Genomic DNA, 143,307 nt, shown 5'->3' with positions numbered 1-143,307 from the left:
TCTTCGAGGCAGCAGACTGCTATCTCCACCATCATCAATGCTTCCTTGCTGTTGAACTGTCCATCCAATCTGGAGTCAACAAAGTCGCAAATCCATGACTCTTGTCCGCTCTCCAAGTTCACTTTGAGCAACTCAAGCGACCTCCTCAGTACCATCTCTACCTCCTCCCCCCTACCAATTATCCAGTCTGAAACTCTAACCCCCTTCACTAACTCTAGAAGAACTACTCCATAGCTATAGACATCAACCTTCCCAGTGATTGGAAGACTCGAAGCCCATTCTGGAGCAATGTAACCCCTCGTCCCTTGGATACGTGATAAGTTTTGTCCAGATCCACCTCTATTTAACAGTTTGGCCAGTCCGAAATCTGCAATCTTGGGCTCAAAATTCTGACCTAACAATATATTCTCAGGCTTTACATCACAGTGGATGACCCACTCAAGGCACTCGTGATGAAGATAGGCCAATCCTTTTGCCACCCCTACCGCAATTTTAAACCTCTCACTCCATCTCAGAAAGCCGTCACCGTGAAATAAAACCTTGTCCAGCGAACCGTTCTCCACGAACTCAGAAACTAAGAGCCTGTGTGAGTGTTCTGAACAAAATCCCCACATTCTCACTAAATTCATGTGGTATATTCTCCCTATGAAGCTCAGTTCGGAATGAAATTCCTCCTCTCCTTGGATCACATCTTCCAACTTCTTGACTGCCGCCACCCTCTCATCATCCAAGACTCCCTTGTACACGGCTCCCGAGCCTCCCCTCCCGAGCTCTTCCTTGAAGTTTCGAGTAGCCCTTTTCAGCTCTTTGTAAGTGAATCTTCGAAATTGAGTAGACATCGCCCTATATCCTTCCTCCATGGGGGCTGACAGCTTCTCCCTCCTGAAAATAAACAACCAACCAAATGTAACAAAAAGGACTTCTATTACGAAAAAAGCTGATATGAACCCATAGAAATTGGCCCATTTTTTTTTCTCGGTGCTCCTTCCCCTTATATCCTTCCCGATGCTCACTTCTGGGTTGTTGCAAACAGGATCATGCCCTTGAAGACGAGGAGAGATTTTTGAGGCGTTTACAGATCTCGGTATTTTTAAGAATATGTTGTTACCGGCGCCTGGATAACTTTTTCCATTGTGGAGCTCAATTTTTGGAAAACAATCTCCGGTTCCCTTCTTATACCCAAACGCTTCGCATGAACAGTCCATTTTGCAAATCTTCCTGCATGCCCTGAATGACAGGGAAGAATTGTAATTGAAGTCATACCCCCAAAAATCTGTGTCGGGAAGTGCGAAAAATTGAACTTGATGAGATTGGTGGCAGGCGATGTTGTATTTGCGCTTGCAACCTTTGCTCCAATCGCTCGGGTCATTCACTTCAAAACCAGGAGGACAAGTACATTGGGGTGTCGGCGAGTAGACACAGATTCCATTCCTACCACACAGCGAATGTGCCAGACAGACCGATGAAAGAGCAACCCACGAAATCGACCACGTCTTCGTCGACTCATCCAAGCTGTACAGCCTAAGATTACCATCATAATCCAGAGTCATTCTCCTTCTAATCCCTGGACCCAAGTCAGAAGCTTTGAATGTCCAGTTATCGCTCGACACAAACTGCCCCATGTCATCAAGGACTGCATATTTACTGCCATTATAGGTTGCTCTGCCATTCTCCCACGCTTTATTTTCAGGATCAGGCCAGTAGACGCTAGCAAATTCCGGCGTATCATACATGAGTATCAAAACATTATTGCTGTCAAAATAAGATATATAGGGGCCTGAAGATAGTGATCCGTTAGCAGCAGCAGATACCAGTTTAGAATTTCTATTGAATACCTGGTTAGGGAGAAGAGTATCAGTAGGATAATCAAAGCTTTGCCATAGAATTGTACCATCTGGATCCTTCACAACAAGATTCCCAGTATCGAGAAGCTGCGTGTGAGCTTGAGTTGAGTTGGTGCTGGTGGTCCAAATGAGCGTGCCATCATAGTCGGTTAGAACCACATTCCCATCCTTGCGCATCGTAACTCTCGACCCATGACCATTCACAGGATTGTCACGGTTCACTGTCCAGACGATAGTCTTGGAGTTCAAGTTGGAGAACCAGATAGAGAAGGTGAAGGCATTCGAACCAACTTCGTGGAAGCCGCATGTGAATGAATTCTTTGGTGAGATGAGGATGTCTGAGTCATCCTCCACAGAAAGATAAGAATGTCTTGTCAGAGAGCTCCTAGGTGATGGAGATGCGAAAGTAAGGAGGAGCAGGAAGACGAGAAAGAGAAGGGTAAGGATGGTGGAAAGAGTAGGGTTTCTCATAGCAGAGAACTGAGTAGAACTGCAAAGAAGAAAGACAAACCAATACATGCCCTTGATCATAGATTTTGGGTCTGGTATCCTATGTTATAGTTGCTGGACCTTGAATTATTGTGTCGACCCCTCGGGAGCTGATTTGTCCAAGTGAATCGATAGGATATTTAAGGTCAAGCATGAGTCCTGACCCTTTGCGGTGCTTATCTTTCACGGTATGGAGCTATTCGTCGTTTGATAGCTATGATTCATTTGAATGGGAAAGCATCGTATTTCGGTGTCTAATGGGTGACTTGAGTGCCAAACACGGTAGGCAGTAAATATTGGTTCAATTTATATCCGAAGTCAAAAAGAAGGATCTTTCTGGAGGCTGATGTATCTAATATTTTTTTCAGCAACACCTCTTTGTTTTTTTTGAAAAACCACCTTACCTCCCTTCCCGAAAAAAAAAAAAAAATCCAACCCGCCACTGCCATTAATTCGAAGACTCAAAGTCCTCTTGAGGCCGTGCTCGAGTTCTTATCTTGTGCGGTGCTTATTTTGGCGCTTTCCATCATTGAATAGCCACCACGTCTCAATCCTTGAAACGGATGGTTGTCATTCATCTAAAACAGAGAAAATTATATTCCATGCCGAATACGTCACTTTGGTGCCATCCAAAGTAGGCAAGGAGACGAGCCACAATCATCCATTCTCGAGATGAAGTAGTGGTAATTCAAAGACGAAGAGCCCTGTACAGTACAGAAGAGGCATGACAGTAGTGGATTTTGATTCTTCCACGCTCGGCATACTTATTATCATGCAATGATCTAATGGTATCTTAAACTTGATCTACGTAGTTTGGCTGGATATTTATACGATCCAAATGTGGAGAACGCATAAAGTAAATCAGATTCTTGTATTGGGTCACGGAAACGCGGTCACCTTCAAAACGACATGTCGAAATGAAAATAATGTTAAGTTTTATATAAGCTATTAACCTATATAGGTAAAGCAATGCTAGGGTTAGATTCCGTTCGAAGCATTCAATTCAACCTTTTTTCCCACTTCAAAACTATCCCAGCGCATGGTGACCCCACTTGAACCGTAGTTCGAGAGTTCAACCCCATTTTAGTTGCAGCCTTTTACGTGCATTGTACGTGCCAGGTTCTTGTTGCATTTTGATCCAACTTTTGTGTCCACGTTTCCCATAAAGCTTCTGCCCGAAAAATAATAGTACGTCCCTCTAATTTTTTTGATTATATTTACATATATGATCTCATGGGGTGTAGGCCCTCGCTATCATTTTGATGAGAATTATCTACTAAGCATTAAATTATTGATGACAAAAGAATTGTGTCGCAATATGCCAAGAATTGCTGTGATGAATTTAGAGGGATCCAACTAATTTTTTTTGATTCATATATTTCTCAAAATGATAGCAAACTAAATTTAAGAAAAAATTGATATAAATTAAAAAAATAATTATGTAAAAAAATTCTAAAATATTTAAAGGTTTTAATTTTTTTAAAAAAATTAATTTATTACAATCAATTCATTGAATTTTTAAATTCATTCGATTTGAATTCTGATCATGAATTCTATCTGGCTGCGCGACAAAATCATCATGTGATGTGACATAATGAACCATCCTCTTTTGCTATATAAGTTGATCATATGTAAATTCGATCACGGTAGCTACATGAAATTTATAGCTAGGAATTTATAATTAGGATCTGAATTGATCCAATTTAAAAGTGCGATCTATTAATTGTACTAAATTAAAGTTGAAAAAAATTAAATTTTTCTAAATAATTTAAAATTTTTGAATAATTATTTTAAATTAAAATGAAAAAACCGCTCTGAGCCGGGTTAGCAGTTGGCTGCTTCTTTTTTTTTTGCGCACCCTTGCTAGAACCATTCACTTCCAAATCCACCTCCATTAGGGATTCAGGTTGAGTTGGTGCTGGTGGTCCAAATGACCGTGCCATCATAGTCGGTTAGAACCACGCTTCCATCCCTGCGCATCCTAACTCTCGACCCACGACCATTCACAAGATTGTCACGGTTCGCTGTCCATGTGAGAGTCTTGGAGTTCAAGTTGGAGAACCAGATCGAGAAGGTAAAGGCATTCGAACCAACTTCGTGGAAGCCGCATGTGAATGACTTGTCTGGTGAGAAGAGGATGTCTGAGTCATCCTCCACAGAAAGATAAGAATGTCTTTTCAGCGAGCTCCTAGGTGATGGAGATGCGAAAGGAAGGAGGAGCAGGAAGACGAGAAAGAGAGGGGTAAGGATGGTGGAAAGAGTTGGGTTTCTCATAGCAAAGAACTGAGTAGAACTGCAAGAAGAAAGACAAGACATGCTCTTGATCCTAGCATTGTGAAATTGAGAACATGGTAGTTTTTCAAAGATTTGCAGCTCTCTACCGTGCAAGGCAAGCATGACAGCTGATCTTTATTCTCCCGTGCCTGTTATGCTTCATCATCGACACTAACAACTCCATATCCAAATATTTACCCTAGACTTGGCCTACAAAATTTGGCATACGGAGAACGCATGAAGTAATCACATTTTTGTACCGAGTCATAGTTCCACATGGTCACTTTCGAAAGGACATGTCGAAATAAAAAAACAACATTAATTTCCATCCCGAGCATTCAATTCAACTTTTCTTTTCCCATTAATTTCAAAACTATCCCAGCACACTAGTTCGAGAGTTCAACCCCATCGAGAAGGATGGGGATTGATGAGAAGAAGATAAGAAGGGAGGCAGTGGGGATTGGGTGTGGGATGGCCATTGCCATTGGTTTGGGTAGATTCCCTTTCAAAACTATCCTATAAAGCATTTTGTTGACTTGGAGTCAACGATGTCGCCCTGGTCACCTGGCGTGATCAGCGGGGGAAATTGCTCGGTTTCCAGGGTCCACGTTCGGACTACGTCAACCTAAGCCAGTCTCCCCAACGGACGAGGGTCTCAGTGTAGGCCAGCTAGCATCGAGAAGTTTTAGAATACTTTGCGAGATCAGGAGCCTCGCGTCGAGGACACGAAGTCTGTTGGGGTATGTGGAGACCATTGGTGATGAAGAGAATTGAAGGAGAATCAATTCTGCATAATTCTGTCTGGCGGACTGTCGGAGTCGACTCAAGCTACAGTCGAGTCGACTCGGGAACAGTCGAGTCGACTCGGGAACAGTCGAGTCGACCCGGGAGGAGAAAGGCCAGAAGACCGAGAAAACCATGTTTCTGTCTCGACTGTCAGAGTCGACTCGAGATACAGTCGAGTCGACTCGAAGCATCGTCGAGTCGACTCGAGCTACAGTCGAGTCGACTCTAGATCGTGCCAGTTTTGTCCAGATGTGCCAGAGTCGACTCGAACCACAGCCGAGTCGACTCGGGCTCGCGAAAAATCGTACAGACGATTTTCTTTTGGTGTTTTTGGTGGCGTTTCGACGGCTATGATCATCTGAAGGTCTTGAGACTATATATAGGACTCATGAGAGCCCTAGGAGGAGAGATATTCAAGGATATTTTGAGAGAGACTCTTGTTTTGTGCGGCTAGGGTTCTAGAGAAGAAGAGGATTGGGATCCTACTTCTTGTGCAAGGGGAATTCTGTGTGAATCTCTTGTAGAGCGATCGCGTGTGATCATTCGGGTGTGTGCTATCTCTGTAATCTGTTCATCCTAATTGAGATTTGGAGCGGTGGAGGACGTAGGCTACTTGTAGCCGAACCTCGTTACATCTTTGTGTTTACTTTGCTATTTTCTTCCTATTTCTTCTTCTTTTGGTTTGATAATCCGCTGCGGTGCTCAAGTGTTTTACTCTATTGATACCACGGGGTAATCTTTTGCCCTTCGTAGCGGAAGCGAAGCGGTAATCCTTGAGTCCGGTGTCGAGGGAGCGAGAGAGTGCTTATCCGTTTGCTTCTCTCTTTGCTTGTCCGACGTTGGTGGTTGTACCGGTGTGAGTGGGTTCCGGTGCGGGGCGTCGCCAACAAGTGGTATCAGAGCTATTGGTATTCTGCAATGGCGGATGAAGGGAAGTTGCGAATTGAGAAGTTCAATGGCACGAACTTCGGATTTGGAAGATGCAAATAGAGGATTATCTTTACCAGAAGGATCTCTATTTACCTCTTGGAGGTAGAGCGAAGAAACCAGAGAAGATGTCCGATGAAGACTGGGAGGTCCTCGATCGGAAGACGCTCGGCACCATAAGATTGTCACTTGCATCCCAAGTGGCATTCAACATCAAAAATGAGAAGACGACGATGGAGTTGATGGCAACATTGTCGCGGATGTACGAGAAACCCTCAGCATCAAACAAGGTATTTCTCATGAAGAGGTTGTTTAATCTTCGTATGAAAAATGGCGGCAGCGTAGCAGAATACCTCAACGAGTTCAATGGACTCACGGCCCAGTTGGAGTCAGTGGAGATTAGTTTTGACGATGAGATTCGGGCATTGCTAATCCTCTCCGGATTGCCTGATAGCTGGGAGGGCCTGGTGATGGCGGTGAGCAACTCTTCGGCGACGGGGAAGTTGATCTTTGATGACGTTGTGGGAGTGCTTCTGAGTGAAGAAGCAAGAAGAAAATCTTCTGGAGCTACGGAGTCGTCTGGAAGTGCACTAAACATCTCTAACCGGGGAAGACAAAAGAAGGACGGTCGATTTCGAAGCGACTCGAAGTCGAGATCCAGCAGGTCTCGAGCACCTCAGAACAAGGGAGCGAAGTGCTGGAACTGCGGGGGGCACTTTAGGAGGGACTGCAAATCTCCTAAAGGGAAGCAAGGCGACCACACCGAAGGAGTCAGCAAGGATCTGGCAAATCTTGCTGAAAACGGTGACATGGATGCCCTCGTTCTATCTTTATCTACCGATGACGAGTCTTGGGTGATAGACTCGGGCGCGTCTTTCCATGCTACATCCCAACGGAAGCTTCTTGGAGGATATGAGAAGGGAGACTTCGGCAAAGTCTACTTAGGGGATGGAGAGCCTTGCACCATACAAGGAAGGGGAAGCGCGGAAGTGAAGTTGATTTCTGGATCTTCACTTGAGCTTGAGGACGTACGGCACGTGCCTCAACTGCAGAGGAATCTGATTTCTGTTGGACAGTTGCGAGCCAGGGGTACAAGACTATTTTCACAGCTGATCAGTGGAAGATATCCAGGAGTTCGTTGATGGTGGCTAGTGGCAAGAAGGTTGGGACACTTTATATCGCCAACGGCACGGAGAACTCTATTGGAGTTGCTGCAGCAGATGTGGACGCCAAGTTATGGCATTGCAGACTTGGGCACATGAGTTATCAGGGACTGGAGGTGATGCACCAGTTGGGAAAGCTGCAGGATCTCAGGAGTGTTGAGATGGACTTCTGTGAGGATTGTATTCTCGGAAAGCAGAAGCGTGTTTCATTCAACAAAGAAAGTAAACCTCGGAAGCAAGAAAAGCTAGATCTCGTGCACACGGACGTGTGGGGGCCTGCACCGGTTTCTTCCATTGGTGGATCTCAGTACTATGTTACTTTTATTGATGATGCTACCAGGAAGCTTTGGGTGTTCTTCTTGAAGCACAAGTCAGAGGTATTTGGGGTCTTCAGGAGATGGCAGGCAATGGTAGAACTCGAGACAGGAAGGAGGTTAAAATGCCTGAGATCAGGCAACGGTGGTGAGTATTGTAGCAGGGAGTTTGAGGACTACTGTGCAGAGGCTGGGATCGTCAGGCAGAGGACAATTCCAGGGACACCACAACAAAATGGAGTTGCTGAAAGGATGAACAGAACAATTAATGAGCGTGCCAGGAGTATGAGGATACATGTTGGATTGCCACAGCAGTTTTGGGCGGAAGCAGTTAACACTGCTGCCTACTTGATCAACAGAGGGCCATCAAAGAAACTTGAATTTGGGATTCCTGAGGAAGCATGGACAGCGAAGAAGATTGATTTGGCGCACTTACGAGTATTCGGTTGTACCAGTTATATCCATGTTGATTCCAGTCAAAGAAGCAAACTAGACGCCAAATCAAAGAAGTGCATTTTCGTTGGATACGGAGGTCAACAGTTTGGGTATCGGTTTTGGGATCCCGAACACAGGAAGATCATTCGTAGTAATGATGTGGTATTTAATGAGAAAATGCAGCAGAGCACTGAATCAGAAACGAAACCTGTTGAGCCGTGTTTTGTGGATCCTGAAGAGGAGTCTACAAATTCTGGTCAGAAGACTCAGTCAGAGCAAGAACCTGAAGTATTGGCACCCTTTCCACAACTAAGAAGGTCCACTCGTAGTACTCATGGGAAGCCTCCTCAAAGGTATGATGGGACTCTTAGTTATTTGCTGCTCACAGATAATGGCGAACCTGAATGCTTCACGGAGGCATTGGAGGTTGATACCAGCAAGGAGTGGGAGTTGGCCATGGATGATGAGATGGAGTCATTGGAGCAGAATCAAACGTGGGATTTGGTGGATCTGCCCAAGGGGAAGAAAGCACTGTCAAACAAATGGGTTTACAGGCTGAAGGAAGAGCAGAATGGGAAGAAACGGTACAAGGCCAGGCTGGTTGTAAAAGGATTTCAGCAGAGAGCAGGTATCGACTTCACGGAGATCTTTTCTCCTGTAGTCAAGATGAGTTCTATTCGGGCAGTGCTGAGCATGGTGGCAGTAGAGAATCTTCACTTAGAGCAGCTTGATATGAAGACAGCTTTTCTTCACGGAGATCTCGATGAGGAGATATATATGCAGCAGCCGGAGGGATACATTGCAGCTGGCACGGGTGACTTGGTTTGCAAATTGAAGAAAAGCCTCTATGGTTTGAAACAGGCGCCCAGGCAATGGTATCTCAAGTTCGATAGTTACATGCTTGAGATAGGATACAGGAGATGTCAGGAGGATCACTGTTGCTACTTCCGGGACTTCGGTACATCTTATATTATCTTGCTATTATATGTTGATGACATGTTAGTTGCAGGAGCTAGCATGCATGAGATTGCAAAATTGAAGCTGAAGCTGTCAAGAAAATTTGCAATGAAGGATCTAGGAGCAGCGAAACAGATCCTTGGGATGCGGATCAGCAGAGATAGGTCTAAACATATCCTTAGACTATCTCAGGCGGAGTACATCAGCCGAGTACTCAAGAGATTCTGCATGGAGGGTGCCAAACCTGTTGGCACACCACTAGGTGCCCACTTAAAGCTTTCAAAAGGACAAAGTCCGAAGACGCGGGTGGAGGAGCTCAATATGTCAAAAATTCCGTATGCATCGGCGGTGGGGAGCTTGATGTACGCTATGGTCTGTACGAGACCTGACATTGCTCAAGCAGTGGGAGTTATGAGTCGCTTTATGAGCTGCCCAGGCTTGGAGCATTAGCGTGCGGTCAAATGAATACTGAGGTATCTGAGAGGCACGGAGCACATATCAATGTGCTATGGAGGTTCTGAGATCCGGTTACAGGGCTTTGTGGACTCAGACATGGCAGGGGACTTGGACGGCAGGAGGAGCACGACAGGGTACTTGTTCACCCTGGGCAGTGGAGCCGTCAGTTGGATTTTCAGGTTGCAACCAGTTGTTGCACTGTCGACTACGGAGGCGGAGTATGTGGCAGCCACAGAGGCGTGCAAGGAACTAATATGGCTTCAGGGCTTGATGAAGGAGCTTGGGAAGGAGCAGAAGGATTGCATGTTATATTCAGATAGTCAAAGTGCAATTCATCTGGCAAAGAATTCAGCTTTCCATTCAAGGACGAAGCATATTGACATACGGTACCACTTTGTGAGGTCATTGCTCGAGCAGGGACTCGTCAAGTTGGAGAAGATTCATACAAGTCAGAATCCTGCAGATATGTTGACGAAGGTCGTCACGGTGGAGAAGCTGAGGAGTTGTTCAGCTTCTGCTGGTCTTCATGCTTGAAGACGTTGAGGAGGCATCGTACCTATCTCACTAGGATGATTCAGTTTCAGTGGGAGCACAGAGGAGAGCCAAGTAACAAGAGGATATACCCAAGGTCTCCAAGTGGGAGATTGTTGGGGTATGTGGAGACCATTGGTGATGAAGAGAATTGAAAGAGAATCAATTCTGCATAATTCTGTCTGGCGGACTGTCGGAGTCGACTCGAGCTACAGTCGAGTCGACTCGGGAACAGTCGAGTCGACCCGGGAGGAGAAAGGCCAGAAGACCGAGAAAACCATGTTTCTGTCTCGACTGTCAGAGTCGACTCGAGATACAGTCGAGTCGACTCGAAGCATCGTCGAGTCGACTCGAGCTACAGTCGAGTCGACTCTAGATCGTGCCAGTTTTGTCCAGACGTGCCAGAGTCGACTCGAACCACAGCCGAGTCGACTCGGGCTCGCGAAAAATCGTACGGACGATTTTCTTTTGGTGTTTTTGGTGGCGTTTCGACGGCTATGATCATCTGAAGGTCTTGAGACTATATATAGGACTCATGAGAGCCCTAGGAGGAGAGATATTCAAGGATATTTTGAGAGAGACTCTTATTTTGTGCGGCTAGGGTTCTAGAGAAGAAGAGAATTGGGATCCTACTTCTTGTGCAAGGGGAATTCTGTGTGAATCTCTTGTAGAGCGATCGCGTGTGATCATTCGGGTGTGTGCTATCTCTGTAATCTGTTCATCCTAATTGAGATTTGGAGCGGTGGAGGACGTAGGCTACTTGTAGCCGAACCTCGTTACATCTTTGTGTTTGCTTTGCTATTTTCTTCCTATTTCTTCTTCTTTTGGTTTGATAATCCGCTGCGGTGCTCAAGTGTTTTACCCTATTGATACCACGGGGTAATCTTTTGCCCTTCGTAGCGGAAGCGAAGCGGTAATCCTTGAGTCCGGTGTCGAGGGAGCGAGAGAGTGCTTATCCGTTTGCTTCTCTCTTTGCTTGTCCGACGTTGGTGGTTGTACCGGTGTGAGTGGGTTCCGGTGCGGGTCGCTGCCAACAAAGTCTCCACCGGACAGGGATGGATTTCTGAACTATAAAACGACAGAAGTCCACTTATGTTTCGGACAAATCGAACGATCAGTGGTGAGCAAGATTCTTGGTCTTATCTAAGAGAAAATCTATGTTTATCTGGTGGGTCACGGAGTGGGCTGAAAAACGCTGGGCGTTTATTCTAGGCCACACTATATATTGAGATTTGAGAATGCAAGAATGAAGTTTTACATTCCCCTCATTACCAATTTTCTAGTTCAATCGGTGCTCTCATTTAGTGTTAGCTTGCATGAACAGTGAAAGATGCCCATACGCTACATATGCCATCAGGAGAGTGATTTATCACCTTTCTGTCCTATGCTTCGCATGGCACGTCATTTCACTGAACTGGGGAGTGCAGAAATATATGAAGGAAACAATGCCTTAGGTTGCAAGCCAAAAAAACCTGTTTTATTAGAACAGTACAACTTAGTTGATGTTATTAAACCATTCGACACCACGTGGACTTGACGTTTAACAACAATGTGCTCTCATATGTATGATGGGTAATGTTGTGGGATGGGGTTCCGAACTTTAGTCCCACATCGACTAATCAGCGGAAAGATCTGTGCCTTATAATGAGGAGGCCTAAAACCTTTCCTCACGAGGCGCCTTTTATAGGATAAAACCGTGAGGGTCGCCCAAGCCCTCTGTACGAGCTCCGCGCCTGCAGGTGGGTGCACACCCCGTGCGAGCTCCGCGCCCACGGGGCCTGCCCAGAGCGGACAATACCTCGGGAGGGACGCAGTCACTTTCCCTGCTCGGCCGGTGTGCGGGCTGGTGCCGGGGTGAAAACTCCGCATCAGATGGCGCTAGAAGGAGGGCCCCGGCCACGCACAGACCTTCCCGCTGGGGGGGCTGTGTTGTGGGATGGGGTTCCGAACTTTAGTCCCACATCGGCTAATCAGCGGAAAGGTCTGTGCCTTATAATGAGGAGGCCTAAAACCTTTCCTCACGAGAGCCCTTTTGTGGGACAAAACCGTGAGGGACGCCCAAGCCCCCTGTACGAGCTCCGCGCCTGCAGGTGGGTGCGCACCCCGTGCGAGCTCCGCGCCCGCGGGGCCCAGAGCGGACAATACCTCGGGAGGGACGCAGCCGCTTTCCCTGCTCGGCCGGTGTGCGGGCTGTTGCCGAGGTGAAAATCCCGTAACAGGTAACATGTATAATGATATTTAGTTTGAAATGTTTTATTAATCCTGCATACCACTTATAGCTGGTATTGAGAGATTTCTCATATCAACAACATGTCATGAATCTCCTGATATTAAATTTGACATTGCAATGTTTGTTCGTAAATCATATATACATGTCTTGCCCATGATCATTGTTTTTTGCATAAAAGGGTCGATGAACTACCTAAAAAAGAATAAGAGACATTTTTATGTTTGCATGGCGAGTTTGTTCTTGTTGAACAGCCAGAGGATACTACACATGTTGGTTAATATTTGATGCCAATTGGACTTGGCTGTGACCAGATTATATTAGGTCTTCATTTTGATGTGGGGTGTCTAATTGGGTACTATTGCTGGAAAGTGGATCCGGGGGCGACCGCTCGGCTGAGAAGGAGGAGCTCCGGCAGATGGCGTGATACATCGGTGCGCCGTGTCCTCCGGGGGACCTGCAAAAAGCCGATGGCCGGAGTTTCCGGCGCCGGCCCTCCAATGCTTAAGTCAGGAGGAAGCTTAGGAGGAGAATGGCTAGTATATTGATCCTGAAAATCAGTGGGGAAGAGACCCTTTTTAAGGGGGAGAAGTTCCCCTTTTATAGGAGGATATGGAGTTACCTGAGATGTGACTGGGCGAGTTACCGTCATGATTCCGCATGTTCATGGGCATTAATGAGTTGCCGTGGATGGCTTGAGTTTTTGGGTAGGCCGGAGGCCTGCGGAGGTCGTGTGCATTAATTGTTGAGTAAGCCGGAGATCTGCAGAGGCCATGTGCATTAATTGCTAACAGTCGCTCATGGCATGGTCCCTGGTACGTTATAGCATGGCAGGCGGGTGGAGCATGGCGTAGAAAGATTGTCGCAGGGTGTGGCCACAGCGTGTGAACGGCCAGGTTGACCTTCTGAGGTTGGATCGGCGTTTGAAGTTGGGGATGTCAAGATCGGATGCCTTGGGGGCGGGCGCCTGTCGGGCGCCTTCAGGTCGGGAGCCTCCAGGTCGGGCGCCTCAGTCACGTGCCGGTGATGGTCCATGCGTTTTGGGGCGATCCGTTTTTTCCCCAACACTATCTCCCGACTTCCGAGTTCGAGCCGCTTACGTTCTCGGACGAAGGAAGTAGTTGCATTTATTGTACTAGCGGGGGCCAGGTAGCTTTGGATTATTCCGTTGTTTCGCGCGCTTAGGGGCATCTTTAATGAGAGAAGACGGGGCAACACCCTTTCGCCTTTCGAGGTTGCTTCGCGTCGTGGGCTCATGATGGGGCTCCGGGATCCAAGAGGACGCCACCTTGATTCTATATTCAAAGCGTTGATCCAGACTAGTGTGCCGCTTTGGTTTTTGGGGCCGACACGTGGCGGGATCTAGGCGGAGGGCAGGGTCCAGATCTGCCGATCGGGGCCGTCAGGAGGCTCTATATAAACCCCAGACCTGGCCCTAAAAGTTCTCATTTGGCCGTCATAGTTGCTGCTCCCCTCTTTTTCCTCTGTCTTTCTTCTTCCTTTCCCAGTCGCGACCGAGTTTTCCCAGCGATGCCCTAAGACGATTTCCGGCGACTCCACAGTAGGTCGTTTTCCCACATTGGCTTGGAGGATTTTTCTTCTTCTTTTTCTTTTTTCCTCCTTCATTCCTTGCTTTCTTCTTCGTCCTCTTTTTTTTTTTTGGAATGGGTCGTGGTCCAGGTGAGGTCGGGTCTAGCCTGACTGAGGAGGAACTGGAGATGGTTTGTTCCTGATTTTTCTTTCGGCCCGAGTTTTGTCTCGAGCCTGCAGGGTCGGAGAACCGGGTGACGAGACCTCCTCCAGGTCGAATCGGGGTGTACATTGAGACACTCTGGGCCGGCCTGCAATTTCCTCTTCACGAGTTCGTGAACGAGTTGCTGGTGGCGTACCAGCTCGTCCCAGCACAACTCGTTCCGAACTCGTGGAGGACCATCATCGAGTTCCTATCATTTTGCCTTGTGCATGGGATACTGACCTCGGTGAACGTCTTCCGCTGGTGCTTCATGTTGAAGTCTAACCCGGCGGATGGAGAGTGGCTCTACCTCGCCTTTCGGGGCGGCAGGCCGCTCTTCCGAGGTGCCCCTTCCTCCATCCATGAGTGAAAGAAAAAATTTTTCTTTCTTTCCCCCGAGCTCACGTGGGGATTTGACCCGAGTTGGGGGCATCCCCGGCTGAAGGCCCTCAATAAGCTCCCCCAGCTTTCGGTGGACGAGCAGAGGGCTCTCGACGCTCTGCATGGCCTCGGGGGGATATCCTTCTAATCGACCTCCTGAGCAAGGAGGCCCTAGTGAACGTCGACCTGAGCTCGGCGTGCTCCGAGAGTAAGAGCAGTCGCACTGCTCCTTCTTCATTTTGCTGTCTTTCTTTCTTATTTGTTTCTTTCCTTCTCTTTTGCTGCTGATCTGACACTTGGAAATTTTTTCTTCTTTTTAGATGTTCCCGACATGCTGACCAGCAACACTGCACTCTTCGCCCGACTGAAAAGGCGAGTGGCCGAGGCTGGCGGGGCTCATCCCGAGCCCAGGAAGAAGGCCAAGTCGGCCTCGACTTCTGCTCCTCCCGAGACGAGGGGCTATGGGGCCGGAACTTCCGAATCCGTCTGGGAAGAGACTCCAGCTGCTGAGCACGCGAGCTCGGGGTCTAGGAGGGCGATGGACTCGGCGCCCCCGGCCTACCCCACTCCCCTTTCCCAACGGCCAAGTCGGCAGGTCGTCCGCCTGCTGCGCTCGGGCCCTGAGCCGAGCAGGGGCCCTAGGGTCCCGAGCGCATCTTGCCCAGTCGTTGCGAGCCCGGGCGGGCCAAGCCCGATGGGGACCAGCTTCCTGAGCTCATCCGGGGTCGGAGATCACTCCGAGAGGGGGTCCGACGATCCGGAGTCTCCGATCCGTGAGGGCGACTCGGCCCTCCGTGATAGCAATGTCGTGTGCAAGGTATTTCGCCGCACATTGCTCCCGACTGATCGGGCCGAGTTCGAGGCCGTCGATCCCGGGAGTCTCGTCGATGAGACTTACTGCACTGCCGTCCGAGTAAGTCGTCTCTTCATTTTTGCTTTTTTGTCTTTGATCGTTGACATCTCCTCGATCTTTACTGACTTTCGTTTTCTTTCTTTCTCCTCCTCTCTTTTTGTGCAGCACCTTCATCAGCTCGACATGTTGGTGCTGATCGCGTCGGAGTGCGAGAATGAGGCTCGGAGGAGCCGAAGGCAGCTGGAGGGGGCCGAGAAGAAACTCGCCGACTTCGAGGCCGCGCGGCGGGAGGCCATCGCGCGGATGGGGCCTGCCAAAGCCGAGCGGCAATCAGCGATCGACTAGCTCAAGGAGGAGAAGGCCTCGCATGCTTTGGCGAGGTCGAAGTTGCGCGCTTCCAAGGCGCGTCTGGCCGAGGCCCGCTCTGAGGCCGCCAGCCACAAGTATGAGGTGGGCGTTCTCCGTCTAAAGGCCGAGCAGCTCGAAGCTTGGGAAAGAAAGGCGCTGGGGCAGGCCCGGGACGCGGTGGCACTCTTCAAGGAGTCGGAAAAGTTTCACGATCTGTTGGAGGAGGAGGCCATAGACGGATTTCTCTACGGCTTCGAAAACTTTCGGAGGCAGATGCATCGGTTCTGCCCCCAGCTTGACGTTAAAGGTATTCGGCCAAGAATGGGGGTCGGTGCGGAGAGCGAGCTAGATGTTCTCGCGATTCTCGAGGCTGAGGAGGAGGTTGCTGCGGCCGAATCCGATGCGGCCGAGCAGGTGGCACGGGAGGTTCCCTCCAGGGAAGCTGCCGGGGGTACTCCCGAGGCCGCTGGTGAAGCCCCGTCCGAGGTCGCCGCAGAAGGTCCCGAGCTAGTTTTTGTCGACGACCCCCAAATGATCATCGTAGACGACCCCGAGGTCGGTGCTGAAGCGGCTGCTGCCCCTTAGGACTTAGCCTCCTCTTTTCTTTCTTTTTCTTTGTTCTCTTTTTTGTAAGTGAGGTCAGCCTTCGAAATTATTGTACGATCGAACCTTAATTTTGTACTTTGGCCTTCGGGCTTTTATCAATGAGAAACTTTCTTTTTCTATTGTGTGTTTCCACTTGTGCTGAATTGAGTTTCTGTTTGGTGAATTTCTTCGAGTCTTCAAGCTCGGCTGAGCCTTCAAGCTCCATTTCTGGGGAATTCGGTTCAATTTGTCAAGGCTTAGGCCTAGGCTTTAGGAGGACTTGCTAAGTCCTTGTGCTTGGACTTCGAAGAAGCCTCGCTAGGCCTTTAGGTTTATCCTCCGGAAAAATTTTGCCAAGTCCTCGGGCTCGGCTTCCAGAATAAGCTTGTCGAAGCTTTGAGTTCGGGCTCCGAAGAAGTCCCACTAGGCCTTTAGGTTTATCCTCTGGAAAAATTTTGCCAAGTCCTTAGGCTTGGCTTACAGAACAAGCTTGTCGAAGCTTTGAGCTCGGGCTCCGAAGATAACATAGGCCGAGGCCGGGCTATCGTTGGAGCTTTCATGCTCTTTGATCTCGAACTTGGTCGGAGTGTCGTCAGGCAGAATTTGAGCTCATGGTGACTGGCTTGGTACTTCCGAGCTCGGCCAGAGCATTATTTGGGTAGAGCTCGAGGTCGTCGTTATGGGCCTTCTCAGCTTGAGTCGACGTTTGGACTTGGTCGGGCCCTCGCCCAGAGGGGTCTGGAGTGAGTGAAGATCGAGCTGGAGATTGGTGGTAAAGAGCTTTTTGTGCTTGGTCGGAAGATTATGTGCGAGGTCGAGGGAACCTCGACTCATGGTCGATTCAGAAGAGCATCCCGACCTTAGTCGGGGGGTCCTGAGCTTGGTTGGGGCTTTGTTGACCATTCTGTGATATAAGCAAATAAGCATAATGACGCAGCTACCAGATAGGATATATCTCTCGCACCATCGGAGCCGGGCATCTTAAGTTGAGGTAAGCGACTCCGCTCCGAGGTCGACCTTCAGTGGCGTTCTTTGGCCTGTAGTCGATCCGGCAGGGTGCCCTTGTTCAGTTCGGGGCATATTATTGTGAGGGGCGTTGAGCGGCGCCGAATATCGTCGAAGTATCATGGGGATGTCGTCGAATGTCGTCCCGAGGTCGAGGGAGCTTGGGCTCGCTGTCGACTCAGCGGGGCATCCCGACCTTAGTTGGGGGATCGAGCACGAAGTCGAGGGAGCTTGAGCTCGCTGTCGACCCCGCGATGCTTTCCGAGGTCGAGGGAGCTTAGGATCCCTGTCGACTCAGCGGGGCATCCCGACCTTAGTCGGAGGATCGAGCACGAGATCGAGGGAGCTTGGGCTCACTGTCAACCCCGCGACGCTTCCCGAGGTCGAGGGAGCTTAGGCTCACTGTCGACTCAGCGGGGCATCCGACCTTAGTCGAGGGACCGAGCACGAGGTCGAGGGAGCTTGGGCTCGCTGTCGACCCCGCGACGCTTTCCGAGATCGAGGAAGCTTGGGCTCGCTGTCGACCCCGCGACGCTTTTCGAGGTTGAGGGAGCTTGGGCTCACTGTCGACTCAGCGGGGTATCCCGACCTTAGTCGAGGGACCGAGCACGAGGTCGAGGAAGCTTGGGCTCGCTGTCGACCCTGCGATGCTTCCCGAGGTCGAGGGAGCTTGGGCTCACTGTCGACTCAGTGGGGCATCCCGATCTTGGTCAGGGTCTTTGATGGAGATCGAGACCGAGCTCGATGTCAACGTAGCGAGGTGTTCCAAGCTTGGCTGGGGCATCCAAACTTGGTCGGGCATCCGAGCTTGGTCGGGTTCTCTGAATGAGGATGATAGTGTTATTTTGATGATTAACAAGCAATTATCTAGAGTATGCTATAAGTTAAATTGATACTTCATTTATAAGTTCATTACTCTCAGTATATTTGGTTAATTGAAAATAGATACATGACCTTGTTCATTTGAATGAATCTAACCTTGAGAATGCAGCAAAGTGTGGATTGAGTCGACCCAAAGGTTGATTGGGTCAACCCCGGCACATCAAGAAATCATTTGGCACACTCCTGCAAAAATGGCACAAATGAACAGTGAGTTGGGTCGACCCAAGGTAAGCATGAGTCGACCCAACCTTGAAGAACCTCAAAAACATAACTGAAGAATGCTCTCTGGATTTACTGAGAGGGTCGACCCAAACAGTGGTTGAGTCGACCCAAGCTTGAGTCGACCCAAACCCTGAGAGGGTCGACCCAAAGGCAAGACAGAAAGATAGACAGAAATTGGTTCTCTGGAATTACTGAGAGGGTCGACCCAAGAAGAAGTTGAGTCGACCCAAGTGGACTTTGAGTCGACCCAAAGAATGGTTGGGTCGACCCATGGGAAGGAAGGCTGAAATTGAGGTTTCTGTGGTTTCTGAGAGGGTCGACCCAAGGAATGTTTGAGTCGACCCAAGGCAAAGTTGGGTCGACCCAAGGACAGGTTGAGCCGACCCAAACACGGGCTGAACATAACGGCTAGTTGTGCAGAAATGCTTTTTAGACTCCCAACGGCTATAAACGGCTAGTTTCTTCAATCCAACGGTCAGAAAGGACTATTTGGAGGTTGGATAAGTATTTAAGAGGGAGTATTCATTAGAGGAAGCAAGCTTTTGGGAAAATACATTAAGTGCATTCAAGAGAGAACCCTAGCAAGGCAAGCTTCATCCAAGTGCTTTATTCAAGAATCAAAGAAAGGGATTGAGCAGATTCAAAGAGGCATCAAGAGCTCCATCCTCCCTTGAAGAGTGAAGCATCCTTGACAAAGAAGAGCAAAGCCACTTCAAAGCGATAAATACTTTCTAACTCTTCTTTGTAGTTTATATTGTTTCATATGCTCATTTAGGAGTTTGAATCTTTTCTTTTCATTTGTTAAACACTTTGTAAAGGTTCGTTGGTAAGCCCGCAAAACCAACAAAGGTTTTTGGTGAACCCGGAAAACCAAAGTGCAAAGGTTCGTTGGTGAGCCCGCAAAACCAACAAAGGTTTTTGGTAAATCCGGAAAACCAAAGTGTAAAGGTTCGTTGGTGAGCCCGCAAAACCAACAAAGGTTTTTGGTGAACCCGGAAAACCAAAGTGTATAGGTTCGTTGGTGAGCCCGTAAAACCAACAAAGGTTTTTGGATTGTGAGCCCGGAAAACAATCCAACTGTAATCCGCGAGATTATAGTGAATTCCCAAGGGGTCGCTTGGGGAGTGGACGTAGGTGCTAAGGAAAGCACCGAACCACTATATATTGTTGTGTTTGTGTTGTGCATGTGCTTACATTTATTCTTGCATTATCTTCCATCTTTGTTCTAGTTTAACTCATTCAAATAATTTAAGAAAGCATCCACCGCACTTAATTAAGAAAACTTTTAAAACACCAAAATTTAAAAGAAACCAATTCACCCCCCCCCCCCCCCCTCTTGGCTTGTCACCTTGGGCAACAAGTGGTATCAGAGCAAGGTGCTCTAATAGTACTCATTGATCTCACAATCAAGAGTTAAAGATCATGACAACCCAAGTGGGATGTTCTATGAGTGAGGGACAATTAATTGATAGACCTCCACTATTTGATGATATAAACTACACATATTGGAAAGCACGCATGCACATTTTCATTCAAGCACATGACTACGATTTATGGAGTATCATAGTCAATGGGCTACACACAAACACTAATCATGATAAAGAAAGGGCTCAGCAAAATGCAAAAGCCATGAATATTCTATTTTGTACATTAGATGATAGTGAATTTAATTACATATCTTCTTGCATAACTGCTAAAGACATATGGAATATGCTTGAGGTTAAATATGAAAGCACTAACATTTTTAGCAAATCAAAAATTAGCTTTGAAGAAGATGAGAGGCAAGCAGATATTGAAAACCTATGCCTTGTGGCACACAAGAACGAGGTATGTGTTGAAACACAAAGTGTCTCCTCTTCTGAATATGAAGTATATGATAAAACTGAAGATGATTTTACACTTAATGAGTTACATGATGCATTTCTTGATCTAATGAAAGAACATAAGAAACTCATTTGTAAAAATAAGAACCTGAAGAATGAAAAGAAAATCCTAGTAAATGAAAAAATGAAACTGTCTAATCATTATGAAACACTAATTAAGAAACATACTAATGAAACTAAAATCTTAATTGAGAAAAATAAAGAACTAAATCAGAAAAACCAACTTCTCACTGAAAGCTATGATAAACTTAAGAAAAATAATAAATTGCTTTCAGAAGACAATGAAAGGTTAACTAAAGAAGTTAACAAATTTAAGCCTATAGTTGAAAAATTTATTATTAGCTCTGAAAAGCTGAACTTAATGATAAATAATCAAAGAGCTGAATTTGAAAAGGATGGATTAGGATATCAATCTTGGTACACACAAAAATTCCTTAATGACATGTGTGTTAAATCCTCTACTATCTGTCCTAAAACAGATTCCAATTTATCTGATGAACCTAATAGGCAAAAACAGAAAATTGTAAGTTTATCTACTACTCATGTTAAATCTATGTTTGTTAAATTTAACAAGATGATGCAGAAATTCACTCCTTGTAATCCTAAAATTTGCAAGTCTATGGACAAAATGGCTATTAAGAAAATATGGGTTCCAAAAGGAACAATAATAGCTAACCTACAAGGACCCAAAAGAGCTTGGGTTCCTAAGTTGAAAATCTGAATATTTTCTGTAAGTGTATCTAGCACTCAAGGCTCCAACCAAAAGATGTTAATTTAGACATTGGGTGCTCTAGACATATATTAAAGAATGAAACTTAAAATATACTTAAGAAAAGTAATTGAAATGAAAAGAATAATGAAATTAGTAATCCTTGCATATCATCATTCTCTTTGCCTTAGTATCCAATTAAAACATAAATTGCAGGTATTAATCATTTCTGTGATATAAGTGATACTTTTGGCATGAAAAGAAAATATATCCAAATCACTCCATCTTTCTATATTATGCTTCAGTTATTGATGGATAACTTGCTTAATCAATACTCTTAGAATAACTCTTTAAATTCTCTATATGCTTGATTGAGAGATCTTATCCATGACATTATCTTCTATTGATCACAAACATAAGAATGTCTACTTGGTATAATTTTTTTTTTAAAATATATGCATTAAGAATACCAAGATTAAAGAGTCTAGTTTTGGCATATAAAATCAACTCATACTAGTATGGACTTGATCTCAAAAGACCTTGTCATTGGTTCACTTAGATTATTCCTTGCAAGGTCAAAGTTTGCTGTGTATGTCATCTAGAAAAACAAACTAGAATCATTCCTAAATCTGAAAATATTGTTTTCACCTTTTAGCCTTTGAAAACTCTTCATAAGAACTTATTTGGATCTCTAAGATTGTGAACCTAGGAGATAAGCTCTCTAATTTTGTAATTATGGATGATTTCTCAAAGCTAATGTTGGTTTTATTCTTGGCACTTAAATTGAAATATTTTCTGCTTTGGCACAAACTTACAAAAGGTTTCAAATGAAAAAGGTTTGCAAACTGTGAAAATTCATGACACAGCCTTGAAAACCAATTTGTTGATAAAATGGTATTGAATACAATTGTGCTTGCACCAAGAACACTATTGCATATAGGGGTTATAAAAATATATATAAAAAAAAAATAGAACCTTTGTTGTGTAAGGACAATGCTTTGTGATAGCAGTTGATTAATACTATCATCACAGCTTGTCATATTATAAGGTTTCTATTAAATCTATTTTTAAAGAAAACCCCATGTGAACTCATGAAAAACAGAGAATCAAATGTTGCATACCTTCATGTTTTTCAGTTATACATATTATGTTCTCAAGAATGAAATATATGCCAAATCTGATAAAACAAGTATTTCTTTGGATATTACTCTTTGAACAATGCATATAGAATATTCAATGAAAAGATACTAGTTGTAGAAAGATCAATTTATATTATTCTTATTAAAACTAGATCTTTTATTGAGAATATAGTTTATCACTTTGATTCTATGTAACAATCTGAATTTTGATAGAAATAATTGTTTAAGATAATTTGATTAAAACTCAACTTGTATATCTTATTGATAATTATCTTAAGCAAATAGAATCTAAGCTAAATTAATTCTGAAAATAAAAAAAATAATTGATTTGACCTTGATGAATCCTTCTATTACCTCACATGCTTGTCCTTGAACCATTTTACTTAATGAAGTTATCTCTTTAGTTCAAGTGACTTGTGCTTGCTTATATTTATACAATCTCTTGAGTGAAGTGACTTAATATTCAATTATTGTCATATCTTATGTTGAGTCCTCTAGTTAAGAAATATGTTGTATGAATGTTTTTGTATCCTAGAGAACCTAATGAATTGCCTTCAAGAAAAGAAAAAGATTTTGCTAATGATACAGGATTTGTGAGCAAGAAATTTCAACTTGAAGGACACCTCGATGAAAGATACAATAAACATTCTCTTGGAAACAAAAAAAAGAGGAAGATTTTCTTCAGCCAAGGGTGTAAAGAATCTAAAAGGTATTTGGCTTGAAGAATGCTAAATGCACTGGTAATCTAAACTCTTCTCTTGTGAGTTAGTTGAGCAAAATCAATAGTCTGAAATTATATGGTAGCATGATTAAACCCTTAATTGCTGATCATCTTGATATCATGCTTCATTCTCATGCTAGTGATGATTGTTTCATGGTGTGATTAAATTGAAGTTTACTTTTTCCTATATAATGCATAACCATGAAATACACAAGTTTATGCCTCAAATCTCTAATTCAAAATAACTTGTGATAAGCTATGAATCATTGGGCATAATGAAAATGCTGTTTGCATGATATACATGCATATGCAGCATATAAGATTATTTCTTTATTCTGCTCTTTCATGTAAATTACTTGAGAATAACAAAAAGAGAGAGAGATAAAGAAAAGAGAATGGATATTATTCAAGAGAAGTAAAATCTAAGTAAAGACAAATACTTCAATCTTAAGAAAAAGCAAAACAAGCATAATACATTCGGCACAATTGTGAGACTAATATGAACATTCCTTTGGAAGAGATAAAATCCGTAATTAATTACAGAAAAAGTTTGAAGTGAACATTTTAAACCTTCTATATTGCTCATCATAGGGATGGTGTCAATGGAGAGGCTAGTGGTAGTACCCGACACTATTTGACCCAACTATTCGGTGTAGGGCATATTAGGGACGGCACAAGAGGGAGGCTAGTGGTAGTACCTCGTGCCCCTTCCAACTCCACCGGATAGGAAGCAAATAGAGTATAGAGCATAGAAAAGTAATACCAAAAGAAATGAAGATTAGAATGTTCACTAAATGGTTAAAGGAAGAAATTCAAAAATAAGAAAATGAATGACAAGATAAATGAAAGTATATAAAAAGCTTGTGAAAAGCCAAATGAAGTTTCGATCACTTGAAAACACACCTTAAGGATAAAATCAGTGTAGAATTATATATAAATAGGGAGAGTTTATTTGAAAAGAATAAATTTTGATCTTTGAACATGCTTGCTCTTAATGTTTTAATACATGATGTTATGACTTAATGCATATTATGTTTTGCATGTGACATGATATTTTGAATTATGTGTCTTCAATATTCAAATAACAAAGATCTTTCCTAAATATAACTGGTAATGCTTCAGGCCTATAAAATTTGATTGAAACATGGTATTACCAACAACAACATCATTCTGAAAAATATATTTTGAAAAATAAAAGAAAAGCATAATTTGAATTTGCAAATTAGGCAAAATGAATTGATTCTGATTTATCTTTTATCTTGCCTAACATTAGAACATCATGTCCTCCAATTTGTACCAAAATTCAATATGAATTACAAAGATTCTGGATGTGCTCTAATGTTCTTGAAATATGTATTTTCAATCGTAATGATTTAAGATGAGCTACAATGAGAAGATACATATCTCAAATTACAACTTTGAAAGCCTCCTTGAGAATCTTTATGAAATTCAGAATCTGATTTTATATAAAAGCTTAAACTCAATATGAATTTCTAGATAAAATTACAGCTTAAGAAAAATAGAATAATTCTGATGCCTTGATTGCTTGCCCCGATACGCATCTGAAACATATCATTTCTTATCTTCAAAGTGTACTAATATTGGTCTGAATGATGTGTCTTTTGATGATCTTGATTGCAAACAAATATTTTTAATATATGATTTTATTTTGATATTGAAAAGATTTATTGTGCTTCATATATACATTGCTGAAAAACCTTGATTAAGAAATTGAGTTCTATAAATACATATACTTCAATGATCATCTATATATTTTTTCCTCTCCTACATTGTTAAAGACTTTCATCAAAATATATATGTATATATATTATTAAAAGAGTGAATGATCTCAAGTCTAAAAATATTTCAGCTCACTCAAATGATTCTTAAAAGAAAGAAAATGTAAATGCTTTTGAAAGAATTTGAGCTTCAAATGAATCATTTTTTGATTAATATTTCAGTACATTTTCTCAAAGATTAAGAGGAAGCATAACTTGTTCTTAAAAGATTAAAAAAAGTGATTGCTATAAATTTTGAATAATTCTAGATCACTCTACATTCTTGATATCATAAAGGTTCAGTTTTATTCACGTTTATCATTAAAATCTGAAATTCAACTAAAGATAAGAGAAAGAATACTAAATGTAAAGTGGTATTAAACTTTGTGCTTCATTGAATATCTTTTGAAAGTTGGATTTTTATCTGTACTTAATTGGTAAATCACTTGTTTTGAAAACTAAGTGAAAAGGATTTCATTTGTCTTAGTATTGGAAATTTACTTTGGAATCTACTAATGAGCTCTTATTGGCTTGCACTTTAGTGTTTCAATCATGAGCCAATTCATTTTAATTGATTTTGATGCTATGATCTTTAAAGGAGTAAAAGAAAGTCTTTAAGAGAGGTTTAAAAGAACTTTCAAAGCCCTGAATTTTATATATCCTACATTGCATAAATTCATGTCTTGGTATCTATGCTCCAATACTTTTATATCATGAAAGAACTTTGAAGTCATTAAGAATTAAGGATTCAACATAATCTTATATTTTTTGAGTATATAAGTTTTGATCTTTATCTGCTCTTATACTATACTCTAAAAATTAATTAGATTGCTCTCATGTTGCTATATACTTAATATATTAAAAAAAAAAGGAGGATATTGGATTTTCATTCGTGCTTTCTTTGAATATTATTCTTGATACTCCTTGAAATAACTTGAAAAAGATTCCATCTACACTTGATTTCAAAACTATCTTTGGAATCTACATTTAGAGATCACTTCTGGCTTACATTCTAAATATCTCATTCCTAAAGCCAAACACATAGAAATAAGATATCATTTTATTAGGGATCATGTGCAAAATGGAAACATATGAGCATATATGCACTGAAAAACAATTAGCCGACATATTCACAAAACCCTTGAGTGAAGATAGATTCTGCACGCTAAGGAGGAAATTAGGCATATGTGATCCGTTTTATTGAAGAGATATAAAAGGAAGCAAGCAGTCTCATGATACATTCCTCCCATTTCTAAAAACCTATGAAACATGAGTCAAACTTGTAATCTATAGATTCCTTACTCATGTATCATTGTCCCAGAAAGAATTTATAAGGATTGGAAGCAAGAAAAATTTTTAGAAGCAAAAAGGAAGAGAAAAGAAAAATTCTGCACTTGGGTCGACCCAACCCAGAATAGGGTCGACCCAACGTTGAGTCGACCCAAGAAAATTCTTGAGTCGACCCAACGTCGGGACCCCACTGTTAAAAGGGGGACCCGTGAGCTATCTAGGGCACTGTTTACCCTTTGTCCTCTTCCGAAAACCCTATTTTCCACTCTCAAATCTTCTCCAATCATCTCCAAACAGTAGATTACTTCAAGATCTTGGAGAAATGGGACCCGAGAGAGCCGTAGCCAAGCGATCCGAGAGAGTCTCACGATCTTGCTTAGAGACTAGGATATGTATCTAGTTCTCATATGTATTTGGTGGTTATCATGCATCTTTAAATCTTGATTGAGGAACATTGTACTTATCTTTATTTTGGGCATTAATGTATGAAAATGTTCCTATTTTGATCAATGTAGTCTGCAGTTTGTTCTTTATTGCATCTTTTCCCATATATATATTTTTGATGATAACAAAAAGGGGGAGAAGAAAAGAAAGAGTATATCAATTTAAGAAAAGAAAGAGTATTTTATTTGAGAAGTAAAGAAAGAGTATTAATTTTGGGAGAAGTAAAGATATGTATAACAATAAGGGGAGAAGTAAAGATAGTGTTTAGAGTATGTAAAGAAAGTGAATAAAGAAGTTATGTAAAGAAAAGAGAAATAAATGGGCAAACAAATTGAAAATCATATAAGAAAGCTTATACATCTAAGGGGGAGCAATTTGTAACAATGAAACTGTTTAAATCAAAAAAAATTTCTATCACAATTCAGAATTTGGCACATACAAATTCAGAATTTGGCACGCACCTCTCGCACCCCGATACATAACCTGAAACTCATATTTTATCTCAAATTTTTGAAGTTTCATTGTTAATGAATTATAAATGAAAGGGGAGACATTCAAAAAGTCAAATTGGCAACTTTTGAATGATATAGGGGGAGATTTCACAAGTATATATGAAAAGCTGAAATTCAGCAATTTAATCCCTTTTATAAACTGATTTTAAAAACAAGTATCAATAGACTTATACTCTTTATTTTGTAATCATCAAAAAGGGGGAGATTGAGGATGATAGTGTTATTTTGATGATTAACAAGCAATTATCTAGAGTATGCTATAAGTTAAATTGATACTTCATTTATAAGTTCATTACTCTCAGTATATTTGGTTAATTGAAAATAGATACATGACCTTGTTCATTTGAATGAATCTAACCTTGAGAATGCAGCAAAGTGTGGATTGAGTCGACCCAAAGGTTGATTGGGTCAACCCCGGCACATCAAGAAATCATTTGGCACACTCCTGCAAAAATGGCACAAATGAACAGTGAGTTGGGTCGACCCAAGGTAAGCATGAGTCGACCCAACCTTGAAGAACCTCAAAAACATAACTGAAGAATGCTCTCTGGATTTACTGAGAGGGTCGACCCAAACAGTGGTTGAGTCGACCCAAGCTTGAGTCGACCCAAACCCTGAGAGGGTCGACCCAAAGGCAAGACAGAAAGACAGACAGAAATTGGTTCTCTGGAATTACTGAGAGGGTCGACCCAAGAAGAAGTTGAGTCGACCCAAGTGGACTTTGAGTCGACCCAAAGAATGGTTGGGTCGACCCATGGGAAGGAAGGCTGAAATTGAGGTTTCTGTGGTTTCTGAGAGGGTCGACCCAAGGAATGTTTGAGTCGACCCAAGGCAAAGTTGGGTCGACCCAAGGACAGGTTGAGCCGACCCAAACACGGGCTGAACATAACGGCTAGTTGTGCAGAAATGCTTTTTGGACTCCCAACGGCTATAAACGGCTAGTTTCTTCAATCCAACGGTCAGAAAGGACTATTTGGAGGTTGGATAAGTATTTAAGAGGGAGTATTCATTAGAGGAAGCAAGCTTTTGGGAAAATACATTAAGTGCATTCAAGAGAGAACCCTAGCAAGGCAAGCTTCATCCAAGTGCTTCATTCAAGAATCAAAGAAAGGGATTGAGCAGATTCAAAGAGGCATCAAGAGCTCCATCCTCTCTTGAAGAGTGAAGCATCCTTGACAAAGAAGAGCAAAGCCACTTCAAAGCGATAAATACTTTCTAACTCTTCTTTGTAGTTTATATTGTTTCATATGCTCATTTAGGAGTTTGAATCTTTTCTTTTCATTTGTTAAACACTTTGTAAAGGTTCGTTGGTAAGCCCGCAAAACCAACAAAGGTTTTTGGTGAACCCGGAAAACCAAAGTGCAAAGGTTCGTTGGTGAGCCCGCAAAACCAACAAAGGTTTTTGGTGAACCCGAAAAACCAAAGTGTAAAGGTTCGTTGGTGAGCCCGCAAAACCAACAAAGATTTTTGGTGAACCCGGAAAACCAAAGTGTATAGGTTCGTTGGTGAGCCCGTAAAACCAACAAAGGTTTTTGGATTGTGAGCCCGGAAAACAATCCAACTGTAATCCGCGAGATTATAGTGAATTCCCAAGGGGTCGCTTGGGGAGTGGACGTAGGTGCTAAGGAGAGCACCGAACCACTATATATTGTTGTGTTTGTGTTGTGCATGTGCTTACATTTATTCTTGCATTATCTTCCATCTTTGTTCTAGTTTAACTCATTCAAATAATTTAAGAAAGCATCCACCGCACTTAATTAAGAAAACTTTTAAAACACCAAAATTTAAAAGAAACCAATTCACCCCCCCCCCCCCCCCCTCTTGGCTTGTCACCTTGGGCAACACTGAAGTTCACAAACGTCCCAATATCAGGAAGAGCATAGAATAATTAAGGGAGAGCTGTAAATGAATTATCATAAGAAGGGGACGAGATTTGTGTTTCCAATCATCGAGGACCCCTGGGGGTTTTACTGGTAGTACATCCGAAGGTTTTCAGAATTCCAGCTTCGTGGGATGAGGGTCCCTTCGAGAGACTCCAACTTGTATGCTCCAGGCTGCTGGACTCGTGCGATCCGGTAGGACCCTTCCCAATTTGGGGCAAGCTTTTTCTGCTCGGTAGGCTAAGAAGCTTCAACTCTCCTGAGGACAAGATCTCCCACTTTGAAAAACTTGGCCTTTACTCTGGAGTTGTAATATTGTGCTGTTTTCTGTTAGTATCTCGCCATGCGGACTCGGGCGGCCTTCCTTGTCTCTTCAACGAGGTCCAAATTGTTCCTGAGCTGAGAGGAGTTGGAATTTGCGTCGTAGTGCTCTACCCTTGGTGAGAGGAGTCCGATTTCCAAGGGGATGACAGCTTCCGTTCCATATGCCAGGTTGAAGGGAGTTTCGCCGGTGGGAAGTCGGAACGTGGTCCTGTAAGCCCAGAGAACATTGTATAGGTTTTCGACCCATTGCCCTTTGGATCGGTCGAGCCTAGCCTTGAGCCCTTGAAAAATGGTGTGGTTCGTCACCTCGGTTTCTCCATTTGTTTGTGGATGGGCGACCGAGGTGAAACGGTGGTCGATGCCGAGCTCGGAGCAGAATTTTCTGAAACAGGCATTGTCGAACTGACGACCGTTGTCAGATATAAGAATGTGGGGGAGTCCAAATCTATAGATTATTGACTTCCAGATAAAATTCCGCATCTTCTGCTCGGAGATCCGGACCACTGGTTCGGCTTCGACCCATTTAGTGAAGTAGTCGATGGAGACAAACAGAAATTTTCTCTGCCCGATGGCCAGAAAAAATGGTCCCAGGATGTCAATCCCCCATTGGGCGAATAGCCAGGGGGCACTGATTGAAGTCAGTAGGGCCGAGGGTCGGCGCTGAATGTTGGCGTTCCGCTGACACTGATCGCACCTTCGGACGAAGTTCGATGCGTCCTTTTGAAGTGTGGGCCAGTAGTATCCTTGGCGCAGGATTTTGTAGGCCAATGCTCGGCCTTCCAAATAGTTTCCGCAGATCCCTTCATGAACCTCTCGCATAGTATAGTCCGCCTCTGACGGGCGGAGGCATCTGAGGAGGGGAGAGGTGAACGACCTGCGGTAGAGCTTGCCTTCATATAGCATGTATCGAAAGGCTTGACGCCTGATTCGGCGCGCCTCGAGCTCGTCATTGGGGAGGGTTTCGTTCTGGAGATAGCTGACGAGCTCGTCCATCCAGCTCGGCTCGGTCTCAATGCAGAGGGTTGGCTCGGGCTCCTCTATGCTGGGCATTTGGAGGTATTCGAGTACTGTTGTCTTAGGAAGCTCGCTCATGCGGGAGGTCTCCAGCTTCAACAGTTGGTCTGCCCTTAGGTTCTCTGTTCTGGAAATGTGCTGGATATTGAAGGAGCCCAAGGTGGACGTGAGGTCTCGCACCTTTTGAAGATATCTCTGCATCGATGGCTCTCTTGCTTCAAAGTCTCCCAAAATCTGGCTCACGACAAGTTGGGAGTTACTGAAGACCTTTAGGTCCTCCACTTTCAGCTCCTTTGCCAGTTTGAGCCCAGCAATGAGCGCCTCGTACTCTGCCTCATTGTTCGAGGCGGAAAACTCGAAGCGTAGAGCCTGCTCCGCGACTACACCATCTGGGCTGGTAAGAATGAGGCCCGCTTCGCTACCCCCCGAGGTCGAGGAGCCGTCCACATGTAGAACCCACGGTTGCCTTGGGGTCTCCTTCGCTGGTGTGCGTGCGAGCTCGGGATCGTCCGACAAGGTGCACTCCACAATAAAGTCAGCGAGTGCCAGGATTTTGATCATTGGCCTCAGACGATATTCAAGGTTGAACTCCTCGAGCTCGACTGCCCACTTCGCAATCCTCCCGGCGCAATCCGACCATTGCAGAATTTGCTTCATAGGCTGGTCGGTCAGTATGGCCACAGTGTGGGCCTGGAAGTTGGGTCGGAACCTTCGAGCCGAGGTGACCAGGGCAAAGATTGTTTTCTCCAGTTTGGAATATCGGACCTCAGCATCCCTCAGGATCCGGCTGGTATAGTACACTAATTTTTGGAGCTTGTTCTCTTCTTGGATCAAGACTAAGCTTACCGCGACTGGGAAGATGGCCAGGTACAAATAGAGGAGCTCATCCTGCTGGGTGCTGGGGTTTCGTGAGTAGTGGAGGGGAAGCAAGAAGGCGCCTAAGCTCTTCGAAAGCTTGCTGACATTCCTCCGGCCATAGAAAGTTCTTCGGTCGCTTATGGAATTTGAAGAATGGGAGGCACCGCTCGGCCGATCTGGAAACAAATCTTTCCAGGGCCGCGACCCGCCCAGTGAACCATTGTACCTTCTTGATTGTCTTCGGTGGCACCATCTCTTGTAGCGCTCGGATCTTCTCAGGGTTTGCTTCGATTCCCCGTTGGGTTACCACGAACCCAAGGAACATGCCCGAGGTAACTCTGAAGGCACACTTGGCAGGATTAAGCTTCATCTGGTGCTTCCTAAGGGTAGAGAATGCCTCGTCGAGGTCGGCTAGATGGTGCTCTACCGCTCGGCTCTTCACCAGCATGTCATCCACATAGACCTCCATGTTTCGGCCTATTTAATTTTCAAAGACCTTGCTGACCAGCCTCTGATAGGTCGTCCCGACATTCTTCAACCCAAACGGCATCACTTTGTAGCAATAAATGCCCTTGTCGGTGATGAAAACCGTTTTCTCCTCGTCTTCTGGCGCCATTCGGATTTGGTTATATCCAGAGAAGGTGTCCATGAAGGTCAACAACTGATGTTCCGAGGTGGAGTCAACAAGCTGGTCGATGCTGGGGAGTGAAAAGCTATCCTTTGGGTAGGCTTTATTTAAGTTGGTGTAGTCCATGCACATGCGCCACTTTCCATTAGCTTTCTTCACGAGGATCACGTTGGCGAGCCAATCTGGATAGGAGACCTTCCGGATGAAGCTGGCCTCAAGAAGTTTGTCCACTTTCTCGGCTGCTGCTTGTTGTCGCTCTGGGGCGGAGCCCCGTTTCTTCTACCTTACAGGTTTGCAGGTCGGTTTCACTTGGAGTCGGTGAACCATGACCTCGGGGTCTAATTCCGGCATGTCGGCGGGCGACCAGGCGAAGACGTCTATATTGGAGTGAAGGAACTCGATCAGGTGGTCTCTTTTGCGGGAGCTCAGGCCGGAGCCGACCTGCACGGTTAGCTCTGGGCAGTTTTCTTTTAAGGGGATCTGGGTAAGAAGCTCACCAGGTTTTACCCGTTCCTTCCAGGGGTCGTCCCGCACTTCCAAGGTTTCGATAGGCAGCGTCTGATGTAACGTTTGGGTTGGCGTCTTGGTCGGTTGCTCCTCCTGACTTGGTGCTTTAGCCGATTGCTTTGCTTTGTGAGTCACCATATAGCATCGCTTAGCTATCGACTGATCTCCACGAACTTCGCCTACTTCGTGGTCGGTGGGGAACCGCATGAGCAGGTGATAGGTCGAGACCACAGCTCGGAGGGCGTCAAGCCCTGGTCGTCCAAGGATGGCGTTGTAGGCCGAAGACATGCGGACCACAAGAAAATCCCTCCTCACAGTGCTTTCTCGAGGGGCGAGCTCGATCGTAACAAGAAGGCTGACCTCGCCCTCGACCGGGATCGAATGTCCAGTGAATCCGACCAGTGGGGCATTCATTCTCCAGAGCTGGCTTTCCGTCATCCCCATTTTTTGGTAGGCATCGTAGTACAAAACATTTGTCGAGTTTCCATTATCAACTAGGACGCGCTTTACATCAAATTTATTTACAATCATAGAGATGACCACAACGTCATCATGAGGAGTTTCAACTCCTCCTAAGTCCTTGTCCGAAAATGAGATGGCTTCGAAGATGCGCGGACGCTTCGGAGGGGTCCTTCCCTCGGTTGGTTCTTCAATCGAGCTTCCTTCGGCTAAGCTTCTCCCAATGGTGTTGATGGTGCCTGCAATGGGTCTGTTGTCACTTGGGTTTTCGGGCGGCGCGACATTCTCCACTGGTCTTCTTTCTTCACGCCAGTTCTGCACGAACCGGTTGAGTATCCCACGACGAATGAGCGCCTCGATCTCATCTCGGAGCTAGAAGCACTCCTCCGTGTCGTGGCCGTGGTCCCGGTGGAAGCGGTAATATTTTCTGGGGTTGTGCCGAACCCCTGTATCCCGCATCGAAAGTGGAGGTCGGAGATAGTTTCGGCCTTCTATCTCCATAAGGATCTCTGCCCGGGGAGTATAATTCTCGTACTTCCCCGGGGGAGCCCGTGGCCGAGGTGGGGATCTCGGTCGAAGCTGCGTCCGTTGTTGAGGTGGGATCCTAAGTCGAAGCGGATTCTTATCTTGGCGGGGGGACCGGCTTCTCGGGCGGCCGCGCTCCTTACGGCGTCTCTTCTGCTTCTTTGAAGCCTACTCGGTCGTACCCTGCCTGGAAGCGATAGCCTCTTCGGCCTTCGCATATTTCCGAGCTCGGGCCAACATCTCAGTGAAGTCGGCGGAAAAGTTCTTCTCAATAGAGAAGAGGAACCTGTAGGACCAAGCTCCAGTCTTCAGCGCTGACATGGCTATCGACTGGTCAAGCTCGCGAACCTCCCAGGTTGCGGCGGTGAATCGGTCGAGGTAGTCTTTGAGAGACTCTCCCTCCTTTTGCTTGATATCAAGGAGGGAATCCGACGTTCACCGCTGACGTCGGCTGGCAACAAAGTTGGTGGCGAACTGCCTGCCAAGCTGCTCAAAAGAGGATACCGTGCTCGGCTTCAGTCCAGAGAACCAGAACCGAGCCGTTCCTCGGAGAGTCGCTGGGAAGGCCTTGCAGAGTACAGCCTCCGGGACCCCTGCAATGCCATGAGGGCTCGGTAACTTTTCAAGTGGTCGAGGGGATCGGTAGTTCCATTGTAGGGCTCCACTTGGGGCATTTTGAATCTCGGTGGGACCGACTCATCCTCGATCTAGCGAAAAAAGAGGGACTTGGTGGTGAACTCAAAGTCACCCTCGCGCCTTGCCTTCCTGCTGTGGAGCGCCTCAATTTAGCGCTCAAGCTTCTCGACCTTCCTGTCGAGTTCTCCACCCTGGGAGATTGCCATGGTAGTCTGCTCCGGTTCGGGTTGGTCCGTGGCTGACTCGGCTTCCGAGTGCTGCGGCCTTCTATCTATGTTCCTCCCTAGCGGTTCTCTCCGGGGAGACGCTCGGGCTGAGCCTTGGTAGCAGCACCGTTCTTCGTTGTTGGCTCTCGAGGAGCCATGGAGATTTTGACCATGGGGCGCTGATTCATCTGGAGGAAGCACTGGCTGGACCTGGGCTTGTGGAGGTGGCATAAGTGGGGCCTCCGCACGTTGCAGTCCTTGGACGGCTGCGGCCAAGGCTTGAACTTGTTGCACCAGGATGTTGAACTGTTCTGGCTGGACTTGGGGGGGACTAGGTCCATCGGAGGTTGTGGTGGTGAATTCTGGACAGAGTGTCCAGGGCTTGTTGGGGGACGCCCGGAGGCATTGGAGACTCCTTTGCTTCTCAACTTCATGGCCACAACTCGGGCCCTTCCTCTAGCGCAAACTGTTGCTGGAAAGTTGACCCGGGGGCGACCGCTCAGCCGAGAAGGAGGAGCTCCGGCAGGTGGCGTGGTATGTCGGTGCGCCGTGTCCTCCGAGGGACCTGCAAAAAGCCGGTGGCCGGGGTTTCCAGCGTCGGCCCTCCGATGCTTAAGTCAAGAGGGGGCTTAGGAGGAGAATGGCCAGTATATTGACCCTGAAAATCAGTGGGGGAAAAGACCCTTTTTAAAGGAGAGAAGTTCCCCTTTTATAGGGGGATACGGAGTTACCTGAAATGTGACTGGGCGAGTTACCGTCATGATTCCGCATGATCATGTGCATTAATGAGTTACTGTGGATGGCTTGAGTTTTTGGGTAGGCCGGAGGCCTGCGGAGGTCGTGCGCATTAATTGTTGAGTAAGCCGGAGATCTGCAGAGGCCATGCGCATTAATTGCTGACAGTCGCTCAGGGCATGGTCCCTGGTACATTGTAGCATGGCGGGCGGGTGGAGCATGGCGTAGAAAGGTTGTCGCAGGGTGTGGCCACAGCGTGTGAACAGCCAGGTCGGCCTTCTGAGGTCGGCTCAGCGTTTTGAAGTTGGGGATGTCAAGATCGGGTGCCTTGGGGGCGGGCGCCTTCAGGTCGGGCGCCTCGGTCACGTGCCGGTGATGCGTCAATGCGTTTTGGGGCGATTCGTTTTTCCCCCAACAGGTACAAATCTTTAATTTAGTATATTGCGATATACAAAATGACAAAACATCTTGTTTGATGTATGCCCATGATAGGTTACGATAACATTGATATATTCATCTTAGTTTTATTTATTGTTGTTGCAGATCTAGTGGTCTGCAGTGCTGGGGATTATAGCTAGGAAGATGTCCCTATGGTATAAAAATGGTCAAGGTATGGGAGTAATACCTCTTTCTGGGATTGATCTTGGTGATGATATAGAAGTAACTTCCTATTTGTACATATTCATTTCAGTATTTACATGATGAATGGGCTTTTGATTCCCTGAACATTTTAGACTTAACATGTTTGCCATTAAATTGATTCATTTTATTTTTTTGTGAGTTTATGCATTGGTGCAATTGTTCTAAGTTCATATTCTGTACAACATGCTTTAAAAAGTATGTTACTTAGTGTCACGCCCCGGACCCGGATCCGTGACACGGCCGTGCTATTGCCGACTACCGCCCACAATAGCACGCAGCCTCATACATGGGTAACAGGGTAGTCAAACCAACCAAATCTTTTCATGTGAAAGCATTCTTAGTACAACATGCTGGTCAGTACCCAAATACAGAGCTTCTATATAGTTTATGTACACAAAAGTATACTTATTTTACCCCAAAGGAAAGAAGCCCTGATACCAAATTAACGTGTCTCTGGCAGCTATCAGTGGTAAGGATCTGAAAGAAAAAGTAAATGAACGGATATGAGCTACACGGCTCAGTAAGTAATCATACATAATCTTACCGGATCGAACATAACGGTAACCATGTTTATGCAGGGTTTGAGAAGCTGACATGCATATTTATCTAATCATCATCATGGCATAATAGGTATGCAATTTAAAGGAGATATCGGTTATAGCAAAATACAACATTTCATAACGATATATTCAAAACCCGTTGTAAAACAATGTATGCTTTGGTCAGGCACGTTCATAAATGTCACGGCCCGCCTGCGCAGGGCACGTGACTATCGGGCCCACATGAGGGGGAAACACGGGGCTCCCCTGCCAGATGTTGGCCGGTTCCGGGGCTTCACGCAAGCGTCCTTCACCCCTCACCGATTTTACTTCTCCCCAAAAACACATCTGCAGGATTTGGAAGCACCCGCCTCATATACCCAATCTCTGAAACGAGCCTCATGATCATGCTTCAAATATCATTTTCATAAAGTATGCAATTTAAACAAAGCAGTATTGCAAATCACAAAATTTTCATAAAACATGCACATGAAACCGTGCCCCCGGCATACCGTGGTCCTGCTCTTAAATGCTACTGCGAAGTCATTCTTGGCCACTGGCGGGACCGGCTCAGTTATTAGGCGGCCACTGGCGGGGCTGGCTCAGTCATTCTCGGCCACTGGCAAGGCCGGCTCAGTTACATTGGGTCAGTAGCTCTTAAGAGTTCATAAATAATGCTCAGTATAGGTAGTACCTCATAGATGCTACGGCGAATTCATTAATGGTCACTGGCGGGGCCTGCTCAGTTATTAGTCGGCCACTGGCGGGGCTGGCTCAGTCATTATCGGCCACTGGCAAGGCCGGCTCAGTTGCATTCGGCCCGTAGCATTAGTAGTTCTTAGGTACCCCCTTACAAGCAATATGCAGCTAGGGCAAATCATTATCATTCTTTACACTCATGCTAAGAAATGTTCATATTTCATAACTCATATCTTAGCATGTAATGTAATCCCAGTATTTTGTAGGCATAACGGAATATAAAGCATATATCCTCATATCTTGTGTAACTAGAGCATGTCAGATACACATATCGTTCTTAGCCTACAGTACATGCATAACATGTTAAATTTCATGTATGATCCATAAAGATTAGGGCAGGCTACTTACATACATGATTCACAACAAGATTAAAACCAGTTACTTACTTTCTTCACAAATCATGTATACAATTCAAATTGTATGAAAAACACTGGTTCATCTTATAAAACGTAATACAAGATCTACGATAAGATTAAGGTAGATTACTTACTTCAATTCGCTTTCCAAATTGCTCAAGTCCAGGTGACTAATCCTTAATTACCTAAAACAACATCATAGGAATTACATTATTTTTTATTTATTTATTATATAATTTCTCAGTTCATCACACTATGAACTTACTTGCCTGGATCCCATCCAAGGATCTAGCCCAAGTTCAATTTACCCAATTTGGAACCTTTGGGCTCGATTTAAAACCAGATGGGGTTCATATAGGTCAATTAGGCTTAACGGGTTTCGGACCCGAACCCAGATCTGACCCGATAGGATCTTTTCTTTTTCTTTTCTTTCTTTTTTTTTTCTTTTCTTTTCTTTTTTCTTTTTCTTTTTCTTTCTTTTTCTTCACTGTTTCTTTTCTTCTCCTTCCCGAAGCTTCCTCCCCTCCTCCTCTCTTTCCTTCCTTCTCTCCCGATCTCCCCCTTCCTCTCTTCTCCGACGATGGCAGGACGGCGAGCGGAGGGGAGGATGGCGAGCGGAGGGAGACGGCCCACGACCGGCGGCGTCCGCGGCCAAGCCCCGCGGCATCCCCGGCCGAGCCCGCGGCCGAGCTCTCGGCTTCCCCGGCCGAGCCCGAGGCCGAGCTCTCGGCTTCCCCGGCCGAGCCCGCACCGGCGACGCTCACGGCCGTACACGGCAAGTCCCCTCCTCCTCTCCTTTCTCTCTCTCTCCTTGGTTCCGATTGGAAGCCCTAGCCATTTCGGCCGGTCCTCCGGTCTTCTTCTTCTCCTCCGGCCGGATCTACGGCCTCTTCCTCCTCTCTCTTTCTTTCTTTCTTTCTTTTCTTTGGTCCTTCCCTCCGGCACCACCCCCTATTCTCTCTCTCTCTCACTCCCAAACCCTCTCTCTTCCTCTCTCCATTCTTCCCCTGTGAAGGAAGAAGGGGGTTTTGGGAGGGCCGAGCCACAGTCGGCAGTGCCACGGCCGAGCTCGCGGCGTCCACAGCCGCGCCTGCGGCTGAGCCCACGGCCGCGCTTGCGGCCGATGCCCGCGGCCACACACGGGTGAGTCCCCTCTTCCCTCTCTCCTTTTTCTTCTTTCTTTCATTTTCTTTTCTTTCCTCCCTTCTTCTTCTTCACTGAGACCCCCTATCCCACTGAAGAAGAAGAAGGGGAATGGACTCCGGCCGACTGCAGCCCCCTACCGAGAGCCGGCAGTGACTGCAACTGAGGTCCATGGAGTCCCTCCTCTATTTTTATTTTGGTAACAGGAGCTTACCATTTCCGGGGATGACCTGCGGTGCCTCCTCTCCAACACCTCTGCCGATTTAGGGGTTCCTCCTTCCTCTTGGAGCTTCCGGGCTCTCTCTCTTTCTCTCGTTCGGTGTTTAGGGGGTCTGTCATTTTGGGGTTGCCGGCATAGGCTTAAAGGACTGTTTAAGGATGAGACCCCCTCTGAGAGGTCCCTTCCCTCTCCATTCCTCCATACCTCGGGACTGGCCGCCGCCCCCCTTGTCTCCGGCGCGCCGGCAGCGGCTGTCAGCAGGGGTGAGGGTCACCCCTCCCTGTCGGTCTTATCCCTTCGTTTTTATTTTTTTTTTTTTTATTTCAATCCTTATACAGCACTGCCCACAGTGAAATTTGGGCCCAACCCTTAACTGGGTCCATTTCTTATTGGGCCTAGTAGGTTCTGGGCCCGGACATTACACTTAGACACTGCAATATGGGTGGAATGTCTGGATTACCAGGAAGATCAGGTGAAGCTGTTAACATATATGGCATTATGACGTGCTTCTGCAAGATGAGCTGGAAATATCTAAATTTAATCCTGGGCTATAGCTGCCTCTCCCTTCTCAAGATTTGATTGAAGTCTTAATATTTGCTTTAAAAAAATGAGCTGTAATACTATCTTGACCTAATCATATCTATCCAGAAAGGATATGGTATTGTAGGCCTTTTCCCCTTAGCAAGTGGGAGTTAAACTTTGTAGTATTTGATTCATTTTGTTACTTTCATCTAGGTACTGAGAAAAGCTAGAAATAGAGAGGGTGAACAAGTTATCCAACTCCATTTGTCACAATGGTAAGGTGGACCATCGAATGAAAAAGAAAAAGAAACGACAAAAAGCAAAGAAAAGTATGCAGCAGAAAACCCTAAAATTTCAGGTTACTTGTACTTCTTAAATGCTATATGGTTTCAGCTATGTTTTTAGGATATTTTTCTTGGGTTACAATTCGAGTAAATTAAGTTTTTGTTTTCGATTAATTATGCATGCCTGACACTTTTTTTTACAGGATTTGCAAGCATGTCAAGGCTTTTACATGCGAAAAGATTCATTAGAAACCTCTCCAACTGTCATTCTGCACTCTAAAACACGCACAACATTTCTTTAAGTTAATTTGAGGGGATACTAATAATATCTGCACATCAGACAATGTGCTATTGTCATGTGTCTGGCTTTAGTTCTGAGCATGAGCATTAAATTTAACTTTTTCCTGTTATGGAATCACTAGATATACCAACATAAAACTAGAAGAATAGAATGTCAAATGTCATATGGTATGAGACAAATAAGATAGCTTATGAGAGAATGAGAATTAAGACAATGTGTTATTGTGTTGTGTCTCTCTAATTCTTTTTTAGAGAGCAGGAGGAGCAGATGCAGAGGTCCACCTTCTTTTATTGGGTGAAGGTGGAGGTCAAACCCAGGTCTCTAGTGTCAGCTGTTATTTAGCAACTCTGCCATGGGCACCTTCGGAATGCTAATAATATTTCAATAGTTGTAATGAGCATAAAAGTTAGGCTGGTTATTTCAAGTAAGATAGCATACGTTATATGATGTACATATTCAAAGGTTTGCATGCAGATTTGATTATGCCTTTGCTGATCCACCTATTAACTCGTATTATGAAAATAATTGAAATATATCTGGGGCATGAGAGTAGCTACTGATATCATTAATTGTACTGGGGAAACTGATGCCACTAGATGTCTACATTTTCCATGTTCACAGCACTTCTTTTTTATTCATAGGCATTATATGATTGCACCGGTACCGTCATGGGATTAACTTACATGATAGATTGTACTAATGGGTTGTTGCATCCGCTAAATTTCGATCTTGCTTCATTTCAAGGTGCAGATAATTGTTTGTTGGTCGCTGAGGACAGATTTTCTAAATGCCAACTTTGAATGTCAGTTTGTCCAACATACATACATACACTGTTGAATTCTTATGGATTGCAACCTGATACTTTGTTATTTAATCAGAGACAAATCAGAGTTCCATATTGCATAAAATGATATTGAACAATTCTTTAATAACCAAAATCTGAACCATCTTGCTTTGGCCATAATGACCAAATTCTGAACCAGCTTGCTTGGCCGTAAAATTGGTCTGATGCCATGTCTGCATAAATACTATCAAACACCATCACTTTTTTAGATCTCAATTTCTCTAACCATTCAGTGTAAAGGGGGATCTTATTTTCCATAATCTTGCTTCTGGAGCGCACGGGCTGCTGAACTCAATGACCCAAATGGGCAGGTTGTTTGGTTATCATTTCATTTCTTTTCTTTTTTAATTGATTTTTATTTGTTCATATTCTTATTGGCGTGCATGTGGAGATGTTTAAACAAACTGTTCCTGAATCTGATGTTTCAATCGTGTTAATGCTCTAAGAGCAGGTATTAAGAGTGCTTGATTACTCTCGACATAGTCGGGACATTTTGGTGACAGCAGGTGATGATGGATCTGTACATCTACGGGATACAACTGGCCGCAGTCCAAAGGTCTGTCAGATATTGCTGAATCTCACTGCATATAATTATAAGAATAAAAAATACGATGCTGCTGGGTTCCTGCTGGTTTAAAATTGTGTGATATATGTAAGTGCTTCTTATTAATCCTGGTCTCCGCTGACATATGGATTTGCCACTGCTGAAACCACTTTCGGCTCTAGGAACAGAAAAACATTAATCCAAAGTTATCATATTGGTAAATAATTAGAAAATAATTACTGCTACTAGCTTCATTTATTCCTTGTTAACTTACAGAAAGTCTGGACACATTAATACTCAGACGGGTTTACAACTAGGAGAACAAACGCTGGATACAAGCTCGTAATTTGCCTTAGCAGCTTCCTACAAGGATTGCTTTCGACTAAGACTAAGATACATTACTTGATATTATGACTGCAGATTAACGACTTCATGCCCAACTTACTGGAAAGATTCTGCATGGGAGTTTAGCTCGTCATCAGATAAAAGGAGCATTTGGACTATAGATTCCATGGATGGCCTTTTGCTTCTCTCCTCTTCGAGGCAGCGGACTGCTATCTCCACCATCATCAATGCTTGCTTGCTGTTAAACTGTCCATCCAATCTGCAGTCAACAAAGTCGCAAATCCATGACTCTTGTCCACTCTCCAAGTTCTCTTTGAGCAACTCAAGTGACCTCCTCAGTACCATCTCTACCTCCTCCCCCCTACCCCTACCAATTATCCAGTCTGAAACTCTAACCCCCTTCACCAACTCTAGAAGCACTACTCCATAGCTATAGACATCAACCTTCCCGGTGATTGGAAGACTCGAAGCCCATTCTGGAGCAATGTAACCCCTCGTCCCTTGGATACGTGACAAGTTTTGTCCAGATCCACCTCTATTTAACAGTTTGGCCAGTCCGAAATCTGCAATCTTGGGCTCAAAATTCTGACCTAACAATATATTCTCAGGCTTTACATCACAGTGGATGACCCACTCAAGGCACTCGTGATGAAGATAGGCCAATCCTTTCGCCACCCCTACCGCAATTTTAAACCTCTCACTCCATCTCAGAACAACGTCACCGTGAAATAAAACCTTGTCCAGCGAACCATTCTCCACGAACTCAGCAACTAGGAGCCTGTGTGATCGTTCTGAACAAAATCCCCACATTCTCACTAAATTCATGTGGTATATTCTCCCTATGAGGCTCAGTTCGGAATGAAATTCCTCCTCTCCTTGGATCACATCTTCCAACTTCTTGACTGCCGCCACCCTCTCATCATCCAAGACTCCCTTGTACACGGCTCCCGAGCCTCCCCTCCCAAGCTCTTCCTGGAAGTTTCGAGTAGCCCTTTTCAGCTCTTTGTAAGTGAATCTTCGAAATTGAGTAGACATCGCCCTATATCCTTCCTCCATGGGGGCTGACTGCTTCTCCCTCCTGAAAATAAACCACCAACCAAATGTAATAAAAAGGAGTTCTATTACAAAAAATGCTGATATGAACCCATAGAAATTGGCCCATGTTTTTCCCCCGATTCTCCTTCGCCTTATATCCTTCCCGATGCTCACTTCTGTGTCGTTGCAAACTGGATCCTGCCCTTGAAGACGAGAAGAGAGTTTTGAGGTGTTTACAGATCTCGAAAATTTTAAGAATATGTTGCCATCGAGGCCTGGATAACTTTTTCCATTGTGGAGCTCAATTTTTGGATAACATCCTTCGGTTCTCTTCCTATACGCAAACGCTACGCATGAACAGTCCATTTTGCAAATCTTCCTGCATGCCCTTACTGACAGGGAAGTAGTGTGATGTATGTCATACCCATAAAACTCTGTGTCGGGGAGCTCCAAAAATTAAGCCTGATGAGATTTGGGGCAGGTGATGCTGTATTTGCGCTTGCAACCTTTGCTCCAATCGCTCGGGTCATTCACTTCAAAACCAGGAGGACAAGTACATTGGGGTGTCGGCGTGTAGACACAGATTCCATTCCTACCACACAGCGAATGTACCAGACAGACCGATGAAAGAGCAACCCACGAAATCGACCACGTCTTGGTCGACTCGTCCAAGCTGTACAACCTAAGATTACCATCATAATCCAGAGTCAGCCTCCTCCTAATCCCTGGACCCAAGTCAGAAGCTTTGAACGCCAAGTTATCGCTCGACACGAACTGCCCCATGTCATCAAGGACTGCATATTTACTGCTATTATAGGTTGATCTGCCATTCTCCCACGATAGATGTCTGGGATCAGGCCAGTAGATGCTAGCAAATTCCGGCGTATCATACTTGAGTATCAAAATATTATTGCTGTCAAAATAAGATTTATAGTGGCCTGAAGCGAGTGATCTGTTAGGAGCAGCAGATACCAGCCTAGAATTTCTATTGAATGCCTGGTTAGGGAGAAGAGTATCGGTAGGATAATCAAAGCTTTGCCATAGAATTGTACCATCTGGATCCTTCACAACAAGATTCCCAGTATCGAGAAGCTGCGTGTGAGCTTGAGTTGAGTTGGTGCTGGTGGTCCAAATGAGCGTGTCATCATAGTCGGTTAGAACCATGTTCCCATCCTTGCACATCGTAACTCTCGACCCATGACCATTCACAGGATTGTCACGGTTCGCTGTCCAGACGACAGTCTTGGAGTTCAAGTTGGAGAACCAGATCGAGAAGGTGAAGGCATTCGAACCAACTTCGTGGAAGCCGCATGTGAATGAATTCTTTGGTGAGATGAGGATGTCTGAGTCATCCTCCACAGAAAGATAAGAATGTCTTGTCAGAGAGCTCCTAGGTGATGGAGATGCGAAAGTAAGGAGGAGCAGGAAGACGAGAAAGAGAAGGGTAAGGATGGTGGAAAGAGTAGGGTTTCTCATAGCAGAGAACTGAGTAGAACTGCAAAGAAGAAATACAAACCAACACATGCCCTTGATCATAGATTTTGGGTCCGGTATCCTATGTTATAGTTGCTGGACCTTGAATTATTGTGTCGACCCCTTAGGAGCTGATTTTTCCAAGTGAATCGATACGATATTTAAGGTCAAGCACGAGTCCTGACCCTTTGCGGTGCTTATCTTTCACGTTATGGAGCTATCCGTCGTTTGATAGCTATCATTCATTTAAATGGGAAAGCATCGCATTCGGTGTCTAATGGGTGGCTTGAGTGCCAAACACGGTAGGCATTAAATATTGGTTGATTTATTGCTCAGCTGAGGTCGAAGTTGTTCTCCTCAATTTATATTTGAAGTCAAAAAGAAAAATCTTTTTCAAGGCTGATGTACCTAATATTTTTTTCAGCAACACCTCTTTGGCTTTTTTTGAAAAACCACCTTACCTCCCTTCTCGAAAAAAAAAAAATCCAACCCGCCACTGCCATTAATTCGAAGACTCAAAATCCTCTTGAGGCCGTGCTCGAGTTCTTATCTTGTGCGGTGCTTATTTTGGCGCTTTCCATCATTGAATAGCCACCATGTCTCTATCCTTGAAACGGATGGTTGTCATTCATCTAAAACAGAGAAAATTATATTCCATGCCGAATACGTCACTTTGGTGCCATCCAAAGTAGGCAAGGAGACGAGCCACAATCATCCATTCTCGAGATGAAGTAGTGGTAATTCAAAGACGAAGAGCCCTGTATAGTACAGAAGAGGCATGACAATAGTGGATGTTGATTCTTCCACGCTCGGCATACTTATTATCATGCAATGATCTAATGGTATCTTAAACTTGATCTACGTAGTTTGGCTGGATATTTATACGATCCAAATGTGGAGAACGCATAAAGTAAATCAGATTCTTGTATTGGGTCACGGAAACGCGGTCAGTTTCAAAACGACACGTCGAAATGAAAATAATGTTAATTTTTATATAAGCTATTAACCTATACAGGTGAAGCAATGCTAGGGTTAGATTCCGTTCGAAGCATTCAATTCAACCTTCTTTCCCACTTCAAAACTATCCCAGCGCATGGTGACCCCACTTGAACCGTTGTTCGAGAGTTCAACCCTATTTTAGCTGCAGCCTTTCACGTGCATTGTACGTGCCAGGTTCTTGTTGCATTTTGATCCAACTTTTGTGTCCACGTTTCCCATAAAGCTTCTGCCCGAAAAACAATAGTACGTCCCTCTAATTTTTTTGATTATGTTTACATATATGATCTCATGGGGTGTAGGCCCTCGCTATCATTTCAGATGAGAATTATCTACTAAGCATTAAATTATTGATGACAAAAGAATTGTGTAATGTATATATGAAACATCAGCATAACCCATGTAACATGGGGATGGTTAGTGTATCTCGCAATATTCCAAGAATTGCTGTGATGAATTTAGAGAGATCCAACTAAATTTTTTTGATTCATATATTTCTCAAACTGATTGCAAACTAAATTTAAGAAAAAATTAATATAAATTTAAAAAATAATTATGTAAAAAATCTAAATTAATTAAATGTTTTAAATTTTTTCAAAATTTTAATTTATTACAATCAAATCATTAAATTTTTAAATTCGTTCGATTTGAATTCTGATCATGACTTCTATTTGGCTGTGCAACGAACTTGCCACGTGATGTCACATAATGGATCATTCTCTGTTGCTATATAAGCTGATCATATGTAGATTCAGTCACGCTAGCCACATAAAAATTATAAGCTGATCATATGTAGATTTGGTCATGCTAGTCATAATTTTTTTAAATTAACTTGAAAAGACCGTTCCGAGCCGGGTTAGCAGTTGGCTGATTTTTTTTGCGCACCCTTGCTAGAACCATTCACTTCCAAATCCACCTCCATCAGGGATTCAGGATGAGCATAAGATCCAATAGCACGTCCCCAACGCACATCGAAACATGACCGTTGGTAGTTCCGACGGAACGAAAACGAAGGGAAAATCCGAAACCCATTGGTAAGTACTTCTGGACCTTTTTTAACTTTAACTTCTTTCACTTAAATTGCACCACCCTCTCTAAGATTGATTGTTTAAATTATATGTCTTTGTTTTCTCTCTGTCATCTTAGCTGATATATATACATTTCTTTTTCTGATGTTTTTTCATTTCGCTTTTTTCTTTGATTTTTTTTTTTTTTTAACTTTTAGCATTTTTGCTGCACTAGTTAACTAATTTTTCCAGTTCAGCTGTAGATTCTTAGTTTTTCCCTTTCTGAATCCCCTTTTAGTTTTTTTTTTTTTTTTTGGTTACTGATTGTTGATAACTTGTTTTATTAGAACCGAACAACTTAGTTGATGTTACTAAACCATCCGACACCATGTGGACTTGACCTTTAACAACAATGTGCTCTCACATGTATGACGGGTAACATATATACATAATAATATTTAGTTTGAAATCTCTTATTAATCCTGCATACCACTTATAGCTGGCATCGAGAGATTTCTCATATCAACCACATGTCATGAATCTCCTGATATTAAATTTGACATTGCAATGTTTGTTCATAAATCATATATACATGTGTTGCCCATGATCAATGTTTCTTGCCCATTCTTTAATAATCAAATTCTGAACCATCTTGCTTGGGCCGTAATGGCCAAATTCTGAACCAGCTCGCTTGGCCGTAAAATTGGTCTAATGCCATGTCGTGTGATGTAAGTGCTTCTAATTACTCCTAGTCACAAATCATAATCTAATAAATGCATGCACCTTCACACTAAATGACTTCGGCCAATTCGTGATCAAGGGTGCCGGCAGCTCTGCCATCTGGACGTCTTCTCTCTGAGGCAACTTATTGTAATAACCCCAAAATTTTTTTAATTTTTTTTCTATATAAAAAAAGGATAGAATAGTCCTTTAAAATTGATATAAGGGGTAAAATTGGAAGGAATCAAAAGTTAATGGCATAATAGTAGATGCGTTGAAGTGTTAGGGGCAAAATGGGAAGGAATCAAAAGATAATGGCATAATTGCAGATATATCGAAGTGGCAAGGGCAAAATGGAAAATTAATAATATTAAAAAAAGGGTGAATAGTGTTTTGATGTGATTTAATTGGAGGGTTTGAGCTGGCTCACGGGAGTGAAACAGAGAGAAGAGGGGAAGGGTTCTCAGACGACACAGAGAAAAAGAAAAAGAGAAGAAGAAGAAGAAAAAAGAAGAAGGAAGAGGGATTCGAGGTGGAAGGAAGTCCCGGTTGCACTTCCAGCTGAAGGGAAAAGTGTAGATCTCCTTCTTCTCTACGCAAAGACCTCGATTTTCAAAAAGAAAAAGGTAAATATCCATCCCTATCTAGTCTTTTGATGACATTAGGCTATACCAAGGGTGGATATAGTCTAGAGGGGTCGGATAAGGGTTGTAGAGGCGGTTAAAAGAGGAAGAATCAGATTTCGACAAATTTTTCCGGTATTACGGAAAAATTGTGTCGAAGTCCCAACTTCGGCGAATTATTTAGGGGGTCAAACGACCTCCGATAGCAATGCATTTTACCTCTTTGGAATTCCCTATGAGCGTAGAATGTTAGGTAAAAATTTCATCAAATTTGGAATCCTGAAAGTGGATCAAAACCGGGATGAAGTAACCCACTGTCAGTTCGGGTTACTGTTCATCCGGGTGGAAAATAGGGGATTTCATGCTATAATAGGGTATTAAGCCTAGATCAAGCTAAAAGGGACCTTGTACTCATTCAAGGGAGTCCCTAATACATATAAATGGTAAGTTAATTAATTAAAAAGAAAAAGAAGAAAGAAAAGAAAAGATTTAGGGAATGGGGGAGTTGAATCAATTAAAGTTCCCTATATTATAATTGGCACGTAGATTATAGCCCTTGATATAAAACTAAATGTATTGTAAATGCATGTCACAGTTGGGCAAGAAGCTAGGGAACAAGAGGAAGAAGTCCCCTGCTGCCTACTGTAAAATTCTAGAGGCGTATCGAGGCCGTGCCGGATTGACAGGTGAGTGGGAGTCATGTACTTTGCACCATGAGCATCCTTAATTCATTTTCATGAATACCGCCAAGTGTGAATTGATTCCACTTGTGCATATTGATTGATATTGTAGTAGATTCCTCTATAATTTTGTTTCTCCATACTTGATTATCTTGTGCACACATTTGAGGGAACATTGAGAGGAATTACGAGGGGTTGATGAGTAACCAAATTGATTTCGAATTGTGAAATAACTTCTTTTGTAAATTGATTTCATTTCCTCTATTTCAAAGACTTATGAGTGGTAGCCTTGATTATACTCTTTATGAGTAATTAAATTGGATCTGAATTGTGAAATGACTTCTTTTGTAAATTGATTTCATTTCCTCTATTTCAAAGACTTGTAAGTGGTAACCTTGATTATACTCTTTATGAGTAATTAAATTAGATCTGAATTGTGAAATGACTTTTTTTGTAAATTGATTTCATTTCCTCTATTTCAAAGATTTGTAGAGCCCATTTCAGTGGTATATTGAGTTGCATTGCACACCCTTGACCCCTCACTCCCAAACCTGATGTTAGTTTATGATTGGGTCGGAGTCGAGTGAGTGGTAGTCTTAATTATGCTCCTTTTAGTAGAGTATTGGGAGGGTGCATTATGGCATTCATGCATGGCTTGACAGTATCTGCAGGACACCTATAGTCGATGGGGTTGAACATCGGCCTTTGTGCACATAGTAGCCTTCTGGGTGGGCGGAGCCCAGTCCCTTCCTAGGGGGGACACGGCCCTAGGCGTAGGATCGGCCGGTCCTACGACTTATATTCTGCTTGCCGCCGGGCATAGTAAGACCCCGCGAGGTGCAGTATGGCTTTCCGCGGATGTAGAATTCCCGCGAGGTGCCGTTTAGTATGTAGATGTGAGATGGATTTCTGTTCTGGATACTGGCTGGCATTTACATGATCAGTGTGGTATCTTATCCTGCATATGCATGTGACAGTGGAGAGTTGTTGCTGGTTCGCCTGGGGCGTAAAACCCACCTCCCGACAGCTGTCTAGCATTTACATTATCAGTATGGTGTCTTATCCTGCATATGCATGTGACAGTAGGGAGTTGTTGCTGGTTCGCCTGGGGCGTAAAACCCACCTCTCGACAGCTGTCTAGTGATGATTTACATATTGGTGTGGTGTCATATTCGATGTATGCATATGGCAGTAGGGAGTTGTTGCTGGTTCGCCTGGGGCGTAAAACCCACCTCCCGATAGCTGTCTTGTTGATGATTCAGCCTATTGACACCTGATTTATATGATTCAGTACTATGACCTGTTGAGCATATTCATGAGTAGCATATATGTTTACTTGATTATTCCATATATGCTTCAGATGAGTTGAGATTGATTGTGGTGATATTGATGACTTACTCCATATTCTCTATGTTGAGATCATGTTCATCTTGTTATTGATCTTGAGATTTCACCTCGAGCCATGATTATATCTGGTCTCATGTGCATAGTACTCTCTACTCCACTCACTGAGTATTTATATACTCACTCCCCAGTTTGGTGTTTTTGATTGCAGGGCAGGTATTGTATAGAGAGGAGCAGGATTAGTGATTGCCTGTTAGCTGTGCCGCTCCATAGTATAGTATAATGTAGATAGAGGTTTATACCCTTTTGGTGTATTATAAACCTTCTATTGTATATAGTGTATAGTTACAGTCATAGATCCTGTTGTGGATATGGATTGACCATGGATGGATTGGGAAGTATGTATATATATATGTGTGTGCAGATCAGTTGTGTGCCTGTGATAATGTATTGCTATATATTGTCCAGGTTTATTATGTGACAGATTATGTGATTGCTGCTCTGACAGGTAGTGTGTTATATGTATTGAGATAATCCTGATAGGTCACCATAGGAAAAGTGATCATTTTGTGCATGCATCATGCCAAAATTTTTCAGAATTTATGGATGATTGATAGGTAGTAGGGTTCTACGTGGTGGCTGGTGGCCTTATGCCTACCCGCACCCTAGGACCGTCGCGGCGGCCCGCCGGGAACGGGGCGGGGGTCGTGACAAAGCTTGGTATCAGAGCAAAGGTTAAACAAGAGTCCTGTCAGAGCAATAGGATGAGTCAGGATTAAGTATAGGATTATACTATGGAGCATAGGATTTTTCTGTATGTTATTTTATGAGTCATTTACAACTCAGTAAAATATATCATGACTCAGTGTGTAACGACCATCCTCTCTTTTTGACTTTTTTAGAGAGATATAAAGAATACCTCCAAGGAGAGGACCTGCTCGTCCTGGAAGGAGGATGGAGCCAGATATAGCATTGGATGCGGGTTCTGCACATGTCGAGCCCCAAAGAGAAAAACCTCCTCCTGCTAATAGACGGAGGGTTGATGATCAAGGAGATGTAGGAAGCAGAGATGCATTGATGGAACAGTTACTGGCGGAGAATCAGGCTCTGAGGGAGCAGATTGCTCGGGAAAAATCTCCTGCCCCGTCAGTAGTATCCATCCCACCTCCTGTACCTGTGCCAAGAAGTTTGGCCAGGCGAGCTCTAGATGATGAGGGGATTACTGTACAAGAATTTCTGAGGCTCAGAACCCCGGAGTTTAAGGGGGAAGAAGGTGAAGATCCTCAGAGATTTCTGGAGGAGACTGAAAAGATGATACGGAGACTGCCCTGTTCTGATGCAAGAGCTATAGAACTTGTAGGGCTTACAATGAAGGAAGATGCTTGGGACTGGTACCAGAGACAAGTGGAGGACAAATTGTACAGTAGGAATCCTCCAACCTGGGAAGAGTTCAGGCAAGCAGTGATGGATGAGTTTTTGTCTCCGGTTGAGAGGCAGAATCGGGCTCTTCAGTTTGAGAGGCTGAAGCAGATGCCCGGAATGAGCGTATCTGAGTACGCTCGTGAGTTCACTAGATTGGGGAAGTATGCTCCTTACATCATCCCCACTGAAGCTGCCAGGATAGAAAGATTCAGGCGGGGTCTGATTTCCCCGCTTTATAATGCAGTACTGGCAGTAGAGGTCCCCACCTTATCTAGGCTGATTGATAAAGCAAAACAGTGGGAGACCAGAAACAAAGAGGAAAGAGCTGAAAGAGAACAGAGAAAAATGAGTATGGGGAAAGGGCAAAGCAGTAGAGATAGATCTGAGGGAGTAGATCTCTCGGAGGGCCCGATGGAGCAGTCTGTACGCTCAGCTCCACCTGCCCCACGTAAGAGGAAATGGAGGGAAAGAGGTCAATCACAAGATACTTTTCTACCATCAGTACCTCGTCCTCCAGTCACTATGGCCAGAACTGAATCTAGGTTCCAATCATGGCCAGTATGTGGCATATGTGGGAAGCAGCACCCTGGCAGATGCAGAATGGGTCAGGGAGTGTGCTACAGATGTGGACAGCCGGGTCATTTTGTCAGAGAATGCCCGCAGGGTGCCACCCAGCAGTTTGTGCCTTTGGCATCCTATCCTTCTGTGCAGATGGACAGGCCTAGTAGTAGGGAGCCTGTAGGCAGAGGTAGAGGTCAAGCACAAACATCACAGCAGAGTGCTGGACCATCTCAACTGTCAGCTCCAGTAGGCAGAGGGCAAGGAAGGGTGTTCACGGTAAATCCACAGGAGGCACAGGCATCAAATGCAGCTGTGACAGGTATGCTCCTCATTGAAAAGATTAAAGCTAGAGTGTTATTTGATTCTGGAGCTACCCATTCATTTGTATCCCCTTATTTTGCTAAAAAGTTAGCTAAGGATAAGATATTAATGCATATTTTCTTAGCTAATAGTACACCTGTAGGGGATAGTATAAAAGCGAAGTATGTGTATCCTACCTGTGTGGTAGAAATAGAAGGTAAAACACTCCCAATTCATTTGATTTCCAATACCACACCGAGCAAAATATGAAGAGTAGATATACTCATCCCTTTGAGTAATCAGATAATTTACTCTTTTAAATTCGAGGACGAATTTTATATAAGGGGGGAAGGATGTAATAACCCCAAAATTTTTTTAATTTTTTTTTATATAAAAAAAGGATAGAATAGTCCTTTAAAATTAATATAAGGGGTAAAATTGGAAGGAATCAAAAGTTAATGGCATAATAGTAGATGCGTTGAAGTGTTAGGGGCAAAATGGGAAGGAATCAAAAGATAATGGCATAATTGCAGATATATCGAAGTGGCAAGGGCAAAATGGAAAATTAATAATATTAAAAAAAGGGTGAATAGTGTTTTGATGTGATTTAATTGAAGGGTTTGAGCTGGCTCACGGGAGTGAAACAGAGAGAAGAGGGGAAGGGTTCTCAGACGACACAGAGAGAAAGAAAAAGAGAAGAAGAAGAAGAAAAAAGAAGAAGGAAGAGGGATTCGAGGTGGAAGGGAGTCCCGGTTGCACTTCCAGCTGAAGGGAAAAGTGTAGATCTCCTTCTTCTCTACGCAAGGACCTCGATTTCCAAAAAAAAAAAGGTAAATATCCATCCCTATCTAGTCTTTTGATGACATTAGGCTATACCAAGGGTGGATATAGTCTAGAGGGGTCGGATAAGGGTTGTAGAGGCGGTTAAAAGAGGAAGAATCGGATTTCGACAAATTTTTCCGGTATTACGGAAAAATTGTGTCGAAGTCCCAACTTCGGCGAATTATTTAGGGGGTCAAACGACCTCCGATAGCAATGCATTTTACCTCTTTGGAATTTCCTATGAGCGTAGAATGTTAGGTAAAAATTTCATCAAATTTGGAATCCTGAAAGTGGATCAAAACCGGGATGAAGTAACCCACTGTCAGTTCGGGTTACTGTTCATCCAGGTGGAAAATAGGGGATTTCATGCTATAATAGGGTATTAAGCCTAGATCAAGCTAAAAGGGACCTTGTACTCATGCAAGGGAGTCCCTAATACATATAAATGGTAAGTTAATTAATTAAAAAGAAAAAGAAGAAAGAAAAGAAAAGATTTAGGAAATGGGGGAGTTGAATCAATTAAAGTTCCCTATATTATAATTGGCACGTAGATTATAGCCCTTGATACAAAACTAAATGTATTGTAAATGCATGTCACAGTTGGGCAAGAAGCTAGGGAACAAGAGGAAGAAGTCCCCTGCTGCCTACTGTAAAATTCTAGAGGCGTATCGAGGCCGTGCCGGATTGACAGGTGAGTGGGAGTCATGTACTTTGCACCATGAGCATCCTTAATTCATTTTCATGAATACCGCCAAGTGTGAATTGATTCCACTTGTGCATATTGATTGATATTGTAGTAGATTCCTCTATAATTTTGTTTCTCCATACTTGATTATCTTGTGCACACATTTGAGGGAACATTGAGAGGAATTACGAGGGGTTGATGAGTAACCAAATTGATTTCGAATTGTGAAATAACTTCTTTTGTAAATTGATTTCATTTCCTCTATTTCAAAGACTTATGAGTGGTAGCCTTGATTATACTCTTTATGAGTAATTAAATTGGATCTGAATTGTGAAATGACTTCTTTTGTAAATTGATTTCATTTCCTCTATTTCAAAGACTTGTAAGTGGTAGCCTTGATTATACTCTTTATGAGTAATTAAATTAGATCTGAATTGTGAAATGACTTTTTTTGCAAATTGATTTCATTTCCTCTATTTCAAAGATTTGTAGAGCCCATTTCAGTGGTATATTGAGTTGCATTGCACACCCTTGACCCCTCACTCCCAAACCTGATGTTAGTTTATGATTGGGTCGGAGTCGAGTGAGTGGTAGTCTTAATTATGCTCCTTTTAGTAGAGTATTGGGAGTGTGCATTATGGCATTCATGCATGGCTTGACAGTATCTGCAGGACACCTATAGTCGATGGGGTTGAACATCGGCCTTTGTGCACATAGTAGCCTTCTGGGTGGGCGGAGCCCAGTCCCTTCCTAGGGGGGACACGGCCCTAGGCGTAGGATCGGCCGGTCCTACGACTTATATTCTGCTTGCCGCCGGGCATAGTAAGACCCCGCGAGGTGCAGTATGGCTTTCCGCGGATGTAGAATTCCCGCGAGGTGCCGTTTAGTATGTAGATGTGAGATGGATTTCTGTTCTGGATACTGGCTGGCATTTACATGATCAGTGTGGTATCTTATCCTGCATATGCATGTGACAGTGGAGAGTTGTTGCTGGTTCGCCTGGGGCGTAAAACCCACCTCCCGACAGCTGTCTAGCATTTACATTATCAGTATGGTGTCTTATCCTGCATATGCATGTGACAGTAGGGAGTTGTTGCTGGTTCGCCTGGGGCGTAAAACCCACCTCCCGACAGCTGTCTAGTGATGATTTACATATTGGTGTGGTGTCATATTCGATGTATGCATATGGCAGTAGGGAGTTGTTGCTGGTTCGCCTGGGGCGTAAAACCCACCTTCCGATAGCTGTCTTATTGATGATTCAGCCTATTGACACCTGATTTATATGATTCAGTACTATGACCTGTTGAGCATATTCATAAGTAGCATATATGTTTACTTGATTATTCCATATATGCTTCAGATGAGTTGAGATTGATTGTGGTGATATTGATGACTTACTCCATATTCTCTATGTTGAGATCATATTCATCTTGTTATTGATCTTGAGATTTCACCTCGAGCCATGATTATATCTGGTCTCATGTGCATAGTACTCTCTACTCCACTCACTGAGTATTTATATACTCACTCCCCAGTTTGGTGTTTTTGATTGCAGGGCAGGTATTGTATAGAGAGGAGCAGGATTAATGATTGCCTGTTAGCTGTGCCGCTCCATAGTATAGTATAATGTAGATAGAGGTTTATACCCTTTTGGTGTATTATAAACCTTCTATTGTATATAGTGTATAGTTACAGTCATAGATCCTGTTGTGGATATGGGTTGACCATGGATGGATTGGGAAGTATGTATATATATATGTGTGTGCAGATCAGTTGTGTGCCTGTGATAATGTATTGCTATATATTGTCCAGGTTTATTATGTGACAGATTATGTGATTGCTGCTCTGACAGGTAGTGTGTTATATGTATTGAGATAATCCTGACAGGTCACCATAGAAAAGGTGATCATTTTGTGCATGCATCATGCCAAAATTTTTCAGAATTTATGGATGATTGATAGGTAGTAGGGTTCTACGTGGTGGCTGGTGGCCTTATGCCTATCCGCACCCTAGGACCGTCGCGGCGGCCCGCCGGGAACGGGGCGGGGGTCGTGACACTTATACACGAGACGTTAATTCGTTAATTCCATCCCGAGCATTCAATTCAACTTTTTTTTTTCATTAATTTCAAAACTATCCTACAAGGCATTTTGTTGACTTGGAGTCAACGATGTCGCCCTGGTCACCTGGCGTGATCAGCGGGGGAAATTGCTCGGTTTCTGGGGTCCACGTTCGGACTACGTCAACCTAAGCCAGTCTCCCCAACGGACGAGGGTCTCAGTGTAGGCCAGCTAGCATCGAGAAGTTTTAGAATACTTTGCGAGATCAGGAGCCTCGCGTCGAGGACACGAAGTCTCCACCGGACAGGGATGGATTTCTGAACTATAAAACGACAGAAGTCCACTTATTTTTCGGACAAATTGAACGATCAGTGGCGAGCAAGATTCTTGGCCTTATCTAAGAGAAAATCTAAGTTTATTTGGTGGGTCACAGAGTGGGCTGAAAAACACTGGGCGTTTATTCTAGGCCACACTATATATTGAGATTTGAGAATGCAAGAATGAAGTTTTACATTCCACTCATTACCAATTTTCTAGTTCAATCGGTGCTCTCATTTAATGTTAGCTTGCAGAAATATCTGAAGGAAACCATGCCTTGGATTGCAAGCCAAAAAAAAGACTTTATTGCATTTATACTGGTAAAAAGCTCAAGCTTTAAATTCATGTGTCACCCTCTATTCGGTCAATGCGGGGCTATGACATCTTCTCCTGTTCAGTCTCGAATTGGCTTAATGCACTCCTCGGAGAGGAGGGGTTCATCCTTGGCCCAAGCCCTACTCAACCTGACTGGATTCTATGCGACCTTGGTATCATCATTGAAGGACTCACGTCGCTGGTAAAGCTGCGATACAATATGCCTGGTTTTGATACCACCTTGCACGGACTTGCCAGCCCAAAAGCTTAAGCTATAATATAATTGGATGGAGGACCATTCAGCACCTTTGGGACCATGATAGAGCAATATATGTCAATAATATCCAGTATGCACATCGCTCATTAAGAACTCCCATCAACACATAATCAAATATATGATGAATCAATGGTGGGCTGTCGCCTTTTCTCAAATAAATACATAAATAAATAGATAGATAAGCAAATAAATGGTGGAGCTGGGAATATATGGTGACCTCTGGTTATGTACAATACTTTAGACTAGTTTTGCAATGCTACTTTGAATGACATTAAAATGCATAGATTAGTCACGATAAAGCCCGTGTCCTGCTCCAAATGAAACTCCTTAACGGACATGAGTAGAAAAGGGTTGAGAGCAAGGACCTGGGAATAGAGTGCATCGCCCCACTTTCTCTCGAGACTCACGCTGAAGTCCACGAAGAGGCATCCAAGCACCGGCAAGATAACAAGACTATGGATCGTATTGGAGCTCATTTTATTTATTGGTTAATTATGACAGCTTATTTTCTCTTTAATTAGAGTAGGATTATGACGTCCAATGGCTTAGGATTGATAGGATTTTTGGTTTCAGCTATAAATGGATTAGATTATTTTAAATTTTTGATTTGAGAACTGGATGCTATTCCTTGTTCTTTTTTTCTTTCTCCTGGTTTCTTGCTTGTGATCCTCTTATTCTCCTTTGGGATCTTCTTCTTCATCATCATCATCATGAGGTTGGGTGCCTAGTCTACAAATATATCTTTCGATTTGCATTACAAAGATTTCAAATTCGCTTACAACAATTCTTATTAGTACATATAAATATGATCGAAGTTCAATATTATGAGTGAAAACTGTCATTATGCTGCAATTTGTAATGGCATTGAAGCCTCCCATTGTCTCTGTTATATGTGTGTATGCTTGCAAATATATATAATTTGTTGCATATTTATACTTCAAAAACTACCATGTGTGTGTATATATCTTACTTTATATTATTTTTGCAATAATGTCTTTTTTATTAGATTATTGTCCGATATTACTACCAAATAACTATTTTAAGTAAAAAACAACTCTATTATGTACCCTTTTACATTAAAGTTTCTAAAAAAGTCTAACCTTCAACTTGTACTGTAGAAGATTGTAGCTTTTATAATTTTTTCAAGAAAATCGATGCACAAGTGTAAAAGCCATTTTCTATTTAAAAAAGTTACTTAATAATGTTATCAATCAAAAATTTAGTGAAGGTAATAAAAAAAAAAATTACAGAGATACTCCTCCAAGTTTGGGCCATTTATACTTAAATCCCAAAAGTTTAAAAAATATCAATTAACCACTAAAATTTTAAATTCATTGCAATGTAGCCCAGCCATCTATCTGAATACTGACATCATTAATGGAGTGAGAAAAAAGATAAAAGTACCCTTAATTCAGAGAGGTTGAATTGTGACTTTCATGCGTTCTCAAAGCACTCCGTCCATGGTTATTCATTCGCTTGCACAAATCATAAAGTACTTCATCCTTTGTCATTCATCTACCTGCATAGATTTCAAAGCACTCCATCTTATGTCATCCATCTACTTACATAAATCTCGAAAGGCTCTATCATTTGTCATTCATCCGCCTACACAGATCTCAAAGCACTTCATTCTTTATCGTCCATTTGCCTACAAAGATCTCAAAATATTCCATCATCTATCATTCAGCTACTTGCACATATCCTTAAGCACTATATCCTTTGTCATTCATCTATTTGCATAGATCTTAAAGCATGTGCACTCTATTGTCCATTCACTTGCATAGATCTCAAAAATGTTCCATCCTCTATCATCCATCCACCTAGACAAATCTCAAAGCACTCCATCCTTTATCATTTATTTTCTTATATAGATTTCAAAACACTTTATCCTCTCTCATCCATCCATTTCAACAAATCTCAAAGCACTTTATCCTCTATCATCCATCCACTTGCACAAATCTCAAAACACTTCATTTTTATCATCCATCTACGTGCACAAATCTCAAAGCACTCCACTCTATCATACATTCACTAGCACAAATCTCAAAGAACTTCATCCTCTATCATCCATTTGCCGCACAGATCTCAAAGCACTCCATCCTTCATTTTTTTTCTTCCATAGATCTCAAAGAACTCCATCCTCTATCATCCATTTGTCTGCACAAATCTCAAAGTACTTCATCCTCTATCATCCATCTGCTCGCATAAATCTCAAAGCACTCTATCCTTGTCATTCATGCACCTGCACAATCTGAATGCTCTCTGTCCTCTACCATCATCCGCTTGCATAGATCTCAAAGTGCTCCATCCTTTGTCATTCATTTGTCTGCATAGATCTCAAAATACTTCATCCTTTGTCATTCATCTGTTTGCATAGATCTCAAAACGCTCCATCCATGTGACTCTCCTTCCCCTCCCTTTTAAGTCGTGCTAAAACAAGAGCCCATTGCTAAATTAGTGGTGATTCAAAAAGATCCTCAGAATTGATGTGGACTATTTTGAACATTATGAGTAAGGTTGGACAAGGTTCAGAAATGACATCCGTCACGTCAGAAAGCCGACTCGTAGATCAAACTTCTAGAGGTCATAAATTGATCATTTGATGCCCCATTAAGATGATCTTTCTTTTTAATCGGACAATTTTTTAAGATCTATAATGCGACTAAATTCTATCATTTCCATCCTTTATGGGGTGGTGCCCCTATTGATCGAGCTCAAATTCTATTGTTTAGGGTCTCAAACGAAAACGAGCCAATCAAACTGAAAATTTCTTTTTTTGGTAAAATTTTGATTGAGCATAACTCTCCATTCGAAAAAATTTGGCGGAACGACAGAAGACGGAGTTGATATTAGAAGTCGAGATCTACCTCCTAAAGAATTTAGATTGTTGATTGAAATTTCCCTCCCTCTCTTCCTCTCTTACTCTCTAACAATCTCCGCCTTAGATGAATTTCTAAATGATCACCGACAATCTTCCACTCTCTCTCCCTCATGAAAATAAAACCACCAACCAAATGTGACAAAAAGGAGTTCTATTACAAAAAATGCTGATACGAACCCACAGACATAGGCCCATTTTCTTTTTCTCGATGCTGTTTTGGTGCAAAGGTGACGATGGAATGAATTCCACTTCCGTGACATTGCGAATAAGCTCATGCCCTTGAAGACGAGAAGAGACTTTTGAGGTCTTTATAGGTCTCGAAGATTTTAAGAATATGTTGTTATTGGTGCCTGAATGACTTTTTCCATTGTGCAGGGCAATTTGCGGATAACATTTCCCACTTTCCTTCTTATACCCCAACTGTTGCTGGAAATCGGACCCGAAGATGACCGCGGACTGAGGAGGAGGAGCTCCGACTGGTAGTACGGCGGCAGACAATTGTCTCCGATGGACCTGCAAGAAGCCTGTGGCCGGGGGTTCCGTCGTAGGACTTCGATACTTAAGTCAGAGAGGGGCTTTTAATGGAGAAGAATAATGGAGAGAAATGATATAAGGATGTATTTTCGGCAGGAGAGGAAGGAGAGAGAGAGAGTCCCCTGCCTAGAGCTCCCCTCCTTTTTATAGGAGGGGATGTAGCGGTTACCTATGATCGGGCGTGATCGTGCGAATCAATGAATTACCGTAAACGGTCTGAGATTTCGGACTAGCTGGCAATCCGTTGAGATCGTGTGAATTTAAATATTGACAACCATTGGGCGGAGATCGCGGGGTTTGATCCCGGATATAGATGACTTGATTTTCGGTGAAGTGGGGGTCGGTTCTTTCCTTTGACCGGGTCTTTCCTGGTCTTGAGGTCGATCGGGCTTAACTCGGCCGAGACCGTGCCTGCGTGAGTCATGCCGAGGTCGAGGTCGTAAGTGCGGAGATCCAGCGCGATGAGGTCGGGCGCTCTGAGAGCATGTTCGCCGTCGTCACGTTCATCATCAAGTGTCAGCGATTTGACCATGTGCTTTGAGTGATCTATTTTTCTCCCAATACTACTTCCCGACTTTCGAGTTCGAGCTGTTTCCGAGCTCAGGCGAAGGAAGTAGCTGTCTTTATCATGCTGATGTTGTGGGAATAAAGGATCTCGGACTTAGTCCCACATCGACTGAATAGCGAAAAGGTCTGTACCTTAAATGGAGGGCTCAATTATCCTTTCCTCAGGAGGCGCCTTTTAAAGGAAAAAACCGTGAAGGGTGGCGCCCTCCAGCGAGCCTACTGGGCTCGGAGCCACCGATCCCCAAAGCGGACAATACCTTCTGTGGGGATACAGTATTCTTTTCCTGTTCTAGTTCGGTGGAGGCTAAAGTCTGAGGTCAGAGGACGACCTCAACACCAACCTTGGCAAGAATAGTCTAGTTTGCAAATCTTCCTGCAAGTCCTGAATGACAAGGAAGGAGTGTAATTGAAATTAGACCCCAGAAATCTGTGTGGGGAAGCTCGAAAAATTCAACTTTTTTTTTCCCATTTCAAAACTATCCCAACACATGGTGACCCCACTTGAACCGTGGTTCGAGTGTTGTGTCCCAGTTTAGTTGCAGCCTTTCACGTCCACTGTACGTGCCAGGTTCCTGTTGCATTTAGATCCAACTTGTGTGTCTACGTTTCCCATAAAGCTTCCGCCAGAAAAATAATAGCATTTAGTTTAACCCCGTTCGATTCGGATTCTGACCATAAATTCTGTACACATCATCTTATTTGCAATATAAACTGATTACGGGACGATTTCGTCACGGTAGCCGTACAGAATTCATAGCTAGAATCTAAGTTGAACTAATTGCACTAAATTAAAATTTAAAAAAATAAAAATTTTTAAATAATTTACAATTTTTTGAATGATTATTCCTAAATTAAATTGGAAAGACCGGTCCGAATCGGGTTAGTAGTTGGCTGCTTTTTTTTGCGCACCCTTGCTAGAACCATTAGCTTCCAAATCCACCTCCATCAGGGATTCCGGATGAGCATAAGATCCAATAGCACGTCCCCGACGCATACCGAAACATGACCGTTGGTAGTTCCGACGGAACGAAAACGAAGGGAAAATCCGAAACCCATTTGAAAACCCCAACCGAGTCGCCGTCGGCCGCTGGGATCCGCTCCTTCCCTCTTCTGCTCCTTCAATTCTTTCCATCCCCCTCGTCGCGATCTTTATTGCGAGGCAAAGGAAACCAGAAAAGGAGAGAATTTGAATCAGACAATCCCTGATCTCGTTACCAGGGTTTTGATTCTGATCTCTCTTTGTTTCTTACTAGGGTTGTTGATCTCACTCTATCTTCCCCTCGACGTCGAAAATTAGGGGCATTGCTTTTTAGAAGGAAAAAATTAGGGCATTGTTTTGATCTTTGAGTTTTCGAATCAGGTACTGTTTGTTGCTTAATAGGGCGAGGATTCGGTTGCTGATTCGCGCGGAAGATGAGCTTCGTGGATCCGTCGGCGTCCCTGCTGGCCACGTGCGGAGGGGACACTGTTAAGATCTTCGATGTTACGGTGGATTCGGGCGATCCGTGCGTGCTGAGCTACACTCCCTCCCCTGGATCCCAAGTGAACTCCCTCAAATGGAACCACACCAGTAACCCCTTTCTTGCTTTATTTCTCTGATCATCTATTTTTTTAAAATTTTTTGGATAAAAATCATATATCTTTTTATGGATAAGTCGGTTTTGCTCTCAATTTCGTGCAAAAAAAAAAAAAAAATCTTTTGCTTGGTTTCAGTTGTCATGACATGAACTGATGGGATACCTATCTTTCTTCTAAAAAAAAATCTTGGTGATGATGTTTGAGATGTGCTTCTTGGGCCACTTGTAATTGTAACTACTGCACGATGTTAAATATTATCATGTGATCTAATTTACTAAGTAGATGTTGTAGCCCAACAAGCACATCTCAAACATCACAACCAAGAAAATATTACTACTATAATAGTCAGAAAACCTAATTCAGCTGTTTGGTGTGAACGTTGGGAACCCTTCCTTTCCATCAATTTGTTCTCAGGTTGCCTCTTCTCTATCAACTCAAACTGTTTTGAGTTATTTGCATAACTTGTATCCATTTCACAAAAAGTTTTACTGCTTTTGAACGAGAAGAAAGGCAGCTTAATCCCCCCTTATATGATATATGCTTCAATGTTGCTTCATTTGATGGCAAACATGAATCTTACCTAGTTGTGGTCCTTTTCTAGAAGCATTGGTGAGTACTTCTGGACCTTTTTTAACTTTAACTTATTCCACTTAAATTGCACTATTCTCTCTAAGATTGATTGTTTAAATCTATATGTTTTTGTTTTCTCTCTGTCATCTTAGCTGATATATGCATTTTGTTTTCCGATGCTTTGTCATTTCCCTTTTTTCTCTGATTTTGTTTTAACTTTTAGCGTTTTTGCTGCACTGGTTTAGCTAATTTTCCAGTTCAGCTGTAGATTCTTATTTTTTCATTTTCTGAATCCCATTTTAGTTTTTGGTCACTGATTGTTGACAACTTGCTTTATTAGAACAGTACAACTTAGTTGATGTTACTAAACCATCCTACACCATGTGGACTTGCCTTTTAACAACAATGTGCTCTCATATGTATGATGGGTAACATGCGTAATGATATTTAGTTTCAAATCTCTTATTAATCCTTCATACCACTTATAGCTGGTATGGAGAGATTTCTCATATCAGCAACATGTCATGAATCTCCTGATATTAAATTTGGCATTGCAATGTTTGTTCATCATATATACATGTCTTGCCTATGATCAATGTTTTTTGCATAAGAGGGTGAATGAACTTTCTAAATATGAATAAGAGATATTTTTATTTTTACATAACTAATTTGTTCTTGTTAAACAGTCAGAGGTTACTACACATGTTGGTTAATATTAAATGCCAATTGGACTTGGCTGTGACCAGATTATATTAGGTCTTGATTTTGATGTGGGATGTGTCTGGTAGGATTGTTATTGGTAGGATTTTGATGTCTGGAGGAACAACTTTTAATTTCATATATTGCGATAATATAGAAGATGATAAAACACCTTGTAGATGTATCCACATGATAAGTTATGTTAACATTGATATTTTCGTCTTAGTTTTTATTTTGTTGTTGTTGTTGTTGCAGATCTAGTGGTTGCCAGTGCTGGGGATGATAGGAAGATCTCCCTGTGGCATAAAAATGGTCAAAGCATGGGAGTGATACCTCTTTCTGGGGGTGATCTTGGTGATGATATAGAAGTAACTTCCTATTTGTATATGTTCATTTCAGTATTTACATGATGAATGGGCTTTTGATTCCCTGAACATTTTAGACTTAACATGTTTGCCATTAAATTGATTCATTTTATTACTTTGTGAGTTTATGCATTGGTGCAATGTTCTAAGTTCATTTTCTGTACAATACTTGCTTTATAAAAAGTATGTTACATAGACACTGCAATATGGGTGGAATGACTGGAATACCTGGAAGGTTGGGTGAAGCTGTTAACATATATGGCATTACAACGTGCTTGTGCAAGATGAGTTGGAAATATCTAAATTGGTCCTGAGCCATGGGTACTTGTTCCTTCTCAAAATTTGATTGAAGTCTTAACATTGCTTTAAAAAATGAGCTGTAATACTATCTTGAACTAATCATATCTATCCAGAAGGGATATGGTCTTGTAGGCCTTTTCCCCTTGGTAGTGGGAGTTAAACTTTGTAGTAATTGATTCATTTTGATACTCTCATCTAGGTAATGAGTAAAGCTAGAAAAAATTAATAATAAGTTGTAACTATGGAGGGGGTGAACAAGTTATCCAACTCCATTTATCCCAATGATAAGGTGGGCTATCAAATGAAAAAGAAAAGACAAAAAGCAAAGAAATATGCAACAGAAAACCCTAAAATTTCAGGTTACTTGTACTTCTTAAGTGTCGCTTTATGGATTCGGCTATGCGTTTAGGATATTTTTCTTGGGTTACAATTCCACAAAAGTTTGTGTTGTTTTGTGTTAATTATGCATGCCTGACACTTTTGTTATACAGGATTTGCAACCATGTCAAGTTTTCTGCATGCGAAAAAAATCATTAGAAACCTCTTCGACTGTCATTTTGCACTCTAAAACATGCATAGCATTTCTTATGGTTAATTTGAGGGGATACTAATAATGTCTGCACATCAGACAATGTGTTATTGTCATGTGTCTGGCTTTAGTTCTGCTGTTGAGCATTAAGGTTACTTTTTTCCTATTCTGGAATTACTAGATATACCAACATAAAACTAGAAGAATAAAATGTCAAATGTCATATGGTATGAGAAAAATAAGATGGCATATGAGAGAATTAAGACATTGAGAAAGCTAATACTAATTCTTTCTTAGAGAGCAGGAGTAGATGCAGAGGTCCACCTTCTTTTATTGGGTTGAGGTGGAGATCAAACCCAGTCTCTAGTGACAGATGTTATTTAGCAACTCTGCTGCTGGCACCTTCAGAATGCTAATAATTGTTACATATTTGTAATGAGAAAAGAAGTTAGGCTGGTTTATTTCAAGTAAGGTAGCACACATTATATGATGTACATATTCAAAGGTTTGCGTGCAGATTTGATTATGCTCTTGCTGATCCACCTATTGACTCATAATTTGAAAAATAATTGAAATATATATGAGGCATGAGAGTAGCTACTGATAGCATTGATTGTACTGGGGAAACTGATGCCACTAGATGTCTACATTTTCCATATTCGTAGCACTTTTTTTATTGATGGGCATTATATCATTGCACGGCTACCTTCATGGGATTAACTTATATGCTAGATTGTACTAATGGGTTGTTGAATCTGCTAAATTTTTGATCTTCCTTCATTTCAAGATGCGGATAATTATTTGTTTGTCACAGAGGACTGATTTTCTAGTGTCAACTTCTAATTTCAGTTTGTCCAACATACATACATGCGTACACTGTTTAATTTTTACGGATTGCAACCTGATACTTTGTTATTTAATCAAAGACAAATCAGAATTCCATATTGCATCAATGATATTGAACAATTCTTGAATAACCAAATCTGAACCAGCTTGCTTTGGCCATAATGACCAAATTCTGAACCTTGCTGTGGCCGTAAAGTTGGTCTGATGCCGTATCTGCATAAATATTATCAAACACCATCACTTTTTTAGATCTTGTTTTCTATCACAATTTCTCTAACCATTCTTTGAAAATCCTTTTCGTTCATTTGCAGGAGGCTATAGTTTCCATCAGCTTTAGTAACAAAGGTTCTAGATATCTTTGTTCTGGTGGAAGTGGTCATATTGTCAGAATATGGGATTTACAAAGAAAACGCTGCATCAAATGGCTGAGTGGTCACACTGATACGATCACTGGTGTTATGTACAATTGCAAAGATGAGCATTTGGCATCCATCAGTGTAAAGGGGGATCTTATTCTCCATAATCTTGCTTCTGGAGCACGGGCTGCTGAACTCAAGGACCCAAATGGGCAGGTTGTTTGGTTGTCTTTTCTTTTCTTTCTTCTTTTAGTTGATTTTTTTTGTACTTAATCTTATTCATGTGTAGAGATGTTTAAACAAGCTGTTTCTGAATCTGATGTTTCAATCATGTTAATGCTCTAAGACCAGGTATTAAGAGTGCTTGATTATTCTCGACTTAGTCGGCACATTTTGGTGACAGCAGGTGATGATGGATCTGTACATTTATGGGATACAACTGGCCGCAGTCCAAAGGTCTGTAAGATATTGCTGAATCTCACTGCATATAATTCCAAGAATGAAATGTGATGCTGCTGGTTTTCCTGCTGGTTTAAAATTGTGTGATGTCAGTGCTTCCTATTACTCCCTAGTAAAAAATGACAATCTAAATTGTGTAACTAAGATGTGGTTATAATATTGTAAGTTGATAACATCAAATTGTTGGAGCCTATTCCTATGTGCAAACAAGGTTCTGCAACTGTGTAAAAATTCTAAATGCTGCCATAGTTTGATGCTCTCATACCTTGCTTCTAAGTCATGACAGGATATCTTTTCTCCAGATTGTTAGGTGGTCTGGGAGTTTAGGGAAGCTGATAATTTAGATTGTTTTTGGTGGTGTTAGCAGATCACACTAGTGTTTTACAGATATGAAGCTATAATTCTATATATACATACATGTGAATGTGTAGGCATTTAAATTTTTTTGAAAACTTTGAACTGAAAATCAATAAATGGAGTGTCTTTAAAGTCCATCTCTTTTTCCCTGGTGTTAAGTCCATCTGTCAAAGTCCCTTTTTCTAAGGTATTCAATCTTCCGATGTATTGAAGTTTAAAGTTCCATGAATTTTAACTGAAGGAAAATGAATATCAATCGTACATTGGCCTTCATTCTTTTCACCCTCTTCATGCTATACAATTTCTAAAGATATAGACACACTGCTATGATCAGATCACTTTCTGTACCCTATTTATTGGTTGATGAAAACTGTTTTCCTTTGTTGCTGAAAGTCATTGTGCTTCCAGTTACTTCATATGGTTTTGATGCTTAGTTGCTACGGTTTAAATGAGGGTTTTAGCTCATTACTTTCACTGGCAACAGGTTTCTTGGCTGAAACAGCATTCTGCACCAACAACTGGCGTTTGCTTCTCACCATCAAGCGACAAGGTCTCGTCTTTCTCTTAATTCAATTGTGTATCGCTGATTTCGATGAATAGTTTATCTCATTAGTTAAAACATGTGGTAAAGATATGAACTATTTTTTTCCTTTTTGTCCTTAATTCGTTTTGTAACTTTCTTCAATTTTTATAGGTATGATATACAGTTGACACCTCTTGACATTTTCCTTACCTTCTTATAGATAATTGCTAGTGTCGGTCTAGATAAAAAGTTGTATACGTATGATTGTGGGACAAGAAGGTCCACATCATGCACTCATTATGAGGCACCCTTCTCATCGCTGGCATATCATGATGATGGCAATGTACTGGCTGCTGGAACAAACAATGGACGTGTAGTGTTCTATGATGTTCGGGGAAAACCTCAACCTTTTACTGTTCTTCGTGCGTATAATAGTTCTGAGGTACCAATCTTCTCTAAATATGCTATAACACTCAAAATCTTTAAAACTGGGATTAGCTTCTTTATTTCTTAACTTCTTGCCTGCCTATTGATTTTTGACCAGGCTTCTGTATATATATGATAGTTTAGTTTGTTGATAGAATCAATTGTAATGTATAATACTTTATACTCCTGTACAAGTATATTATCATTGTGGATTCTTACACTTTTCTTATTTGAAACTCTATAGCTTTCTTACCTTGTGTGGATTTCCAGTAAAATATTCCATCTACGGTTACCATGTTAATATCTACCCTATGAGTTTGTCTATTGATGCAACGATAAAATAAATAATCAGATGAATAGTACCATCCAATAGCAAGCCTCTTATTTCTGTGTGGCTATTCCAGTATCATTCATATTCATGATTCTGATTCCACATCCTTAGACATGTAGAAATTTATTTTTAAGAATATCTAGATTTGCTAGCATCTATCATGTGCTAGTATGTTGCACATCAGATCAAATAAATCAAAGCAAACTAGTTGTCCTGCCTTGCTTTCACTAGGATGTTTGTCCAGCAGAATTGACAATAGCAGAAGATTTTTTAAGGAATAACTAAGCAAGAATACATTTCAACTATGGGCAATCCTCGTGAACAGCATTATGTTCCAATCATTGATTTCGCGACCCCTCTTATTAGCAATCCTGAAAATCAAGTGCTTATGCTTGTTAGAAGTATCATGACTGGCAGAGATCACCAACAAAACTTTGCACATCTACATGGCAGAAAATCAGTTTCAGGGTCAACATAAATAAAATAAATTCAGATCTAACATGCCACAGTGAAATTTATAACTTCTTTTTTTTAAAAAAAAAAATAAATCTATCAGCGAGTTTCTTCTACTGTAGCTAACCATTTTGTTTGCTAATGACATCTTTGCAGTAAGTTTTTATTGCCATTTAAATCTGATCACTACCTATTATATGTGAAATAACTCGTGTGTACATAATTTGCTACCATAACCACACATTATTAATGGTTTTTATATTTAATAGCACCTTCTTAATTGGGTTTCTTTCAGATAACATATGTGATTACTTCTTGAGTATTTTGTGTTCCACATAGTAATCCTTCTATCATGGTAAAATGGCCTTCTTGTAATTTGTTCTGCACATACATCCATTATGATTGGATCTAGTATCCTTTTTTTTATTTTTATTTTCATCTTCTTATCAGGCAGTTACAAGTTTGTGCTGGCAAAGATCAAAGCCTGTCATTGTAAATGAGAATAGTTGCACTGCTGAAGTTGCTCTTCTTGGGGGTACCAGTGAGGACTCTGTTCTTATGCCAGATCCCCTGCCTTCTATGGCAGCATTGAGTTTCCCTTCTGCAACGATGCCTAGCTTTCGCTCTTCTTTGACAGCAAGCACTAATGGGTCAATATCAGCAACACCTGCTGTAGAGGAAACTCCACAGCGGAGTCGACTTTGGTCAAGTGGATCTTTGCCAAAGCTACATGCACCTCGGTCTAGTTATAACTTAAAGGATGATGATATGGATGTATTTTCTCCGCTTGTGGATGTTCAGCCAATTACACCTTCTCTTGGCAATTGGTGGGATGACCGTGATGAAGCAACAAAGGATAACATGCCCAATGACAAGAAATCTGCAGTGTTTCCTTCTTCACTTAGGAGATTTCCCTTTACTGAAGGCAGCACTGATTCTCATCCAATATCAGATTGGAGATCAAATTCAACATCCAAACAGGTTTAATACTTGATTCTTACTCTTTTCATATTGCTTATGTAAAAAGGGCAGCTCTAGGTGTGAAGTGAATGTTATCTCTGTCTACCATGATCATGACTGCAACCTATTGGCACTATGTGGATGATCCATAGCTAGAAACACATCAACCAACTGCAACAGTTTGACCATTTCCTTTTAAATGGCTTGCAAATTTTGGTGATAGCTCATATAAAGTCCTATCATATGAAGGGCACTCATGATTGACACGATTTTAGTTATGGTCCTCATGAGATGACTCTAGTTGATGAATTTATTTTTGCGCCGTTCCTTTTTCTGCTAACATATGTAAGTTTTGAAACATGTGAGACATTGTAAGAATGTAAGGTGAAAAAGCATTGGCATCGCAGCAGTCAGCTTTCTTATTCTTTCTGTAGACCTTATGGCATATCATTCTATTGTATAATTCAGTGAGCCCATGGAAAAGTTCTAATTGAAATTTGATCATCACCATTGCAGGACAGTTCTTCTGTTATATCATCAGCTGCCACACAAGTTGCCTCTTCAAAGGGTGAAACATCATCTTTCTCTTCAACTCCTGAAGCCTGGGGTGGAAATGCGTTGCTGGACAAATTAACTCACCGCCAGCCAATTTCACTGTCACGCTTTGTGCCTTCTGTGTCATTAGCCACTGGACCAATATTTGCAGGCTTGCAAGATTCATCTTCATCGTCCAGTCACTCCAAGAACTCTGCAACAATTTCTAGCACAAGTTTTACAAATATGCAGAATAAACTTGCCTTAAACCATGCAAATTCTTCAGTAATCATGGAATCCTCATCTGCTTACCATCTTAGCTCTGTTTCCACATCGTTAGGGACTAAAATGATGCCATCATCATCATCATCTAATCTTGAGTTGCCAGGAACGTCGCTATCAACTTTCCCTCGGAGGTATTCCACATATGCTGAGAGAATAAGCACCACCTCTTCCTTCAGTGAGGGAATAGCTTCAGCAGTGGGTTCACCAAAATCAAAGAAAACAGGAGCAGAAACTAGAGAAGAATTGCTAAATAGCCTGCTATCGGGGCAAGAAGCATCAAATGCCTCGGGGACCGGGAGCCTTCCTGCAATCAATGTAATTAGACATGCATGCCCATACATACACATGTAATACATCGCTTATACAGCACTACGAAATTGCATGAGAAAGTTGATGTTTGTGCATAATTTTTGTTGTGGCAGGGAGTGTCATCTCAATCTATGCGAGCATTAGGTCAGCCAACAGATCAACAAGGAACTTCTTCATTTTCACTTCAGCTAGTCCAGCACACTCTTGAAGAGACTTTGGGATCTCTGCAGAAGTCGATCCATGAAGATGTGAGGAATCTTCACATTGAGCTGCTAAGACAATTCCATATGCAGGAGGTAGATCATAATGATGATTTATTTTTAGCTTTTCTGACATATCTGTATGCAAGCACTTTTTAGAATTCTTTGGCATAAATATGCATTACATCTTTGTTAAAAAAGAACCTATTGCATTTTCAGCCATAAACTTTACACTAGCTAGGATGGCAGACTCCTTTCTCACGCATATGCCTCTGATTTTAGAAAGCTGATGCCTTGATTCATATTTTAGCATGAGATACAAGATATCTAGTATTAGAAAGAGCAAAATGGCATAACCTACGAGAATCATGGCAATCTTGGCTGAGCTTTACCAATTTAAATGGGAGTTATAATGCTTTGTATTCCTGTTAACAGAAACATAAAGAGCAAGTGTTATCCCATCAATTTAGCTCAGTTATACAGATCATAGTATTGTTATGTATATGGTCCAGTCCTCCAAAATGGAAACCTCAGTACCTGAAACCATCTTCCTATTTTCCTACACCTTTTGAAATCTTGCCCCAAAAATTAAATATATTCAGTTGATGCCATGTTTTATTAAGATCAGTTGGTTTAATCATAATTACAACTACTATATTTAAGTATTCCTACAATATGTATTACTTTTATGCAATGCCTGAACAAGTGCTTTCTTATATAGATGCTTTGACGTCCTAAATTCTGAGTCCTAAGGTTTCTTGCTTCCTCATCCAAATCTGCTCTTACACACCTTTTCTGTTCAAGCAATCAAGAGAGAAATGGTCTTTAAAATCACTTGCAGCAGCTCCATTTAAGCAAGTTGGTCCACTCTTTTGACCCTAAAACCTGTATGTAGCACTCTTCTTGCCAAGGCCATATATGGCTTGTGGTGTAAATGGCTCGAAACATCTTAACGATGGTTCTCACACTTAAATCTATGCAAATTTTTAAGTTAAAAGTTTCCTGTAATGTACTTACTGCTTCTACCTTGTATATATACACATCTAGTGGTAACCCTTATAATGATGATAATCCTATTGCTGCCATCTCTTAACAGTGTGTCACCTCATGTTTTTATGATCATGACAGACCGCAATGGTGGGCTTGCTAACCTCAATCCTAGAAAAGCAAGATGAGTTGATGAAAGAAGTACAGTCGCTGCGAAGGGAAAACCAACAGCTCCGCCAGTTACTTTGAAGTGTCACCAGGGATTTCGAGCAAATTATAATCCTTTTTTGGGGTGTTTTCTGCTTTCAGAATAATCAAAATTTGTAGTGTGCAAATAGTTTGTGATAATTGGATTTTTACATAGCAGCCGATCAACGTGTAAGCAGGCCTAGGACTAGAGGATCGTCTGAAGTATTGGTAGATTCGGTTCTGTTGATGTATGTGCTACGTTTATGAGAAAAGGGCAAAATAGAGCCGATAATTTAGAAAATCCAGGTGAGATTTTGTCACCAGAAATTGTGTGCTACTGTGCAGGCATCATAGATTTCAGTTTTGTCATTTAATATATGTACATAGTTGAACTCACACAAGTGCAGGAGATTGATCATTTTATGTAGAGAAGTTTCTCTTGATTCTTTGAATTCCTTGCCGTTCTTGCTCGGTTCCTTATTAGTAGATGATGTACTGGCACTTACTGCATTACACGGTGATGAACATTTTCGTTCGTAAAGACATATAGCGTACTTATTGCATTGCACGGTGATGACTTAAAGAGTATTGCTATAATACTATCAGTCACCTCATTGCTATATAAAGTAGGAGTGTCGATGTATGGACGAGCGTCTCAGATACCGCACAACCAATTGCCAACTTTCACGTATCATTGATAAATTAAGCAGTGATCTTTTGTAATGAGAGTGCAGTTTAGGCCTGCCAAGTATATTCCCATACCATTTACAACTTATGTTGGAGCTCATAAATAGATTGGAATTTTTATGTCAATAGGAAGGTAATGCTAATTTTTTATCATTATGGTTGGCAACGCTATCCATTAACTCATCTAATTTTAGATTTAGCTCACTGTAAATCTATTTGGATTATTAATTTAATAAGATGATCGTACCAACCCTCAACCAGTTGGTTTGCACCGGTTCGCTATAGGGAGCGCATCCGTTTGTTGCGTAGGCCCGTTCGGCATCGATCCGAATCGATCCGATAGATGATAGGTATGCCTACGATTCAGCTTATGTCTATATTGATGGATTTTAGATCCAATCGAATGGGTACATTGATGGATTTTTGATCCAACCCGATTGGCGGTGCGTCTTTTGGGGAGCGGGATCACTTTTTTTTTTGAAGAAAAAAAAGGACGCCGGAAACGGCTCAATCTAACTCGCGCCCTCTGCATCACCCCGTTACCATTCTCCACTGCTCTCTCCATTTCCATCCCTCCCTTTTTAAATCTCTCCAAAGATATTGAATCGTTGGTCGCCGCTTCTGCTCCTACCTTCCTTCGACTTCTCTCTTTCTCTCTAATTTTGGGGTTTTTTTGTTTTAATTTTTCTGCTACGAATTTATTTTGTTAATTAAGCCAATCGGTAGCAGTTTCTTTAAATTTCGAGAAGGGGATTTTGGGAAGATGGGTTCGGTTCGGAAAAACGGTGGATGAATAGGCTTGTCGAGGAGGTTGCTGCCTGCAATTTCATTTGGGATCCCGTGATCGTCGACGGCACCAGCGCCTCAAGGTAATCTATCGCTTTCTTTTTCTTTCCTCTTTTTTTTTTTGATGTGATTGCTTCAGTTTTTTTGTTTTCCATCCCTGTCATGTAATTAATGAACTGGAATCTTTTTAGTCAATTAATGTTGTTATCTATTTTTATCTTCTCCTTTGAAATGTATTCGTTTTCTTGGATTTTCTTGAGCTAAAATTTTTTGAGCCAAAGAAGTTGAATCATGAGGTCTCTTCGATGACGAACGGAGCTCAGGTTTTTGACTTGTTGAAATTTTTAAGTGAAGCACCTCAAATCGCTTTATCTGGTGGCCAATTTTAATAGTTGGAAAAAAATATCAAACAACTAACAAAGGAGATATTTGAGTTAATTTTCAGAAGTGCTTCTTTGCTTCTTGAATAGAATTTATATCATTTCCGTAAGCACTTTAGAGGTATAAGGTTTCCTTTTTTCAAGTTCAAGTATCACAATGTCGTGATAGTAATTTAGGGTAAGTGAAATGAATTTAAGCACAAAGCCCCAATTACATTCTGTTTGGATGAAAGGTGAACAAATTCTAGAAAAGACTGCAGAACGAAATTTCTTACAATTCAGCTGCTTGGCCAACTTGTTTATTGATATTATGTTCCATAGCATTAGAGAGCATTTTTTTCGTTTTCCAAGTACTGCTATGCTTCTATGTTATTATTCATTTTATTGTTATATCAACAGCATGATCCTTGGCTTTCGCGTTTCGCAGGAGGACCACCGTGCAGGTGATGCTTGCTTTAAGAAACGGTACAAGCCAGCTTTCACTTCCCGACTACAAATGTGTTTTGATCCTACCATCCTTGTTTTACCGCGTACCATCAAAAGGGGAAGTCAATAAATATATCAATGTTTGTTTCTATGCTTTTTCCAGCCATAAATATTGTCTGATGTTTGTTTATCTGCCTTTCCTTGCCTTGTACTCTATTTTGGCTATTTAATTGTTTGTTACTAAACCAGTATGCTTTGTTTAGTAACTAGTTCAGTTTTGTAACATTTTCTCTAACCATATTATTTTAATATATATATGCGTGTGCGCACGCACGCTATGCACGTACGTGCGCGTGTGTGTATGTGCCTATTGTATTTAGTATGAACTTGCTAAGCCTTGTGTATTTTGTCTACCTTCCAAAAGGAAAAAAAAAAAAAGAAATGGCAGTATGCAATTTATCGACAGGAAAGTATCCTGTGATATATGTCATTGTCCTAGCCCAGTGGCATCTTCAAGGAAAAATATGACAAATGCACTGAAACCTCTGAAATTAAGAGACGAGCCAAGAAAAGGTGACGATGTAGAACTCTAGCGTCCGCTTAAGAATCCCGAGAAAATACGATGCTTGCTGACAAGAGTATGTAATAAAAAATTATGGTCCTCCACAAGTAAGAGGCAAGTTTGACCTCCAGCACATCTAGGATGAAGCAAAGGGTTACCTTAAGATCACATCTTTGCAATTACAGTGCTTATATAGTCGACCATAATATCAAAATTATACAAGCAAATAAGAGGTAGTTGTTTCTTCTAATCATGTCAAAACTTTAAGGGGTGCTAATGCTGCTTTATTGCATTTGAAGACGTGGGTGGCACGCTGCTATCTTGAGAAATTATTGCTTTCTCCATGATAACCGTAAACCTGTCATATACAAGGGATGATGTTTAGTGAAGAACTAAAGATAAATCTGAATGGCATAGTTAACTATTGATCATCATCCGGTATGTATATTCATGTTTATAAATTTTCAAGAACGTGTATTATTTGTGGAAACAAGAAATCCTTGGAAGAGTAGGTAAACGACTCTGTGATTTTTGCAGATCATTGAATGTTAGAGCTTTGAAGCCAAAATCTGTTTGCTGGTCAGAACTAATGGTGAAAGCTTGACATAGGAAAACTAGAGATGCTTTGTCTTACAGGGGCTTTCAGTAACCCTTATAAATTCAGCTTGTCCTTGTCAGGAAAGCATTGCTAACTATTGCGTTATAGCTTGTCAGACATTGATGATTGGCTTTGAAACAAGCTATTGGGTTTAATCTCATACTTTTAAGAGGGTAGTTCAGAATAAGTGTGCGTTCTTGTGATCAAAGATGGCTGTAGATGTATTTAATGGGATAAATGGCTTTTTGCTAATCTCAATGCTTATGACTAGTAGTAAACTTGAGCTGAATTATTTATGTAACAACAGATGCTAGTTCTTGGAGAGCCAGAGCAATTCCCCCACCAGGTGGTTCACTATATATTGTAATGCAGAAGGCAGTCTTGATGCTAGGCTTAAGACGACGCATATTCACCAATTTGGGGAATTGATATTGCTGATTACTGAATTTTATGTAACATGATGCCAGTGACTTATGTATATGTGTTATTTGTAGACCAAGTGTTTTCTCTTTCCTTTCTATCCATGTGCAACTCCTTTGTATAATAATATCCTAGTTGGTTCTTTCTTTTCCAATATGGGTTCGTGGGATATCTTCTCATCTGTGCTATATAAAGAACAGCATCTGTTGAGTTTGATCCTTCATTAGTTTAAGGCAGGATGCATCATTATGTAACCATGATAAGGAGAACAAAGAAATATTGTCCTGCCAAATCTAAGTAGTGGCTCATATAATTTACTCGAGAGCAAATAAATACCTTTCAACTTAATGTCTGATGTTACCTGATCAAAAAATTTCATTTAAAAAACCTTCTTTTGGAGGAAATCAGTTTCTTCTTCTTCCATGTGTGCATTTTGTGCAGTGCATTCATGGGCCCATATATGGGCATATTTACCGATTTTTCAGTATGTAAATATGCCGTGCCTGTACTTTGCATTCATGGGCCTATATATGGGCATATTTACCGATTTTTCAGTTTGTAAATATGTCATGCCTGTACTTTGTAACCGATTGTTTAATGCTGTGTGTTTAGGTTTACAGACTTGTGCTCCATTTTGGATCCTGGAAGGCCTCTATGGGCAGACAAAATTGCCATCCTAAATGATGTGACTCGTCTTTTGAACCAGTTACATCTTGAAGCCCAGCTACCATCACATAATATCCCAGCTACATTACTCCATTTTATCCACCCTGCTTTAGTCCTATGGATAACATCCTCTTTAATCCCACATTTCTTATGAATAATCAAATCCTACCGAAAATACTCACTTTGAAGAACTTCATGATCCTCAATTATCATGCCATCTTCATCTCTTTCTAATTTTACTAAAACTGTATTCCATGTATTCTGTCTTAATCTTACTTAACCTGAAATCCTCAAATTCTAATGCACTCCTCCATAATTCCAACTTACAAATAACTCTAAACTTAGTTTCATCTATACGACTATATTATCCATAAATAGCACGCAACAAGAAATGTCGTCCCGAATATACCTAGTAAGCTCATTCATAACTAGCACAAAAATGTAAGAACTTCAAGCAAATCCTTAGTGTAAACCAATTGTGTTTGGAAACTCACTGTATTACCACCAGTAATTCTCGTACTAGAAATCACTCCATTATACATGTCCTCAATCGCATTAATATAACTAACAAAAACTCCATTCTTTTCTAACACCCACCATAAGGCTTCTAAGAGACTCTATCATATGCTTTCTCTAAATCAATAAAAACCCTTTGAAGATTTTGTTTCTTTTCTCAGTATTTCTCTGAGAACATCCAAAAAAGAAAAATAGCTTTCGTAATCGATCTTCTTGGCATAAAATCAAATTGATTTTCTAATATTTTTGTTCCACCATTTGTGCTCAATCATCCTCTCCCAAAATTCCATTGTATGGTCACAATTTTAATGCCACAATAGTTAAAACAATTTCAAATATCACCTTTAATCTTATAAATAGGTAATATAATGCTCTTCCTCTATTCATCAAGCATCTTCTTGGTCTTTAAAATCTTATTAAATAAATTAGTCAACCAAGTTACTCCCATATCACCTCATCACTTCCAAAACACAGTAAGAATTTCATTTGGTCCAACTTTTTGTCCTATTTTCATCTTTTTCATAGCTTCCTACCTCAAATATCCTAATTCTATGTAGATACCTAACATTTCTATCCTCGACAGAACTAGTAAAACATCCTAAAATTGTTTATATAACTTTCATTAATGGCTTATCAAAATAAATCCATCTTTCTTTGATCTCGTTCTCCTTAACCAAAACTTTATTTATTTTTATATTTCATACATTGAACTTCAATCAAGTCTCTAGTTTTTCTCTCTCTTAATCTTGCAATCTTATAGATATCTTTTGCTTCACCCTTAATTTCTAATCTACAATATAACCCTCCATACACTTTGAATCTAGCCTATTGTATCGCCTTCTGAACTGCCTTCTTAGCCAACTTTATAGCTTTCGCATACCTCTTGATTCCTACATTTAGGTAGTCTTCTATAGCACTCTTTTTTAGCCCAAACCGCCAATTGAACTTTTTTCATTCCACCATCAAGTTTTCTTGCTGGCGGGCATTTTTTTCTTCAATATCCTAGTACCTCTATAGCTACTTTCTTAATATTGTTAACAATCTCTTCCCACATGGTATTCATATTCCTATTTTAACCCCATTTTCCTTCCTTCAATACTCTATCAGTAAAAGCGATTTGTTTCTCTAGCAAATTTCACCACTTAATACTCGGGTTACTATTTCTTTAGTATTTTCCATCTGCTAATATATATATCTAAACTACTGATGTATATTAGGTGGTTAAACTCCACCTATATTTTATACATAGCCAGTCCCAAGCCTGGATAAAGGAGGAAGGTTACGGTAGGTTGACGACTAGCATAAAACTATAGTCACATGAATATGAATCTATATAATGCTAATCACTACGAGGCATAAACTAGCTACTCCGTAACTGAATATCAATTCATTCACAAAAATGAGGGCTAGTTAGATATGCTTGAGCACAACATCAAGAAAGTCTAGACATTAGGAAAAATAACCTCCCCCCCCCCCCAATCCTTTTTAAAAAAACACCCTAGGAAAAAAGGAAAGAAAGGAGAAAAACTTTATGCCAGCAATTTCAAATGTACTTTAGATAATATCAAACGTCAAGACAAATTGATTATCTTACTTGGAAGTAAAAAAAAAAAAAGAACTTTGACATTCTTAAGATTCCAAAAATGCGTCACATTAAATCCTCAAAATAAGTTTGTCCTGAGTCCAATAAGATGTGCAGTCAGAATATAATATAAAATGCACATTATATGTACACTATGTTATAATACATACACAGAAATCATTATGTAAGTTCTTTTTTTGTTTACTTGTAGTTTCTATGCTAAAGGACTTATCTCTCTTTTTAATCTGATGTTCTGTGATAAAGCATCTGTCTTATTTGATAGAATAACTACAATTACTCTATACACAAATTAGGAAGTTATTGCCATGCTGAAAAACAACCTCTACAACAATAACCAACAACCCTTATCTCATCACCTTCTGTAAATCACGTTCCCTCATCTATTCCTATCAAGGGCCACATTTAGGGCTGGAAGTGGGCTCGGGCCGGCCCGAAGCCCATCGGGCTGGGCCGCCTGCGGGCCGGGCTATGGGCTCGACCCAATGAATTTCGGGCCGGGCTCGGGCTGCAAACTTAAGCCCAATTTTATTTCGGGCCGGGCTCGGGTTTCCCATTGGCCCGACCCTGGCCCGGACCAAGCCCGAGCCCAATGACAGCCCGAACCAAGCCCAAATTCACGGCCCGAATTGCATTTGGGAGTGGGACTAGCCGGTTTAGGGGTTACGGGATTTGGGGATTTTATCAAGGATTCAAGGTTGCCGTGCGCCCGTGCCGACTTCCAGCTCCACTGCTCCAGCCCTAGCCGTCCGCCAGAGCTCGTCGACACTCGACCATCGTCTCTAGGCTCCAGCCCTAGCCGTCCGCCAGAGCCGCCGCCTAGAGCCGCCGCCAGAGCCTCCACTGCTCCAGCCCTAGCCCTAGCCGTGCGCGATTTGCAGAGGGCCAGTCCGCCAGAGCTCGTCGACCATCATCTTCTTCGTCTAGGGTCCGGTGGAGGCGTGGAGGCTCGTCGTCGTCGTCTAGGGTCCGGTGGAGGCGTCGTCGTCGGCTCGTCGAGCGCAGAGGCAAGACGAGAGCGGGGGAGGCTCGTCGTCGTCGGCTCCGGCGTGTGCTCTTCTCTCCCGCCAACGCCTCATACTCATACACCCCCTTTCCCCCCACCCCCACTCTCTCCGGCGTGTCCTCTTCTCTCCGCTTCACACCCTCGACGCACAGCAGGACCAGAAACTCATGTTCGGCCTCCTCTTCTCCCTCCGCTCCTTCACAACCAAGGGTCCAAGTCCCCCCCCCCCCCCCCCCCCCGCGGTTGCTCCCGTCAAGATCTTGTTTACGGACTCGGGAGGAAACGAGAAAAGGATCCAAAAATTCTAAAGATTTGGGAAGCTTCACAAGATTTGCCTGCCTGTTGTTGAGGTATTGTCTCCTCTTTCTATTTTTGAAAAAAAAAATCGCATAAATAAGCCGTGATTTGATCTTTATTTTCTAATCGTTGCGATTTTCCTATCCTTTTTGGAGATGTGGTCTTCCCCCTCCGTTTTTCTCCTCTCCTATTCAATTAAGTTGTCCGTGCCCTATTTTCCTTTTTCATTGTTCGGGGAAAACACAAGATTTGTTCTTCGTGTCGTTTTCTTTTTATTTGTTCTTCTTTTATGTTATTTGTAAATTTATTCCGCACTGTTTGTATCTTCTAACATTAGGTCTCAAGTTTTTTTTTTTAAATTTTTTGGGTTATCTTATGCTATTCAGCGATTTTCATTTATGTTCGAGCATTGACATTGGCTACTTTTTAATTCCACTTAGGATGCTTATCTTTAGCTTATTCAGATATTTTTGGGAAATTTTTTAGGCTTTCCTTTTCTTAATGTGTCGGGGTTTGAATCTGTACATATCTTTGTGTGATATTGTTATTTGATGTACTATGTGCATAGAAAAGATGAAAGAAAAGATCTATATGAACACGTTTAAGCTGATATTCAAAGCTTTCTGTTAAAATTGCGGGATTTTATTCTCCCTCTTCCACTCCCCCTTCCAGGTGGGTGTTTGTAATTCATACTTTTAGGTATTTGCATATATTCACATGGTTTTTTTCTGGATTCTTGTTAGGTAGAGACTGGTAAGTAAAGCTGTTTTCTGGATTCTTGTTAGGTAGATAGATTTTAAAGCCATGGTGAAAGAAACCGAGTATTATGATACTTTGGGTGTGAATGTTGATGCATCTGCTGCTGAGATAAAGAAGGCCTACTACATCAAGGTAAGAAAACATTCCAAACGGGCCGGCCCAGGTTAGGGCCCAACTGGGCCGGCCCAAATGGGCTCGGGCCGGGCTCGGGCCTTGTTCCTTAAAAATTTTTCGGGCCCGGCCCGGCCCAAAGCCCGGAAAAAAAATTCGGGCCGGGCTCGGGTAGGGGTTTGGCCCGACCCGGCCCGGCCCACTTCCAGCCCTAGCCACATTCCTTGTCCATAATGTTTCACAAAATTGTAATTCGATATAATCAAAGCACAATCTTTAAAATATATTAGATTCGTTAGAATAAAATAATTAGCATCATGCGAGAAGGTATGATTGAAACTTACTAAAGTGGAAGATTCTTGTGGGTGTAGATCACCCCTTTATCTCCATCCACCACTTGCCCGCTTCCTCTTAGAATCCTTCACATCATGAAGATAACACAGTTAAGCTGGAATACATGCATAAGGATATCCAGACATGTTTTGAAAAGAAATGGACAAAATATATACTGAAAGAAAGAGGACTTGATAGGATGAGCTATCCTGTCTCAGTCATATAGGGTATCTATAAAAAAGATGGCTCTGAGGGCAAAGCCATAGTAATATGAAGAACAAGCATGAACTCTATCATGCCAAAGTTATCAAATAATAACACATCCATGAGAACAGAATGGCAAAGTCCTAAAATTTTCTGACAACCACTTCTACTAAGCATGGTTTGCGACCCGGCAGATTATAATTTCTTCACTCATTTTCTTCCTCCTCTATGCTATTTGTCAATTACTTTAGTTTCTTTTGGCTATTATATTAAAAGCAAATACTCTCGAATGAATGCTCGGGTTATCTTAAGAAACCAGAAGAAACCACGAAAAGCAGAAAAATCACAAGATGCAAGAAAAGTAACATCATCTCGCATGTACCATCGTGTGGTTAGCAGTCCTTCAACACCAACAGGGCCTCGAGCATGTATCCTACCTGTACTTATACCAACCTTCAAATGCCACAAACAAGATTTAATGAAAGGGCAATAAATTATGTAACTAAGACATTTCGAACAAGTTGTTCCACGTACCTCTGCACCAAGTCCAAAACGAGCCCCATCACAAAAGCGTGTGCTTGCATTGTGAAAAGCAGCAGCACTGTTGGGATTGGAAAAGAAAAAAAATCATAATCTTTATGCCTTATAAACTCAACAAGACATGAAACTTGGCGCTACTTTTTGCAAATAATCATAAAAGAAATTTAAAATAGAACAGTGATAAACTGAAATCGGTCGTTGGTAACAGTTATATAACTTAGCAACCAAATCAACAAGACATGAAACTTGGCGCTTCTTCCAACCGTAGTAACTGCAGCCACCACCACCAGGAAACTTGTAAACAAATTAATAAGCAGATGGATAACATATCCTAGTATCCTACAAATACCAAACATGATTAGTCACCTCCACATCCACCCCTTCCACATGCACCTCTTGTCTCACCAATAGATAACATATTAGTGATGTTTTATTTTTATTTTTTATATTTTTTTTTCCAACAGGCTCTAGTTGGTGTGCCTTAATTTGAAGGTTTAGTCCCATGCCGAGACACACTTTAGCTTATTTACAGGTTGACAAATTGGCACCAAAGAGCTCAAGGAAGCACAAGAATATCAATCAAACATGACAATTGCCTCCCCTAGGAAAAATTACAAGAGAAACAAAGTTCCAAAACTAAGTTGTACACATATCCTTCTCAGATAAAAGACTTGTAAGCCAAAGAACAAGCCAAATCCCAACAATTTGGGTTGATCAAGTCTTAAAAATCAAGATCAGTCCAATTGGTCAGATTGGGGTCCAACCTAATAAGAGTTGGTTAAATTAGTACAATGGGTAAACCCAAATAATAGTATGGAAATGACTCAAAATGACTGGACCATATGGTTTGGATGAACAAGCAGGTCTCGATACTAATATGATTCGTAGCATTTTCAAAAAAAGGGTGCTTGCACATGTCAAGACTTGAAGCTACCATATGACAACAAGAAGCAAGCAACTAACCGCTACAGCATTATGTTATGAATGTTGATGTGTGTTTGAAGGAACAAAACCAGTGATTTTAAATTGTTGGCCCAGCTTAGGCCATTTTGATGGCCAGGTCACAAGCTATCATTTCAATCAAAGGCTAAACATGTTCTTTGATTCCATCAGCTATTCGACATGCACTTACTTATCCCCAAACAAAAGGCACATAAGGGAACCTTAGTTTGTATGCCCTAATTTAGGATCCCAATCCCAAATTGCACCTATCTAACCCTAATATTAAGCTCCATATGCATCTTTCTCAAGAAAGGGAAAAAGTATAAACCCTCTCTGTTGCCAAGACAGCCACCACAGCTGCACAAGTCAATGCTTGAGTCCAGAGTAATGATGAGTAACTGGGGTCAGAGTTCCAATAAACCAATTGACCTTCAGATCATTCGATCCAGACCTGGGTGGTTTGAACATGTTTTGCAGAACCTCAGATTTGGACCCAACCTGCACCACTTTTGACTGTGGCAGCTCGAGCAGGTAAACCTGGTTGACCCGTCCAAATTCTAAAACACTATAAAACAGAATTCCTGCAAATACAAATACACTATATAAAAATAACATTATTCAACTAGGTAGACTGAGTGGCAAAACCAGTTTGGACTGAACTGAGCTCAAAATCATTTTCAATGTTCAAATCTAGAAGTTTAAGGATCACTATATGAATCTCCTATCCAGGGTGTAGTCCACCATAGAGATGATTTTCAAGAGGGAAAAAAAAAGAAAATCTCTATTCCCATTTAAGTCTTCTATATTTATCCCTGCTCTCTCTCTCTCTCTCTCTCAACCTTTTTTGTTCTTTAGTCTTTTTGCCTAAATTGCTCATTTCTAAACCAGATCATGCCGACTTGTCAAAATGGGCCTGACCAAGACCAACAACTAAATAAATATGACCTTCTAATGAGTTGATTGAAAGCGCAAAACCAGATAACCCACATAATACTGATCTAAATAATTAAAATATAGGGCAATGTGAATCCATATAGGATTTCAAAATTGCAAAGCAATGCTTCATGAGTCTGTTTCAATATTATTGGAGTATAACATAGCAAATGTCCAACCAAGAAATGGAAGCATGCAGTAGTTAATGAGTATAATATGTAATACTTGAAATAAAATTTAACTAGCAGATGATTCAAATAAGCAAGAGGAAATCTTTTCTTTCTTGAAAAGGCAAATGTTTAAAATGTAAAATGCAGCCCAGGAAAGGATGCATAGGAAAGAAAGGTATGGATGCAACTTAATAAACCACATGAAAAGGCAACAACTTCCCTTGTCGTACCTGTCAACTTGACGGAGAAAAATCCCTGCCACATCAAGATCCTTGGCAACTATGCAATCAGTATGTGCACTGGAGAATACCAAGGGAACAGAACAATAAATTTTCAGAGTGTCTGATATTGAAGATACTTTTGCATTAGTCTAAATACTGAAAACACTATTATGTGATTGAGATGGCAATGAAAACCGAATAGAAACACACCCCTGCTGAAAATAAGGCTAGGAAACACAGGTGCTGCAGAGATGCTAAAACATACCTTCCATGACGATGTATATGGTCAATTGCAGCATGTACATCATCAACAATTTCAATAGTGCAAGCCATCGAGTTATACTCATGATGAAATGAATGTGCCTGTGGAATGTCTAATTCAATGCTTGCTCTAGGTCCACCATAAAGAGTAACCCCTGCAATGAGAAATGGATAAAGAATTACCACAGAAAAATTGAGTTCAAGGAAATTTTTATGACTATGTTTTTAAACATGGATGAATATCTTAGATGTTGATCATGTGCTGATTTCTTTTAAGCAATATTTTCCTTTCAGTCCAACAAGGATGTCCATTCCTAAACATGATCTAAGAGGATTGCCGATGCCAAAAACTGAGTTACATGATGATCCATCATACATATCAGAACAAATTTAGTAGTTTGTGAATTCTCTCAACAAGTGATGATACAGTCTGCTTTGGTATAGGTGCACTCCAGTTTATCTATCATTCTCAAAAATACCCTATGGAACCAATAAACAGAAAGGCAGTATGATTACACATTTCCTTTTTCCCATTTGATGCAACTCCTAAATCATGAACTCAAAACAAACTATGTAGTTTTAGCAGGAATTGTACTAAAAAAGCAAAAGGCCTGGATAATAGCCATCTAAAATACTAATATGATAAAATGCATTATTTATCAGAGAAAGATCATGCTGTTCAGTAGGTAAAATCTTAAACCACACTAAATTATTTGGAATATTCTTTATGGAGTACACGCAAATAACACCGCAATAGCATGCCTTTCTACTCTGGAGGAAAATGTAAAGTACAACCCTTTAATCCCTATTTTACATAAATAATTAAACAAACCTAAGAAACAGCTGCAAAGTAGTACCGGATAAAAAAAAACTATCCAGGCATATCAGAGCTTCAAGACATCAATAGGAGGATAGTTAACGAGTTTCCAAGTGAATCATTCGTTGGGTGATGCCATGCTTTCTGGAATAGTGTAATATAGAAGAGTTTGTACATTGTGGATCAAACTTTTTCCATGACAAAATCTATAAATGAACCACTGTAATGCGGAAACTTAGAAATTCTATGACTCAACCGCAGAAATCCAGAAACAAAATACTAGAACTCTGAGTAGTAACTAATCCAAAGGGAAGTATATTGGTGCACAACATTTTTTTTGGTGAAGATTTTTTACTCTTTGTATCTCTCAATAGATATAGAACAAAATCCAAATGGTGAAATTACTCACATCAAACTGACAAGTACTTCTAAGAATCAAGATGCTGTTACCTGGGTTCTCAGAACCATCCGAACAAAGATTTCTAGTTCCATGATACCAGACCACCACATGTCAATGTTTCAACTCTTAGAAAAATAACGGCACATAAATTTATATCTATTAAATTATTAGAAAAGTAAAGAAGCAAGAAAATGTACTTCAAAATAATGCCACAGAAATGATGGAAAGTTTATTTTCTTAATTTTGCTTTTACACCTAGTACTTTTAATATTTAAATATTCTAGGAATGGATCTTCAAACATTTCATTACGTATCAGACTTCAACTTTTGCACCTGTCCATTCACACATTGTAGCTTACTACCCTTCTGCTCACAATAAAGGTTGCTTGTGATTGTATGGTATCTCGTTCAGCAGCTGTTTTTCTATAAAAATATAACAGAACCATCTCACATTTTCACTAATGCATATCAGACATTTTGCCAATGAAAAATACAACAAAAGAACAATGTGGCAAGTATATGTTAATCCATCCCAAAAACTGTGCCTTACAAATTTTGCCAAACTTCAATTGATGGAGGGTTGCCAACATACCTTGACCTCTAAGTTGTACTATTAGATCATTTAGCCCCTTGGTCTTCAAGAGATCCTTGTGTATAAGAATTGTTTCCTGCAAAAAGCAGAAAGAGCTGCAACTTAAATTCAAAGGCGAATAAATTCACAAAATAGGTTTGTATGTTATTTCCAGATGATACAGTCTCGATTGATGTGAAGAGACAAGATTAAATATTAAATTGGGATTATAGAAGAATGTTCTAGAGGATAATGGTCTGAAATTCAACTCAACTCAACCAAGCTTTAGTCCCAAACTAGTTGGGGTCCACTACATGAATCAATGGCCTGTAATTCAATAGAGTGAAAAAACAGACTGGAGAGAGGTGCTTCTACAATGTATCTTGTTATGGCTGTCAAGTGGGGAAAAAATAGAGATTTAGATGAAAAATACACGTATTACATGATTAATAGTTTAATACATGCCCTGGCATCTTAAGGGAAGAATTGACATGGCAGCAGTTAAGCTCGATCTGTTATACGGTTCAAAATGTTGGGCAATAAAGAATATTGTTGGAAGTGAGAATCTAGAGATAAGACTTTTGGTAAAGGGAAAACAGTGTAGCTTAAGGATGACTAAATTAGAAGAAACATAGATGTTGAATTAATTGATGGAAGAGTAATGGAAAATCGAATGAAGTGGCATTGGCATTTGCGGCAAAATTAGACAAGGCCCTGATAATGCAAAGTGTTAAATCCATGTTGAAAGATCTAAAGAGGAGAGGAAGACCTCAGCTCACATGCAAGGAAGTTGTAAAAAGGGATAGAAATGCTTGGTAAAACTAGAGGTGGCCCTCAACATGAACAATTGGCATGTGAGGAATAGCAAAGCCAGCCCCATATAGTTGGGACAAGGCTTAATGGTTTAAATTGCCTGGAGAAATTAATTTACAAGGTACAAGAACACAATAAGCTGCAATTACGATAAACAAAAAATAGTTAGTCATGATAACAATTGCATTGGAAAAATAAAATCATTGAGCAACAAACTAATCATCTTGAAAAAAATTAGAAAATACCATAGCATTACAGGCTGCAGGATAGTCTATTTTTGCATCCAATACAATGCGCTTTGCCATGTCCATGTCAGCTGATTTGTCAATATAAACATGACAAATGCCATCTGGAGGATAGAAACCACATGTGAACTTGACCTTCAACATAAATTAAAGAACCATAGGAAAAAAAATGCATCTTGCAATAGGACTGTTGTTCTGATAGTGCATTGTACTTCTAAGGTATAGCAAGATTAATTATCTTACCAGCATGACCTAGAACAGGAATCTTAGTAGATTCCTTGATTTGAGTAACAAGCTTATTGCTACCTCTTGGAATGACGAGATCAATGACATCATCAAGCTGGAAAAAAATTGCAATTTCAAAGTGAAAAAAAAAACTCCAATAATTTTTAGAAAAACATTCTTTTAAGCTTCTGCCCTGAAACAAGCTTACCTTTAGCAAATCAGGAATCTCATCTCTTGACGTAACAAGCCCAATAAGCTTCTCACCTACAGTATCTGGAATAGCTCCAGTAATAACCTAGCAGAAGAAACATCAAACAAACACTTTGCAACAAAATGAGAAAAACATCTAAATTTAAAATTGACAATCCTCAAGTTAGAGAAACTAGGTATCAAAGAAGTAAACCTTATGCAAGATTGCATTAGATCTCATGGCTTCCTTTCCACCTTTCAAAAGAAGACCATTCCCACTCCTAACTGCTAAAGATGCAATCTATACCAATCATTCCAAAAGCAAAATGACAAATGAATGAGAACTATAACACTTATATACAGAAATAAAAATTACTGATGTATGAATAAAATCTAAGATATGGTCAACAGATATGGCTATTGAAAAGCAACACAAATATAGGTGGCAGACATTAAAATTCCATAATCAAAATTTACAAAAATGGGGTTTCTAGAATCTAGACACAAACAAACGTGTGAACACATGCATTCTTGCATATGTGTACCTAGTAAAAATAATTCTATTTTGATGCAAATTTATCAAGGAGTTGTTAGTAAATAAAACGGCAAGTTACTTTTGAGAAACATTTAATATATGCAACCAAAAGGGCTCATTATAAGAGTGACTATGATAGGCTGAAGAACCAGATACTGGTGAGAGACCCTCATAACTCCAAATTTGCTTCCTTTGACTACTACTTCCCAGCAATCATATGGTATCTCATTTCAAGTACCACTTTTTTTTTGGGTAAAATTTCAAGTACCACCTTTACTTGACAACAAGTTGAGTCTTGGACTTAAGAACATCCACATAATTGACCTATGGCACTGCTATGTGGATAAGCAAAAGTTTGAAATGCATTTCAGATGCTGCAACCTAGATAAACATGAAAGGCTCAATGAACACAAAGGCATATGAAACATTATGTGATTCTATAAAAACATGAACTCTTGCATCAGCAGTCATCCAAGAAATCAACTTGGATGACTGCCACATGATTACCTAAATATAAACTAAATACAAGACTGAATGATCATATGATAATCAGAATACTGGATGCATTTACAGAGATGCCCAGAGATTGCAGAATATCAGAAACAGGGATATACATCGAAATCCAAGAAAAAATCTTAGTTATAGCAGATTAAAGTTATGCCTTGTAAAGGAGTTTCATATAACTTCGATGTCACGGTAGTAAACAAAAATTTTTGTTCCATTTGTAGCACACCTAGTTATCCATGCATTCTTTGTTCTCTCTTGAAAATCATAAAGCTAATTTGTATGCATAGTTTCTTCATAAATTTGACATTTTTTTAAAAAACAGGATTTGCCACATTGGTTTAATTTCATCTCTTGACCTTTTCTCCATTCCAATATCTCAATATCTAAATTCTGCTTCCAACATGATGTTATATCAGCAGATGGCTGACGAACATTGTATGGCATGGTGTGAGGTGTGAATAAAATGGACGCAGCAATGCATCTCATGAAGGTTAAAGGTGTCACCAAATGGATTTTCTTCAACACTGTTCAAGCAACGCTAGATCATAAAAATATGAAGAAAAAATGATTTGCATGAGCGAAAAATCTCATTATGTGACATAGATGAGAGGTTTAAGATGAAGTTTGGAATGACCACGCTCTAGAAATGCCTCTCATTTGTCTGATTATCTAGGCTTATTTTCCATTTCGACTTCCTCCAAAGGTAAAGTTGTGAAACTAAGCAATATAATTTGCTTGTCCATGACAAAAGGTAAAAAAAAGAAATGCTTTCAATCATTTTCTGAGACATGATGCGTTTACAGACATGACAGCCAGTACCTCAACAAAGGTGGATTTGTTTCTTTGCTAAGGAAAGAAGAAAACATGTGCATATACTGCAGATGGCTAAATCTTTAAGTAGACTTATTATAGTTAATGTTGCATTGCAAGAAATATCAAAGATTCTTACTTTATCAGCATTTTTTTTTGGGGGGGGGGGGGGGTGAGGTGGGGAGGAGAATACAAAAGTAAAAGTAGGAATAACATGTTTTTTACCTGAACTAAGGCATCAGGTCGCGACTCAAAAACAATCAGGAGAACACCCAGGGGACATGATGTCTTTTCTAAGACTAGCCCATCTGCAAGCTGGATGAATATTATGCCTCAGAATTTGCAGGCAACATATGACGACAGAAAACAAATATAATATTCTATATGCATCAAATTGAAGTAAAGAATTCACAAATTTATATTCATGATGCATAATCTTTCAATCAAAAAATATGTCAAAAAAATGCAGCAAAGCAAAAAATATATTTCTTAATGTAGATTCCTGACCTCTGTCCTCTTCAAGACATAGCCTATGGGGTCTTCTATGTCTGCAAGTATACGAATGGACTTTGCGAGACTTGATATCTGTCAAACAAAGAAATATTAGATTAAAACAACCAAGAGCAAGTATCTACACACATTTAGAGTGCAAAAAAAAAACCATAAATAAAGGGCATAGTGGATAGTGGATCAGTTGAAGTGGATAGGAATATAAATGTTATCTCAAACTAGCAAGCAATGTTAAGTTGCAATCCATGGGAATAAGTCCTGGCCCAAATAAACTAGAATACATTTTTTATGCCTTGCCTTTCCGGGCTTCAAAGTCAATCTAGAAATCAAAGACTTCTCATATCCAGCTAGATGTGCAGAAGCAACATCAGCTTCATTTTCAATTCTGATTAATTTTTCATTTGCCTCTAGAGCATCAGCAATGTCCAACAAAATCTTCCTGCGGTCTTCTGATGATATGCTCTGGAAATAACACAACAACAATTAACAAAAACTTCTAGATGAACAGGATATCTCAATATTGAAGAACAGACTGAAATGAGTTCAAATTAAGTAAAATGATACTATAATTAAAGGAAATATAAGCAATGGAACAACATATGAAGTATGGCAAAGAATGTGTCATGAAGGAATATGTATGTCATACTACTTGAACTCATGCAATATACCTGGAGTCGCCTGGAACATTCCCTTGATGAAACCGCCATCTCACGAGCACGAACTTCTTTGGGCAATGCCCATAAATGTGCATCCTGATGAAACAGAGTACCAATTCTCTCTCCTTGAAGTACTTTTATAATGCTATCAGTAGCGAAACCACTACAGTAACCAACCCCCCACCCCAAAAAAAAAAAAAAAAGGAAGCTAGTTGAGACTCATTGGTTTTTTTTTCAAAACTGCATAAAAATCAGATGCCTTAGGCTAGAAACATACAATTACTATTTAACAACAGATGAAACTAGAACAGACAAAAGCTGTCCTGCTGTGACCACCTAAATATGGCCAAGAGTATCACAGGGCAACTTGGTCCTCGGACCAGTCTAATCATTGGCTGTAACTCAGGACCCACAATGGGTCTGGTGACACATCCAAGCTCCCAAAAGCTGGGAGACCAATCTCCAACTCTCAAGTCCATAACAAATCAAAGCATTAAGAACTGGTGCTAGTTTAAAATGAGCAATTAGCATTATTATATGCACAAGTTTAGGCAATCCTCTTACTACAAGTAGCATAATAGTATACTGGTCAGGTGCCAATTTCAGTATCAATACATTATTATTAGCATAATACCAAAATTATTTATATCAGTACAGAAACCAAATTAGTAGGAGTACTAGCACTTACATCAGTTTTATAATCTTATTGCAGATATTATGAATGCAAGTAGCGTGCACATGCATATGCAATGCGCACACGCATGTGCATGAAAACACATGTTAAGAGAGAGAAAGAGAGCATCAAATATCTTATTCAACAGTCATCAACAATCAAAACAGTCATTTTTAAGCATGGTTTTAAATACTGTGGACGACACCATCCCAATTTTTCCATGGAACAGGACATCCCACATACGGACACTCGGGTGGTGAATGTCATTCCATCCCAATCCATTTCCTTGTCCGTCCCATCTCAACACTCAAGATGGTACCCCATCTTAATACTTAGGATGGCCGGATGCCCCACCATCCCTCCAGCATTTGAAACCCTGTTTTCAAGCATATGCTTTCAACCATAATTCTTGTGACTTTAGACATGAATGACCATACAAAGACTTTCCTTCTTTAATTGACTATAAAGCAAAGAAAAGACATTAAAACCTTTAAATGATGGTATGAAGTCTAACATTATGCTGAACTACATGCATTTTGACTGCAGTAACAGGCAAGGTTGAAAATAAGGGTTAAGGTACTAGGCATACCTAATGATTACAACAGGGGTGCCTGCGGATGCAGCATAAACTGCAGACTTCACTTTAGCAGTCATGCCACCTCTTCCCAACCTAGACTTGTCGCCAAAAGTAATCTCACCCTGATGCCTGTCTTTTATGTAAGTATGTATTATCTTTGAATGAGGTTCACCAGGAGGAGCACTATATAGAGCCTCCACATCACTAAGCAAAACAAGAAGATCAGCCTTTAACTCTAAAGCCAATAGAGCTGCTAAACTGTCATTATCCCAAAAGATACCAGAAGAATCCTGCAAATTATTCGCTATCAGACAGAGCAACAGACCACAAACAGTGATAAATAAGCTTGACAGATAACTCAAAGTAGATAGTGGGCAGAGTTATAAGCTTATAGTCAAGAGTTTAAAGTTAGATTTTCTTGTTATTTCCAAACAAATTATTTCAAAAAAAAAGGTGCTAAATTCCTACAAATATCTTTAACTTGCATATCCATTCAAATTATCTACCAAATTCTCAACATCACAAATCATAACTGAGGATGTGGGTGACGCAAAGGGTTTCTCCTCATTCGGTATGGGGGTATAAAAGAAAACCCTGACAAGCTTAAATGCCAGTTAGCCAACTAAGGGTTGACATCTGAAGCAGCACAAATGTTTGCTTGACCTATTGAGTCAACCTTTCTGTCTTCTTAAATTCCAAAAATTACATCAAGAAAAGTACACACCATGGTGGAAATCCTATAAGCCATTGACTCCTCCAAAAAACAAGAACTTGGTTAGGTCTTGGTATATATTGTAGTGATATTCCCACACTCATGAAACTACAGCATTTTTTTCTTAGGATCATGATCATTCATATTTCATCCAGAGAACACCCAATAGTAAACATCTCGCAAGCTCCCCACCTCCACTGGACAAAACACTCTCCCTCATCCTTTGGAGACACATCTAGAAAGGCTAAATTATCACAGTTCTAGACGACTAAATAAGTATTTAGATTTTGGAAGAAAAAAAAAGGAGCCTACATAAATACACCTTGGTAGATATTTGCAAATTTAATGATGAAAACATGGTCCATATTAGGAAAGCTAATAGCCAACTCTGTCTTCCACCCAAATATCTCTTAAAGGCTAAAAGCATTGTTTGCCTTAAAAATGTAATCACTATCTAAAATTCCTCATTCCCTTTTACTATATTTCCCAATGGGTCCACACTTCTGATCCCATTGTTGCATTTCAATGACATCTATTTCAGTAATACCAGAATCCTCTATGTGCGATGCACGTGAATGCCAAGATCGGGAATGTCTGGAGTCCTAGTTTAGCCAAAATACACCTAAATGAAATTCCCTATCCATCTAAATCAACCATCAGATGCGAGTCATAACCAATAAACCCAGCCAATGCCTTTATTATTTTCATGTATGGCCTCATAAGAGGATACTTTAACTGCCTCTATTTAAAATTAATTCCATATAGGCTCCACCGGAGCAGTTATTTGGTAAAAGAAGGAAACAAAAATAAAACAAAGTAGAGTCAAACTCAGGGTTGGAGTCCAAACCCTGATAATTGGCATTATAATAGTACAAATCAACTCCTCCCAACTTGTGTTTGTAAGCCACCTATTCCAAATCTCGGATGCCTAAAACAACTCTATTTGAAAATTAAGCCTCAACATTTCTAAGCTTTCTTAGTTTTCTGAACTCTATCCCAAGAATGATTACATGAAACCCCCAACTCTCTCCTACACTCTTCCCGAGATATAGTCTAATAAAGTCTAACACAAACTACAGGATCTATAAATTAGATATTTAGGACAGATGGAATAGACAAGATTGCCTTAAATCAGCTATCTATCACTCATGAAAAGTAATAAATTCTTCTATCTTACACGTCATCTGTCTATCCTCTAGAAAATTGCATCCAACCCCTTTTCTCTTCAACTTGTTGAATCCCCAAAATATCAGCAAATGTTTAATTGATGCTTTCTACACTCTACAGCAGTAATGTTGGGTAAGCCTCAATGATAGTTTCCATTCTAGTGGCAAAATCAGGGAGGCATTTGTCTAATTTGCCCAAGCAGAAGAATCTGAAACTATCAGTTTACTTGAAGGTATCACTAAAAATATTGGTCCTTTAATATTCGAAGATAAGTGATGACATGCACGTCATCATGCATGAAGCTCTATATCTGCAATTTCATATTATCTAAAATTTTCCATGACCTATGTAAGCAAAGCATGCCATATTCAAAGTTTCTGGAAACCCATTCTGAACGCTCATCCTGAATTTGAAGCTATTGAGACTCAATCCCTTTACATCAACATACTAGTAGTCTTCTGTTGCATAGAGAGAAATGCACGTTGACTAAGGGTTACACTTCTCTGTTTTTAACATTTCTACCAAAATACTTTCAACAATCTGTAGTCGCATTTCACAAAATTTTAAGTTGGGGTTCAAATTCGATAACATTATGATTTCCTCGTCTATTTGGGGTTGGTTGAGAAAAGAGTATAAACATAGAATTATCCTCCATGGAGCATCATTATTAGAAATCTCCAGCACATTTTTCACAATGTACTTCAATTTTTAAAAGAATGAGATCATGATCCATTAAAATCTTATGGTAACTTACCATACCATATGAAAATTAAATTCTTTCACTTCATGAAAGACTTCCTTTCCAGCTCTCATATTAAACCTCTTGACCTTGAAGTATGCACCTTCCAATTTGGCCTGCACCTCCTCTCACTGTTCTCAACATATCCACCCATCTTTTAGTAGCCAAACACAGATAATCCAATATATGATCATAGTTCCCCTTGAAGATTTGCTATTATAATTGTGGACCCAATCATATATATCATTTCTTAAGATCTCATCTGAAAATTAGATCCATATTAGTTCTGGATTCAATTATTGAGAATCAGTTTTTCTAAAGACATCTTCACTAAACAGCAGGAGGGGAAAAGCTTCATCTGGAGAAAGAGAAAACAGAACAGTCCCTGTGATTAGTGTTCACTAATTACAAATGAAAATTCATTGAACCACCATTTTCCAGTGACATCTCAACAATCATAACTGACAATATCCTCTATCAGTTGCAACATAAAAGCAACAAAGAAATGGTCAGCAGTCAGCAATGGGGTCAGCAGATTTTAGCAACAATACGGTAAGAGATATCAGCAAAGGTATGGTGTAATTGGAATTTCCACACTTCACATATGATGCTTTGCAAGGGTTTTGAGCTGCAGCTTCAACCTACAATATTATGAAACTCGGGGAAACAAGTGTAATGCAATATGCATTGTGTTATGGAAGGTACATGCAATTCACATATGCAGAACTCAGTATCTACAACCTGTGTACAGGCTTGTAAGAATCATTGCAGCGTTAAAGATAACGGATCCGCATCCTTTTATATAGATATTGTAATAAGCATAACAAAGAATAAGCTGCCATACTGGTCGTCCCTAAAAAGTATACAGGAAAGTTTCCCAGTTACCACCTTCTGGCAGTGTGTGTGTGTTTGTATTTATAAGTAAAATTGCAGACAGAAATAAGTTAAACACAGCAATAATTTATAACAGCAAGATATTATAAAAAAGCTAACAGAATTCAATTTGTTCAGATTCAAGGTTTACATGAAAAGCGTACCTCATATGGAGCTTTCCTAGAACTGATTGCATCGTTTTCATTGAATACAGGAATAACTCTAAGAGCCAACAATGAATTCACGGTTTGAATAAGCTGCATCCTGAAATCTGGATGCTTAAAATCACTATCGGTCACAAGAAACTGAGATGATGGCACATCTAGCTGCATTAAGAATTTGTAATGAAGTTTATGAGAAACTAGGGCGACATGTAAACAAAGAAAAGATATTCAATCAATAGTGGACATCAAGCAACATGTGTTGTAAAAGATTGGTAGATCAAAAGCACACCAGACTAAATAAGCAATCATACAGAGCCATTAGGCCACTCTGACCAACAGCAGCACAAGCCTTTCCATCCAGTTCTAATTGTGGTTTTTGGAGATCAGCAAAGCTGCAAAATCTAACTAGTTATTCAGTGAATTTAAACAAGCAGAATTTAAAATATAAGTATCTTAGTTGGAGAGAAAAAAAAAAATTTAATTAAAGATGAGGGCATCATGAGTATCAAAAATGCTTGCTTTACTTAAAAACAAGGAGATGTATCGACCTGCTGTTAAGCAGTCTCCTGTATCTAAGCCTTTGCCGGCCAACACCCACTGCACCTGAAGTGACCAAAATAACCTCGAAGCCTTGAGAATTTAGTTCTTTAACCTAAAAAAGTCTCATTTCAATAAGAAGAGTATCTAAAAGTTTGAATCTTGCACTACTATAGTGTTTGCAATAAAAGGGAAAGGGGCATTCGACCATGGGACAGTTCAAGCATACCTGTTCACAAAGAGCTCCAAGTCTTCCCAGAGCCAGTCTCCCTTCAGTTCTAGTGACAACAGCAGTCCCCACCTATAAAACGTATATGTATAATAAAGTCAATCTCCCGTCGGACAATATATAGTAACTAGGGATTCATTTTCTTTTCAAAAAGACCGTACAAGAATAAACTTAACAGGTTTTTAATTAATGTGATTTGCGGATTTCCAAATTTCTCATTCATTAAATATCATCTGCATTGCTAAATATAACCTTGCGAGAGAATTTACTAAGATGAGAAAGAATTTGGGAAGGAGAGGGGATATTCCGACTTGAAAGACATCAGAAGGATATTATCGAAGCCGTGAAGGGACTGAGACAAGGTCTATAAGCAAGAAGTACCTAAGTTCTGTTCTGAAGCCCAGATCCAAAACTATAAATCAAGGAAATAATACTTCAATCAATAATAAGCAACTGAAATAAACCAAGAACGTGTCCATCAGAAGGAAAAAAAAATAGCATGAATCAATTCAATCTAGAAAAGAATCGAGAACCTAAGTTTCACAAAACTAAAAAAAAAAAATCACTGCATGCTAGAAAAGAATCAAGAACAAGAGGCACTGCTTTCTTTTGGAGGACGAAGAAAGTGAATATCAGGGAAGTAAACAAAAATCACAGCGTCATCGAAAAGAATCAAGAGCGTGAACTCAGAAATTTGAACAAAAAAACAACTGCAATGTAGAAAATAATAGCAATCCATTGACTTGAAAGAAAAGACAAAACAGGGGCAAGTTGAAATGAACCACCCCCTTCTTGATAGACAAATACATCATGCTTCTTGCAGTCCATAACTACGGTTATCGGTCATCAAGAAATAATGATAAGAAAGAAAGAAAAAAGAATGAAAGAAAGCAAGAAAAAATCAAGGTTCCAGGATCGAAAAAAGAGGAAGGGGAAGATCAAAGAAGGGTAAGAGAGAGAAGGATAGACGAACCTTGATTATAACGCGCTTGACGTCCTTGACGAAAGCTCGAGTGGGATCCATGGCGTCCAAGAGTGCGAGATTGAAGAAGCGGAGGAGTAGGGAGAGATATAGAGGCCTCTTTTCTTGTTTTTTTACCCGAGTTTTCTTCCTCTTTTCTCGCTGCGACGCGTCCTTTTTTGATGGGGTCTGGGGATGCGAGCTGGCGGCGGCGTCGACCGCGAGTTTTAGGGTGGGAAATAAATCCCAATCCAGGCGGGCTACGCGGCGGGGAGTCCGTGACTCCGTGACCTCGGACCTATGCGGAATCTCGTAGCAGTTCACGTGACGTACCCGGCAGGCAACGCTTATTTATCACTTGCATCGCATCCACCGTTGAACTAAAAACCAGTAAAACCGCAGAGCAGCACGTAGCATGTTACCCTTGAAAAAAAAAAGCACGATACGTACAGGTTTGGCGTATGGCGGTTCAAATGATCCATCGTTTGGACGGTGGACCTTATCCAACTTAAAAATTAGCCCTAGGATCCATTCCGCTTTCACAGGGATTCTGAAAACTCCTTGCGCGTACACCGCAATGTATAAGTATAATTTTTTATTTATTTTTAAATTATTTTAAATATATAATATAAAAATACTAAATTATATTTTAAATATTATGAAGTAAATTACGTACATACAGACGAGCATAGATTATACTAAATTTTAAAAAGTTATTCTAAATTTCAAGTAGTATTTGGAAATTCTATGTTATTTATGGTTATTCTGTCTTTATTCCATTCATAAAAAATAAATTTAAGTATGTTTCAACGTCAATTGATTCAACCATCTAAATAATATGTTTCCTTGTAGACTAATAAATCTACTAATTTAACTCATATTTCTATAATCGACTGATCTTCCAAACCAATTAAGCACAAATACCTACGGAAGGATCGCCCTATATCAAACCATGTGTATGTGATTATTTTTATTTTTAAGCTATTTTCGTTATTGTTTCTAGTTTCTTTGATGAAGAGTAAAGTATGATATAACTTTTATTGAGATATATTGTTTGACTTATTTTTTCATCATCATATATTTGTTTTTTTTTCCTCCTCTCTTTTGAGTTATTCCTTTGATTTCATCTTGATTTATATCTACTATATTATACCGTTGTCTAATTTGGTGCATAGTTATATTCTTGCTCCTGGTTTGCATTGTCAAGGCATATTTTATGATTTTAGAACTATAACATATGATTTAGCAATTCTCTAATAATATTATATTTCTATTAGATGAATTATCAATAAAAAGATGAGAACTATAGTGTATAATTATAAGTATATAGAATTTCAAGTGTTTTGAATATTTTTTAAAAAAATAAATAATATACACGAACAATAATAATAAATGACTATATAACATAATCTGCTATAAATTTTATTATATCCAATCAATATAATTATGTATTCTATTGCTATTAGTACAATAATTTTTGTACTTGTTATGCTTATATTAGATATACCAAATTTTATTAATTATATAAATGTAGTTGAGATATGGTAAATAATCTAGCATATAATAAATGGTATAGTATATTATTTATTATCATATACATGTTGTAGTATCAGAATATTGTACTGAGTAATAATTATCATAATATCTTACTAATGAATTATATTAAATATATTGTACTTTAATATATTAAAACATCTATTGAAGTATATAATTGACGAGGATATCTGAGTCATTCCTTCATATGATAGAGCCGTCGGAGCTCTTCGCTGTCGTTCGCACCTAAGATCGACATCATTGTAGCTAAGAGATGATCTTGAGCCACCGGTTTGAGTCAGGCCCTGGATTAGATCTATTTGAGTCTGTGTTATTTTTATTCTATTTCATTACTGGTTGCTTTTGTTTGAGTTGATTTGGTTGTACTTTTGTTATTGTTTGAGTTGATTTGATTGTTGAGTCAAGTGATTAGATCAATTGATCAATGTAAGGCCTAAATTATAAAGGTCCAAAGTTGGGTGTGATCAATTGATTTAATAGTCTAATGTTGGTAGAGTTAATTGATTTGATGTATGGCCCAATATGTTAGGGCTCAATTATTGTTTCGTTGGTTAATTATTTGACTTAATGTAAGGCCTATATAAAAGCTAACCCTCATTAATTAGAGCAGTTGATGTTTAAATGAAAACTCCTTTCTCTTTGGCCACCGCTTCCTCTCTTCTCTTCTCTCTTCTCTGTGTCATGCATGGCTTCTCTTCTCCCTTCTCCTTCTCTTCATGCCGTGTGATGATCCCTTTCTTTCTTCTCTTCTCCCATGCCTCTCAAACCTTCTTTCCTATTTTGGTGTCTTCCTACTCCAACAAGGAATCAGATTTGTATGCATCAAAGGCGTCCCATCAAGGAGCAATCCTAATCCAAATAGGAATAGGATCTTCGTCAACCACTAAGAGGTTTTCGTTGACCAACAAGAACTTCATTCTTCCACACGCCTTACCCTTGGTTTCATCCCGTGAACCATCTAAGAAGGACCCTTTGTTCAGCAAAGAAGTCCTCACGCCCACCCCCTCACGCCAACGTAATCCACTGTCCTAGTCTCCAAAGGATTCCTCCTTCATCCGCCCGCACATAATCCTTTCTTCCTTTAGATCTGAGCTTTCCATCTTTAGATCTAACATCAGCTCATGCATCAGCGGCAGACCCTCCTCCTCGGGTCATCATCCAGCCATCTATCATCTCATTGGCATTCATCCCCAACGCACAACGATCCAGATTCAACAAATCAACTTGCTGATTTTTCTGCGCAGCAACCTTCATCTTTGTCATCGCTTGAAGATCCACCAACAAAGCGTTCTAATCCTCTTCTTCCCGATAGGTAATAGGTTCCTCCTTCTTCTGGATTTGCTCACCGATTTATGTTCTAAATTCTCTTGTATGAAATCTATACCATTGAAAACTTACTTTGCTGCTAAAATTTCAGAACTTATATTCATTCATTTCCACACCCATCCTACCAACCTTTTTAAAATCTTTATTATTAAATTAGCACACCCTAACAATGGAAAGTTTCTCAACATCCCATGATCAGATTATTTTAGGATTAGAACAACCATAATACTTGTTTGGAACCTAATCTCTTAAATTGATTAATCTCATACTTTAACTCCGAATAAGTGAAGTAAAAATTAGCAACCATTAAATTTTAAATTACTATTGTGAACGCTTGCTGATCTCTGAAATTATAGTAAATTACATTGGTAGGTTGTCCTACATCAATAATATAATATAAAAATTTAACTAAAATATGCTAGAAAATAAACCATATGCTTTACATGGACCGAGAATTACATTATTAACATTTTACCTTGAAATAGAGAATACGTTTCTCAACATTAATGATTTGCATTGAATGCAAGAATGGTATTAACTACTTTTAGAGAAATGGTGAAAAGAATATACTTCTCGCTATTGATGATTTTCTTTGAAGGGAAAATCTAGATTTCAAATCATTATTCCACATTATTGCCATCATTAATCTGGTATTTATATGGAAAGAGAAGAGCTCTGTGCAAGCGAATCTTTTGGCATATAAAGGAAAATTAATAATTCCAATATGTGTTCGCATGTCCCGTGTTTTTGTAATGTTTCTTGTTACTTATTCTAAATCAGAATAGGATAGCCATTTCTTACCAAGTCTAGTATGGATTTGTAATTGCCAAAAAAAGTATAAAGGCGTTAAGCATTTCATTTGTTGCATGACTAAATCTTTCCCAACCACAAGAAATACAAGGCAAGCCCAAAAGTATTCCAATATTGGAAGTCAATATGATGATCAAAAGTTGCTCATGAAACCCAATTTGACAATTAATAGGGTATGCTAACTTCACCTTTGTATCAGATTTAGAATTCCAGTAGAGGACATTCAACAACATTCGACTTTTATTGGACAATGTACAATGTGTCTATTCCAAATATACGCATAAGAATTTTACAGTTCTTTGTAACTTAGTTTGTGGTTTGTATCAAGGGTCAGAAAGAATCCAACTGCCAGCTATTCTTTACAACTTTGTTTGTAATTTGTATCAAGGAGAAATTCAGATCTATTGTTGTTCTTTTATGGAGAAATAGGAAGATTGATCCCCCTCAAAGAGGATCTTAAATAGGGGTGGCAATCCGATTAGGTCGGGCCGAATGCATAGTGGGTCAAAAATTTACCAACCCAAATTTGACCTATTTATTAAATATGTTCGAAATTTAGGTCCGAACTGGACCTATTTATTAAATAAATTACCTAACCCAACCAGTATAGCCCATTTATTAATCAAAACGAATCAGGTTAAATGGGTTAAACAGGTTCAACAGGATTTTAACAGATTAAATAAATTTAAATAGGCTTAGTAAGTCGAGTTAAACAGGACAGAAATGGGTTAAGTTAGCTTTAAAAGAGTTAAATAGATCTTAAATAGGCTAAATGGATCAAGCTTGACCCAATCCAATTATTAAAAAGGTCAAAATAGATTAAATAAATTAAAGATCCGAACCTGAACTTGACCAATTTAATAAACGAATCTAGATTGGTTGACCCATTTACGATTCAAATTTATTTAAATATCATAAATTCAAAAAAAATATGTTTTCTACTTCGAAATTACTTTTGAATTATGTAATACATACAACTAATTTTTTATAATTTTTGGTATTAACTATATATTTTTATTTTTTAAAATTTAAAAATAATTTTTAAATATAAATATTTTAAAAAATTAATTTCAGCTCAGATCTATCTAAAACCCAACAATGGATGCTACATATATTTTTTTAGGCCCATGGGTAGGTATTAAAGGCTATTTATTTCTCAATTTTTTCTAAACTTAGGCCTAAGCCACTGTGTGCATGATTGAATCAAAACTTTAATAAATTGACACCGAATTTATTTTTTAATCTAAAAATATATTTTTAATTTTAAAAAATTATATAAAATCTGAAAATTAAATTTTTTTATATAATCATGTAGATCTGCAATACATCATAAAATCAAACCAAAATCAAAAATTTTGGCATGATCTTCTCTTATTTTATAAATTTCAAGCTATTTTTTAGAAGAAAAAAAGGGAGAGGGAATGAGATAGGAGAGAGGAAGCACCCATTATTTAAGCTTGGATCTTCTTTCAATCGTACTGAATCGGTGTGATTTACACCATCGGAAGGAATGGAAGAAGTGCAGAGTAAAATGAACGTTGGGAATGCCTAAGAAAGGGGAAGGGGGCTGTTCCAAACGAGCCCGACTCAGTGCGAACTGTCCCGGACGGTTCGCACCGATTTCGAACAGAACCGGTTGGTCTCAGCCAGCTCAAGATCAGTTCCGGGTGGTTTGGGACCCAATCCGAATACAATACACGAACCGACCCGGTCCCCCACTGGGTCGGCTCGATATAGGGGCTCGGTTCGGCGTGATTCGGCGTATCTTGAGAGGAACCAAAAAGGAATATGATAGCTGTGGAAGGCTCATGGAGAAGGAGAAGAAACGGTCGAAGCTTAACTGGAACTGCAACCAACTTTGCTAGAGTTCTGAGATTTTTTTTCGTTCATTTACAGACTTGTAAATACAACTGCAGACAGCCAACGTTTGCTATGGTTTTAATTATGAAATTTAAGCATTTCTTTTTTTAAATTTCACGTAGTCAAATATTTGTTTAAAATTCTTTATTACACCAACGTACTTAAAACTCCTGGGCGTATGGAGGGCATGACAATTATATTGGTGACGATGCGGAAGTAACGTCCAGGTCAGCTTGGTATATCAAACGTAAACCTCTGAAGAATTATATTGCCCATGCCATACCCCACAGCACGCACGGACAGGAAAACATCGACAACGAGGTGATACAATTTTACTCAGTATTTGAGCTCTAATTAGCCCTTGAGACTGGAAGCGCTTTTAGCACCAAGGTATTACACACCATAGCGCCTCTATCATGCTTCAAGCCTTGAACACCTTAGCAGTAGAATAGAACATACCTATCACGACCTCAGAAAAAAATTTTGATTGACTTGGGCATTCATGATGCATGCACCCAATTCTAACACCTCATCCCTCTAATCTCTAGTACTCTTGCCTGGAGTGTGACTTTGACTTTAGATGTTCACTAATCAATCAATTATTCCAACTTTTCTTAGTTATAGCGAGGAGATTTTCCTTTATATACACATCCTTACCTATTCTTAGAGCCTAGAATGATAGTTTACCAAATAAAAACAAAGAAAACCTAAAATGGAATCACGTGACAAGCACGCCACTACCCAGAAAAATTATGAATTTTTTGAGTGCCTAAAACATCTCATATCTCATAAATGCCAAATGGGGAATCACATACCAAGCTCCTCTCCAAAAAAAAAAAAAAAAAAAAAAAGAGGAATCACATTCCAGACATGTCACTCTAAGAGGTGATTGAGGGGAAAAATTCGACCGACACCAAAGATAACCAACAAGAATCATCAAAAGAGCGCCGACAGAGATTTTGCAAATGCTCAGCATTAAAAAAACTGGCAGAAACCATGCTCAAAGTCTCTGATAGTTTGGGAAGACAAGAGAAGCTACATCGAGAGCAGGCAAAGTTTCAGGTACCAAAGCTGCGGTCCCCAGCATCTCCCAACCCTGGGACCATGAACCTGGCAATGCATATATATTAAGATGTTAATGAAAGACAAATTTTATACTGTGTGTGTATGAGTGAAGCCTGCTTCTTGTGCTGTGTGCGCGAGCATCGGTCCGTGCTTTGTAATGCATAAACTGATCAGAGGACTATACCCTTTCTCATTCACAACTGGGTCTATTATTCCTGCATATACACGAAGCCTGAAAACAGAACCGGCATCAGTTCGATAAACAACTAGCCCAGATTAGTGTGACAAGCAGGTAAACATGTTACCCTAAGAACCTCTTGCTGAGCTTCTGCAATGCTGGCGGGGCAGCAACAGCTGATATCTACAGTGGAAGATGGTGATTTGTACAAAGAAATAAGATGCATAGAATACGTAGACGTGGCCTGAAAGGATGTTTTAGTGTGCTTACAATTTTTATTTGCTTGCTGTCAACTCCACGATCCTTCAACAACTCAATAGCTGCAACTATTGTGCCACCTGCAATTCAGGAAAACATCAAGGTTAGCATTATTAGGTCGCTACACGAGCTCTGCACCAAATCCTAGGAATCCGTCTTTAGTAAATCAACATATGGATATGCTAGCTGGATTCAGAGATGGAACCCAACTAATTTAGACTCCGTATTGAATAATATCATCACTACACCATGTAAGTAAAATATTATTTTCCTATGGATGTTTTGTTGACAGAAAAGAACTTTGACACTAATCCATATCTGGGTTCACCTAAGAGGTGCAAGCAAGTTTTCCCATTTTATTTTCCATACCCTTTTTTCAAAGGCTAAATTTACTATTATTAGAGAAAAGGATAGACACCAAATCTGATCCCATTTTGATCGAAAGGACTGATTTACAATGATAATGATCATGATCATGTTGATGATTAATTGTATACACTGAAAAAAAAGGACTATTCTCAAAATTGCCAATAAGATAGGAGCCTTCCCACTCTCCTTTAATGATAACTCCAAAAGTTTTCACCCCTCAGCCAAAGAGATTGTCATAGTCTTAAATATTTCTTGATTTTGAAGAGCTGAAATATATTAGCGCATTGCCAGCCCAGCCTCTCTAACAATCATAAAACAATGAAATGCAGTATCCTGACAAAATGTTCATCGAATGTAATTTTCTAACTATGAGTGGTAATTGCCTCTGATTGACATTATAATTATTCTACAAATAAAAGTTCTGGTCAGAAAAATGTACTTTTAGATATAATATCTATCATTTAAATCAAGCCAGGCATGTTCATGTATGCTTCATTGCTCTATTTAGTGAAAAAATATCAAAAGTAAAAGGGAAATAAATGAACTGCTTTTCTAATTTGATAAAGTTTGCCATGAATGAGGAACATATTTTTAATTAGACCAAAACTTATGGAGGCTCAACCAATTGATCCCATATGGATTTTACAAGTCTTGTTATTCATGGCTCTAATTCTTTTTTCCACAGAGAACTGGAATCAAATTGTTATGGTTCTAATGCAAATTGCCACAATCAAAAATTTCAACCAGAATGTTTAGAAGAATCTATATCAATAAGAAAACAGCTTACCAGTTGCCAGCATAGGGTCAACAACAAGTATACGAGATCCCTCTGGAAATTTATCCGGCAAGCTGCAGTAAATGAGCGAAGGAATATAAATACATCATCTACCAGAACCCAGTTTATGAGTTAGTAATACCATATACCTCAATTATTTGCAAAACCACCTACTGCCAAATGTGTCAGGATAATGAATGATACTACTACACTGCATTAAGGAACACAGAAAATAAATAACTAAATAAAGCAGACATGATGAAGAAAACCCAGCTGTCCCTTTCTGAAAAAGGTACAGGACACCTGACATTGTTGCACGACAGAAGAACATCAAACTATTTAATCTAAGTAACAATGAATTCATATATAAATAAATCACAAAGTAAAAACCATGAATCAATCAACAACGAACAAGCCCTGTTCATTTATTTTACCATTTACTTTATCCCTAAAATGTCATTTCTTCAACCGAGCTTCCCTAATCCTTGAATCATGACTTGCATTAGGTTTTCTTCAGGTCTTTCCCTTCTTTCCTCGTGTCCTTTGACAAACAACCCAGCTACCATCCTACTTGCTACGCTGTTGCATGAAGGTTTTACTTAAGTCTCCCCACTTAATTCAATTTCACATTGATAGCATAAAACAACAAAGTTCACACAGGTAGGGAAGTATGCCAACAAAAGGCCAATGGCCAAGGGCTAGGGTAAGGTTTTACTCAATCACCTGCATAGTTAATAGACAACTCTACGCTAACCAGTTGTCAAGCTTCAAGATATTCTGATGCCATCATTGAAACAAATACGCGCATTGCAAATGAGGATATGTCCTCAATCAGCAAAATAGGATAATGGAGTTATGACCAATGGGAAACTGTGAAATTGTTGTGATGGTATTTTGGTAGAAATCATATTAAATTAGCAAAGCAAGCAAGAACTTACCTATCAACAAAATGAAAACAAGAATTAACTGATAGCAATTGGAAGAAATAAACATGCAACTTAAGTTCAGCACAAAGTTAAACAAGGAAAGACACTGATAGGCTAAATTTTTTTAAAAAATAAGGGAGTTTATTACAAGGTGAATTCAAAGAACCCAGTCAAAGAAACTTTCAATCCTTCCATGCCCTCTATCCTTGTATGATGAATAAGTACACTCGAGTAACTAGGTTTTCAAACCTTGAACTTTCCAAGTGACACCACTAGAACAAGATAACCCATATAAACATTTTCAAACTTTACAAATATAAGAGAAAAGGCAAGGAAGATATGCTCTTACTTGTTCAGATATACAGAGGGCTGTAGTGTTTCCTCATCCCTGCGCATTCCTTCATTTGCAAAAACATTACATATAAATCAAATACTGCTATGAAACAAATGAGGTTTTACATTTAGTTTTTATACTATTTCCATCATCATAACCATCAAGTTGACTGTCAGCTGATTTTCACTAGCTTTTTGATTTAAACCAATATTGCGAGTACCATCTTTGCTTCAGAATAACTGAACAATGAACAAAACTAAGGCTGGCACTTTGAAGGAGTCCATATCTAATCCAGTTTACTTAGATCCTAAAACCCAATGTCATCAGCATAAGAATTCCTAAATAGCAAGTATGGATGTTTATCATGATCAATATGCATATGACAAAATTGTATCACAGAGCATTAATCTGGAGAGCCATAAACGTTAACACAGGATATATCAATCTATCACAATATTCGGAGCCTAAACAAATCCAAATAAAGGAACCTCTCCTTACCCAGGTGGTAAGTTTTTGTTGCTGGCAAAACTGATGGAGCATGCTCAGCTAGAGCAAGACCAGCTCTCAAGATGGGAATGACCTGCTAATTTGAAAACAAAACATGCACAAGAGAATGCTCAATTAACAAAATATGAATGGCAAGGAATAATTCAAAAATAAGGGACAAGCCAACCATATTCTTGTTTCTAATAAGTTAGCTAAAATCGAAGACACAGTTAAGAGAGAGAGAGAGAGAGAGAACAGACCGCCACAGGCTCACGTGGATCAATAAATTCAACAGTAGCAGGACCAATTGGTGACTGGATCTCTCCCGTAATTGTAGGCTGCAAGGAGAACAAGTCAATTGTCAAAGATCTGGAAAAGATAACCATGTGCACAACACGTACTTAATTTGTGTTTTTCAGTGAGAACTGTGTTCTTGCTAGGCTTACTAACACCTGACCAATAAGAGAGGAACAAGAGATCTAGAAACTAGTGTATGATAAAGGCCCAAACAGCCACATCCCATGATATAATGTAGAGTATAATGCCAAAGCAATCAAAATCCAGAAGCAATATATCTTTAATTATATTGATATTAAAGAGGGCTTTTGAAATTTCAGTTTAATCATTGCAGCTTCAGAATGCAGGGACAATCTCCTGGTCACTCAGAAGCCCAGCAGATCGTACTGTTCCAAATAAAGAGATATTCATGTTTTCCAATTGAAGCAACACAACAAAGCTTCACTCCAGCAGTTAGAATAATGATAATGATTATGATTCCAACTGCAGAATCGAAAATTTCCTTGTGTTGCTTGCTGTCCAGTTGCTGTTTACTTACCAAACATTTTTTTAAAATATTAATACAATAAAAAAAGAAATTAGAGCATCATGCTTTGCATGTATGTCCCTCTCAGAATGATGCCCGTGATAACAGACTTCCATGACAAACTGAAGAACATTCATTGGACAAGAACACTTGCACAATTATGGAGACCATGCAAGTAATTGAAATTACATGTTCAACACACAATAGCAGGCCAATGAGATACTTTAAGCCCTCACTTGAGCGTGGGAACAAGTACTAGCATTTCTTCCCTAGATTACTCTGCCAAAGTCCATAACTAGGAAAACATTAAATGTCAGTTATGCCCATACTAGCATTTAACGTGTCTGAAAATATAGGCATTGTTAGAAAGGATAGGGGATGGAAGGTCAAGGAACTCATAATATATTACTTGCTAAAATAGATGCTTGCAAATGGTAAGACCATCCGACATGTAAGAAGTTTGGATTCAAAAGGTGCGCAAGAGTCTTTTTGCGAAATATCACATCAGTTTGGATCTTTATGAGAGAGTCTAGCCATGATGACCGTTGATTTAATGGCCAATCGCCTCTTGTTGAAGTGGAAAAGACATTACTCATTTTCTGTTCAGTAATTTTACATGATAAGTCATGGTGGCATGCAAAAGCTAATATATCAACGCCGATGACTGGAATGGGTAAACCCGGTTGAGGATTTAGAGTCATCATGGATTCTTCACTTGATAAGTACACACCATGTGCTTGGACTATAGTCTTCATGCAAAGTATGAAGTGAGTGAGAAGTATACTTACCAACCAATCTCTTGAAGCTTCGTATATGAGTAATCTCCCAAGTTCTGCCATGGCACTCTCTATAACAAGTTGACAACAATTAAGGTGTGCCAAATATATATTAAGAAAATACATTTAGGTGTGCCAAATGAAATTACAGAAACGAACGATGCAGTACCTTTGGTTCTAACAGTTATATGCTATTTCTCTGCATCAACTTACATGCAGAAATCAGTAATGTTGCATCATTTGAAAAAGAATGTATCAACGTTAAACGTAAAATTAGCAGCAACAGTATCAAATATACGATAGATGAAAAAATGTTAAAACATTACTGTCAAAGTCAAGGATGATAGTAGTCTTTTCTTCCCAAAGATACAAAATTTCATGAATAGCAGTTTCAATAAATGATATGCTATTACCCATTGAAATGTATAAAGTCTCGTTACTCGTAGTTCATATAAACATAATTAGACACCCACAAGTTGCAATAAATTTATGATTGTACAGAAACAGAGAAAAAAATCAGTCATGAATAGTATTCTGCATGCAAACAATGAGATGATATATAATCCACTCCTAGATTTTCCACAAGAAATTTCAGATTCGAATTAAATGTCCATTCTACGTAAAGAAACAACTTCTACCCCTCATTGGTGCTATCACTCTGTACAGTGAATCCAGACATATTTGCTAGAAAAATCAAGCAATTCCTTTTTCGTAATCGGCTCCAAAGGAAGAAAAGAACGAGATTTGAAGGCGGAAAACTACTCACTAAAGATGGCGCAGGGGGTCTGCTCGTTCCTGAGAACAGAGATCCAGTGCTTGATCAATGGATGCGGCGGAACCATCACCTGAGTCCCAATTCGATCATCAAATAACAAGAAAAGAACAAGCAAGAAAACAAAAAATTTCCAACAAAAAGATCCACTCAGGCGCCACTAGGAGCGCGACACCTACCAGCATCCTCTCATCCGAGACGGCATGTTCCCCCATCGCCGTGCCGGATCTCGCGACGACGAAGCAGCTCGCGCGACGCCTCCCAATCGAAAACTCGAACTTTGAGAGGAGAGAGAGGGAAGAAAAAGTGTGAGCTTGGGAGAGCTAGTGTTTGAAAGAGAGAGAGGAGATGGAGATGGCGAAACGTTACCTTCGGGAAGGGTTTTATAGCGGAGGAAAGGGAGAGGAGGGCGGGGCTTCGGGCGTATCGGCGAGAATGTGACGGAGACATCTCCGGTAGCGTATCGGGAGGACGCGGTAGCGGAGTCCTGGTGGTGGTGGCCATGAATAAAGATTTCGGGAGCGGAGGAAAGAGATGAATGGATGGGCTCGCGGTGGAGGTGGTAAGTGGAGTTACGGAAAAAAAAAAAAAAGCTTATTCCGTAGGGAGTGGGGTTTCGGGTCGTATCTTTGGTGCAAGAGAATGATCGTTCTTTGCTTCGGGACATCGACCGTTGAGTCGCTCATAGCACAGATCTCCAAGCACTCCTAGAAAATAAATAAAAAAATTCTCTTCAAAGTAAAATTGAATTTTTTTGAGTGCCTAAAACATCTCATATCTCATAAACGGGGAATCACATTCCAAGCTCCTCTCAAAAAAAAAACAAAAAGGAATCACATTCTAGACATGTCCCTTTAAGGGGGAACTGACACCAAAGATAGCCAATAAAAATCATCAAAAGAGAGCGGACGAAGATTTTGCAAATGCTCGGCATTAAAAAAAACTAGCACCCCATGGGCAAAAGATGGAGAGCTGCCTCGAGAGCTCTGCAATATTTTGTTTTTTAATTTTATTGGATATATCCGTATAAGTATTGTATGAATCATTCGCTGTAGTCAAAAAAAAATAAAATAAAATAAAATAAAATATTTGGTCCATATGATAATCACCAACATACCCTGCATTTCATTTCCCCCATTAAATCACATTTAATCATATCATTGACATATCAAAAGCTATGGATGAATAAATTGCTTTATAATAAGTTATTTCAGATTAATTCCATATGTTATAATATACTTTCTTATAAGACAGCTTTTTTTCTGGAATAATTCCAGATTAATTGAGTGATTTCTTAATTGTTGGGCTCAAATTCCTCATTGGCTGTTCCTTAATCATAATATCTATGAACTAATAACTAATGATTTTCATGTTTTGGACTTGTAAGGCATTTTTTTCTCATAACAACAGGTAGTGTTTTTAACACCATCTCCCAAGTCATCTCTCCCGTGGAATCTCATGAAATACTGATAAAAAAATAAAGATGAAAAGCTAAAATGAGGGAAACATAAGAAAACTAATTGCTAGCTTCTAGTTTCACTGTCATTTAATGAATAAGGCTGGATCTCCTCTTATCATTCAGTTATGTGGGAGGTAGATCTGTAATCTGAACAGTAACCTAGTGATAGTTAAAAATATGATAATAAAAATAAAAAGTTAACTTATTGATATGATGGGTCCACATTTTCATTGGTCTGCATGGAAAAAAATATATTTCATAGGTATCCAAAAATACATGCTACAATAGATAAAGCGCAGGAACTATCATAAAAATACAATAAAAATATAGATAAAATTAGAGTCACTTGACGATAGAGTTATAATCACCAAAGCGGCAGAGGGGAGGGCAAGTAGAGGGAGAAAGATGTGGAGTCACATTTATGAGTATCGGCATTATTGCAACTAAAGTCTAATACGTGTAAACACAAAAAAAGAATTGCAATTTGATTTGGATGTTGTATGCGCTCATGTTATTAAGAGTGAGAGGCACATTGTTATTTTTGGGATAGAATGCTAATTACTGCAAAAAAAAAGTGACTCACGAATGAAGTTACATGCCGAGCTCTAATGCTATATGTAATGATGAAAAAAAGAGATAAGTAATAAAAAGAAGGCAATAATGTTGGATTGAAAATGGAGATTTTCACTTTCCTAATAAAATCTATAAGAGGATGTTTGGATACTAGAAAATTTTATCGGGCCTATAAAATCTTTCTAGCAAGCCTTCAATTTTTAAAAATATATGGGAATGAGAGTAAATTCGGAGGAGTTTGGGGGGAGCCAAGGAATCAGAATCGGATCGGTTTTTCTAATATTTTGGGATATTGCAAAATTATTGAAAAGATGATTTGCTATATCCCTTAAAAAAGAATAATTGATTCCTACACTCATTCCATCCTCACTATTTTACTAATGGAATTAATTTCAGAGAATATTATTTTCAAAGAACATCTATGGATTAGTTGTTTGGTTCCTGAGCTATCACAGTCTATCCCTCTCACAGGATTCCTATTTGTCGTGATCGTAATTGGATAATGCCTCTTTTGCTGCTTGTTCGAGTTTCCAAACAACCCCTCAAGAATAATAATAGTTCTCGAACTTGGATATGCTTTATAAATGATCTCGTGTGCGTTAAATATATTTTTCCTCTCATTGTTGTAGTGCAATATGGCTGCATTTTGCTACAAATGAGTTAAATACGCACCCGACGATGAGAGAATTGGGATACTCTGCATTAACTCATAAAAGATAAAAAGAGTTCCGTTTTTCACCTCCTACAATGCATCTTATGAAATCATTCTAGTTTTTTGATAATTCTCATCGTATCTTGCTACATTTGTTTGTGAATTTGCTGCAAGTCTTGGTATTGTATCGACATCAACAAAAGGCTAGTAATAAAAAATAAAAATGGAATAGTGGTTGGAGATGGTTGGGATGGAGATGAAAGGGAAACAAGTTTGTTAAAGAAAAGATAAAAATTAGAGCTGGTGTAACGATCACATCCATGTGGTATTTAAATACTAGGGAGTACTATATTAGCTGCCTGCATATTTTTGCTATATAATAAAATTTTGTTTGCCAATCACATATTATTTCACATACAAAAGCTCCTCTTAATATTGTATATATTCCATCCCTCGCTTTCCATGTGGAAAAAAAAACCATTTCACACTTTTTATTTAAGTATATGTCCACATCAAATTGTATTTTTGCCCACAATGTTTTGCCTTCCGCTAGGGAATTTTTTTTTTTTTTTTGATAGGACGACGACCCACAATAAACATGTACAAGTGTAGCTAACAAAATTAAAAAAAAAAGTTGTCGAAAAAAAAAGAGAATAAACACATGATCCTTTCAAAAAAAATTCTGAGCTTCAAAGAAGGTAATTCAATGAGCAGTATTGTTGGTCTCTCGATAGGCATGAATGATCCGACCACTGTCTCAGATGAATAGGAATGGGCCGCAAATAGGTGATAACCTTTTTACACATCCCAGTCCTCGTTCCCAAAATTCTAGCTTTCAATGAAGTTTCCTAGCCTCACCACACGGTACCCCATCTTAGGTCCGGCTCAACCAACTCGTACGCAGCACGGGAGAGAATCCCAGTCTGAAAGAAGGGGTCGGTGGGGTGATATCGAGGCTAGGGTTTTCGCTTGGAATTGGGAGAGGAAAGCGAGGGGAGGGGAAAAATACTTGGGGCCGTACCTGTTGGTTACCCTTTAAGGCTTTAACGTACCCCGTTCCGGTTTATTGCAAACCGTCAGTGATGAAATTGGCAATAAAGCCTTCCATGAATCACCTACCAAGGGTATGATGCATTAGAAAACCCGGTTTGGCGCTTCTTCCGGTTGAAAGATATCGCTCGGGAGGAAGGAAAGGCCTCCGATTCGGCTCGGAAATGGTGATCTATAGACAACGTTGATTCTGCTTCTCTTTTGCTGAGATTACTCCGCCATGGAAGAAGATTACACGAGCCTCCCTACCAGCCATTTGCTCGGCTCCGTTCCCGTACGCCTCTGCCCCTCTTCCCCCCCTTGTTTTCCTTCTCTTTGCTTGATTTCTTCGCTGATTTTCCTTTTCAAGAAGAACATGGATTCTTCTAATCACATGGTGGTATGATCTTTTCTTCGCTTTCTTCTTTTTCAAGAACTTTTCGTCTTTATTCTTTGTTGGATTTGATCTTCTCCCTCGTTTCTTACATATTCTATTTGATCTTCTTTAGTAGTATTTTCTCAGAAACCGAAAGAAATCATTCTTGCGCCTCCCATCTTGTTCATATGAACTGGTCTTCTTTCCTATAAATCTTGAATCAGCATTGATCGAAATTGAATTTGCGTGCAGGCCGTGGCAGCTGAAGATAAAACAGGAGGCGCTGCTCGTGAATGTAATAATGCCTTTTTTTATGAACTAATTATGCATATTTTTGCCGTTTAATTTTAGCGAGGGAAATCTAAATAACAGTTTCTGTTTTTTTTTAATTCAATTTTTGACTCGGTTTGGTCATATATGCAGCCTCAACTGCCAACTTGCAAAACTCTCCGCCTGCTAATGGAGGCTATCAAGCCCCTGGGAGTCCATATGGTATGCATGCTTTTAAACAGTTTTGTTCAAATATCATGTGTAATGGCTGGATTGGGCCTGGAAAGTTGGGAACTGTTGTGACGAGACCTGCAAATCTTTAGTCAATTATCTCATTTCTTTTTATTACTAGTATTGATGATCAGTTTGATGGATAACAGTCACATGGATTATTTTCTATTATCGACTAAGGCCAAATTATTATGGGTGCCTCGGGTTTGTTTAGAATTTGCATCATGCCTGATTCAATCCTGGAATTGTTTGTGCTTGTTGTTGAAACCTAGCTTCTCTATAACCGTTGACATGTTATACTTACTGCTAGAACTTCTTTAAATAACCTTTATCATCTTCTTCAAGATGATGCCTCATCCTATGTTTGAAATATATTTGAAATATATGAAGTCTAAAGTGGTGAGTTTGCAGTGTTTGTTTCTGGAACTTGAGGTTGCGAATTTAGTCTATACTGCTAAAAATTGAGCGGAAAAAATGATGAAGGGCACCTGGCAGAGGTTCCCTACGTCAAGAGAATGTCTAAGGAGGGTTCCTACCACAATAGGGTGTCTGATGAATGTCCCTACCATGAGAAGGGAAGATAGCTGAGAACAGAAAGTGGTCACTGTACAACTATCAAGTTTTGATCATCAGAATTTTAGTTTCTGGACATGTTGAAGCAAGAGCTGAAACTTGTTGCCAGAATTGGGGTTGCGTTCTTGATTTGTGCTTTCTTCAAAGACTTCTATTTGTGTTCTTGGAAACTACTTTTGGCATGAATCTTAATGTGGATTCAGGTGCAGTATTTCTGCACCAACTTTTTTTTGGTTTTTTGAGAAATACATTTCTACACCTACTAAGGGCGTACAAAAGCAGGTATATTCTACAGCTACGTATGCATGCCCTTTTATCATATGTCCATTTTCAATCTTGTAATGTGTTTAGGTATGGAAAAGATGTATCACATGCTGTTATCCAAAATATGTTGCAGTATTAATTATGATTTGAAACAAGGTCGTATGTTCTTGTACCTGCTCGTTTATATCTGTTGCGACTTTCTTTACTATCTATGCTTGTTTATATAGAACATTTTTCTGTCGATGCAGGTGGAGATGAGCAAACCACAAGCAGTTGGAAAGGAGCATGTAGCATTTCATCGTACACCCCATATTTCAATGTCGATAGTGATATTGTGGTAGATAGACTCATTACTTCAGTGTATCCCATGAATGATTTTACAAGGAAGATCGATGGCAATCCTGATCTGTGAGTTACTCTCCCCTGTAATTGTTACCGACTTGTGTATGATTTACAATTTACCATTGATGATGTTTTTCCTTTGAAGCAGTTTTTTTATGTACAGTTCTCCCCTATTTGTACGTGTTCTCCCCTTCTACTACTGTGTATTTTTCATAATATATATTGAAATAGAAGCCAGTATTTTTAAGACTCTTGTGTATATCTGGATATGAGATTTATTTTGTGCTCATACAAAAATTGTTTATACTTAGGAAATCATGTTGTCAATGTCTATAATATATATTAACCAAAGCTTAAATATCTCAATTTTTTTTATTACCATATCCTTGTCTATTTATGAGCATTTTAAGTTTGTCCTGTCAAAACTGTGTTTCAAGAAATTGTCAGGTTTGATCATACATATTTGATGCCTACATATTAACTGCTGTTATTACTAGTACTACCCTCAGGCTCCTTCCCTGATCTGGGTTGGTAAATTTGACTTAAATTCTCCCTGATTTATATCTCCTCCTTTACTGAGCTGACACTTTATAATCAGCAGTGTGAGCTGGCTGCTGTGGTATCTGTTTCCCCATATATTATGTTGGATGAACTGCATGATCAGTTGCAGAAGTTAGATCTCTATTGTCTGTCAAGCAAATGAAAATTAGGTTATCTATCCTGTCACATTTGAAGTGCTTGTATTTGTTTCGTATTCTCATGCTGTCTTTATTTATTGCAAGTATATGAAGTCTATTCTCATAAATCTATATGTGCTGAGAATTAATTAAAGTAAACATAACCCTGTGCTTATGCGTTAAATGTCATTGTGTTATTATTTTCCCTTCTACATGGTACGCATGTTGATCTCTGGGCTATTTTGGCTTAAATTCTCACTGTTTTTTTACTTTTGTCCTGAAAGTAATCCCTTAGGGGGTGTTTGGTTGCTGGTTAAGGGCAGGTTATCAGTTTAACCAGACAAATGCTTTGGGGGGTTAAAGTTATTCGGTCAATGCCCCCAAAAGCCACTTAACTTGGTTAAATTTATCTTATGGGGGAGGGTGAAATAAAGTTAACCGCTAGAGCTTTCTCTTCTCTCTCTTTACTTTTTCACTTTTTGCACAACTTGTCCCACCATTGGAATGCCAATCAAATAGCAGACAACTTTTAGGGTGGTTAGACGATTTTGGGGTGGTTATTAATCATCAAATCTATCTACCCCCAGTGAGCTTTTCGGCATCCAAATGTAGACAATGAGCTTTTTTTTTTTCGGTTATAGGGACATTTTTATTTTTACTGCTGAATATGCTTTGATGAAGCTATTGAAATTTGGGTTCATGTTGTGATGCAATGATTAAATTAATCTGTGTATATACGTCATTTCTCTAACTCTTTGATTATCAGACAGTATTGCCTTATTAAAATGTTAACTCATTCTTCTTTAGAAAGTTAATTGTCTGTTGAGCATGCATTTGTAGAAAAACTTTGTCTTAGTCTAGTCACATTTTAAATGATTGAGAGTGTTTTATTCCACTTCCTTCCACTCTCACCTGTGCTTAGCTTCTTGTAATCCTCTTTAACTAGCATATGGCTGCATTTTCTCCTAGATCATTGTTCCATATTTTTCAATAATTGAAATCATCTTTTTTTCCCTCGTTGCTCTGCAATTAAACATTGCCTATTTGACCTGGTCATTGAGTCGATCTGTCCTTTGCTGGTCGACAGCGACCGATATAATGAATTCTAATGCACTTATTTAATAGCAGAAAAATATTTATATTTCCCCCCTTTTTCAAGTTTTTGTGTGGCTTACATGATTATTTATAGGTATGGCCCCGTTTGGATCTCTACTACATTGGTATTCATGCTTGCTGCCCTTGGAAACTGTGCAACTTATCTTATGCGCAAAAGAAATGAACCAGATATTGTATGGAACTTTGACGTCACTTATGTAGATTGGGCAGCATGTGTCATATATGGTTATGCACTTGCTGTGCCAGTTGCATTTTACTTCTTGCTTCAGTATGTTGGATGTAATGCAAGCCTCATACGTCTCTGGTGTATGTGGGGTTACTCGCTGTTCATCTTTCTACCAAGTTCTGTAAGTTTCTTGATACGTGTCTTATGTCTCTTATTGATGCTTACTGTTCAAATCTTTCTTTTGCTTGCAGACTCATCATCCAAGTTGAGTTACTTGTTTGTTGATTTATTTAAATGAATGAGCACTTACTGTTAGTCCAAAAGCCATCCTAAAAATGATGCGGGTTTAGAGGAAAAGAAGGCCTTTTTTTGTTTTTTGGGAGGGGGGGAGGCTATACTCATGATGCTTTCAAGTGATTATGGAACCTGGATGGCTTAAAGTCACTTCACCCCCTTTTCTCATTATTTTGGATGAAAGTTACTTTAGTGGCCAAGTGCCTTACATCTTTCACTTACAGAGTGAAATGCCCAAAGTGGACAAAAGTCACTTTGAAGGTGACTTTCTTCCACTTCACTCAACCAAATAGGCCCTAAATAAGATAAACATCACACTAGGAACTAGGAACTTCCTTGCAATTGTTAGCTATTAATTTTTCACTGCCTAGAACCATGATATTTGATCTGGAAGTTAGACCAGGCTGTCCAACAATAATAATTGGGTTCCTGCCGCTCCATGACATGAATTCTAAATCTGATGGATTAGATTGATTCAAATCCATTGACAATGTTTAGGATGACAAATGCAAGCATTTTTCCCCTACTCCATTGTACTGTATTGCCATAGCTATATATCTATATATCATTAAGTGTATGTTTGATGAACAGATATGGTGGAAATGTACAAAATTATGCTCATTTTGCAGAGCAACTGCAATCCTAATTATGCATAAAACCAGTTGTACTGTAAAAATTATTTCCAATGTAGGAAAATGATCAATTTCTCATCAGCTAATTATGAATTCTCTTAACTGATATTTCAGTTGTTATTGGTTGCTCCTGTTGAGATCGTCCGATGGATCGTCATAATTCTTGCTGGTGCTGCATCATCTTGGTTCGTTGCACTAAACTTAAAGGCTTATACAGACGGGAGTGATCTGATGGTTTTAATTGTTAGTGCCTTGTTGTTGCAATTTGCTCTAGCGCTCTTCATCAAAATTTTTTTCTTCGTGTGAGGTTGTATGTCCAGGGGTATCTTGCCATGCAGCATATTTGATAGCAGCATGTACAGGTAAGCTCCAGACTCCCATGATGCATGTAATGTAGATTGAATTATGTCATCATTTGTTCCTGTATGAAATACTAAAGGGAGTTCCATACTGCTGCTGAATTTGTGCAAACACCATTTTTCAGGTAGGTATCACATCATGATTAAGGGCATTTTATTTTCATAATGTTATTAAGCTTGCATACTTTTGGCATTATTACTCCCTACCCACTACAGTATAAATTTTTTATAATATTATTTGAGTATATAAACCATTTGTTCCAAATAAGTTGGCCTCTTGATCGCATTTATGATGTTAGGAACAGTAAATTCTGAATTACCTCAAACTGTTGCAATATATCTCCTTGCCATCAATGTTGCTACTGAGCTGCATCCAAGGCATTGCAAAATATTTGCATGATCATGTTGTTCACTCCATGTCTTGGACTCTCTGTTAGAGGTCAAGTGCAGAGATTTTAATGAAATCTTTTGAATTCATCAGGAATATCCCAAACTCAAGAAATCCAATTTTACTTTGATATGATCCAATATGCAAAAATGTTCTTCATGATCTATTTGGAATTTTATCTGCGAAATATTGTCTAGAAAATGTACAATTTTACTCTATGAACTAGTACATCTGAGCTTCATTGATGACTAAGTATGTTTTTGACTTGTTACCAGATGACTTTGACAGCAATGCCCCTTAGCCCCATCCTGTATGCTGCATATATTGTACAGATAAGAGTGGGTGAAACTAAAAGAGATGATGTGAACACCTTGATGCGTGGAGTTGCAGTGAGATGTTTTTTTTTTGACAGACTTGATAAACTTTCGACTTGCATTTGTCTGCTCGATGATGCTTCTATTTTCATGCAATGCAATTGTAGTGCACAGGATCCTTCTGCTTTATGTTTCAATGGTATTGCCTTTTTGGGACACTCTTTTTTTCCCCTATTTTTTCTAGAGAAAATTTTGTTTTACTTGGAATTTCCCCTAGGTCGGGAATAACAACAGGAGATTAGGTGCCCAACTAATATTTGTGCTACAAAATAATAAATATTACAAGAAATTAGATCATTAAAACCACAAAACAGAATTTGATTTTCAAGCGCAGGGAATAAGTCGCGGAACAGAAGGGAAACGGAACGCCAGACCACTAATGTGTCGTTTCCACTTATTTGGGCCTTCTTCCTTTCACCAAAGGTTGCTAATACAAATTTCAGTCCACAGAAATCTATGTAAGAGCTTAACACAGTAACATTCTTACGTCCAAAGTTACAAAAGAAAAACTAATTATTAATTGCGCATGTTAACATCAAGCAATGCTTCTACTCTGTTTCTCAGCTTAATATACAGCTGACCGACATATAAATAATTATACTCATATATGATATATACAAGGATTTTTTTGCACAAATACTTTTTTAAATATTGAATTTTGTACGAATATTCTGCAAAAATTGATAATTGTATGTATATCCTCATAAAACATTTATTTGGCTATCATACTCTTTTTTTTATCCTTATTTTTGCATAAGTACTCATGCTATCTAATACCGTTAAATAATTAACGGTTTTAAATTAAAATAACTAAATATCGAATTTTGTACGAATATTCTGCGAAAATTAATAATTGTATGTATACTCTCATAAAACACTTATTTGGCTATCATACTCTTTTTTTTATCCTTATTTTTGCATAAGTACTCATGCTATCTAACACCGTTAAATAATTAACGGTTTTAAATTAAAATAACTAAAATATTCTTGATAGGTAGATATGCAAAAAAAAAAATAAAAAAATTTATAAGACGATTGCCATGGGACAAAAAAAATAATTTTAAAATTTATTTTTATTTTTAATTATAATAAATATGATTTTTATTAATGGTGTTAGAAGAATTAGTATATTAGAGGTATTTGTGAAAAGTAAAGTGTAAAAGTAAATATAAATTTTAAGCAGATATTAGAAAAATATTTATAAAAAAATTATATACAATGGACCGGCGCTTGTCGTATATATTTCTGTTTCCAGTAGGCCATCAAAGGTCTAGGGTTCAAGAAAAGAGGCAAGAAACGGTACGATGTTGCCGCGAGTTCAGAAATTATATACTCATCGAATTGCGGAAGGTGGAAGGCAATCGAATAAAATATAATGCACGCGAACATGCATCCATATGCGTCAAAGAAAAAATAAATAGTAAAAAAGATACACCAGGTTCCCAAGTATTTCACCTTTTGACCGGATTCCAACCTCCTTCAACTGCTTTTGATCTTAAATGTCACCACCCAGCATTAATTAATTCGATAAGCAAGCACTTGAATGACATCTTAGCTTATGGCATCCTAGACGCCCAAAATCCAATATAATAATGGCACATAACGAAAAAAAAAAGAATAATGAAGATTGCCGGAACGGAGGGCCTCTAATATTTAAATCAGATAAAATTTAGGAAAAAAACATCGAATTAGAGAAAAAAAAATACAGAGATGAATACTTAATACTTTGAGTTTTTTTAATAGATGAAAAATTCTTATTTCATTAGGGTTAGGATTTTAAAGTTCGAAGATGATTGGATAATTTTTATCTAAATAATTTCCAACATATGTATCTAATTGAAACTAGTTTTCTGCTGCACTATATCTTAACCTATAGACAATGGTCAGGTTGGACCACTGGCAATGTCCAATAGCTTAAGGTATATCTATTAATCAAGCCACTAATCTTTATTCTTATAATATTCTTCTTGCTTTTATTATCCGTGATAGTGGCATAAAAGTATAATTTAGACATTGTCCTAATATTGCAGTGCTCGGTTGCAGCAATGCTACCTTCCAACCACTTTCATATGGAATTCCCGTGCGGATTCAGATCCACCGTCGATATCATCCCCTGAACGTTCCAACCGCCTATTTACAGCGTCACCTCTTCCCCATTACGACGCAATGTGATCGCCTCCGGGATCCCGATGGCCGGTTACTCCCGTATAGAAATTTTATGCGTCGGAATGGACCTTTCTCCGCGCTTACTTGCGTGTTAGAGAGGAGGAGAGAGGGGGGAACATTATTCGTTTCTTATATTCGAAGAGAAACTAATCACAGTCCATTTATTAGGCTTTTTTTTTTCAGTTCGAGAATTCCGACATCGATCATCGAATCTGAAGAAAGAATCGAGGGTTTTGAAGAAGAAATCCGAGAAAAAGTAGCGTGGAATTGGCCGTCAGGCGCGGAGGGCTGCGAGGATTGGTATGTAGATCCAGCAATGGGAGGCGGTATTGAAGAAATCTAGGGATTTTGGTGGAATCCAGGGTTCTTCAAGGAGGAGGAGGAGGAGGAGGAGATGAAGGTGGTGGTGGGGAGCCCAGGCACTTGGACTGGGTTGGTGCTGAGGATCGGGCAGTGTGCCTTCGCCGGCGCTTCGATTGGGATTATGGTCTCCGCTCTAGGGTTCTCCAACTATACCGCTTTCTGGTATGATCGATTCCCAGGGTCCCTTTTTAATTTGGTAGCCTTTGAACTATGTTTCTCATCTAATATCTTGTTGAGTGATATGGGAGCTCAGATGCTTAATTCTATTATAATTTTGTTATATTGTACACTGAGCTTAATCTCATGCAAGTCCAGGTTTATTTACTTTGTTTTGTTATATTTTATGGTCTCTTTCGGTTGAGATATCAAACTGATTGCATATTGTCAAGCTTCTTATTTATTGAATTATCTTTGACATATGATAAGAGTACCGTTTTTGAATTACATTGCTGATTTTAGAAGTCCAGTTACTATCAGAGAGGGTTTTTAGGCATGGACCTAACAATGTGATGGTCTTCTGGGTAGGTTTATGAGTTAAAAAGTAAAACTTTTGTAAATGATGGAAACATTGGTGTTACAATTTATTCTCTGCCTTGGGGGGTTGAGACAGAATGACGCTTGCATATATGTACTTGAAGATGATTGGGTTATGCCCCATCACTTGGCAGATCATGGGAAATAGGTTGGTCAATGCTTATACTATTGGCGTGTGTGGAGGTGATTGTGGCTTTCACTAAATTTTCTGCTAAAAAAGGCATAAAGTTTGGAGATCATTTTTCAAGGATTATGCATGTTGTTGGAAAGATTGGATATTTACATAGGATGGTACCTTCCTAATATGCTAGTCCATTTGAAGAAGGTTAGAGTTGAGAATGGCCATGTTGCTAAGACGAGAAGAATGGGCATCATATATTTTTTGCACCAGGAAAGCTACATTGTAGACCTAATTCTGACTGGAGGATGGTTATTGTCCCAGAATGCTGCTTCTTATGCATGAAGTTAGAATGGAGAAGGAGTATGCAGGTAATATTTTGAAATATTGAATCTCAGCTATCAATGAACGAAGGGTAAATTGGGTAACAGAGGGAGTTATTGGTTCAGCTGGTTGTGATTTTGGCCATCTTGTACGTGAATGCCCACCCCACCTAGGCTCCCTTTCTCTCTACTCCCTCACCTAAAACCCCTTCCCCCTTGTTCGGATAGCCTCTATCTCCTTCTCATCTTCCTAAACCACCCTTCCTCCTTGTTCTCTCTCCTCACCCCTATTCATCTACCAGTCACTGCAGTCCCCTGATTCTTACCTCCATATCTTTACACTTCCCTATCCACTGCCCGTCCTTCCACCTCTCTCTCTACCCTCCTCCTCACACAAATGTGGGAAAAAAAATTACCCATGCACAATAGCCATCAAAACCAGATCAGAGGTGGGATTCTGAGCAAGTGTTGAGTCTGGGGAAGAGATAGATAAAAAGAAGAAATAAGAGAAAGGAGAATGATGCACAAAGATGAGAAGAAAGAGAAGGTGGTAGCATGTGGATATGGGAATCAGTGGTTCTAATCAGCAAAAAGAATACCAAAAGAAACCTCAACCATTGAACGGCGGTGATATTGAATATTGGATAAAGAAGGAAGAGATAATGATCTTGTAGGGAGAGATAAAGGATGGGCTTCAATTTTCCACATAATTACACTGGGAATCCTTCTATCAACTGGTACCTCTAGTCATAGATAAGGTACTGACTAGTCCTAAGTTACAATCTTAGCCCTTAATTATGATGTATCGATGACACAGAAAAAATATAAGGTACAGAAGCAAGACTCGTATATGCCTACCTATCTATACTTGTAAAAGGAGTTAACGATTTTAAAATCAATGATAGGCCATCCAAATTGAAATTCCAATCATTAAATGTCATCTACGCTACAAGAAAAATGCCTATATACCAAAGCTCATATATTTTGGTGGTCTCTAACGTATACCAAAATGAACAGTATCAATTACATTAGTATGATAAAGCACATGATAGGGCACAAAAATTGAAAATCCATTTTATAGATTATGATCTAGACATCTTAAAATATGAGTAGATTTAAATTCACTAGGTTTTGATGATTAAGTCATAGTAAAATATAGTATCATGTTATTAAAACCGTCCATTTTGACTCCTACATGATGATCAGGTAAGAGACCACCAAAAAACATAAATTGTGGTTTGTAGGTTTTTTTTTTAGTGTAAATCATGTTCAATGGTTTGAATCTTGAATTTGGATGGTCTATCATAGATTCAAGGAGTTAACGTGAAAGAGTGTAGTCCAGCTATGCACATATATATTATCATATTATTTCTTTACATGCAACAATGTATCTTCAAGAAAATCAAATTAGGAGAATTGGTGCTTCCTGCTTCCAGTCATGATCAATGGAAGAAATTCTTATCCACACCCTTACTAAAGTCTGATTTATAATGCTTAATCGATAAACTCATTCCATTCCAGATATTAAAAATGAACATGATTCTTGAACTCCATTTCTGATTACTATAACGATGCCAGCTTACCAAGTGGTTAAAGTTGTCGATAGGTGTTGTAAATGACTTGGGATCAAACCCCGTCTTCACCTGGGTTTGTGGGTTAGGGTTATTGGGGAAGAGCTACTCCTTGTTCCATAATGCATTACTGTCTACCAAAAGATGGGGAAAAAATCTGATTATGGTCTTAAATGATCAGCAAGACTAGATTGTACTGAACTTGTTTAAAGCAGTCGGCATATGGATTATTTGTTTCTAGTTTGTACTTATAGCAAATTAACTAGCATAGTATAACAAAAAGGGAAATTTATTACCTGATATTCCTAGGTTAGCTCTGTGCAATCATATTTTATGATTCAGGCATGACATCATGAAATAAAATAATTTGCAGATCATCCTTTGTAAAGCTTACTATCATGATGATATTGACTTTTGTGTTTGACTGAATTGTTGATAATGCCTTTGGATTCAGCTATTTGGTCGCTTCTATGGGATTACAAGCATTATGGAGCTTGGGACTTGCATGTCTTGATATCTATGCCTTAAAGATTAAAAGAGATCTGCATAATCCTGTGTTAGTAAGCTTGTTTGTGGTCGGTGACTGGGTAATCATGTTTCATCCTTTTACTCTGATTTTAGTTACATGTGTCACAATTTAGTTAGTTCTTAGAATTTAATGTTTTATCTGCTTGCCTAAATTATACATCAAGATTTGTAGCAGAAGCACTTGTTATGCATCTTTTCTGTATCATCAGCTTTAGTTTCTCATATCATGAATCCTTACGTAAGGCTGCTGAGGTTTTCACTTCATTTATGGCAAGTTCATATGCAAATGCAATTGAACACTGAGGTTTTTCACTTCGTTTTTGGCAAGTTCATACTCAAATGCAGTTGAACCTAAAATGTCTGACGGGAAATGCTTAAAGGATCTGCTTATAGGGCATAATCATGGAATACATTATAAAATAATATCTCTATCACCTCCTTGTATTTAAAATGTTTGTTTTCTTTAGGTCCAGCTGATCAACTAAGTGATGTTGCCACATCTGCTGTACCATGATTCTGTCCCATATTTGTTTTCAGTTTGCTGTGCTACATGTCTGGTATAGTTTCATTTATTAAATGAAAGTAAATGAGATTTTAAAACTCTTTGACAGAATAATTAGGACTTCTCAGCTGTAATGCAACCATTTGCACAGATAATGTTTTCGATGATTTTTATAAGAGAGATAAGCTGTGCAACAGTGCAAGGTCACTATAGTTTCATTGTAACACTCCCTATTTTACAAGAATCTTTGCGATATTTCTGCTTTATATGGTATGGCATGATGAATTTTATGTATTGTATGACATGCCAATAATGCCTTTCCGTCTCCATCATATTTTAGGAAAACAATAAAAAATCAAGTTGCTTGTGGTCCAACTTTATGGGATATTAAAGTGTGCAATTCAAAAAACTAATTTAGAATACACAGCACTGGCAAATCAATGAATTGTTGTTGTGCCAGCAAAATATTTGATGAAAGCAGTTTTTCTATCTAGGACTTGGAACTATTTTTGTCCTCTTACCCCTTCACTATACTGAAGTCAACACTTCTTCAAGCAGCATGTGTGGGAATTCTGTGAATTGTCCAAGTTTCATCACATGTAATATTTGTTGTAAAAAAATTGAATGATGTGAAAGGAAAGACAAGAAGTCATGCATGTTTGTGTTTCAGTAACATGGTATAAAATACATAGTGGGGTAGCTAGAATAACCTTAGGCATCCAACATAATTGGATAATATGAAATTATTCGGCTCGTTTCAGGTTCCATTAGGGGTGCAAATGGGTCGAGTCGGACTGGGTCATGAGTGACCCCAATCCAACCCGGTTCCTTGTTCGGATCCTAATTTTGGACCCAGACCCACCCAATAGAAAATCGGGTCGGGTTGGGTCCACGACTACAATTTTTGATCCAATGGGTCATTCGGGTTGGGTTGGGTCCATGTATAACCCAGCCCCAACCCAAAAAATTCGGATCCGATTTGGGTCTGTTTGTTTCATCTGAACCCGGTCAGAGGGGCCTAATGAATCTTTTAATAAGCATCGACTATACTTTTGCTTGGGTTGGTGGCTTGTCTATTCATCCATCACTGTCACGTCATGCCAACATTAATGACAAACTGTTAACACTAGTGATATATTGCCGTCCTGCCATTCCTGTCTCTTGCTCATTAGTCATTACTCACTTTTCTCTCGCTCTATCAGTCTGTTAACCAATGGAGCAAGGAGGCTTCACCTCCCCGGCCTTCTTCCTCCTTGCCATAGCCCACGCCTCAGTCCTTTTCCTTGCCACCCTCTCCAAGGTCCGGTCCGGCCGCCGCCCCCTCTCGCCGGGGCCCGTGGCCCTCCTGATCATCGACAACCTGCACCTCCTCGGGTCCCTTGTCCGCCAAACCCTCTACCGCCTTGGCTCCACCCTCTGCGTCATTGCCTCCTCCCCTAAACTCGCCTGTGAGCTCTTCAAGACCCATGACACCGCCATCTCCAATCGCCCCCAGACCGTTGCCGCCCGCCACTTCGCTTACGACGCCGTCGGCTTCGCCTTCGCTCCTTACGGTCCCTGCTGGTGCTTCATGAAGCGCCTCTGCATGTCCGAGCTCCTCGGCCTGGACCGTCGACCTCCTCTGCCTCGTCCGCCGTGTCGAACTCCTCGACCTCCTGCGCCCCATTCTTGACAAGTCGGCACGTCGTAAGCTCGTCGACATGAGCTCAAAAATAATCAAGATGATGAACAATGAAGTCACGAGGATGGCGGCCAGCACGACATCGTCGGGGGCCGTAGGGGAGACCGAGGAGGCTCGAGAGCTGGTGAAGTAGGTGGCTCGAGAGCTTTTGCACGAACCTGGACCTCTAGGGGCTGGGGAAGAGGATGAGGGAGGTGTACCGGAGGTTCAACGCATTGATGGAGAGGATCATAAGGGGGAAGGAGGAAAAGAGGAGGAAGGAGATGGAATGTAGGGGAGAGGATGGGCCTTTAGCACCCAGCTGACCTGTTTAGCTTGCGGTCTGCGGGCCCGAATAGTTTTGCAGGTTTGGGGCAGGGCGGGGCATAGGATTGGAAACCCAAAATTATCCAAGTTTCAAATGGATCGTGTCAGGTCGAGTCGGGCTAGAATTCAGGAAACCCAGACCTGACCCCGAAAATAGAATAGGTCTAACTTTTAGAACCCAACCTGACCCATTTGCACCCTAGGTACCATTGATTTCCTTTAAGCTGAGCACTGAATGGCTTTTTCCTATCTTTGCGAGACCTAAGTCCCAAATAAACTTGCAATCTTGTTACAGTAATCACTGTTTCATCTAGTAGTGTTTGAGTGCATTGTTTTGGCCACTGTTGCATATGAATCCGAATTGATTCTATCTGAAGTATCTATTTGGTCTCATTTTCATTCTGAGGCATCAAGAAGTTTCATCAATTATTTCTGTTGGGTGGCTTATGTTCAGATGTGAGTCTGTGCTTCTCATGGCTTCATGAGAACATAGCCGATCCAATCTTATGCCTACATTTTTTTTTTTGCTTCTTTTGCATTTTCTATAGCATATCCTTTCTCAGTTACTTTTTCTAATTAATTTTCAGTTCTAAAATTAATTTGTCAAGATGTTTCAGCTGAATTATCCCTGCTAGCAAGCTGTTGAAAAAACATCACCAGAATACCAATCGTGACAACTACTGTCATAATAATTGTGAGCAGAAAGCAAACTATGAGCTAAATGCCATTGCCATGCTAAGCACCCAAACGAGTCGTAGAACAAACTGTTCGGTGAATCCATTATTTCCTGTTTTTTTGGTTATCATGGTGTAATTATTTACCTCATGCTCTTACCAAACAACATAATACCTTCTCAATTGTTGTTCACACCTGGGGATGTTGAAAATTGAGCTGATACAGAAATTCTCTTTTCATATTTTTGTGGCACTGAAGCAAGTAATCTCACCTAATCCAGGTAACAGCAACTCTATCACTTGCGGCAGCATGCTCTTCAGCAGCTGTAACAGTTTTATTTGCAAGAGATACAGGCTTCTGCAGATCAATTCCTCAATTCTCATGCGGCAAGTTTGAAGTCTCCATTGCATTGGCTTTTATCGCATGGCTGCTAATTGCCATATCATCCCTAGTGATGTTTTGGCTCCTGGCATCAGTTTGACTGGCCGTGTATGTTCTCTCTTCTGGTGTTATTAATTACTGCTAAAAAGTAATGAAATTCGCCATAATTCAAAAAATTGGTCCATTGGTTTGAGCTGCAATTCACTTCTCGAGTCACAGAACATGTTTGATGTATATTTGCCTGTAATATAAAGGCCTATTTCAGGGGGCTGGTTTAGTCGACTCCATACACACTCTGGTGTCATGCATCATCATGCTTCCTCTTGTAAGGTTTTTTATGGACGAAGGTTGTAAAGCATGAAAGAGGAAGAGCCGCAAGAAGAGACGGGAAGCGAAAGTGAATGATAATGATAACTCTGGTCTCCATAGATGGCGACGTAGATCGGTTCATTTGTTCGCAAGGGATGTTCTAGCACCGATCCTCGTGGATCACATGACATACAAGAAATTATTACATGGATCAGGTCCAATGAATCAGTCCAAATCTCAGGGCATATGTACGGTGGATAATAGGCATCCTCATTTGATCTTGAATTGTTTAAATACAATGGGGTAATGTGGCGAGTGACTATTGGACTGGTCTACTGGATCCTGTCCATCTGATAATTATGGTGCGCTGTATTTCTGACTGCATTTTCTATCTGATGTGGTGGGGAGGAATAGGTGTGGTTTTGGTTTGTTGGTCGTTAACTGGATATTAATTAGATTGAGACTGGAGAGAGAAAAGAACTTAGCAAGTCCGCTTCCAAAGATATATAATAAAAGACGGTTTAGTTAGCTGCCATCGTTACAATTCAGAGTTTCAGACTGGACAGAGCTCTCGGCCACATCGGCTTGATTAGATGATTCCGGTGATTAAATTAATTACAACTACCCGCAATTATAGCCAGGAAGTAGGCCGAAATCGCGGTGTTCTTTGGTTTGAAAAGAGTAAGAGGTGGCTTGTCATTTGGCCAGAAGTTGTGAGTCTACCTAACCAAATTCACAACTTGTGTGGCAATTTTGACAGAATGTCTTATTCCATCAATTTAGAACAGCTGTGTAAATTCTTTATAGCTATTTCTCGTAAAGACTAATCAAACTCCCGAGATGTGAACAAAATAAGAAAACCTTACTTACCAAAGTACTCCCCTTGAGATGAATCCCATAGTAATCCATTGGAAAGGACCCATGACATTACTAGCCAAACGGTAGGAGTAATGGCACCGTAATGGGACTCCATTTGTTCGTTGGAGGAAGCCAATTAGGTATCAGAGTCATCAGTTATGGAGGCTACGTTAAAGATCTTGTAAGATGAGAACAGAATGAGTCGTTATTATACGGTACGGACTACAGTGGAAGGTTCCCCACCGGTTGATTCTAACCCGACGCTAGATTGCACGGATCGAACTGAATCACTGTACATAATTACTTGCTGCAATACATGGTAGAAGAACACCTCGTGATGCACGTACCGCTGTCCACTCCCTAGATTCTCTGTAGCTGTCTTTGGGTTCTGTCCTTTAGCTAAGAACAACACGCGATGCACGTACCGCTGTCCACTCCCTGGATTCTCTGTGGCTCTCTTTGGGTTCTGCCCTTTGGCTTTCTGGTTATATCCTGGTTTCTTTTTCATTGCCAGAAAAAAAAAAATGGTGTCTCTTAATTAGTTTTCTTTTTCCAAAGCAAGTGGAATCGAAACATTTGCATCACTATATTTCCTAATGCTGATGTTTTAAAAAAATAGGAAGACTTCTACTGGTTTACAGTTTCCTACACCAGTGCCCTCCGTGTTCGTTTTGGCACCATAAGATATTAAGATCTCGGTCGCTACCAGGTTCCCGTGGCAGGGCAGCCTCCGTGCCATAAAATATTATAATGATTTTTTTACGTTCCAACTCCGGCAAATGTTGCTAATTAGGACTTTTTTTTCTTTTGGTACCATCCGGTCCATCTCCTTCGTCATGATCAATCCAATCCCTATCAAACCCCACGGCAAGCCATGAAAATTTTAGGGGCTGGAAATTTCATTGCCCTTTAACACTGCCAACATTTAAAAGTCACCATTCTTACCTTTCCATCAGTCAGGTCTGAAATTTGCATGCTGAGCTCTTATTGCTCCAATGGACTAGATGTTTCTTACATATCAAAATCAAATGCAAAGTTCCACCAAATCATTGAAATACTCCTGACTGACAACTTATCTTCCTTCATGAGGAAGGTATTGAAACCAAAACAAATGTAACAACAAATGATCGATGCTCATCCGTTCAACACTATCGCTCCTGGAGCAGGGGGAAAAGAAAAATAAATGAAACAATATTCATCCGTAAATTTTTATCACAAAATAAAAGTCTTTAACTTTCCATGTTCAATGGAGAAACATGGACCTACAGACTCAGATGACAAACTTACCATCATGAGGCCAGCACTAGAATAGAACATACATATAAACAGACAGACAAAAAACTACCCATAAACTTGCAGCGAGAGACAGAAGCATTAAGAAAAATAACAGGCACATGACACAAATATAGCTCTGATATTGGAACCTAAACCACTTCAACTTTCCATGTTCACATGACAATCTCGGGCTTTAGGATGCTAGACTTGATCTCTTTGTGAGGGAGCACAACACCTCCATTGCTGTATATCTCATCGCACACATGCACATCCTCCCCAAGGATAGTCATGTTTTCAACCCGTGCCCACTGTCCAACGGTGGAGTGCCACCCAATGATGCTACCAGAGATGCATGCATGTTTCTTAATCCGAACTCCTCGCATCACCGTGCATCTTGACAGCCTTACTCCGGACTCCACGATGCACCCTGGTCCAATTGCAACATCAGGCCCAATCAGACATCCCTCTCCAATCACAGCACTCTCATGCACCAAAACATTTCCCACAATGTGTCGGCCAGCAGCCAACTTATAGGGCGATTTCTTGCGAAGGGAATCCAGATAGAGCCTCAGGCCTGTGATGTAGTCCCTTGGCTGTCCTATATCCATCCAGAAACCAGGCAGGACCATGGCATAGAGCTTTTGATCTGCTGCAATTTTGGGGAAAACTTCTTTCTCGATTGAGGTGGGCTTCAGTTCAATGCGGTCTAACACAGATGGGTTCAACAAGTAGATCCCAGCATTGATTTTGTTGCCCACAAATATTTTTGGCTTCTCTACAAATCTATCTACCCTTCCAGTTTCCTCCTCCATAACCACAACACCATACTTGGATGGCTCATCGACCTATCAGACAAAAAAGGGACAGGCTGCAGATCAAACAATTGTTAGAGGAAATAATTACCAGGACTTGGATAAATACCTTCGTTACCATAATTGTAGCATCTCCTCCGTGCGCTTTGTGGAACTGAATCAGTTCAGCAAATGGATATTCATTGATGACATCACTGTTGAGGACAAAGAAGGGTTCACCGGAACTGTCTATTAGCTTGTCTCTAGCTAGAGCCAGGGGACCAGCTGTTCCTAGTGGCTCTGTCTCTTGGGAGCAGGTGATTTTGATATCAAGCTTGCTCTCAAAATCCTTTAAAAAGTTAAGCATCACCTGGAAAAAGAGACCTCAGATTAGAGGATGCAGAAACTTAACTGCAAGAAAGTCCGCTAAATAGAATAGAGGACCGGTGGATACAGATAAAAGTTCATGATTTTACCTCTGGCTGATAATTGATGGCCAGGATAACTTCTGTCACTCCAACCTCTTTCAAAGCTTCGATCTGATCCAACAAAGTGTCCACAACCATTGGTTACAATAAATAGCTTAATTGTTGATTCAAGCATTATAAGCAAACAACTAAGAATAGATTCATACTAGCACGGACTAAACAAAAGCTAAATTGATAGCTTATCTTTCTTTCTGCCAGAAAAAGCAACAGATCTACAAGATTAAAGTGGTCCGGTTTGAAAAGAATCTATAGACATGCACCCACCAAAGGGTGCCTTAATGAAGGTTAGCCCGATGCTAGCCCAAAAAAAGTAATTGAAGTTATAGAAAGAAGGATCTGGCCATAGAGAACAATCTACTTGATAGACTCTCAATATTAAAAAGGATACATATAATTTCTCAAGTGATAATTGTTGTGAGAGATCTACAACAGGATCCAAGTGATTCAATCTGAATTAAACTATGGACAAGCATCTAGTAAAGTGTGCCCTTCTAAAGATTAGATGAATACGCTGATGTTAGGCAAAATGGAATTGAAGAGGCAAAATGGAATTGAAGCGGCAAAAAGAAGATCCGACCATAAAGACTCATCAACCTGATACCACAACCACAACCAGTTCTTGACATTCAAAAAGGTAAAGCAATCTCTTAAGTGACAATCACAAAGTCAACTAAAGTAGGAAGAATCACAAAGTAAACTAAATGAAATGTGGAGGGGGGACATAGATAGAAAGAACTCTGGTAATGTTCTTGTCTTGCCAAAAAAACTACTCTTACATTTATGTAACTGGTTCATTACAGAGAAATAAAACCAGAACATGCTAAAATTGGATCACATTCCAAGGCCAGAAATCAACTATGCATTGGGAACAAAAACAGTTACTTACCTTGATAAAACTTACATTTCCACCTATCTACTCAAACAATATCATAGTACAGAAAAGACAGACCTGATGCAGAATCATGGGTTTGTTGGCAAAATCAACTAGAGGCTTTGGGACACTAAGTGTCAAAGGCCGTAGGCGGGTACCAAAACCTCCAACAAGAATGAGTGCCTTCATGGTCGACTGCTCCTTTCTCGCCCTGTTGATCGAATGGAAGAAATCAATACCACAAAGCAAACCAAACCCAAGAAGAAGCCATAGTATCCATGCTTATATATAGACAGCAGCTACTTTACAGAACTCTATCTTGACATCTGTGAGTGAAGAGTGATTGCCACCTTGTTCATAAAGGACACTGAAAATCTATCGAAGTTACCAGCCTGGTATCCACTCAGTTTCAGAACAATCTTTCCAACCTCTGAGAAAACGATAAGATCGGTGTCTTGACATGGAAGAAAGAAACCACAGGAATTGAAATCTACGGTCAGGCAATATGGAAAGAACCCAAAAGGCTATGCAGGTGTCGCTCAAAGCATAAAAATTTGTAGGTTTAGGTGAAAATTGTCATTATGTTCTAGCTGGAACGAAGCTCCAAATTCCAGCTAATTCACAGGCTGGATTCATCAATGGCAGAAAGCCAAACTATTAGTATTAGGCTGGATTCATCGATGACAGAAAGCCAAACCATTGAAGTCCTCAGGAAAGGAATCAAACCACTGGTAAAGATATTTCACTTTAACTCTTCAGAGTTTATTTGAGAAAACGATTGTTTCTTTCAACTCTTTAAAGTGAAACATAACCATAACATGAATTATCTAGCCTTATCTATGATATTTAGGCTTGGTCACATGAATTCTTTTTTGCTAGATATTCCTACCAAGGTCTGCATCCTATGTGTCACAGAAAGTTATTCAGAATCCTTTTGCATGACTAGGAATCACGTGGTAATTATGCCTTCCTTAAAAGGAAGAAAGGAAATGAATCCCAATTATCTAGAAAATTGCTTCTTAACACTCCTAATTCAGTACTCTAATAAAGGTCAAGCTTATGATCAAGTCTCATTAATCTAACCTACTTACAAGAGAAAAGGGGTCAAAACTCCAAAAGAATCATGGTTAATATCCCAAGCACATTATAGAAAGATGCAGAGAAGGTGAAGAACTCAACATTGAGTATAAAACTTACAACAAGAAAAGGAAATATATAACAAGAGTAGACTTATAGAAGGAAATCGTGTAGTTGCAATCGGACATGGAGAAAAGAATTATAGAATAGACTTTATTAAGCACGAAGAAATCATTTAGTTGTTGAAAATTAGAGAACAAACACTCTAAATACAGAAATATATGGTTTATATTCAACTAAAGCAAAAGATTGGAGAAGAAAGAGGGGGGAGGAGGGCAGATTTCACCAAATCTATTTGGAAAAAAAAAAGGCACTGAAAAGGAGCTCCAAGATGGACTTTATTGCAGTAGAAACGCAAGAGATGTGACCTTACTTGTCATTTTTTTTTTCTTCTGCAGAAATCTTAGTTGTTGGAGATCAGAGAATAAGCCCTAAGCCCTAAAAATCAAGAAGGTTGGTACTCAACTGAAGTACAAGAAGATCTATAAAAAAAACTCTCTACACTGTACTTTTTTTTGAAAATCATCAAAATTATATGGACTTTTAACCAAAACATTCTAACAGGCGTTGGAACCCTGAGCGACCCACAGAAGCATAAAGATTAAAACTTCGATCGTTGTGTCGAGTAATTCAACAAATCCCAGCCACACTGCGACATCCGCCCGGAGATAGGGAGGCACCTCCAGATGTCAGAAGACACCGGAAAATTCGAAGAAGAAGAAATCACCATCAGGTACCCAAATCTAACGAGAAACCAGAGTGGGGAAGATTGAAATGGAGAAGATTGTCGAATCTTACGAAGATTTTGGTCAGATACCGGCCGGAGGACTCTAATCCCGTCGATATCCGATCACTCCTCCTTATCTTCAATTCCCCTCGCGCGAGGAAAGGGATAAAAAAAGGGAGCACCTTTGTGCTCAGACTAGGCCCCAATGCCGGAGGGAGATCCGGCTGCTCAATATACAGCACCACCCGCCGAATTTTAAATTAGTCCTCGTTCCACCCCGGATTTTTAAATTAATCCTCGTTTATTTTCTCTCGCTATATATATATATATATATATATTTAAATCTTTCCCGGTAACTCATGCAAACCGACCGCTTCCGCAACGGTGCTCAGTGGCGCCGGAAGAGGAAAAAGGTTGTTGATGCACGCTTTTATTTGTCATAATTAAAAGTTAATATAAATATATAATATGATTATTCACATGCATGCTCTTTTGCCTGTTACATTTCTTGCTCACCCAGAAGAATAATTTTGGGAAGATGCTTGCTTGATCTTATCCTAATTTTTTTGGAAGACATGCAAAGAAATCTGGCTCCATAAGATAAAATAAAATATGAAAAAAAAGAGATGACCAAAATAATCTAGCTACAATGAAAAGGGAGTGCATTTATAAAAAAATCTTCTTATTTTAAAGTTCGACAACCATCATCTCATATTTGCTGTCGTTTTACCTTTTGTTCCCTTATACTTACTATAATTTTATTTTTCGCTGTTTATTGAGTTAAAATATTTGTGAATGATGACATAAAATCTATTTTTATATTTAAAAAATTTTATAAAGTTATTTTTTTATTATAGTGATAAATAAATTTTATATATGCCAAACAAGCAAAGAACTTCCTGCAACAAAGAGGAAGGAAAAGACACAATGAAAAAAAAAAAAAACAAAAAAAGGCGAATTAATTAGTATTGGATCGTGGATATGAATGATTTACCTTTATCATAAAATCTCCAAATCGATAATTATTAAAATCAGAATTTTAAGAACATTTTATTTCAAAATTAGGACTTGTCTTTGTTTCTCAAGTTAGTTAGTAAAATAGGTAGAAGCAACTTAGCTTGCATTTAGAGGTGGAATAGCTTGCCTAATGTAAATGGGTTAATATGATCCTATTCTTCATTATTCTAGAGTAAATTACTCTACTCTAAATGGTTGAATAATTTATTCCTAAGTTAAATAGAAAAAAAATGATTTGGAAGGTAAAAGGTTGTCTAGGTATTTTTTAAAATGCCTACTTTACCTATTTGAAAAGTGGTTTAGTCCGCATGCTCCAATGATTATTTGGCTTGAAAATGATGGAATAATGGGACTAAAGGACTTTTATTCCCCTTATTGCACTTCAAACGTAGTCTTGATGGTAGAGAAAATTGGCACACAAATTTCATTTTAAGAACTCCATATTTTTCTGAATTTTTATTTAATAAATAAGATCTCCTTTTGCTTGTTCTCTTGTCCCAGAGGATCACGGGAGGAGAACACTGGAGCTATTTATGATGCTTCAAATACATGTCAATACGTGTATTCACTATTCAGAACATAACAACAAGCTCTTGTGAATGCTACGAAGTCAAGCCGATCAAACTATGAAGTACTTTCTCATGTTCACTTCATGCACATTAAGATTTTCCGAATGATTTGAAGAAAAAATATTAGTGGTCTGGTACGGATTATAATGGAACTCACTATATCACAACCTTTTGCATTGTAATTATCCTTATAAATATTTCCGCGTACTCCTTTTGGACAATCATTGATCCGGCTTACTTTTTGCACAGATATTTCTTAAATTTCACTAATCATGTGCATCTTGCACCCCACAGTATATTGGCTGCAGAATATTACAGGCTCTAAGCTCACTTATTCCAAACATTGATTTATATTTTGAGTCTTAGACTCAAATTAGATAATCCACCCCTTTCATTTTTTCTTCTTTTTTTTTTTGTGCCTGTTTGTTTGTAAATCCTAGTTATCTAGATAGGTGGCCTACGATGAGAGACTAAGATCTTGATTTATTTTTAATGAGAAAGAAATTTTTGAAAGAAAATAAAAGGAGCAAGAAGGAAAGATCTAGCATATTTTGATATTGGCTGCGATGGTAAATCCTAATTTGGCTATTGCTTTAAAGATTGACTTCAATATTTAAGAACCAAAACATTTTTTTCATTCATGTGATGGTGTAATTAATGAATATTTGTTGATATTTTAGTATTCTACTTGATTGCTAGAATCAAGAGTAAGCATAAGAGCAGGTGATGGAAGTGGAAATAGGTGAGAGAAATCAAATATTTTAGAAACACTTTTATTGCAATTAGGAGGTAGCGCATGAGAATGTAAGGAAGCATCAATATTTTTACAATATTTTTATTGAAAAAGCATGTGTGAGTTCAAGATTGCAAAAAGATTCTAAAACATATCTGTTGCTTAGGTAAAAGATTTATGTATTGAGTGGCTAAGATATCGGTTCCATATAATGGTTGATTCTTGATACCATTGTCTCAATAATGCGCAAAAACTATTTTTAATCATTATAACGATCATAATGACTGTTATCTGCACCAGCTTGCATGTTTCATGCAATCTAAAAAAGATAATAATTATTTTAAGCTATTAGAATGAAAAATAAAAAAAATTAATAACACGATTATTCATATCACTGTATAATAATAATTCTTTTATGCGCTATAAACTCTTTTTAGGAATTTTTGAAAAAAATATTATATTATCAAGGGAATAACATGAACATCAAATAACATAAATTTTTGTATTATAATAGACTTTTATAGTACTAAATAATCTATTATAATACTATTTTTTTTTGTCTTTATCTATTATAATACTTGGATTTATAAGCCTGTGTAGTTCTACATTTCAAATCTTAAAATTTTGGACTGCAAGATGATAGGAAATATCAGGGCTAGCCTAATACTGTAATACATCTAGCCCTCTCGAAGCCATGGAGGGCTCCCTCCTCTCGAGGACATCAGTGGGGCTATTTCGTCATGAGAGCGTTGTGAGATTAGGCTGGGAACAATGAATGAAATGATCCCACATCGAGACTTCGAGTAGGTAGGGGATGCCACTTCCGGTTCCGGGTGGTCCTGCGTGTGCCGCCGGGTTGCAAATTTTTTTTTTTTTTGGGTAAAAACGGCTACTCATTCAAATAGATCTAACATGAGTACAACCCGCCATGTCCGAAGAAATAAAAGACAACAAAGGAGAAGGAGCGTCTATAGTAGATGTCCACAAAACATCCCCGGAATGCCGGGCCACAAAAGAGGCGACCCAGTCGGCGGCCCTGTTCGCCTCTCTAAACACATGACCAATCTGGAAACCGACCATCATCTGAGCCATCCTCCGAGTCTCCCGAATCAGAGGGTGACCGTCACCGTACCTGTCCATCCCTCGGATCCAATCGATCACCACCGCAGAGTCTCCCTCGAGGAACACTCGCTCGGCTCCAAGGACCTGCCTGGCATAGGATAAGCCCTCCCAAGCAGCCCGCAGCTCCGCACCAACCACTGTGATCCCAGGAGTCCGACGCCCACCTGCAGCCACCAGCCTACCACCGTGATCCCTGATCACAAAGCCGACCCCTCCAGTCAAACCGTCTAGTGACCTACTGCCATCGAAATTTATTTTGAGATAGTCAAGGGGTGGGGGTACCCAAGAGACAGTAACGAAAAGGGGCGCTGAAACAGCGTAAGAAGTACCCCAGGTGTCCCTGACCATTCCAGAAGAAATCTCAGTGGCAGCCGCCATAACCTCCCTCGCATGTCGTGCCGCTCTGTCCACCACCATCCTCGGAGGCACCCGCCTCCCCTCAAATATGCGTGCGTTCCTATCCAACCAAATGTGATAAGACAGGTACGCCCTCAATATACCCTCCGCTGCCAGCCTGGGCCTACCCATGGAATCTCTCAACATCCGCAACAGATCCTGAGTCGAGACTGCCACATCAAGCATGGGGAACGAAGAGCACTGCCATATCTGTCGAGCTCTAGGGCACATCAGGAGAACGTGCTCGGTGGTCTCCACGATATCACCGCACGTCTCACAAAACTGAGAAACCCCCATCCCACGCCGAACAAGCAAACTCCTAGTCGGGAGACATCCCCAAGCCACCTTCCAGATGAAAAGTGCCACCCGTGGATGAATCCGTAATCTCCATATCCATCCTCCCACGATCTGTCGCGCTGGCGTCCTGCATAACAACGCCGAAAGATCCCTGGCCCTCACCCGCGACCGCCCCGTCGGTGTCCAAAGCAGCCTATCTGACGACCCTCCAGAGGGAATAGGCAGGGCCAGAATCAACTCCGCCAACTGCTCACCAAACACCTCCCTGATCAACCCCACCCTCCAATGGCTCCCCTCAGAATCCAGCAGATCCCTGACCCTGCATCCAGCTAATCTCGCAGAGTCCACCATGGTCGGCAGACGACATATCGGCCAATCGGTCACCCAGCTGTCCTCCAGCACATCTATCGAGCACCCATCACCGATCACCCATCTAATCTCCGGAAGCACCACCATAGCCCTGGCACACATCACACGCCATATCGGAGAGTGGTGACGCTCCACCCGCCCTCCAGGCACCAAGACACCATATTTGGCCCTCATCAGTGAGGACCACATACTCTCTGGCTCAAGCACAAATCTGACTACATGCCTAGCCGCTAACACCTCCCGTCTCGTCATCAAGGACTGCACTCCCAACCCCCCGGCACTGGTCGACTGGCATACACTCTCCCAGGCCACCAGGTGGATCCCGCCTCTGCCGCTACTCCTCCCCCAGATAAACTCCCTGAACAGCTGCTCAAGGGACCTCAAGACTGCCACCGAAATATCGACATGGGATGGAAGATAAATAGGAACAGATGAAAGTACAGAGCGCACCAGAATGATCCTCCCCATCATAGACAATGAATGAGACTGCCAGCCCTCCAGCCTGCATCTGACTCTAGTCACAAGGGACACACAATCCCTAATCCTCAGTCGTCGTCCACATAAAGGCACCCCCAGATAGGACATCATGCCCCCCTGCTCTCCCACACCTAGAACCTCCAGTATAGATAGCTTCAGCGCCCCGCGCGTCTTCGGGCTAAAGATCACAGAAGACTTGTCCAAATTGACCTGTTGCCCAGAAAGAGCACAGTAATCCCGAAGAGTCTGATCAATAGCTCGAGCCGACTGCCTCGAGGACCTGGCTAAAAGCAAGCAATCGTCAGCAAATAGCAAATGGGAGATCGCCACTGCTCCCTCCACCGGTCTGTAAGCCTCCAGCTCCTGACTCGACACTGCCTGCCGCAATAATCGAGACAATGCATCCGCACAAATAATAAACAACAGAGGAGAGAGGGGACATCCCTGACGCAAACCCCCAGAAGACGAAAAGAAACGGGAGGGCGTACCGTTCACCAAAATAGCAAAGGAGGGCACCCTGATACAGCCCATCGCCCACCTGATCCAAGTCTCATGTATCCCAAACATCCGCAGGGACTGCTGCACAAAGTCCCACCTCATCCTGTCATAAGCCCTCTCCATATCAAGCTTGACCCCCATCAAGCTTCTACTCATTGGTGCTCTGCTAAGATCAAACATAAACTCCTGAACAATGAGCACATTGTCAGATATACTCCGTCCCTCCAAAAAAGCCCCCTGCTCCGGGGAAATAAGTCTAGGGAGAACCCCCCTCAATCTGATAGCGAGAATTTTCGCCGTCACCTTGTACAAAGTCGTACAGAGGCTAATCGGACAAAAATGACTCGGCTCCGTAGCATCCTGCCGCTTCGGAATCAGGGCAATGAAGATCCTCTGCCACTCAGCAGCCATCACAGCCGTGCTGAAGAACTGCTGTATAGCTGCCATCACATCCCGTCCAACTATCCACCAATATCGCTGAAAGAATACCGGTGGGAACCCATCCGGCCCTGGCGCCTTGTCCCCTCCGAGGGACCACACCGCCTCCCTAATCTCCCTCTCTGATACCGGACTAATCAAAACAGAATTCTCCTCCTCTGTGACCATCACCCCTGGCAGTGGGATCTCTGCTAGACTCGCTCCTCCAATCTGCTCTGTCCATCTGCCCCTAAAGAAGCTCACCAGAATCCTCTGTATCACCTCCGGCTCCTCCGACTGCTGCCCCTCCTCATCCCTAATAACTCTGATCCTGTTCTGATTCCTCCTAATCACTGTCGCCTGGTGAAAATATCTGGTATTCCTATCCCCCTCCATGATCCACTGTACCCTTGCCTTCTGTCTCCAGAATATCTCCTGCTGTCTAAGTAGACCATCATGCAGAGCAAGTAAGGATCTAAGCTCCCCAACCTCCTCATCTGACAGACCCCCCCCTCGAGCCTCCTGATCCTGTAACCTAACAATGGCCACCTCAGACTCCTCAATCCTCCTAAAGATGTCTCCCACCTCCTCTCGATTCCATCTCCTCAGCCTCCTCCTCGCCAACTCCAATCTCCGGGACACTTGATACATGGCATCACCCCTCACTGGAGTGCTCCACGCCTCCCTAACCATCTCCCATGAACGAGGGTAAGAAAGCCATATCTTCTCGAACCTGAAAGGGGGATGCACCGGAACAAAGGCATCAGTACTCAACAGCAAGGGACAGTGATCAGATGCAATCCTGGGTAAATGAGACACACGATGATCCGGGAATCTCTGGACCCACCCCGCTGTCGCACAAGCTCTATCAAGTCTCTCCCAGACCCTAGCCGGACCCTGTTGATTGTTGCACCATGTGAATCTTGGACCAGAAAAGCCCAAATCAATCAACCCATTTGTAGTCATAAAATCCTGGAATTCCTTAACCTTCCTCTCATGGGAGAAAGGCCTGCCCCCCATCTTCTCCTGAGGGTCGACAATACAATTAAAATTACCCGCCATCAGAAAGGGGAGACCCTGATCAACCAACTGCGAAGCCTCCTCCCACAGCCGTCGCCTCTCCCTGAAGTCAGTGCTCGCATACACCGCCGCAAGAACCCAGGGATCGTTCGTGCCCTCCGAGATCACCAGAATCACCTCTTGGCCACAAACATGAAAAGTATCCAATCTGCACGACTCCAACCTCCACGTGACAATTATCCCGCCCGACAACCCACGGGACTCCACAGCATAGAAACCCCATGTCCGAGGGAGCACCCTCCTTGCCTTCTGAAGGCCCATACCCGATAAACGGGTCTCAAACAAAATACAAATATCTGGTCTGTTCTGCTGCACAAACCTTCGGAACGCCGGGGCAAAAGAGGGCTTCCCCGCACCACGACAATTCCATAGGAGAACCTTCATTGTTCACCCATGGGAGTATCACAACCCGCCATCCCGGGGTTGCAATCATGAAACACCACCTCATTCACAGCACCATCACAACCCAATCCTCCAGTGTTCACCTTCCCCACTGCAACCTTCAATTGATCCAAGGCACGGAGGTGAACATCACAAGTCACTGGCAAGGCCCCCTGTCCCGCCACCTCCCCCTGGTCAGCTTCACCTTTCTCCCGACCCTTAGACTGCCCACTCCCATAGTCCACCTTCTGGCAGCAATCCCTTCCACTAGGCTTAGAAGAAGACTCTGCAGCCGGCGGCAGAGAGGGCTCCCCCCTTGCCTCCGGTACCACTTTTACAGGCACCACCTTCGATGGCAGATCGTGCAGCCCGGCCGCACCACCCAACCCCACCACACAGCTGTCTTCTCCCTTCGACCCAATCGGCCATACCCCCGAGTCAACCCCCGATTTCGAGACCAGCGCCGCCCCTGAGAGAGACCGGGCCATCGTCCTCACTGTCGCCCCCCGACCCCGCACCGGGATGGACCGCCTCCTTTAGAGTCCCGCTCCGCCCGGGGAGGTCGCCCGCACACCGCCGAGAGAGGCGGAGGGGAGCTCTTGCTCCTCCAGCGATGGCTTCCCCCCGGCCGCTCCTTCCTCAACATCCCAGCACCTCCCCCGGGGGAAATCGAACGGATCAGCCCCTTCTGTCTTGCCGGGCTTCTGCTCCGCTTCTGACTCCGACCCATTCCCCCACGAGCATCGGCGACGTCCCTGACCGCAGACCGAACAGGAACATCACATTCAGCCACCACCCGAACAGGGTCAGGTCCCGCCTCACCCACACCATCGACACCAGCCCGAGTCGGTCCTGGATCACTCCCCCCAAACTCAGACCCGATTCCAACTCGGCTGGCGCGTCTGCGACCTGAGTAGAGTGACTCGGCCCACCCTTGATCCCGCCCCCGCCGGCTTCGGAGACATCCTTCTCTGGCGTTCGACGGCGAGCGACCTTGGAGGGTTTTTGCCATCCATCGAGATCTACCGGGGAAGACTCCGCTTCAGTCCCGGTCGTGCCTGGCTTCATACCGGATCGCGGAGAGTTCGGGCCAGCCCCCGACTTGCCCGTCGTCTTCCTCCGAGCCGGCACATTAGCCGCCCGCGGCGCCCGCGAATGGCCAGTGACCATCCACGGGCCGAACATAGCCACGTCCTCCGGAACATCATTGCCCCTGCTCTCCTGGACCGACGGCGACCTCGATGCCTCTGTCCCATCCCTGTGAACCTCCCCTTCTTCCGCCACCACGGCCTCCGCCATTGAAAAAGCACAGCCGGTCGACCCATGCCCTATTCGCCCACACCTGGAGCAGGGAGCCGGCAGGTTCTCGTAAACGAAATCCTGCCAGAAGACCTCGGGTTTCCCTTTCGATGAACCCCTCACTAGCGTCCCCGGCTTGAGAGGAGCAGAGCAGTCCATCGCTATCTTCACCCTGGCGAAACCACACCACCTCCCCTGCTCTGTGACCCCATCCAAGGCCAAAGGAGTGCCGGCAGAGGCAGCAATCCGCATGATAGTAGTCTTCTTCCAGTAATCCAAGGGAAGCCTTGGCATGCGCAGCCACACCACCACTCGGCTCAGCCCGACATCGCCCGGAATGAAGTTCGGGCGCCACCGGTCTACAGCTAGGAGCTGACCGGCTACCATCCACGGCCCGCTTGCCATCGCCGCTTCCCGATCGGCCTCGTTCGCGAACTGGATGGCAAGGAACCCATCCATCAAGGTAAAGCACTCCACTTCGTATCCCAAACGCCCCACCCTTTTGATCTCCCTCGCCACCCATTCCGCCGGCACGAACCTCCCAAGACTTCTCACCGGAATCGTGGAGGACCGCCATTCCGACCGGTTACCCTCTAACT

At 40.6% G+C, this 143,307-nt stretch overlaps 9 protein-coding genes and 2 long non-coding RNA genes across 26 annotated transcripts in view; 5 read left to right on the top strand and 6 right to left on the bottom strand.

Annotated features, from left to right (window-relative positions):
• The window catches only part of LOC103698790 (putative receptor protein kinase ZmPK1), a 2,789-nt gene extending 313 nt beyond the window's left edge, over positions 1-2,476 (bottom strand). Inside the window, exon 1 of the mRNA XM_008780839.5 lies at positions 1-2,476. This exon is cut by the window's left edge and continues 313 nt beyond it. Within this exon, the coding sequence (XP_008779061.1) occupies positions 1-2,375 (2,375 nt within the window). The 5' untranslated portion in view covers positions 2,376-2,476.
• A 38,551-nt stretch (positions 2,477-41,027) lies between these two features.
• Positions 41,028-42,559, bottom strand: LOC120112698 (putative receptor protein kinase ZmPK1). Its single transcript, XM_088710266.1, has one exon. It carries the CDS (start codon positions 42,557-42,559, stop codon positions 41,255-41,257), a length of 1,305 nt encoding a protein of 434 aa, XP_088566392.1. The 3' UTR covers positions 41,028-41,254.
• A 90-nt stretch (positions 42,560-42,649) lies between these two features.
• Positions 42,650-43,729, bottom strand: LOC148700146 (putative receptor protein kinase ZmPK1). The gene has a single exon (XM_088710267.1). It carries the CDS (start codon positions 43,727-43,729, stop codon positions 42,650-42,652), a length of 1,080 nt encoding a protein of 359 aa, XP_088566393.1.
• Positions 43,730-60,655: 16,926 nt separating this feature from the next.
• LOC103697585 (protein NEDD1) lies at positions 60,656-71,486 on the top strand. Of its 3 annotated transcripts, none has more exons than XM_008779477.5 (11): positions 60,656-60,997; positions 61,139-61,348; positions 62,881-62,993; positions 64,977-65,237; positions 65,373-65,477; positions 66,322-66,387; positions 66,581-66,802; positions 68,021-68,551; positions 69,047-69,664; positions 69,772-69,954; positions 70,987-71,486. In XM_008779477.5, the coding sequence occupies exons 2-11, from the start codon at positions 61,192-61,194 to the stop codon at positions 71,092-71,094; spliced, it is 2,364 nt and encodes a 787-aa protein (XP_008777699.1). In that variant the 5' UTR covers positions 60,656-60,997; positions 61,139-61,191; the 3' UTR covers positions 71,095-71,486. The 3 variants fall into 3 exon arrangements, with proteins under 3 accessions (XP_008777699.1, XP_008777715.1, XP_017696201.1); XM_008779493.5 differs by having other exon boundaries at positions 60,692-61,032; XM_017840712.3 differs by having other exon boundaries at positions 60,692-61,348.
• Positions 71,487-73,939: 2,453 nt separating this feature from the next.
• LOC103697558 (delta-1-pyrroline-5-carboxylate synthase 1-like) lies at positions 73,940-96,682 on the bottom strand. Of its 11 annotated transcripts, none has more exons than XR_015973339.1 (21): positions 96,375-96,678; positions 95,402-95,473; positions 95,184-95,287; positions 94,925-95,027; positions 94,636-94,797; positions 90,993-91,270; positions 89,743-89,893; positions 89,372-89,536; positions 89,072-89,149; positions 88,790-88,879; positions 86,927-87,013; positions 86,732-86,818; positions 86,542-86,638; positions 86,299-86,402; positions 85,262-85,337; positions 83,457-83,607; positions 83,201-83,269; positions 80,920-81,196; positions 80,768-80,838; positions 80,193-80,267; positions 73,940-74,233 (listed from the first exon to the last, which is right to left on the bottom strand). XR_015973339.1 is itself a non-coding variant. In XM_088711077.1 (21 exons), coding segments are annotated over exons 1-21 (2,139 nt in total). In that variant the 5' UTR covers positions 96,426-96,682; the 3' UTR covers positions 73,940-74,232. The 11 variants fall into 11 exon arrangements, 10 of the variants coding, with proteins under 10 accessions (XP_088567203.1, XP_088567202.1, XP_026657261.1 ...); XM_088711077.1 differs by having other exon boundaries at positions 80,920-80,986; positions 96,375-96,682; XM_088711076.1 differs by having other exon boundaries at positions 80,920-80,986; positions 94,925-95,036.
• LOC120112696 (uncharacterized) lies at positions 78,912-79,874 on the top strand. Of its 2 annotated transcripts, none has more exons than XR_015973340.1 (3): positions 78,912-79,031; positions 79,552-79,650; positions 79,764-79,874. It is a non-coding gene; the product is annotated as an uncharacterized LOC120112696 (long non-coding RNA). The 2 variants fall into 2 exon arrangements; XR_005514265.2 differs by having other exon boundaries at positions 79,547-79,650.
• Positions 96,683-98,094: 1,412 nt separating the features above from the next.
• Positions 98,095-100,456, top strand: LOC148700145 (uncharacterized). The gene is made up of 2 exons (XR_015973084.1): positions 98,095-98,931; positions 99,047-100,456. It is a non-coding gene; the product is annotated as an uncharacterized LOC148700145 (long non-coding RNA).
• Positions 100,457-101,793: 1,337 nt separating this feature from the next.
• On the bottom strand, positions 101,794-109,265 carry LOC103697537 (uracil phosphoribosyltransferase-like). Its single transcript, XM_008779417.6, has 12 exons — positions 109,044-109,265; positions 108,854-108,952; positions 108,669-108,747; positions 107,915-107,973; positions 106,564-106,641; positions 106,316-106,397; positions 105,833-105,881; positions 104,570-104,631; positions 103,426-103,493; positions 103,283-103,338; positions 103,162-103,209; positions 101,794-103,022 (listed from the first exon to the last, which is right to left on the bottom strand). The coding sequence occupies exons 1-12, from the start codon at positions 109,176-109,178 to the stop codon at positions 102,971-102,973; spliced, it is 867 nt and encodes a 288-aa protein (XP_008777639.1). The 5' UTR covers positions 109,179-109,265; the 3' UTR covers positions 101,794-102,970.
• A 3,051-nt stretch (positions 109,266-112,316) lies between these two features.
• Positions 112,317-118,607, top strand: LOC103697529 (uncharacterized). 2 transcript variants are annotated; one of them, XR_003383668.3, is made up of 7 exons: positions 112,317-112,682; positions 113,016-113,058; positions 113,187-113,255; positions 114,350-114,509; positions 116,310-116,583; positions 117,443-117,690; positions 118,351-118,607. XR_003383668.3 is itself a non-coding variant. In XM_026801444.3 (6 exons), the coding sequence occupies exons 1-6, from the start codon at positions 112,629-112,631 to the stop codon at positions 117,632-117,634; spliced, it is 792 nt and encodes a 263-aa protein (XP_026657245.1). In that variant the 5' UTR covers positions 112,317-112,628; the 3' UTR covers positions 117,635-118,607. The 2 variants fall into 2 exon arrangements, 1 of the variants encoding a protein (XP_026657245.1); XM_026801444.3 differs by having other exon boundaries at positions 117,443-118,607.
• A 2,007-nt stretch (positions 118,608-120,614) lies between these two features.
• Positions 120,615-128,002, top strand: LOC103697520 (CASP-like protein 5B3). 2 transcript variants are annotated; one of them, XM_026801443.3, is made up of 4 exons: positions 120,615-121,140; positions 123,979-124,111; positions 127,497-127,705; positions 127,863-128,002. In XM_026801443.3, the coding sequence occupies exons 1-3, from the start codon at positions 121,010-121,012 to the stop codon at positions 127,695-127,697; spliced, it is 465 nt and encodes a 154-aa protein (XP_026657244.1). In that variant the 5' UTR covers positions 120,615-121,009; the 3' UTR covers positions 127,698-127,705; positions 127,863-128,002. The 2 variants fall into 2 exon arrangements, with proteins under 2 accessions (XP_026657244.1, XP_008777618.1); XM_008779396.5 differs by having other exon boundaries at positions 127,497-127,884.
• Positions 128,003-129,944: 1,942 nt separating this feature from the next.
• Positions 129,945-134,283, bottom strand: CYT1 (Glucose-1-phosphate adenylyltransferase family protein). Its single transcript, XM_008779387.5, has 5 exons — positions 134,125-134,283; positions 132,268-132,400; positions 131,307-131,369; positions 130,961-131,200; positions 129,945-130,884 (listed from the first exon to the last, which is right to left on the bottom strand). Exons 2-5 carry the CDS (start codon positions 132,376-132,378, stop codon positions 130,213-130,215), a joined length of 1,086 nt encoding a protein of 361 aa, XP_008777609.1. The 5' UTR covers positions 132,379-132,400; positions 134,125-134,283; the 3' UTR covers positions 129,945-130,212.
• Between the last annotated feature and the right edge of the window lie 9,024 nt (positions 134,284-143,307).

The sequence above is a fragment of the Phoenix dactylifera genome, chromosome 14 (genome assembly GCF_051530095.1).
Source record: "Phoenix dactylifera cultivar Ajwa chromosome 14, Ajwa_hap1_PhDact_Kaust_v1.1, whole genome shotgun sequence".
NCBI classification, from domain to species: domain Eukaryota; kingdom Viridiplantae; phylum Streptophyta; class Magnoliopsida; order Arecales; family Arecaceae; genus Phoenix; species Phoenix dactylifera.
This window is presented reverse-complemented; position numbering and strand designations above follow the sequence as displayed.

Coding starts and splice junctions, on each gene's coding strand:
- LOC120112698 (XM_088710266.1), bottom strand. CDS start 42,559: ATGGACTGTTCATGCGTAGCGTTTGCGTATAGGAAGAGAACCGAAGGA.
- LOC148700146 (XM_088710267.1), bottom strand. CDS start 43,729: ATGATCAAGGGCATGTGTTGGTTTGTATTTCTTCTTTGCAGTTCTACT.
- LOC103697585 (XM_008779477.5), top strand. CDS start 61,192: ATGAGCTTCGTGGATCCGTCGGCGTCCCTGCTGGCCACGTGCGGAGGG. Junction 66,388..66,580: donor TCTCACCATCAAGCGACAAG/GTCTCGTCTTTC, acceptor ACCTTCTTATAG/ATAATTGCTAGTGTCGGTCT. Junction 66,803..68,020: donor GTGCGTATAATAGTTCTGAG/GTACCAATCTTC, acceptor TCTTCTTATCAG/GCAGTTACAAGTTTGTGCTG.
- LOC103697558 (XM_088711076.1), bottom strand. CDS start 96,425: ATGGATCCCACTCGAGCTTTCGTCAAGGACGTCAAGCGCGTTATAATC. Junction 83,608..85,261: donor AGTACAACTTAGAGGTCAAG/GTATGTTGGCAA, acceptor TTCTCATTGCAG/GGGTTACTCTTTATGGTGGA. Junction 80,987..83,200: donor TTTCTCCGTCAAGTTGACAG/GTACGACAAGGG, acceptor CAATCCCAACAG/TGCTGCTGCTTTTCACAATG.
- LOC103697537 (XM_008779417.6), bottom strand. CDS start 109,178: ATGGCCACCACCACCAGGACTCCGCTACCGCGTCCTCCCGATACGCTA. Junction 104,632..105,832: donor CCCTCTGTATATCTGAACAA/GTAAGAGCATAT, acceptor CATTTACTGCAG/CTTGCCGGATAAATTTCCAG. Junction 103,023..103,161: donor CCAGTTGTGAATGAGAAAGG/GTATAGTCCTCT, acceptor ATGCATTGCCAG/GTTCATGGTCCCAGGGTTGG.
- LOC103697529 (XM_026801444.3), top strand. CDS start 112,629: ATGGAAGAAGATTACACGAGCCTCCCTACCAGCCATTTGCTCGGCTCC. Junction 112,683..113,015: donor ATTTGCTCGGCTCCGTTCCC/GTACGCCTCTGC, acceptor ATTTGCGTGCAG/GCCGTGGCAGCTGAAGATAA. Junction 116,584..117,442: donor TCATCTTTCTACCAAGTTCT/GTAAGTTTCTTG, acceptor CTGATATTTCAG/TTGTTATTGGTTGCTCCTGT.
- LOC103697520 (XM_026801443.3), top strand. CDS start 121,010: ATGAAGGTGGTGGTGGGGAGCCCAGGCACTTGGACTGGGTTGGTGCTG. Junction 121,141..123,978: donor TCCAACTATACCGCTTTCTG/GTATGATCGATT, acceptor CTTTGGATTCAG/CTATTTGGTCGCTTCTATGG. Junction 124,112..127,496: donor TGTTTGTGGTCGGTGACTGG/GTAATCATGTTT, acceptor CACCTAATCCAG/GTAACAGCAACTCTATCACT.
- CYT1 (XM_008779387.5), bottom strand. CDS start 132,378: ATGAAGGCACTCATTCTTGTTGGAGGTTTTGGTACCCGCCTACGGCCT. Junction 131,201..131,306: donor CCATCAATTATCAGCCAGAG/GTAAAATCATGA, acceptor CTCTTTTTCCAG/GTGATGCTTAACTTTTTAAA. Junction 130,885..130,960: donor CTACAATTATGGTAACGAAG/GTATTTATCCAA, acceptor TTTGTCTGATAG/GTCGATGAGCCATCCAAGTA.